Source organism: Oncorhynchus nerka, linkage group LG27 (assembly GCF_034236695.1).
Source record: "Oncorhynchus nerka isolate Pitt River linkage group LG27, Oner_Uvic_2.0, whole genome shotgun sequence".
NCBI classification, from domain to species: Eukaryota; Metazoa; Chordata; class Actinopteri; order Salmoniformes; family Salmonidae; genus Oncorhynchus; species Oncorhynchus nerka.
Window position 1 is genome coordinate 71,688,637 of NC_088422.1, and position 105,343 is coordinate 71,793,979.

The window sequence follows — 105,343 nt, forward strand, 5'->3', positions numbered from 1 at the left end:
GGAAAAGTTACAGTCCTAATGAACATTCTGTGAAAGTAAATCTGTCACATATGGGCTATTAACTAGAGCCCTTTAGCTAGCTAGGTTTCACATAAAATATATCTAATATAAATCAATTACGGTATCAAAGGCTTTAAAAATGTACTCAAATGTAGCTTACCGGAGACAAATCGCCAGGCGTTTAACTGGGCTGATGGACTCCCGGTAGTTGGTATCCTGCATTTGAGGGAAATTATAATATAGGCTCGCACAATTCATTTTTAGATGTCATCGAATAAAATATGTAAAGAAATTATGCAATCAAACTGTTTCTTATTATGGAATCCCACATTCTTTTTTACTGGATATGTGTGCAACAAACATGCAACATTCTACTACTTTCTGTCAAGTCTACGCATACAATTTGATGCATGCATTCGATTTACCACACATAACGTACTACAACTGCCTCTGCAACGCAATGCTGCAAGGCAAACGCAGCGATCCATTGGAAATGAATGTACTTCTGGTGTACCAAAACGCAATTTCACAATCAGTGTGTTCGAAGCATATTGTTTGAAAGCTGATCGTTAGCCAAGAACCGAACGGAAGCAATCAAGGCGAACGAAAATGGGCCTAACTGAATTTGTCCAATAGAAACGGTCGTTTGCATTTTTTGTTTGGAGAAAAACGGTTTGAAACATTATCTGCCTAATGATCACACCCCAAAGTTTGAATGATTGCTTTTTTATTCTGACTGTACTGTGATTAGCTGGGTCAATCGTGAAAACTACAATCTATAGTGCTTGTTGTATTGGTTGTCTTTCAGGATTCTCTGATGGAAGCAAAGGCACTCCTAACCTCAGGGTCTCCTTTGTCATCCAAAGGCCCTAACAAATGCCAGACCAGACTACTGATTAAATCAAATACATTTTATTGCAGTAATATTTGACAAATATAAACAAACAAAACAAAAGACGAAGCCATATTCAATCAAAAACACATTTACACCAGGTTACATGGTCTTGTCCTGGCTGTGTTTGAATGAGTGTCTACAAATAATAAATTAACAGCTGTTAATAGATATTCAATCAAATATACAACATCATTTTCACTATAGGCTGGTCATTTTCTCCTTGGTTTGGGAATGACGTAGTTACCACTTGTTGCCACAGGAATGAGGAGCTTCCGGGATTCCATTGGGAGATATTTCTCAATCAACACATTGACTGGCATGCTGTCAGTCACAAACCCCTGTCTGGAGAGAAAAACAGAGTTAGAGAAAGACGAATGCACGCACACACGACAAGGAGATTATAGTACATACTGTACACTTAAACACCTGACGAACCACAGCTATAAACAAACCTCCGCATCAGCAGCTCTACATCCTCTACCTCAATGGTCTTCCTCTTGGCGTGAGCAGCAAACATCTCCAAGTCATCAGCTAGTCGGTCAAAGTAGAGCTCCATTCTGGCAAGTAAATGTTACACATGCATTCATCCATCAATACATTTTCAGTAAGTAAGTCCTCTATCGTCACTAATACAAATAATTTAACATCAACGATAAAAGAACAGTTGTATTCTGATGTTTTCCTGTCTTTAAACAGATCGGTACATCACTAAATCACTTAATGTGCAGGTTAATGAACAAGCACTTTTCCCTAAGATGGACGTAGATTCTTACATCTCCTTTAGGACAGGGTAGACATCTGTAGACACCTTGGTCTTGGCAAAGTGTTTGAACACGCTCATGATGTAGCTCTTAGAGAGACCAGGATCCTTCTTGGCCGATCCAGTCCGCTTTCCCCTCACCGCGTTGGGCTTCACCGCAGCTGCAGCACCAGCCGAAACACTGAGGCCTCAAAAGACAACAGATTAGGTCACAAGCTTGCACACAAACTAGCACACAATACTACTACTAAAATGATTGCATGTGTTTGTGTGTGACTTGCCTTGGTTGAAGGTCTTTGAGAATAGTAGGTGTGGCCAGGGGGTCAATAGGCAGAGCATTCCTCTTCTCTCTGACAAATGCAGGTGTCTTCATGGACAGCTCTGTAGGAAAGAAGGGGTTAGTCATCACAACATATACGCACGCGCACACACACCTGAATACAGATTTTGTGGATCTAACCTTCACTCTGGATACCATCCCCCTCTTCCACATCATCCCAGTCCTCCTCATGGTCAGCTGGGCTCTGGGCAGTGATGGGGTGCAGGGATGAAATGCTACTATGAGGGGCATTGTTCTCCGGTACAAAGGTAATCTCTAAAGAAGGCATGGAGTTCTCCATCTCCTCATTTCCAAGGCTGGTGCCTGTTCTACTCAAACCTTCCAGCTCATCTTCCTGGGGCAACGGGGAGGGAGGGGCGCTGCCAAGGGTTACTGTGCGGGTGTGGGCGCTCTCACTAGCTCCCACCTCCAGCCCGCTGTGCCACTCACCAGCAGTGTCCCCCTCTGACCTTCTGCCTGCGCACCCTACAAAACACACACAAAGACATCAATAAAACAGTCTCACAAATATTAAATTAAATACAATAGAAAATAGAATAGACCCACTAAGATTATTTTTCAAACTTAAAAAAGACTGAACAGTCTTGTTGACAAGCAGTATTTGAGCCAAGTGGAATACTGTCCACATCAGCCAATGTCACATATTTCATTATCACATCATGCTCTCATTACCAACCTGAATCACCAGTCTCTGTAGGATGGAGCTCTGCTCCCATGCTCTTGTAGCCCCTCCCTCCTTCCATCACTCCAGCAACCTTGACACCACCCTCTGAGCAATAAGCTCTCCGACTGATGTGCATCGCGTTGTGTACTAAACTCTGTGATGTTAAGCCTTTTTCCACTACCTGTCTCCCTTCATCTGCTACATCTTCTGTCTGAGATTCAGTCATCTCCTCCTCCTCTCCTGTCGGAGACTCGGCTACCTCTCCTTCTGTCGGAGACTCGGCTACCTCTCCTTCTGTCGGAGACTCGGCTACCTCTCCTTCTGTCGGAGACTCGGCTACCTCTCCTTCTGACGGAGACTCGGCTACCTCTCCTTCTGACGGAGACTCGGCTACCTCTCCTTCTGTCGGAGACTCGGCTACCTCTCCTTCTGTCGGAGACTCGGCTACCTCTCCTTCTGTCGGAGACTCGGCTACCTCTCCTTCTGACGGAGACTCGGCTACCTCTCCTTCTGACGGAGACTCGGCTACCTCTCCTTCTGACGGAGACTCGGCTACCTCTCCTTCTGACGGAGACTCGGCTACCTCTCCTTCTGACGGAGACTCGGCTACCTCTCCTTCTGACGGAGACTCGGCTACCTCTCCTTCTGACGGAGACTCGGCTACCTCTCCTTCTGACGGAGACTCGGCTACCTCTCCTTCTGACGGAGACTCGGCTACCTCTCCTTCTGACGGAGACTCGGCTACCTCTCCTTCTGACGGAGACTCGGCTACCTCTCCTTCTGTCGGAGACTCGGCTACCTCTCCTTCTGTCGGAGACTCGGCTACCTCTCCTTCTGTCGGAGACTCGGCTACCTCTCCTTCTGTCGGAGACTCGGCTACTTCTCCTTCTGTCGGAGACTCGGCTACCTCTCCTTCTGTCGGAGACTCGGCTACCTCTCCTTCTGTTTGAGATTTAGCCAGCTCCTCATCTTCTCCTGTCCGGGAGTCAGCTACCTCTTCGGTCTGTGATTTGGACTCCTCCTGTCTCACCAAGGCCTCTCTCTGCCCAGCATCAACAGCCAAATCCTCTCCACCTTTGTTGTCTATTTCCATCGTGTACTCCTTTTGTTCCCCTACCACCTCCATATCTTTCTCCTCCTCATCCTTCATTCCTCCCATTTCTCGCTGGATCTGTGTGCCTATGATGGTGTCTTTGTCCTGGGTGGCGATAGTGAAGGTTGTTGCTGTGTCATCAGGCGGGGCGTAGAGCTCTGTTTTGCTGGTGATGATGTCATGGGTGATGTCAGGAGCGGTGAGGTCACTCAGTCCCAAGGTGAACCCCTCAGAACGAACAGTCTCACTGAGACCCTGCTGATCCTCCCTAACACTCAGCTCTGAAAAACAGGGAGAGGGAGGTGGGCGTGGGAAGAGAAAAAAAAAGAGGTGGAAGTACTAGGTTTAAGTTTGACTCTTCACACAAAATGTAGTCTTACATAAGAGTCTCAATCTCATATTGTTCCCGATAATTTAAGTGCATATCATACAATATAATACACCGAACAAAAGACAAGCAGAGATATAAGGGGGAAGAAATTATATAGGATACAGAGGAAAGGGCTTACTAGGGTCTCCACCCATTGCCGCCTGTCGATTCCGTAGGGCCTCGTCAAACTCGTCAAGGCAAATTTTTTTACGATTTGCTACCTTCCTTTGAAATCTCCTTTTCTCAGTCCGAATGTCCACAAAGGGTGTTTTCAGAGAGAAGGTGATAGAGCTAGAAAATATGAGAAAACAGCCTCATTTACATTTCTGACATTCAATACTGAAATTCAATGAGAGAGCAAAAGCTTTCCAATTTGCAGCTCTTTACCTTGGAGAGGCAGAAGACAGGGATGAGAGGTCTTTTTCTGTTGCACTGCCACCTTCTCCATCTGCAAACAAGGAATCCACAAACATAAAATTCTATCAGGAAGTGAATACATCCATCATCAGACTCCTAACCAACAGGCTCCGAGACAGCTTCTACCCCAAAGTCATAATACTTCTAAATATCCATAAGGCAACTAAATAGTTAGTCCGTGTAACCATTAATTATCTGCATTGATCCTTTCTTGCACTGACTTTATGCACTCACAATACTATATACAGACACACACTCTCACATAAAGCCCACACACATCATGTTACTCTTATTATTATCTATTATGATGCCAAGTCACTTACCCTGCCTTCGTGTACATACAGTATCTACTTCAAATACCTCATACCCCTGCACATTGATCTGGTACTGGTACTCCCTGTATATAGCTCCATTCTTGTGTATTTTATTCCTCTTGTGTTACTATTTGTATTATTATTTTTTAACTCTGCATCGTTGGGAAGGTCTCGTAAGCAAACATTTAATGGAAAAGTCTACACCCATTGTATTTGCCGAAAAATACAATTTAATTTAAACTTGAACCCATGAAAAGTGAGATTTTCAGTGGGTCAAAATGAGAGGAAGAGAAAATCTCTTCTCATATAGAGCAGATAACCAGTATGTTTAATCACACCCTGTAGCATGTTCAGAACATGCTCCAGTTATAGATGTCACACAAACTTAACCATGCGCACACACTGTACAGTGCCGACCATGACCTTACCTTCATGTTCAAGCTGCCTGTTGAATGCTGTTATGTTGAGACTCCGACATGGTCGCTTCCTGCTTAGTCCCTTCACCGTATTTGACAGGTTTACTGTGGTGGTCATGTCAGGGAGATCCAACTCAGACAGCCCTGTACTAGGAGGCACAAACAAAAACAAGGTGTGAACGCACAAACACATCACCACACCAATAATGCAGAGGGCTGTGTGTCCTGAGTGCACCTCTGAGGATATCGTCCTTGTCTGTCAGCATACCTTGGGCGGTTGCTGTGAAGACTGGAGTTTGTGGAGGGCAGCTCTGGCTCCTTCCTGACTGGCCGGTCCTGAACCAGAAGGGATGTCTCCGGCTCTGACCAATCAGAGAGGAGACAGAAAAGAAACAAAAACAAAGACCACTGAACAACGGGCCATAATGTGCCCATGATGAGCATATAATAAAACATACATCTTACCGCTAGTCAATAATTAAAACACTGACCCACACACTCTCACTATGATGACAACACTCACCTGTCTGCAGGATCCCCCTGAGTAGGTATCTAGGTGTGATGTCATCGTCATAGAGAAGTGAGGCTGTGGCTGGTGCAGGCGTGTTTATCTTCCCGACTCCCTCTGATACAGCCCACCTCTTACTGGGTGGCTCTGGCAGGGAAGACCTGGAAGTGCTCTGTAAGAGAAAATACAAAAATGCTGATGAACTCAACACAAGCTTTGTTTAAAACAGTTGCCCAACACAGACAAACGGACAGAAAGACAGATCTTCAAAGTAATGCCGGGCGGACACTACACAACTTTAAAATCCTAACATCCCTGAGCCTCTCACATTAAATGACCGTCTTTCCTATAGTTGTCTTACCAACATAGTGCTGCGCAAACAAACGAGGGGAGGTCACGCACGACAACATTCTTCATTTGGGCTTGAGGATTCTCTATACCATGCGGTCTTGACAAAGATGTGATTTCATAGCTAGAACGAGCTGTGTCTCAAAGCAGCCTCAAACGTTATCAGTCAGACATTCATTCTTGCCATACAGAGTTGAAATATCTAGACAATACATTTTTAATTAAAATACATTGTGTGTAAAGAGCTTGTCAGAGCTGTAACGATTTGACACTTTAGCAAGTACAAACACATACTAGTAGTAATCATCGCTCCTGCTCGAGAGTACACATTCTGGGTGATGTGATACAAAGTCATCATCTCACTGGCTATTGCTGATCACCGTTCTCAAATCTTGTCATTACACATGTCACACTACAACAGCATTGCAGATTTTGTGTAGATAAAATCAAACACCTTTAAAAATATTGGGACGTCTGGGACTGCTCAAAGACAGGATCGGTAGCCCTCTGATTACATCTCTGACCCGCTCACATTAAACAAGCGTAGCTGATGGCCGCTCACCCAGAGTAGGCAAGGACATGGGGATTTTGTCTCCGATCTCAAAACCTTGTCTGGGACAGCTAAAATTGGGGCCAAAATCACAGTGTACACCCAGTTTAACCTGACCTCACGAAGCTTCTTTTTGATGCTCTGTTTGAGGGCCTCCTGTGGGGTAAGGGCCCCAACATCACTCCTCCTTAGTCTGATACTATATCTGACTCTGGACCCAGGGGACTGGAACTGAGCCTGGGAGGCACTAGAGAGGACATAACACACATGGCTTATTCCATTAAAATGTTAACATTTATCTGGAGATATCACAGTTGACAAGAGAAGGCCTGTCAACCTAACAGTAGACAACCGCTAGCCAAAGCAAGTTTAGTTGATCGATAGTAGTAGGTACTGTGGGTGACACTTTTCGACAGTGTTGATTTACCTGCGGGTAATTGGGGACCTGGAGGACTCCGTTTGAATTACATTTTGCAGGAGAATTCGAGCAGACAGGTCCTCATCTACAGAATTCATGGCATAACGTTCAGTCTGTCGAAACAGAAGAAGTCAACGTCTTATCGATATTCTGGAAATAATTGACATGCTGTCAGTTTCAATTAGTTAGCTAACTCACTACCGGCTTAGTACTTGCTAGCTAACATTAATGCAAATAAACACATAACTTACTACTTCTGAAAGTAAGTAAGTGGGGCGACTAAAGCGTTAAAGTTAACTACGCTAACGTAACAGGTTAACCTAGCTAGCTAGCTATCCAAACTAAGCTAAAGTTAAATTTATCATACTGACTGACACAATCAAGGAATTCTACCGAGTCGTGTTCACGATACGTTAGATTCGTGTCGCCTCTATGTGTAAAAACAACGTTTTGATGTGCTATTTTATGATACTACGAAAAATTATATATACAATAAAAAAAAACTTGCTAGTTAGTGTTTACCTTTAGCGGATGGCTCCCGCGTTTAAAATGTAAGTGAAAACTCGCGAGATGAGAATTTGGGGAAGCAGAAAAGCTATTCGGGATTCATTATGGGACTTGTAGTTTATTTAGGTTCTTAGTTCTGATACACGATTGCTTGGAAAACAGTAATAATGGATACAATAGTTAAACATCTATCAAAATAATACACTTATGAGATATTATACACAAATACGTCTAAAACTATATTAATTGTGCGCAACACTAAACAAAATGTAATCTTTTTGGGGCTGCCTGCTTAGGACACAAAACAGGAAGTTGTAAGCATTGTGGGACGTGTAGTTCCGCTTCGAGGCCGATGGGCTTGATAATAACGCGAGGAAGAACGAAACAAAAATAAATTAGATAAAACTTCAATAGAATAACAAGTTTATCAGATTTTCATTGGAATAAATATGCCTGGATTCACCTGCTGTGTCCCTGGCTGCTACAACAACTCTCATCGGGACAGAGAGCTGCGGTTCTACACATTTCCAAAGGATACCACGCAAAGGGAAATTTGGCTCAAGAACATCTCCCGGGCCGGGGTGAGCGGCTGTTTTAGTACCTTCCAACCCACTACTGGACACCGCGTCTGTAGCGTACACTTTCCCGGTGGCAGAAAGACCTATACCGTTCGAGTACCGACGCTCTTCCCGCTGAGAGGAGTGAATGAACGCAAGAATCGAAGGGGCAGGAACAGGAAAGCGTCTGCGGCGGCTCCTGTTACAGCCCCCAGTCCAGGTAGTATTGTCATCACAAACGTTGTTTCGACAGCCCCAGGTGCCGCTGAGACCGCTCAGAGCGATGCAGTCACCGACACAGCTACTACTGATGGCCCTATCGTGGTGCAGATCGGCCCAGACGGCGAATACCTCGGATCTGTAAATCCAGCCGCGCAGGGTGACGGGTCCTGTTTTACTGCAGTCGTCTCCAGCTCCACTGACCTGGCTGGGGGCGACGATCCCCCTGCAGATGCCGCGGCCGCTGCCCAGCAGCAGACTGTGCAGTACTACAGCGTTGTCAGCAACCCGCTGGACCACGCGTACTCGCTGACCACCGGGACCACCTCGGCCGAACTACTTCGGAAGCTGAACGAGCAGCGGGACATCATTGCACTCATGGAAGTGAAGATGAAGGAGATGAAGGCAACCATCCGCCAGCTGCGCGTAACCGAGGCCAAGCTACAGGAGGAGGTGCGAGAGCGGGACCGTTTGCTCTCGGCAGGAGCAGCGGTAAAGAAAATGTGACCATCATTTCCACCCAAAGGATGGATAGCTAAAGACCGTCGCGACCTAAGACTTTAACGTGAGATGAAGGGGGTCCGTGGAGAGCAGAGCAAACCCTCTTTTTTTACGAAAGCGATGACAATTTATTTTCAATAGAAGAGATTTTTGGTCTACTCATGCTATTTTTGGCTAGCTAGTTGATAGTAAGAATCCCATAGTTGCCTATAAAACATTGCCCAATTTAGTCCACCCGTGTGTTTGCTAAGTGCAAGCAGCCTTTTAGGGGAGTGTAAAAACATTGGCCAATACATTCTTGTGGATTGCCTGGCTGCAACTCTGTAGCCTACTTTCGACAGAACAGGGGGTTGGGGGAATTATTAGGCCATTTTTCTGGTTGTTGAGCTGTTTGTATGTCAGTGTCTGCAGTTGAATTCTCATTGCAGTATATTAAACACCAGCTTTTCAGCTCAGAGGCCATCCTCCAAAACAAGGTTGCTTTGTGACTCTAGCTGTGGGAAGATGTGTTGGGTATCATAAAAGTATGTGTGCTTATGAGGTGCCTATTTCCACAAGAGACCTGTCTTGATCCATGGCTCTCTGGTTGCAAGGCTTTTACACCACCTAAAGGTTCACTGTGACTGTGTGTCTCAACCTTCTCCCAAATAGTTTGATACAGTATCTGTAGTTGCCACTCTCGTATGGATATTATGTTAACCTCTGACTGTTGAACTTTGACCTGACAGCAATGACTGTTCTGAAACTTAAACCATAACCATTTGAAGTAAATTTAATTTTGAAATAATATATCCTGAGTTGTTTCTTTATCTGTTTAAATTGATGCATGAGTGTAATTCTTGGTGCAGTGATCAAATCATGCAGTTGATGTCTATCATTTCTATTCCCCTTTTCAATTGAAACAGACTTTCTCTTAGAGAAATTCACTTACCGTGAACATCAAAGGGATCTAGAATCATGACTTAATCTTATCTTGATTATAAGAAATGTGTTGGACATTCCTAATATTTTTCATAGTCAACTTACACACAGCACTGGCACACACACGTACCCCCCCCCCCCCCAGACATGCCACTAGGGGTCACAGTCCCCAGGTCCAGAACAAATTCAAGTAAATGTACAGCATTATACAGAGCCATGAGTGCATGGAACTCCCTTCCATCTTATATAGCGTGAGTGAACATCAAACCTGTTTTCAAAAAACAAATAAAGCAACACCTGATGGCACAATGCCTATCCCCCATGTGACCTACTTGTTGTGTGTTTGTACTGACATTCATGTGTAACTGATAGATATACACACACTACATGTTAATGTTTTTAACTGTAAATTATAAAGTCTTTTGTCTGTAATGTATTTTTCGTTAAGCGTCGGACCCCAGTAAGACTAGCTGTCGCCATTGGCGTCTACTAAATGGGGATCCTAATAAATTAAATGACTAGCTCACATTAAAGAATATCTGGTATGGGGAGTTAATTTTCAAAATTAAGTTTGAATCCTCTCACCAGACCTGCTGCACTATACAGAGACTGTAGATGGCACTACACTACAGCTTGGACATCAATATCACTGGACTTTCCCTCCCCATTCTGTCTGTCAAGTGTGCATCCCTATAGATCACCTTTTCTCTATCTTTCTCCCTTGGCGGATCATGGTCCACTATCTTACCTTCCTCTGTTATATGGGACCTTATGCATTCTTACCCCTGTCCTTAGCATCAGTAAACTGTATTATTATTTTATTTTATTTTGTTGTAGATTCTATCTATTAGTGAGTGACTTGTCTTTAGCAAACAGTCATTAAAATCCATTTATCATAGTTAAATAAAGGTTAAATAAAAACCTTTTTTTCAAAGAGCGAGATGTGATTAGCATTGCAATGTAGGGGGCAATGTAGGGGGGCAGATTTTCATGCGAATATTCTAAAATACGCATAAAAACAAAACGCGCATTTTCCCACGATAGATGTTTCCATCAAATTAATTTGTCGCTGATAAAAGGCGGTGCGTGATGACGTAATACACGTAAAAATACCCTTTGAGGTATTAAAATAAAAAAGAGAAGTTAAGTAGGTTTCCACCGCATTTTCAACTCAAATGATGGTTTTATCACAAACTATGTTGCGTTATATAGTGAGTGTGCACACTCTTGGAACGTGCGCTTTAGCGGTGTTAGCTAGAGCTCACGTATAGCCTACATAGTGAGATTATTATTATGGACGAAAGAGCGAGATTATTTTTATTTGTCAAATGGCAGCCAAACATCGATGATCATGTCACCATAACAAGACCCTCGATATTTATTGGAAAGGAGCAGCAAGCTCATCACCTTGCACTTTCACCACCCTGTGAAATTCATCATAATTGATTTAATCTGTAGTCTAATAAACTGCATGGTTTCCCAAATCGTAGTTGGAGGACTACACAAGTCATCGCGTGACTCCCAAATTTACTTCGATATGATGGTTATTGTATCAATATTCGCGCATAAAAGCGTTTCCATCGACATATCTCGCATAATTCATTTTACCGACACAAAAAGATCCCATTACGTCTAGCGTATTGAGTTTTGTCAACATTTGGAATGTTTTCATCTGGCTCGTCATGAAATGTTTTATCCTACATGTACTTTACTAGCATAAAAAGGTTTAATGGAAACCTCCTTCATTTGTATGGATTAAAAAGCACTGGACAGTCAAAAACACCGAGGGATGTCAAATTATAACAGTGTAGATTAAGGAAAGGAGACGAGGAGGCCCAGTAAGAGTATTGATATGCACCCTCAATCTTCTGACCACACCACTCTGAGGCTCCACTGCTGGTTAGCAAAGGGTTTGTCAGAGGGCTAACCCCTCACATGAAAACTCAGAGCGGTTTCCCAGGGTAGGTAACCTGTATGTGTGTATGTTTGTTAGACAGTGTGTAAATTGTGTCTGTGTGAATATTCTGTGTACATTGCATTGCTAGTTATTTTGGAGTTTAAAGATCATCGATGTGTGTAAACTGGATGACTCACTATGCAGTTTGTGTATATATATATGTACATTTGTCATATGTTTCCCACCGAAAGAATGTACCTTTTCAGCTGACATGGGTACAGGAAGTATATGTGTGACAGAGAGAGAGCGAGAGAGAGAGAGATGAATGGAGAGAGGGGGGTTCCTAATCCTAATCTGGATTTATTCTCTACCCCAGGTCCCAGTAGAGTTATGTAATGACTTAATCTAGGCCTGTCAATCAAATTTACACAACTCTCTCTCCCTTTCCCTATCCCCTCTTTCTCTCGCTCTCCCCCACTCTCTCTCTCTCTCGCGCTTTCACCACACAGTATCTGCGTAGCGTAGCCACTCATGTCTAATCATTTCACTGTCTCTTCCTTAGTGCCTTATATAATATGAATCAAATTCCCTAAAACAATGTGCATGACTCCGCTGCCTCTCCTATCATGGTACTTTCAAGAGGAAACCCTATGTCATTAAAGAGTATTACAAGATTAAAGTATAACACTGTGTTTTGACGTGAATGTCTGTGAATTATATATTTTTTACAAAACAAACAATTCATGAAATCCTCTATCAAACAATCCCATGCCAAAGCTCTCAGTAGTCATCGCGTGACTTGTGTAAGTGACCACATTGCCATGCATTGTTCCAAGTGGATTTGCCTCTATTTGTAAGGATTTACATTTGGTTTTGTGGCACATTTCTTCCTTTGGTTATGTTAAGCCTGTTTAACCTTGTTTGCCCATGTTGATTTCGTTAGCCTGTGTGCACTCTGGTGCTATATATTCTACTGTCTTTGCCTTTCATTGTTAACCATTGTTCTTCTCTATTCTCTGAACAACCATAGAGATAAAGCACATACACTTTATCTGACCATAGTGTCCCTACTTCTTAATCTACCTAATCCGACCCTCAAATCTATATGAAGATGCCATCCATTGAACTGTGGGATATTAAACAGCAGTGTGACGATCGTGGCTCTCAGCTTCCTGCCATGCTGAGACCCTTATTCTGCAATCAGATAGTCAGGGATATTGTGTATAGGACCTAATCTCAATCCCTGCTTCCAGTTGTCATTCTGATGGGACACACACACACACACACACACTCAGGGGCATAGCAGGTATCTCCAGAGGCAGTCAGATTATTCAGAAGCTAATGGTTGTATTAAACCGCAGATTACTGTTGAGATATCGTTCCTCCCATGTGTGACTGTCTACAGATGTGAAACAGGACTTATCTACTAATGCACCCAGCGCCAGCCATCTGGGGGGCATGGAGGGTGGAACAGGGGGCATACAGTGGGAAGTGGGTTGTTAAAACTGTCTGTAACTGTCTATAATCCAAAGGCTCAACCAGGTAGGGCTGTCATTAGATGGTGGGCAGAGGGAAACTCCATATATGATCTGTGTGTGGGTAACTAATGTTGCCTGAACCCTGCCCCCCTGTCCTCTGGGAGCTGAGTGTCCCAGAGGATCCTGTGATTCCGAGCTCGTCTCTCCCAGGTGGGCTGGATTCTCTAATCCTCACTGGGATCTCATCCATCTGCCCGCTTCTTCCCAAAAATCGGATTATTTAACCCAGCACAGCCAACCTTACCGTCCTAGAAAACAAGACATAGTCCCACACAGGCAGAAACTGTGAAAATACACTGTATACAGTATATGTGTGTGGGGGTGGATAGGACAGATTTACTGAGTAATCTCAATAAACCCAGAATAAATTCCATTCATTGAGAAATAGTAACTCCAAACATCTGGAATTTATGGGTCTGTGTTAGGGAGTATTTCCCCTCTTTTGTAAGAAACTGTTCTGCAAACTAAACTCAACAAAAAAAGAAACGTCCCTTTTTCAGGACCCTGTCTTTCAAAGATAATTTTTAAAAATTCAAATAACTTCACAGATCTTCATTGTAAAGGGTTTAAACACTGTTTGCCATGCTTGTTCAATGAACCATAAACAATTAATGAACATGCACCTGTGGAACGGTCGTTAAGACACTAACAGCTTACAGACGGTAGTCAATTAAGGTCACAGTTATGAAAACTTAGGACACTAAAGAGGCCTTTCTACTAGACTTCTAATTCCATTGTCACCCTCTCTAACTGGACTGTTGATTCGGTGATCTTGCTAAGGAAATATTCTGTCAGGACGGCTATCTGTTTATTCTGGACAGGGACACATTATTCCACTTCTGTTAGTCACGTCTGTGAAACTTGTTCAGTTTATGGCTCAGTTGTTGAATCTTGTTATGTTCATACAAATATTTGCACATGTTAAGTTTGCTGAAAATAAACTCAGTTGACAGTGAGAGAACGTTTCTTTTTTTGCTGAGTTTATATAAAGCCCATATTTCTCAGGAGCTCCGCTTTCTCTTCTATCTCTCTACCAAACGATTGACACACTGCATTGTGAGTTTGTGCTATGTGCTATTTTACCTCCACTAAATGCCCTTAATACTGAGATTGGAAATGAGAATGCTCTAATCTAGTGTGCTATGATGTGACGTCCCTGGTCCGTTGCCCCCAAGCTTTCCACAGCTTGCCCTCCACCCCTCCCCTACACACACATCCCCTGGATGCAGCACGTCGGCCCTTTGCTCTGTTAATCCCGTGAACACTCACTACGATCTGCCTGTATGCTCTGCTCTACTCTTGAGCTCTGATGATCCAACAAATGAATGACAGGACACCTCACTCTGAGAAGACACCAACATTCTGTCCGGGATTATAACACTGCTGTGAACGTCATCAGATCAGAGCCCATTAATTGTGTGCTGGGGCTCCACTGGACTCAGTTGGGCCAGTTGAGTATGAGGTCCCATGCCTGCACCGTGACTTTCCTCCTGCCTGTTGCTCTTTACCTCTGTAAGGATGCTTTCCCCTTATCTATTTATGTATTGTATGTCTGTGTGTCTCTGTGTGTGTTGTAGTGATGTTACTTTAGTGTGGTGAGCGCAGTTTGATGCTTCAAAAGGCAGCTTTTACCTTACTCTGCTCTTACTAGTTTCCTGTATTTTTTCTGTTCAACTGTTTGTTAGAATATTTGAAACTGATGGCATAAGTAGCAGAGCGGGAGTGATGGTTTGGTATGGGGTGATGGTAAGTTGGTCAGGAGAGGAGAGCAACTGTATGGGTGAAAATGTATTTCTTTCTGTTTCCATTCGGATATGAAGGAGAGAGGTTTTACGAAGCACTTATCCTAATGAAATACATGCTGTTCTATCTTGTTCCGAACAGCGCAGTGTGTGTGTTTATGTGTGTGTATGCCTCCCACTGTCGTCTCTCAGGGAGTTGTGGGACAGCTGGAGAATACTATCCCACTGAGTGATGAGGATAGGGGCGGTACCTCCTGTAGTCTACAGCGTTGACTAAAGGCTATAAGAATGTTACGTTGAGAGAGAGAGAGAGACATAATGCATGTTGTGCTAGGAGACCAGAGCAAGATATTCATTTGTTGAGTTTGTTGCATTCACCCCAACCTTCCCCCTGTGGTGATGCTCATCTTCATGTTCCTTCTCCACCCTCCCTCAGGGCTAATGTGTGTGTGTGTGTGTTTGTGATTATATGGTTGTTTGTTTGTTTACCAATGTGTGTGTACATGTAGTTTACACACACACACACACACACACACACGGGGGCATAGCAGGTATCTCCAGAGGTGGACAGGCTGATGAATTACCTTACTCCGATGCTAAAACCCCAGACGTAAATAAACAAATTAAAAGTAATCTATTAATAGCAGTGGACAAAAGAGCTTATGTATCTACTGTAATTAACATTGATACTCTTCACTCCCTCCCCTCCCTCAGGTCTGGCCCCTGTGTGTTGGGCTGCTGCGCTCCCTAGCTCCTGTGGCGTCATCTACAAGAGCTTTGCTCAGTGTCTCCTCACTCTGGGGGACAGTCTGGGTGACACACAGAAAGAGCAGAGCACACAGGACATTGACACAGTCTGCAGGTGAGTCTCTCTCTCCCACTCCAATTTGACACCTACTGAATCACTCCAGCTCTCTTTTTCTCCTTGCATATTCTCCCATCTCCTTACAAACATAAGTGTTCATTTTCAGACCAAGTCACTCCTACAGAATCAGACTGTAACCCAACATGTGCTCCAACACTTGTAAACACACACACATCCCACATCCCTCATTCACAACCTTCAGACTTCCTTGGAGTATTCCTTTCACATACTTTCAAAAAAACACACTCCCTCACAAACCACTCTCTCATGTTGTCATATTTGCCCCCTTACAGATCATGGGATGCATTCCATGTGTGCGCGAATGCGGCACTTGCCGGTTGTCCTGGAGACGCAGCGGCTGTGTGGGAGTCTCTGAGGCAAGAGTCTAGGAAGACACAGTTTTCTGGAAACCTCTATGACATGTGTGCCAGCCGCACCATACTGGCACCCAATACAGTGCCCGTGCCACCCTCCCTGAGCCCACCAACATCAGACCAGACCAATCAAGAAACTCTAAAAGGGTACACGCATCACCTTGGACCCGCCTACACCACACTTCTGCTCTCAGCATGCATCTCTCTACTGCTCCTGCTCAGGATGTAGCCCTGGCCTCCCTCAGACTGCTATAGGTTCTCTGTGAGCCTTGTGTTTTACTGGACTGAGCATCAAATTAACCAACACACACCTGGGTTAACTCCTCACTCCAAAACACACGCAAGCACACATCCTCACGCCAAAATGCATACCTCCTCCAACACGCATACACACACAGGCATGTATGTACATGTACACACGAACACGCAAGAAAACACTCAAGCATTATGGACTTCATTCATGGCACATAGCTCATGTAAGAAAGAAAGACAGGAACAAAAAATAGAAAGAACGAATCTAAGACCTTTTATAACATCTTGAGTTGTTTGGATTCAGAATCTGAGTTGTTGACCAATAGTATTCATGTAAAATTAGATATCAGACCTACAGAACCCTTACACCTGTATACACTTTCGTGTTTTTATATGAGCTATACCTGTAAAATGTATTTTACTCAGCCACCACTTGACTAAATCCCTATATTCCCCAATCATTGATTCTTGCATTGCCTGTGTGGGCACTGGGCATGGAATAGCCACCACAAACAGTGTGCCTGTGGACTTATTATGTAACGATTCATCATAATGTAAAAATGATATCAGAAGCTGCACTTCCCTTAGATACATGTTTGTTTTCATAGTTTCATGTCAGATTTCTCAGAGCAGTTGCTTTAAGGGATGCATGCATTGTTTCATTCAATTGTAAGATGTGAAATCAAACAGACACACAGCTGATTAATCCAGACAGTTAGATTTGATAATTCATGCATTAATTTGTAATAAAATATATTTACAAGGATATGTATGGTGTAGTATGTAACATGCACTGTGTGTGTGTATCTTATGTGTGTGTGTTTGTAATTGTTGCTCTTAAATCCTTTCATAACAGAAGGTCATGAGCAGATCAATCTAATCTGTCTTTGTTCCTGCCCAGCATCCCTCGATGCACCCTGACAGCCCAGGACACACTGTACATCCCAGCCATGTGTCAGAGTAGGGGAGGGAGGAGGGGGAGAGGGAGGAGGAAACATGAAGAGATGGTGAATTATGATGTGAACATGGTCATGAACAGAAACAAAGATTTAGAGAACAGTAGACAATGCCATTTGTGCATGCGTGTGGCTATGACAAGAGAGATGAGGAGACAGGTGGATATATTTTTTGTTAATCCTCTTTTTGGTACCTTTATTTAAAGACCCAATCTACTCAAATCTATTCTCTAGTCTCCCTGTGACCAGTATTTGACCTGGGCACCGGGCCATGTTTTCTTTCAGAGAGCCCTGAAATCTCACCCTCAGTCCCAGGTAGATTAAATGATACAGAAGGGATTCCATGTGTTTTTGCATTAGCTGGTCTGTAATAATACTACTGCTAAAACACGCAAAGACTTTGACAAAATAACTGCTCTTTAGGTTCACATTTATGCATGATCATCATCATCATTACTCTATTTTCTAAACTTGTTTTTTATGTTTTATTTTCTGTAATTGGGGCGGCAGGGTAGCCTAGTAGTTAGAGTGTTGGACTAGTAACCGGAAGGTTGCAAGTTCAAACCCCCAACCTGACATGGTACACATCTGTCGTTCTACCCACAGTTCCGAGGCTGTCATTGAAAATAAGAATTTGTTAACTGACTTGCCTATTTAAATAAAGGTAAAAAAATTATGAGCCCGTGTGTGTAGTGTATATTTGGTACTTAAGTGCCACCTAGTGGTATATTTAAAGTATTTGTGTAACAAGCACTGAGACAAATTCCCCATACTGTACTATAACGTTTTATTTTATGAGCCCTGGCTATAATCTGCCTGGGATTATCTTGGAATGGATTTGAATGCAGTTCATGAACACTTAATTCAGAAAACTGAGCCTGAGAATACAGAATATAAAGTATAACCAGTAATAGAACAGCTACGGAAAACGAACAAAAAAAAAAACATTGTTTTGAGCGGAAAATGTGTTGGGTGTAAACCCATGGCTGTGAAATAGCTCCACAGCAGCTCTCTGTGCTTACATTGTACCCGTCTTCAGCAAAACAAGGCTTTCCCAGATTGAACGATCTAGAAGAAAAAGAAACGCACACCTATTAAGACGAGGTGCTGGCTAGCGGAGTAGAAACTTGAAAATAAAAGAAAGCCGCACACTCTTGGAGCTCAGATGCAAAAATTTAATACCAACGTTTCGACAGCCAAGCTGTCTTCATCAGGGTGAAGACAGCTTGGCTGTCGAAACGTTGGTATTACATTTTTGCATCTGAGCTCCAAGAGTGTGCGGCTTTCTTTTATTTCCCAGATTGAACACCTAAACCTAGTGTTGTTAATGCTATCAAAGCCTTCTGCAGGGTTAGTCCAGCTCCTCAATGAGACAACCTGGTTTGCTGGCTTCAGGGCTCTGCCTCTGTCTGGGTTCTCCCTGAGGTTCTGATATCACCAGCTCTGGGGCATCCCCCGCCTCTGGGTCCAATGCTACTAGGTGATTGGTGGGCGATTTGTTTGACATTTTGTCACAGACCCTGAACAGTGAAGATGAGCATGGACCTGACGTAGATGTGGTCCACACTGTCCCACTCTGATGTATGATTGGATCTACATCGTTGTTGTCTCCTGAAACGACCTCTATCATTGGCCGGAATACTCGCTGGAAACACAGGTTCAGACATAACACAGCTGACCCAAATTAAATACACTCTCTGCTGATTTAAATGCTGTGTTGACCTAATGAAATATTAGCATGTGAGTAATTTAGAGACTAATTGTGTGAATTTGGAATATGCCTGCTGACTATTGTACAATAAATGCTAAAGGTATTCTATTCTTTATTTTGGGTAATAAAAGTTACAGCCTAGTGTATGGTATGTAATGTACCTGAGAGGAGAAGATGCAGGTGCTGTCTGGATCTTCAACATCCACATCCTCCAGGTCAGGGAGATCCTGTAGAGTCAGGTGACCATTAGTCAGGGGACAAGGCTTTAGTGTTCTAAATGAAGGTTAGAGTCAAGAGCTAAATGATAAAGAGTCTGAGGCAGTCTGTGCTTTTGGATAAGATGCTGATGGAGAGGGACTAGATAACAAAACATTATTACAGTGTGATAATCACTCTATTATAGTGACTGGTAATGCTTGACTGTGGTGGTCAGTCTGACTCACGTCAATACGAAGTGGTGGGCGTTGCCCCAGGTGGATGGTCTCCAGGTCCTCTGTCTCCTCTAGCTCAGTCACCATTGGTCCAGGACCATGCTCTACAATTCTCCCAGCTGTCTGAGACTGTGGCTGGCCACATACTGACTGCTCTCTCTCTAACTTCTCTCTTTTTGGCTGCCTTCTTTGTAGTTGTTCTCTCCTTGACTGGTTTAACTCTAACAGTTTTTCCTTTAATATTTCTTCTGTTGCTTGTTCTCCATCTGGCTGATCACCCTCTTGGTGCTCTCCATCTGGCTGATCTCCCGCTTGGTGCTCTCTCTCTAGCTGATCTCCCTCCTGGTGCTCTCTCTCTAGCTGATCTCCCTCTTGGTGCTCTCTCTCTAGCTGATCTCCCTCTTGGTGCTCTCGCTCTAGCTGATCTCCCTCTTGGTGCTTTCTCTCTAGCTGATCTCCCTCTTGGTGCTCTCTCTCTAGCTGATCTCCCTCTTGGTCCTCTCTCTCTAGCTGATCTCCCTCTTGGTGCTCTCTCTCTAGCTGATCTCCCTCTTGGTGCTGTCGCTCTAGCTGATCTCCCTCTTGGTGCTCTCTCTCTAGCCGATCTCCCTCCGGATCCTCTCTTTCTGGTTGTTCTCTGTCTAGCTGCTTCTTCAGTGGCTGTTCATTCCCTAGCTCTTCCTTTTCTGTCTGTTCTCTCTGTGTCTGTAGGAACTCTTCATGGGCCTCCAGACTGTCCTCCACAAAGCCTGGATCCTCTCCTCCCAGCCTGGGCTCTGATTCTGCCTCTGGTTCTTTTTACTGGGGCTCTCAAGTTCTGGAGTTGTAGTGGTCTCATACTCCCCTAGAAAAGGTCAACACACCCTTATCAAACTTCTCTACATCATGTGTGTGTAAGGAGGTTCCAAGTGTGTGTGTGTGTGTGTGTGTGTGTGTGGATATGAGTGCGTGTGTGCGTACCTCTCTCTTGCAGCTCTCTGAGTCGCAGATTCTCCATGGCTTGGTCTCTGATGGTTGCCATGGTGTCCAGACTGTCCTGGATCTTCCTTCTCTCTTGTGTTTGCCATGATTCCCTCTCCCTGCGCTCCCCCTCTGGACCCGCTGTCCCCCACGCCTCCGCACACGCCCTTCATACCGCAACCACATGACAATCATACAGCATCCAAGGACCAACATCACAGACCACACAATGACTCAAGCATAAGTATGACATGTACGGGCAAACAGAGACAAATTGGTAATGCACCTGTCCTTTGGGAACACAGGTCGGTCATCCTAGTATGTGAGCTGTTTGAGATGTATGATCATAGTCTTCCTGTAGTATGGGATTTTCTTTATCACTTCATTTCCCATCAGGTTCAGCACGTGCTGAGGAGGAGGGAACAACAAGGGTGTATTCACACACACACACACTTGGGTATATTATCAGCATGAAGCAAGAGTATTTGCATTTTATAGTCAGTGTGTCATGCGCATGTGTTACGGATACAGTTATCCTGTGTGTGTGTATCCTGTGTGTGTGTTTCTTTTCTCTCCTTCTCCCCTCACAGGTGAAAATCATCACTCCCCAATCAGTCAACAATCAATCATCAATCAGAAGACACACCTCCTCCTATTTCCTACCCTATGACAGTTCCTTCCCCATGGTTTAAAAACCCCATCATTTGTTTGCTCTGGAGCAATCTCTCGCTCAATCTCTCTGTAAATGCCATGTCTGTAGGTCTCTGTGTTTCACTCTCGCTTTGTGTTTTAACCTCTCTTTTGTTTAAAGCACCTCCATAGCACTTTGTCATCACCTGTGAGTATTGTTTTGGTTATGGTGTTTTTGTTTGTTGCTGGTGGGAAAAGGGGGAAACCAAGACAAGTCGCCCATGGGCATACACTACCCGTAGGTGAACTTTGTTAAATACACTAGTTAGAACTAGGCGGACCACCCACTGTATTTTTGGTTAGTTAGTTAGCTGTTGTTAAAGTAGGCTAGTCTAGCTTAGGGGTGTTTTGGATGCTTATTGTTTCTTTCCTTGGGTCCAGCTCAGCCCCTTTTCCTGCTCCCCCCATTACCGTGTGTTTATAAATAAACCTAGAGTTTGACGGTAGATTTCTGTTGTCGTGGTTATTTCGTGCACACTTTTACTTTGTCACAATAATAATTTGCATGAGTTATGTTACGGGTCTCATTACCATCCCCCCTAGACTGTCGGGCCAAAAGGGATTCGTAACAGCATGGGCATACTAATGAATAAAGATGATATGATCTCTATTGCATACAGTACTGTTAATCTGTGTGAGCCTGTTGTGAGCATGTCTTCTCACCAGTTCAGGCATTCTCTCCAGCACAGTGAGGATGTCTGGGTCATCCAGCAGGTCGTGGGACATGTCCAGTACACTGAGGGAGAGGCACTGACTCAGATGCTCCACATCTCCCACTGTCTGCAGCTTATTATGGGCTATCTGCAAGGTGCCCAGATCAGGCAGGCAGGCTGGGAAAATACTCACAAAACAAATAGATGGAGTCTCTCACACACACACACACACAGAGATAGGTGCGGTACGTAGAGTGAGGACAGACTCACCAATGTTTTCGATGGTGCGTATGTAGTTGTTGCAGACATTGAGGGTGCAGAGCTTGCTGAGTGGTTCTAAGTTCTCCAGATTGTGTATGAGGTTCTGGTGGAGGAAGAAGCAGCGTAGGTCCGTTTGGGCCTGCAGGTTCTGGATGCGCTGCAGTCCGTTGCACTCCAGCCAGAGACACTTCAGCCCTGTGTACTCCTCCAGATTCTCTATGGTGGAGAAGCCTAAGAGGGGAAAACATAAAATAAATAACATAAGAATACTAAAAGAACTCTAACAGTGCAGTTGTATTCCACCTACAATTCTATATAGACCACACAAAGCTTATGATTTTAATTTCTATAAATTATTCATGCAACAATATATCTAACCCGTCCATAAACAACAACAATTTCAGACACACCTTTGAAGTGCAAATACAGTGTGTCATTCAATCGAGGTGTCATGTAGAGTTTATTTTGCTTGCAGTGGTCCTTCAGAAATGTCTTTGTCATTCTGATGAACATAAAGCGTCACTAGTTAAAATGCTAGACAGAATGAACAATAATGTTAGAAGACTACTGACAGCCAATTCCTAGCTTTTAAGATTACCTTGGACCCGAGTCCTTTTCCTCTTGTTGTTGGGCTTGTATGAGTTTGTCGACTTCTGTATGTGAGGACACACAAGTGAGATAGGAGGATAACTTTAGACATGGCTAGACTCATGCGATTATTTAACATGTTGCCATGTGCTGACTATTATGCTAAATTATAGTGAACTGTCTAACCTAGTTTACTGGAAGTTGCAGAAATATTGCTGAACGCGATGTCAACATCTCCAGCTTGCAGGGTCATACTGGACTCCTCACCACTTTCTTCTTCCACCTCACCGGATTCGAGGGGTTCAGGATGCATCGGCGATAGTTTTAAGTGATTACTACTTCTATATACACTATTTACTTGTTTAGTTAACAGTTTCTGTTAACGTATTAGCCAGTTGTAATAACTTGTCATAAACTCCCTGTCAGCTTTTTTCAGGTAAAGCTTTGTGTTTCCATAGCAACGGTGAAGTATCAAACGACGACCGCCATTCTCTCAAGATTGGTTGTGCAAGCCAGAGTCATATTTCATTTAAACTTTATTTTATCAGGGAGTCATACTGAGACCAATGTCTATTTTACAGATGAGCCTTGAATTACATAAATTAAAAGGAAATACATTATAAAAAAACTAAGAAATTCGTCAGTATTAATGTGCAGATTCGATGACGCTAAACCGCGGGGCACCGTGGTATGGCCCGTTACGTCATCGGACGAAATCGGGGAGGAGCACGCTTCTCAAATCGAACAGTAATCTGTGCAGCTCGGTCATTTTGTCAACCCATGCAGCATGGTGCATCGTCCAGAAACATACAACATATCTTTTTCATCAAATAAATGTTAGAATTTTCTAACTATTTTTTATTGGGAAGGCAGATAAACCGTTATAATAAAAAGCAATCCCTTTAGCATGGGAAAACACAGAATACTAGTAATTATTACACGTGCTTAAAACCTTGTGACCAGGGGGCAGTATTTTCATTTTTGAAAAAATAACGTTCTATTTTGTCAGGACAAGATGCTAGAATATGCATATAATTGACAGTTTAGGATAGAAAACACTCTAAAGTTTCCAAAACTGTAAAAATATTGTCTGTGAGTATAACAGAACTGATGTTGCAGGCGAAAGCCTGAGAAAAATCCAATCCGGTAGTGCCTCATGTTTTGAAAGCGCTGCGTTCCAATGCGTCCCTATTGAGCAGTGAATGGGCTATCAACCAGATTTCTTTTTTCTCCGTATTCCCCAAGGTGTTTACAGCATTGTGACGTAGTTTTACGCATTTATGTTGAAGAATACCTGTAAGCGGCTGCAAGTGGTCACCTGATGCTCCCAGATTGATTCTCGCATAAAATACAGAGGTAGCCATTATTCCAATCGGTCCTACTGAAAAACTAATTGTCCCGGTGGATATATTATCGAATAGATATTTGAAAAACACCTTGAGGATTGATTATAAACAACGTTTGCCATGTTTCTGTCGATATTATGGAGCTAAATTTGGAATATTTTTTGGTGTTTTTCGTGACTGCAATTTCCGGGCGATTTCTCAGCCAAACGTGAAGAACAAACGGAGCTATTTCGCCTACAAAAATAATATTTTTGGAAAAAATGAACATTGGCTATCTAACTGGGAGTCTCGTGAGTGAAAACATCCGAAGCTCATCAAAGGTAAACAATTTAATTTGATTGCTTTTCTGATTTCCGTGACCAAGTTACCTGCTGCTAGCTGGACAAAATGCTATGCTAGGCTATCGATAAACTTACACCAATGCTTATCTAGCTTTGGCTGTAAAGCATATTTTGAAAATCTGAGATGACAGGGTGATTAACAAAAGGCTAAGCTGTGTCAATATATTTCACTTTTTCATGAATAGGAATATTTTCTAGGAATATTTATGTCCGTTGCGTTATGCTAATTAGTGTCAGTCGATGATTACGCTCCCTCATGCGGGATGGGGAGTCACTAGAGGTTTAATTAAGTCACTTTTGTTTGGAGCCGAATTCGCCATGGACTTTAAACAGGGCGCCTGGCTCACGACCAGCCGACGCAAAACACTTTTACATGGGGGTCCGGTCCCGGGCAGGATTAATCGAACCCCCTCTATGGCTCTGATATAAACTATTGTATCCAAGCTGTCTTTACGCTTAAACATTTTCATTGGTCAAAAGGACTGACATTCAATCTATTTTTCCCGGTGCTAAAAATATGAATATTTACACAAGCGATTCCAAAATAAAACGTGTATGTAATCAATGTAGCCTATTCTGAATAATACATGTATTGTCGACCACAAAAAGGCAGAGATCCTATACATCTATGTTTATTTCTAGTTACGTATATCTATGCACTTATTTGAACTAACTCTTACAGTAGGCCTATGTGTAGCAGTATAACTTTAGTCCGTTCCTCGCCCCTACCCGGGCTCGAACCAGGGACCCTCTGCACACAGACAACAGTCACCCTCGTAGCATCGTCACCCATCGCTCCACAAAAACCACGGCCCTTGCAAAGCAAGGGGAACAACTACTTCAAGGTCTCAAAACGAGTGACGTCACCGATTGAAACGCTATTAGCGCACACACCACTAACTAGCTAGCCATTTCACATCGGTTACATATACAAGGATACGATGGTTGCATCATCCATTGTTGGACTTCTGAATTAATGAAATGTACCCATTGATTCGTTTTTAAATTAATGTCTTTTTATTTCACCTATATTTAACCAGGTAGGCCAGTTGAGAACAAGTTCTCATTTACAACTGCGGCCTGGCCAAGATAAAGCAAAGCAGTGCGACAAAAACAACAACACAGAGTTACACATAAACAAACGTACAGTCAATAACACAATAGAAAAATGTATGTACAGTATGTGCAAATGTAGAAGAGTAGGGAGGTAAGGCAATAAATAGGCCATGGAGGCGAAATAATTACAATTTAGCATTAACACTGGAGTGATAGATGTGCCGATGCTGATGTGCAAGTAGAAATACTGGGGTGCAAAAGAGCAAGAGGAAAAATACAAATATGGGGATGAGGTAGTTGGGTGTGTTATTTACAGATTGTCTGTGTACAGGTACAGTAAGCTGCTCTTACAGCTGATGCTTAAAGTTAGAGAGGGAGATAAGACCCCAGCTTCAGTGATTTCTGAAATTCGTTCCAGTCATTGGCAGCAGAGAACTGGAAGGAAAGGCGGCTAAAGGAAGTGTTGGCTTTGGGGATGACCAGTGCAATATACCTGCTGGAGCGAGTGCTACAGGTGGGTGTTGCTATGGTGACCAGTGAGCTGAGATAAGGCGGGGCTTTACCTAGCATAGACTTATAGATGACCTGGAGCCAGTGGGTTTGGCGACGAATATGTAGTGATGGCCAGCCAACGAGAGCATAAAGGTCGCAGTGTTGGGTAGTATATGGGGTGTTGCTGACAAAACGAATGGCACTGTGATAGCAAACTGGATGTAGTCGGAGTAGGGTGTTGGAGGCTATTTTGTAAATGACATCGCCAAAGTCAAGGATCGGTAGGATAGTCAGTTTTACGAGGGTATGTTTGGCAGCCTGAGTGAAGGAGGCTTTTTTGCGAAATAGAAAGCCGATTCTAGATTTAATTTTGGATTGGAGATGCTTAATGTGAGTCTGGAAGGAGAGTTTACAGTCTAACCAGACACCAGGTATTTGTAGTTGATCTTCATATTCTAAGTCAGAACTGTCCAGAGTAGTGATGCTAGTCGGGCGGGAGGGTGCGGGCAGCAATCGGTTGAAGAGCATGCACTTAGTTTTACTTGCATTTAAAAGCAGCTGGAGGCCTCGGAAGGAGTGTTGTATGGCATTGAGGCTAGTTTGGAGGTTTGTTAGCACAGTGTCCAAAGAAGGGCCAGATGTATACAGAATGGTGTTGTCTGCGTAGAGGTGGATCAGAGAATCACCACCAGCAAGAGCAACATCACTGATGTATAAAGAGAAAATAATCTGCCCGAGAATTGGACCCTATGGCACCCCCATAGAGACTGCCAGAGGTCCGGACAACAGGCCCTCCGATTTGACACACTGAACTCTATCTGAGAAGTAGTTGGTGAACCAGGCAAGACAGTCATTTGAGAAGCCACGGCTATTGAGTATGCCAATAAGAATGCGGTGAATGACAAGAGTCGAAAGCCTTGGCCAGGTCGATGAAGACGGCTGCACAGTACTGTCTTTTATCGATGGCGGTTATGATATCGTTTAGGACCTTGAGCGTGGCTGAGGTGCACCCATGACCAGCTCGGAAACCAGATTGCATTCTTGAAGAAGATAATTTAGGAATGCTGCATGAGTTTAGTTCAACTGTCATACTCCATCAAAACCCAAAATGCAAGCTTGTTTCAATCCAATGTTTGTAAACAAAGTAAATGTAAACAAACACTATATAGCCTAAAAACATGTTTAGAACTATAATGTTGACATCATGGATGCTCAGTCCTTGATTCCATAGCTCGGTCTATGAATGTGACAGTGGTTACATTTCTCCAGCCCTATCCCACAGCTTTTTACTGAAATAGGGGTGGGGATGACGGTTTGTTATTGTTTGAACTGCTGATTGCCGCTTTAAAGGTTCAATATGCAGAAATCGCTCTGCCATTTGCTTGTTGCTAAAATTCTAATAGTTTGCTTAATTTAGGACAAGCTGTATAGTGTAAAGAATCATTGTACTGTCTAAACTGACGTGGTCTTCCTGTCTGGGTTGGCGCCCCCCCTGGGGTTGTGCCGTGGCGGAGGTCTTTGTGGGCTATACTCGGCCTTGTCTCAGGATGGTAAGTTGGTGGTTGAAGATATCACTCTAGTGGTGTGGGGGCTGTGCTTTGGCAAAGTGGGTGGGGTTATCTCCTGCCTGTTTGGCCCTGTCTGGAGGTATCATCGGATGGGGCCACAGTGTCTCCTGACCCCTCCTGTCTCAGCCTCCAGTATTTATACTGCAGTAGTTTATGTGTCGGGGGGCTAGGGTCAGTCTGTTATATCTGGAGTATTTCTCCTGTCTTATCCGGTGTCCTGTGTGAATTTAATTATGCTCTCTCTAATTCTCTCTTTCTCTCTCATAGGACCTGAGCCCTAGGACCATGCCTCAGGACTACCTGGCATGATGACTCCTTGTTGTCCCCAGTCCACCTGACCATGCTGCTGCTCCAGTTTCAACTGTTCTGCCTGCGGCTATGGAACCCTGACCTGTTCACTGTGATTGCTATTATTTGACCATGCTGGTCATTTATGAACATTTGAACATCTTGGCCATGTTCTGTTATAACCTCCACCCGGCACAGCCAGAAGAGGACTGGCTACCCCTCATAGCCTGGTTCCGCTCTAGGTTTTGGCCTTTCTAGTTAGTTTTTCCTAGCCACTGTGCTTCTACATTTACATTTACATTTAAGTCATTTAGCAGACGCTCATTGCTTGCTGTTTCGTGTTTTAGGCTGGGTTTCTGTACAGCACTTTGATATCAGCTGATGTAAGAAGGGCTACATAAATAAATGTGATTTGATTTAAACTACATTTATTGTAGGCTAAGATAGAGTCAGCAGGAACACACAACATTTGTAACAGAATCAACTCAACTTTTTATTTTTATTTTTTACAACTGACGTCATAAGCTACATAGTGAGAGTTGTGTGAACCTTTTCAATTGAGAGGTCTATTTGAAAAGCTTAGCTTTCTATGAAGACACCTATATCAAGGCTTCCACGCTAGTGCAGTGACATGAGCAAGACAGAAGGGGGCAACACGAGCATGTGGGCACGAAGCTTCCCGCAAAGGGAGCTTGTCGCAGTGTCCGGTTCCTTTTATTTCCAGCACATGTTACCAGAGGTAAATCAAATGCATTGCTATGAAACATAAAATATCCACCTAGGCCTACATAATTGCACCACATTGTATTATTCTCATCTGATATGAGTTGCAGTAAACATGGGAAAGTCAGTGCCTTAGCCAATAGAGTTAAATATTTTCCAAATAAAGAAAAAAATAATGGACACAATAAAAGTACATAACAATAACGAGGCTATATACAGGGGTACCGGTACCGAGTCAATGTGTGGGGGTACAGGTTAGTCGAGGTAATTTCTACATGTAGGTAGTCCGGGTGGCCAATTGATTAATTGTTCAGCAGTCTTACAGTCTATAACTTGGGTGACTGGAGTCTTTGACAATTTTTTGGGCCTTCCTCTGACATCGCCTAGTATATAGGTCCTGGATGGGAGGAAGCTTGGGCCCAGTGATATATTGGGCCATACACACTACTAGAGGTCGACCGATTAATCGGAATGGCCGATTAATTAAAGCCGATTTTAAGTTTTCACAACCATGACCATGAATCATGACCAGCCTTTCAAAGCACTTCATGGCTACCGAGTGCTACGTGGCGCTAGTCATCTAGGGAGATTACATCCGGGGCAGGTCTTGTTTTGAACCAGTACTCCTGTAGTAAAGCTATATGGCACTACTTCCTCTAAAATATGCTTCCAGGGACACTACTACCTCCAAAGATGGCATTAGCCAACTGTTAATCACAGGTTTTTTGTGTACCCAAAGTGAGGAGGAAGGAAGGGTTTATAATGAAGTGTTCCATCTCAGGGAGGGGTATGAGCCCAAAGTGTCACATGATGACAAGGCTGTGAACCTTACACAGAACATTAATAAGGAGGTAAGTACTTACAAAGCTTCTTCTCTGGGCCATAATCTTTCTGAAGATGTCCCTTCATTTTTGCCAGTCCACTTAGAACTATTACTGACTGTTATTGATGTCAATGATTGATTAAGCATTTTGTCCTGCTGTACCAGGAAAGGGGTAGGCGGGTGCCTGTCCTCTCATCGTCTATGTACGGCTGGCATGTAGACAATCCCCTGGAGGCTCCCGACAAGAAGAACACACGCGTGCAGATGGTGAACAAGGGGTTCTCCGATCCCGAGGGACCTGCCTCCCATTGGAGACAGAAATGGAAGAGTTGAATGAAAAATTCAAACCTTAATAAAAGATGCAAAGTGAAACTTTATGCACTGTAGGATATATATGCCAAACACATACACAAACACACACACTCATATACATTTGCCTCTGGAAAGAGAGGATCTGGACAGAGATCAGCTAGAGAGCTAGCAACAAGAGGGTGAGAGGTCAGCCAGAGGGAGAACAAGCACAACAGCAGAATAAAGTAATGATACTGCGAAATAATGGCATTTAAGCCCTTCTCCTACTTAACCAGAGTCAGATGAACTCATAGATATAAAAATTATGTCTCTGCATGCAGTATGAAGAACAGGTAGTTTCGCAAGTCAATGCTAACTAGTGTTAGCACAATGACTGGAAGTCTACATGTACGGTATCATTGCGAAATAAATCAACTACAAAAAAGGGAGAAGTTAGAGAGTGGTCAGTACATGGCCAGCCAAAATCTGACAGCTGAGGTGATCATATATCAGGGTTGGAGAGTAACTGATTACATGTAATCAGTTACATGTAATGTGATTTTTTTAACTGCTAATGTACTCATTTACATTATTAGCAAAAAGATTGTCCCTCTCCATCAGCGTCTTATCCAAAAGCACAGACTGCCCCAGACTCATATAATTTTGATCTGGATTCTAACTTTAATTTAGAGCACTAAAGCCTTGTCCCTTGACTAAAGGTCACTTGACTCTCCACATGATCTCCCTGACTTGGAAGATGTAGATGTTGAAGCTCCAGACAGCACCTGCATCTTCTCCTATCAGGTACATTGGATACCACACACAATGAAAGAGGAGAACCTGAGAGAAAGTATTCTCTATTATCTGACAGCCCTATGCTGCATGTTATTTGTGAGCTGCACCTGAGAGTTGACACTCTGACCTGCTCTTGATCCTAAAGTTTACATTACAAACAAGGAGGGTATTCCATCTGTCAAAACATACAACTTGTAATTATAAATCACAAGCTTTTACCTGGTGATCATACAATTAATTTTATTTTTGTAAGGATGGAAACAGGATACTAGATCATCCAAATAAGCCACATTAAACCATACAGTTGTCAGGTGCGCTGTCAGCATGCGTCACGCGGCCCGTTATCCTATGTGCTCCTGTGATATTGTTTGCTGTTGGCACCAGTCATTCTAACGCCGAATTCCTTTGAGCATATTCTACCCTTAGTTGGCCTCTGTGTAGTCAGAGTCAACCAGAATTCTAGACGAATGTCGCTAGTATCATTTTTACGCACATGCACCTTTATGTACCGCGCGCTCCTCTGTTCCTATACTTGCCACTGCCGGTCACCGTTCTTCATATAACTGGACAATGAGCTGATAACAACAAAACAGGCACCCGATACAATTGCAATCAGTCGATATAATCGACAAATATCATTAGAAATCAAGCGATATGAATCAGAGTGGGGCACGGTTCCCCACACTGATTACCGCCTACTCGGAAATTACGATATGAAACGTTGATTTGAACCTTCTGACCAACTAGTGGGTCAATGGCGCCCCACCGTCTGATTCATATCGCTTGATTTCCGATGATTGTTCTCGATTATATCGACTGACTGATTGGTTCTGTATGGGGTGAAACAGGACATATTATCCCATTGAACACACACTAGTTGAATCAACGCTGGTTCCATGTCATTTCAAGCAAATTACGTTTAACAAACGTGAAATATTTGTTGAATTTAAGTATGTACCCAGTGGAATTGCAGTGTCCCAGTCACACACACACCCAGACAGACACACAATTATATACACACACAGTAACGGTCGCAGCCTGGTGTCATATTTGTCACCTCAGAGTGAAATGCATTGGCTATTTTATGAGTCCACCTCGGATTCTCTTGTGTAATCATGGCGACCACCTAGGGTAGGCCTATATAGGAAGGAACCTACAAGTACCTGGATGTGGCTTACACCTGTGGCTAAACGTGAGGCACACATGCATACGGAGATCTTCTCTGAGGAACATAGACCAGAGAGACCACTTGGATATCTTCAGTCACATGTAATGTGATTTTTTATCTTCCTGTATGAACGCTTACTTTTTCTTTCTGAAGCCATAACGCTGAGGACTCGATGGGACTGGAAACTTCAGCGACATTTCATTTAAATGAATACCCTCACACTATTGCTATTTGAGGCACAAGGCGGGCTTGAAGGCAGAAGCGCTTTGGAGCGCAACGGTAACATCTGCCATCCCGACTCCAGGAAACTGTACTGCAAAGACGGACAAGCACGGTGACCTGTGTGGCCAAACATGGAATAACTTGCCAGTGAGAGTATTAGCCTGTTGGCGAGATCTTTGTCGCACGTGGATCCCCCACGGCTCGGTTCGTTCGGTGCCATCTTCATCATACTCAAATCTGTCCTAGGCGCGGGATTGCTTAACTTCCCGTGGGCTTTCGAGAAGGCGGGAGGAGTCAATAAAGCCATCAGCGTTGAAATGGTGAGCGCAATCAAAAATCAATAACCAAAATAGTGGGATTGTTCTAAAAATTAAAAAAAGAGTAAAGTAATAAAACAGAAAAACATTTTTTGGTCCACACAATCAAGAAATGTGCTGTAACTTGGTGTCAATTCAATCAAACATACACGATGGGAAATCTGTGGAAGTCATAGCACCCTTGCAACTTGTTGCACCCTTCGTTAAAGTCAGAATTAGTTTACTTCATCCTGTTAATGCTTAAATGTTCTCATATTCGTTTGTGTGTGTGTCACAGTGGCGAACTGGCCATCTGGCATATTGGGCAAATGCCAGATAATCTTGTCAATTTTAGCCCAGTGGGCCTGTTTTACAAAATTATCATCATTAACTGGCTAATAATGGGTGCCTCGGGGAAAACAATAGGCTGGTGTGGAGGCCTCAAGGGGGAAAAAATGGTTAGAGCATGGTTAGAGCGTTGGACTAGTAACCGAAAGGTTGCAAGATTGAATCCCCGAGCTGACAAGGTAAAAATCAGTCGTTTTGCCTCTGAACAAGGCAGTTAACCCATTGTTCATAGGCCGTCATTAAAAATAAGAATTTATTCTTAACTGACTTGCCTAGTTAAATACAGGTAAAAAAAAAAAATCCCAAGACTGATTTCTGGTCCTAGTCTGCCCCTGTGTGTGTTTGCCTGTGTGAGGCTGCATACACCCATGGCCTAGGCCTGCTTTGTTGAATTTCCTCTCCTTGGTGTGAATGAGATGCATCTTTTCACAGGCTAACTCTAATGAAGGGCTCATGGGCCAGGAGTCGGGCAGGCACCTATGCATGTATACTGTAATAGCAGCAGTACCCACCACGAAGGCCTGCCTGTGTGTTTGTGTGCATATGTGCTTGTGTGTGTATGTGTGCTTCTTTCTGGATGTGTCTGATGGGTGAATGATTTACTCCATCAGGGCTATGACACACTATTAGTCTAGTTGTTTCCATCTCACTGTATCATTGATGGGGAACATGGTTTGCATTTGTACCTGTTTCCTCCAGCATCTCCACAAGGTCCTTTACTGTTGTTCTGGGATTGATTTGCACTTTTTGCACCAAAGTACGTTAATCTCTAGGAGACAGAATGCGTCTCCTTCCTGAACGGTATGACGGCTGCGTGGTCCCATGGTGTTTATACTTGCGTACAATTGTTTGTACAGATGGAAGTGGTACCTTCAAGTGTTTAGAAATTGCTCCCAAGGATGAACCAGACTTGTGGAGGACAACCATTTTTTCTGAGGTCTTGACTGATTTCTTTTGATTTTCCCATGATGTCAAGCCAAGAGGCACTTGAAGGTAGGCCTTGAAATACATCCACAGGGCCTCCCGGGTGGCGCAGTGGTTAAGGGTGCTGTACTGCAGCACCCAAACGACCACCACTCATCACTGTCAAATGCTCCCTAAAACACTTCTGTGAGCAGGCCTTTCTAATCGACCTGGCCCTGGTATCCTGGAAGGATATTGACCTCATCCCGTCAGTCGAGGATGCCTGGTCATTCTTTAAAAGTAATTTCCTCACCATCTTAGATAAGCATGCCCCGTTCAAAAAATGCAGAACTAAGAACAGATATAGCCCTTGGTTCACTCCAGACCTGACTGCCCTTGACCAGCACAAAAACATCCTGTGGCGGACTGCCATAGCATCGAATAGTCCCCATGATATGCAACTGTTCAGGGAAGTCAGGAACCAATACACACAGTCAGTCAGGAAAGCAAAGGCTAGCTTTTTCAAGCAGAAATTCGCATCCTGTAGCTCTATCTCCACCCCGGTTTTGGGACACTGTAAAGTCCATGGAGAACAAGAGCACCTCCTGACAGCTGCCCTCTACACTGAGGCTAGGTAACACGGTCACCACTGATACATCCATGATAATACAAAATTTCAATAAGCATTTCTCAACGGCTGGCCATGCCTTCCCCCTGGCTACTCCAACCCCGGCCAACAGCCCCCCCCCCCCCCCCCCTCCCCCCACCACAGCTACTCGCCCAAGCCTCCCCAGCTTCTCCTTCACCCATTTCCAGACAGCAGATGTTCTGAAAGGGCTGCAAAACCTGGACCAGTACAAATCAGCTGGGCTAGACAATCTGGACCTTCTCTTTCTAAAACTATCCTCCGCCATTGTTGCAACCCCTATTATCAGCCTGTTCAACCTCTCTTTCGTATCGTCCGAGATCCCTAAAGATTGGAAAGCTTCCGCGGTCATCCCCCTCTTCAAAGGGGGTGACACCCTAGACCCAAACTGTTACAGACCTATATCCATCCTGCCCTGCCTATCTAAAGTCTTCGAAAGCCAAGTTAATAACCAGATCACTGACCATTTCGAATCCCACCGTACCTTATCCGCTGTGCAATCCGGCTTCCAAGCCAGTCATGGGTGCACCTCAGCCACGCTCAAGGTACTAAACGATATCATAACCGCCATCGATAAAAGACAGTACTGTGCAGCCGTCTTCATCGACCTGGCCAAGGCTTTCGACTCTGTCAATCACTGTAGACTCAATAGCCTTGGTGTTTCTGACGGCTGCCTCGCCTGGTTCACCAACTACTTTGCAGACAGAGTTCAGTGTGTCAAATCGGAGGGCATGTTGTCCGGACTTGTCCGGTCTCTATTGGGGGTACCACAGGGTTCAATTCCCGGGCCGACTCTTTTCTCTGTATATATCAATGATGTCGCCCTTGTTGCGGGCGATTCCCTGATCCACCTCTACTCAGACGACACCATTCTGTATACTTCTGGCCCTTCCTTGGACACTGTGCTAACTAACCTCCAAACTAGCTTCAATGACATACAACACTCCTTCCGTGGCCTCCAGCTGTTCTTAAACACTAGTAAAATCAAATGCATGTTTTTCAACCATTCACTGCCCACACCCGCCCGCCCGACTAGCATCACCACCCTGGACGGTTCCGACCTAGAATATGTGGACAACTATAAATACCTAGGTGTCTGGCTAGACTGTAAACTCTCCTTCCAGACTCATATTAAACATCTCCAATCCAAAATCAAATCTAGAATCTGCTTTCTATTTCGCAACAAAGCCTCCTTCACTCACACCGCCAAACTAGGATAGTCAGTAAAACTGACTATCCTACCGATCCTCGACTTCGGCAATGTCATCTACAAAATAGCTTCCAACACTCTACTCAATACCCTAGATGCAGTTGCACCCCTAAAAACTAAAAACATTTCTCATAAGAAACTAGCTCCCTGGTACACAGAAAATACCCGAGCTCTGAAGCAAGCTTCCAGAAAATTGGAACGGAAATGGCGCCACACCAAACTGGAAGTCTTCTGACTAGCTTGGAAAGACAGTACCGTGCAGTATCGAAGAGCCCTTACTGCTGCTCGATCATCCTATTTTTCCAACTTAATTGAGGAAAATAAGAACAATCCGAAATTCCTTTTTGATACTGTCGCAAAGCTAACTAAAAAGCAGCATTCCCCAAGAGAGGATGGCTTTCACTTCAGCAGTGATAAATTCATGAACTTCTTTGAGGAAAATATCATGATTATTAGAAAGCAAATTACGGACTCCTCTTTAAATCTGCGTATTCCTTCAAAGCTCAGTTGTCCTGAGTCTGCACAACTCTGCCAGGACCTAGGATCAAGAGAGACGCTCAAGTGTTTTAGTACTATATCTCTTGACACAATGATGAAAATAATCATGGCCTTTAAACCTTCAAGCTGCATACTGAACCCTATTCCAACTAAACTACTGAAAGAGCTATTTCCTGTGCTTGGCCCTCCTATGTTGAACATAATAAACGGCTCTCTATCCAACGGATGTGTACCAAACTTACTAAAAGTGGCAGTAATAAAGCCTCTCTTGAAATAGCCAAACCTTGACCCAGAAAATATAAAAAAACTATCGGCGTATATCGAATCTTCCATTCCTCTAAAAAAAATTAGAAAAGGCTGTTGCGCAGCAACTCACTGCCTTCCTGAAGACAAACAATGTATACGAAATGCTTCAGTCTGGTTTTAGACCCCATCATAGCACTGAGACTGCACTTGTGAAGGTGGTAAATTACCTTTTAATGGCATCAGACCGAGGCTCTGCATCTATCCTCGTGCTCCTAGACCTTAGGGCTGCTTTTGATACCATCGATCACCACAATTCTTTTGGAGAGATTGGAAACCCAAATTGGTCTACACGGACAAATTCTGGCCTGGTTTAGATCTTATCTGTCGGAAAGATATCAGTTTGTCTCTGTGAATGGTTTGTCCTCTGACAAATCAACTGTAAATGTTGGTGTTCCTCAAGGTTCCGTTTTAGGACCGCTATTGTTTTCACTATATATTTTACCTCTTGGGGATGTCATTCGAAAACATAAGGTTAACTTTCACTGCTCTGTGCATGACACACAGCTGTAGATTTCAATGAAACATGGTGAAGCCCCAAAATTGCCCTCGCTAGAAGCATGTGTTTCAGACATAAGGAAGTGGATGGCTGCAAACTTTCTACTTTTAAACTCGGACAAAACAGAGATGCTTGTTCTAGGTCCCAAGAAACAAAGAGATCTTCTGTTGAATCTGACAATTAATCTTAAAGGTTGTACAGTCGTCTCAAATAAAACTGTGAAGGACCTCAGCGTTACTCTGGACCCTGATCTCTCTTTTGAAGAACATATCAAGACTGTTTCAAGGACAGCTTTTTTCCATCTACGTAACATTGCAAAAATCAGAAACTTTCCGTCCAAAAATTATGCAGAAAAATTAATCCATGCTTTTGTCACTTCTAGGTTAGACTACTGCAATGCTCTACTTTCCGGCTACCCGGATAAAGCACTAAATAAACTTCAATTAGTGCTAAATATGGCTGCTAGAATCCTGACTAGAACCAAAAAATTTGATCATATTACTCCAGTGCTAGCCTCCCTACACTGGCTTCTTGTCAAGGCAAGGGCTGATTTCAAGGTTTTACTGCTAACCTACAAAGCATTACATGGGCTTGCTCCTACCCATATTTCCAATTTGGTCCTGCCGTACATACTTACACGTACGCTACGGTCACAAGACGCATGCCTCCTAATTGTCCCTAGAATTTCTAAGCAAACAGCTGGATGCAGGGCGTTCTCCTATAGAGCTCAATTTTTATGGAATGGTCTGCCTACCCATGTGAGAGACGCAGACTCGGTCTCAACTGTTTACTGAAGACTCATCTCTTCAGTGGGTCATATGATTGAGTGTAGTCTGGCCCAGGAGTGTGAAGGTGAACGGAAAGGCTCTGGAACAACGAACCGCCCTTGCTGTCTCTGCCTGGCCGGTTCCCCTCTTTCCACTGGGATTCTCTGCCTCTAACCCTATTACAGGGGCTGAGTCACTGGCTTACTAGGGCTCTTTCATACTGTCCCTAGGAGGGGTGCGTCACTTGAGTGGGTTGAGTCACTGATGTGATCTTCCTGTCTGGGTTGGCGCCCCCCCTTAGGTTGTGCTGTGGCGGAGATCTTTGTGGGCTATACTCAGCCTTGTCTCAGGATGGTAAGTTGGTGGTTGAAGATATCCCTCTAGTGGTGTGGGGGCTGTGCTTTGGCAAAGTGGGTGGGGTTATATCCTTCCAGTTTGGCCCTGTCCGGGGCTGTCCTCGGATGGGGCCACAGTGTCTCCTGACCCCTCCTGTCTCAGCCTCCAGTATGTATGCTGCAGTAGTTTGTGTCGGGGGGTTAGGGTCAGTTTGTTATATCTGGAGTACTTCTCCTGTCCTATCTGGTGTCCTGTGTGAATTTAAGTATGCTCTCTCTAATTCTCTCTTTCTCTCTTTCTTTTTTCTCTCTCGGAGGACCTGAGCCCTAGGACCATGCCTCAGGACTACCTGACATGATGACTCCTTGCTGTCCCCAGTCCACCTGGCCGTGCTGCTGCTCCAGTTTCAACTGTTCTGCCTGTGATTTATTATTATTTGACCATGCTGGTCATTTATGAACATTTGAACATCTTGGCCATGTTCTGTTATAATCCTAGGTTTTGGCCTTTCTAGGGAGTTTTTCCTAGCCACCGTGCTTCTACACCTGCATTGCTTGCTGTTTGGGGTTTTAGGCTGGGTTTCTGTACAGCACTTTGAGATATCAGCTGATGTACAAAGGGCTATATAAATAAATTTTATTTGATACTCCGCAAACTGGATGCAGTCTATCACAGTTCCATCTGTTTTGTTACCAAATCAACTTATACCACTGTGACCTGTATGCTCTAGTCGGCTGGCCCTCGCTACATATTCGTCGCCAGACCCACTGGCTCCAGGTCATCTATAAGTCTATGCTAGGTTAAGCTCCGCCTTATCTCAGTTCACTGGTCACGATAACAACACCCACCCGTAGCACACGTTCCAGCAGGTATATCTCACTGATCATCCCCAAAGCCAGCACCTCTTTTAGCCGCCTTTCCTTCCAGTTCTAGGCTGCCAGTGACTGGAACGAATTGCAAAATCGCTGAAGTTGGAGACTTTTATTTCCCTCACCACTGCAGCTGTACATAGTTCATCTGTAAATAGCCCACCCAATCTACCTACCTCATCCCCATACTGTTTTTATTTTATTTACTTTTCTGCTCTTTTGCACACCAGTATCTCTACTTGCACATCATCATCTGCTCATTTATCACTCCAGTGTTAATCTGGTAAATTGTAATTATTTGCTCCTATGGCCTATTTATTGCCTACCTCCTCATGCCTTTTGCACACACTGTATATAGACTTTCTTTTCTCTACTGTATCATTGACATGTTTGTGTTATTGGCTTGTTTATTGTTTACTCCGTGTGTAACTCTGTGTTGTTGTCTGTGTCACACTGCTTTGCTTTATCTTGGCCAGGTCGCAGTTGCAAATGAGAACTGGTTCTCAACTAGCCTACCTGGTTAAATAAAGGTGAAATAAAAAAATCTATAAAAGAATTGGTGAAGTTTGATGGTTTTAGCGTTGAGCATGAATACCTCAAAGAAATAAGGATGGATTTAAGGATACAAGAAAGTATTCAAACAGGACCTGATGTCCAGCTGTTGTAGGAGCTATTGTGGGAGCTGTCAGCCATATCCCTTTCTCTGTTCTCAGGCATCTTTGGCTTCCTGACATTTGGCCGTACAGTGGCGGCTGATATTCTGATGTCATATCCCGGAAATTATGTGGTCATGATCATTGCCAGACTGCTATTTGGAATATCAATCATCACCATCTATCCAATTATACTTCTGTTGGGAAGGTAGGGCCCCACTTGAATAGCACAAGCAGTTGTTTCTGTGTGTTACCATGTAACTGAGTCTGTGTGTAAATTTATGTTCATTGCACAGGTCTGTCATTCTGGACCTGATGTTGCGAATTCATCGCCATCTGTGCGGTGGGGTCACACACTCGTTTGAGAACTGCTGCAGAGTGATTCTGACTGTCATCTGGATCACAGTCACCCTCCTCATCGCCATGTTCGTCCCTGACATGAGTGAGGTCATCAGTGTTATCGGAGGAATCAGTGCCTTCTTTACCTTTCCTGGTATGAAACAAATTGTGTGTGTAGGCATGTGTCTGAGGTTGTTTGTGACACAAGTGTTCCTGTGTTGAGTTGATCCTGTGTTTGTGTAAAACTTGTCAACTAACATTGAGATATGTGTTGCAGGGCTTTGCCTGGTATTCACTATGTAGTCAGAGCCTGTGTCGCCCAGAGTCAGGTGAGTTGAGTAGTTTGAAGTTATGAGATCACCTGTTGGTGTTGAATTTAATCACAAACTACCCATTAAACATAAGTTAACTGAAGGTTTGGTCCAATAAATTGCATAATATTGCGTTACTATTGTAAACATTCATGAATGTCCCTGATTGCACCCATTTCTTTCTCCATTATCTCTCTATCTCTTTCTCTCCCTGTCTGCAGGGTGGTGTGCACTGTGTGGGGTGTGATTACTGTAATTGTTGGCGCCTTCATTTTTGGACAAAGCACTACCATATGGAGATCGTCCACAGATCCATCAGAACCACCAAAATCACCAGCACTGTCATCTGTCATTATCAATATCATTATGATTGTATCCGGTTTCTGTTTGAGGTTAATCATGTTTTTAAAGTTGAGGTTTATGGGAGTCAGAAGTCTAGAATAAGATATTGATGTAGTGCTGCTATATCAACACTGCAGGTTTAAAAAAAAATGTTTATTTGACTAGGCAAATTCTTATTTTCAAGGACGGCCTAGGAACAGTAGGTTAACAGCCTGTTCAGGGGCAGAATGACAGATTTGTACCTTGTCAGCTCAGGGATTTGAACTTGCAACCATTTTGGTTACTCGTCCAATGCTCTACCCTGCCACCCCAAGTAGGGCACATAACCAACTTATATTTTATTTGCTTGTATCTCAAACGTATTCAGTATGGAGCATATATGACCCTTGTTTATCAGATTTGTTGTTTTCTGAAATAGTTTGAGATGTACTTCACTCATCCAAAAGGACAAAATAAATGTATCTATAGTATGTTCGGATGGGAAAGTTGATCTATGTATTTATGTATGCATGGGCATGTATGTGCATTCATAAATTATTCTTCCTTTGTGGCCATCACAACTAATCACAACAGATATACAGCTACAGTCCAGTCAGCGTGCAGTGTGTCATGTTGCAGAGCTGTGGCAGGGTGAAGGGAGCAGTGTTTCATAGGGACAGAGGCAGGAAGACTGAATGAGTTCTTCTACAACGAGACATTGTAAATTAAGACTGCTTCTCTGAATGACAGAACATATAGAAACACTTACGTTTTCTGTCCCTTTGTACTGGATTTATTTTTTTGTTGCACTGCTTCTCTTCTCTCCCACTCTCCCTCCCCACTGACCTCCCTCTATCCCAGCTGTGAGTACTGGTATATCAGTGATGGTGCGGTGTAGATCCTGACAGCGGAGATGCTGAATATGACTGTTTTAGTGTTAACCAACGTCAGACTCAGGAGTTATAGCAGAGTGTGAAGCATGAATGAGTTATGTGATAGAGTGGGGAAATGAGGAATGTACTGTATCTATGCATAGAGAGACATAGGCCGAAACCACAGATCAGGCTGCTGACAACACACACGCACACATCCTTTAAATCTTATACACATTCACTACAGTGTAACATCATTACATCTGCCTCCTAATTTTCCCTAGGCAAATTAAATTCCTTAAATTCAATAAAGTGGCACTATTTGAAGACAATTGAATAATTACTGGATACTATTATGTAAATTAAACAGGAAGACAATGGAACAGACCGTCAAGCATTTAATCAATCTGACAGTGGCAGCACAAGATCACACACACACACAGCTCTGATAGCTCGCAAACTGACGGTAGAATATGTTAATGATTACTATGGCTCAAATGGAAGGAGAGGAGATTGAAGTTTGTGTGTTTTTCCCCCCAGATCTTTACTGGCAGGGAGTGACTGAGAGGGAAACACTGCTCAGATGATCAATCAGAAACACCTTTAATCCTCTTAGTCACACATCATTTGCTTTGTTATCTTGCTGTCAGACTGTGTGAGAATACTTGAAACGTATGTGTCTACGTGAGTGTGGGTGTGTGTGTGTTGAAGTTTGTGTGATTTGAAGATTGTACGGGTGTTTCAAATATACAATTCTGTACCTAGTCGCTGACAGATTGCCCTGTGATCCAAGCACAAGCAGGCTATCATAACCTACACTGCATTGCTCTATACTACCTGAGGTATCTAAAACACACATCAGAGCTCGAATAAAGTACATTTTCAAAACAAGACTGTACCGCAGATGAAGAGATTGATTATACAATAGAAGGCACCATCAAGGAGCAACTCTCTGCTTCTATTTCTAGGTGTTTTTTTTATTTTTGAAGGCTGTATGTTAATAGGTTAATTTAGAGAAAAAATGCTAACGCTGTAATCTGTGGCAGATATTGCAATTATCGTCTCACTGCTGCTCCGTCCATCATTGGTAATGAGAGGGATTGTTGTCCCTGCGGGAAGCTCATCAGTGTTTCTCGAAGAGTTATGGAATAACTGGAAGCTGGGATAACAGGAAGTAAACACAAAATACATAATCTACAGTATGTGCATGAAATACAGTGAGTATACCAAACATTAGGAACACCTTCATAATATTGAGATCCACCCCCCATCAGAACAGCCTCAATTCGTTGAGGGGTGGACTCTAAAAGGTGTCGAAAGTGTGTCGGAATGTCCTTTGGTTAGTGGACCATTGTTGATACACACGGGAAACTGTTGAGTGTGAAAAACCCAGCAGTGTTGCAGTTCTTGACACAAAAGCCTGGCATCTACTACCATTCCCTGTTCAAAGGCACTTAAATGGTTCACCCTTTGAATGGCACCCATACGCAATCCATGTCTCAATTGTCTCAAGACTTAGAAATCCTTCTTTAACCTGTCTCCTCCCCTTCATCTACACTGATTGAAGTGGATTTAGCAAGTGACATCAATAAGCGATCATAGCTTTCAGCTGGATTCACCTGGTCTATTTCATGTAGAGAGCCAGTGTTCCTAATGTTTTGTATACTCAGTGTACATGTATTCACAGCAGATGAATACATACAAGCACTCATATGCACAAACACACACACACAGCCTCCAGTACTTTCTGCATCCGAGCCAAAATTCTCACCTAATGGGGATGTGTGACACACACCAATAAGCCCAGCTGGGCCCCAACTACAGTACAGCACATTGCAGACATCACACACGACCAGTGTGTACTTGAACTACTAAAAAATATTGCAGTGTTTTCAACTGGCACCCCCCCTCTCCATCATTCTCTCCCTCTATTTCTGCCTCTCTCAGGCTGTTATTCAGTAATTGAGTTGACAGTTAGAGGACACTTAAAGCTCGGTGCTTCCTAATCAGATGTAATCGGATGTTCACAATCATTTGGGGGAAAAAAACTGCCGAGCAGATGGAACGTGTGTTTGTCTCTTGCTGCCACTACATTACAATACACCATATATACAAAAGTATGTGGACACCCCTTCAAATTTGTGGATTTGGTTATTTCAGCCACACTCTTTGCTGACAGGTATAAAACTGAAACGCTCAGGGACTTGCAACATGACACCGTCATAGGATGCATTCTTTCCAACAAGTCAGTTCGTCAAATTTCTGCCCTGCTAGAGCTGCCCTGGTTAACTGTAAGTGCTGTTATTGTGAAGTGGAAATGTTTAAGAGCAACAACGGCTCAGCCGTGAAGTGGTAGGTCACACAAGCTCACAGAATGGGACAGTAAAAATCATCTGTCCTCAACACTCACTACCAAGTTCCAAACTGACTCTGGAAGCAAATTCTGCACAATAACTGTTCGTCAGGATCTTAATGAAATGGGTTTCCATGGCCAAACAGCCGCACAAAAGCCTAAGATCACCATGTACAATGCCAAGTGTTGGATGGAGTGGTATAAAGTTCGCTGCCATTGTACTCTGGAGACCTGTTCTCTGGAGTGATGAATTACAGTATATTTCACCAAAGCTACCTGCCCCAATGCATAGTGCCAACTGTACAGTTTGGTGGAGGAGGAATCATGGTCTGGGGCTGTTTGTCATGGTTCAGGCCCCTTAGTTCCAGTGAAGGGAAATCTTAACGCTACAGCATACAATGACATTCTAGACAATTCTGTGCTTCCAACTTTGTGGCAACAGTTTGGGGAAGGCCCTTTCCTGTTTCAGCATGACAATGCCCCCATGCACAAAGCGTGGTCCATACAGAAATGGTAAGTCGAGATTGGTGTGGAAGAACTTCACTGGCCTGCACAGAGCTCTGACCTCAACCACATCGACCACCCTTGGGATTAATTGGAACGCTGACTGCGAGCCAGGCCTAATCACTCAAAATCAGTGCCCGACCTCACTAATGCTTTTGTGGCTGAATGGAAGCAATTTCCTGTAGCAATGTTCCATCATCTAGTGGAAAGCCTTCCCAAAATAGTTGAGGCTGTTATAGCAGCAAAGGGGGACCAACTCCATATGAATGCCCATGATTTTGGAATGAGATGTTCGACGAGCAGGTGTCCACATACTTTTGGCCATGTAGTGTATGACGGCATCAAAAGTTCCGCCCTGTTCCCAGCATTCAGCAGCAGTGTCTCTGTTGTCGTGTGTTACAGTACCAACACACTGCTCCCTCTAACACACACACACACACAATGATAGTGACATCATGAAGAGACATCGATATCACTGACATAGACAACTACAAACACATTGTTATAGAGGAAGAATGAAACATCTCTCTAGAGAGGGAAACACAATAAAGCAAGAAAAATAGAAAGTGGCAGACAAATAACTTGTTAGCAGGTCTACTTTGGCAATAAAGGAATTTCGCACAAATAATTTTGTGTTTACTTTTCTAAAATGGTCTGAATAGGAGAATGGCATCTCCAAGTGTGAAGAGAAGGCTGAGACTACCTCAAGCTAAAGCATGTCACAAATAAACAATATAATTTTGGTTAGTGAATAAACGTTTTTAAATGTACAATAATTCCAACTCTTTCGACCCCATTGTGGCATTACTGGCATAAGTGTCTCTAAATGTAGTAATTTCTAAGATGTCTAACTCTTATCACAGTTACAGCAGTAGTAATATGGGAACATAGTGAGAGACAGAGCACAGATGTACACGCCTCAGGGCAGTATGGGTAGAATGCACACAGTTCTCATGTTGTTCTCTCAGACTAATAAACTAACCATTATTATGTCAAATTAAGGCCATTACATCACCCGCAGCTCCACTCTTCAGACTGAGACGTTGGGGGATGGGGGTAAAGTTGTGGATTGCTGGTTTCCCAATGGTTCGGTACAGTCAGAGAAGGACTTAGGTCAGACTTCACTTAATTGGTTCTGGATAAGTTCTATTTAGTGTGGGATTTCCCTAATGGCCCCATTGCCCATGCTTAACTCGGGCCCAAGCTCATAGGAACTGTACTAGCACCTCAAATGTTCTACAGCTTGAGTTCCGACACCTTAAATATTGGCTTAAAGTTCCAGCACCTAAATACAAACAGTACCGGGACCCAAAAATAATACCGACACCTATTTCAGACCAAGTCAAGCACCGCCCATTGCCAACCAGGCAGCGTAAGGTAGTCGTTATCCAATCTTTTCAAAATGTTATGTTGCAAACATGGATTAAAACTATTGGTTTTGTGTGGGTGTTTGTCTGGATGAGGTTCACAGACTGGATTTATTGGTTATAAAATGCACAAAATACAGATGGATATGGTGGAAAAGCAAAAAGTGATAAGATGTAAGCTTAGATATAGCCTAATAAGTAAGTAAGTTGGTATTGCAATTTTTCTAAGAAGTGTAATGAACTCACACTCCAGAACAGTAGGTGGAAACACAGAGCTAGATAAGAGGAATAGATGAATAGGGAGGCCTTGAATGGCCTCACACTCCAGTACAGTAGGTGGCAGTCTATGCACATCATGGTTGCAATCCGCCAATACACATTTAAAGAAGAAGAACAAAGTTAGACTATTCAAGCAGATAACTGATTATGTGTCAGTGTATGCGGGCCGAGTTGATGGCCTTGATTATAGGTTTGAAATGGGTGGAGGAGGTGAAACATTCAGAATTGTGATCCGCTCTGATTTGGCTGCAGTGTTGAGTAGTGTGAAGAGGTCAGATAGGGGAGACTTGCTTAAGGAGATGATGTTGCTGTTAATGGGATTGGAGAGGATGTGAGTGGTGGTAAGCTTTTGCTGGGTTCTCACCCATGTGCGTGTGGAGAGTAATGAGAAGGCTGATGTGTTGGCTAAGAGTGCTGTGAGGCGAGAGGGGGTATATATTCAGGTCCCGCTGGGCCGCAGGGAATTCAAGTCCTCGAATAAAAGGGCTCGATTTTTGGCAAAGGAAGTGGGATGCTAGTAGTAAGGGGAGCCAATTTTATCACGTGCAACGATCAGTAAAGGAAGAAGTAGGGAGTATGGGATGTAGGTGAGAAGAAGTTCTGTGGAGTAGACTACGGTTTGGGCATACAGGTTTGAATGCCACATTGTGATAAGGAGACATGAAACAGGTCTGTGTGATGACTGTTTGGTGGAAGAAACGGTGGAGCATGTGTTGATATAATTTGGGAATTATATATCGAAGATAGGGAGAGATTGTGTGAAAGGGTTAGAGAGGCTGGACAGGTTTGGGTGGTGTAGTGGGGGGAGGGAAGTGGTGTTTAGGGTTCTATTTCACTTTCTTAGAGGAACAGGACTAAGGAACAATTTTGTGTAGTTAGGCTGTGCCTGGCCTCACCCTCCAGTACAGTAGGTGGAGGTGTATGCACCTTAAAAGTCAGATGTGATCCACCAACCCAATCCCTAAGAAGAAGAATCTTAAGTCAATTAAAGGTAACCTGCAGTGGACTTGTGAATTTTGTTTATGTTACGTATGACCAGAGTGAGAAGGTGCTTCGTGTCACGCAACTTGGGTCAAGATCTGTTTCTTGCTTTACTCTTAGGAATAGGGCACCATTGAAAGGAGTGATTTATGTGGTAGTGTTAAGTGTGGAGGTGTAGCAATTGAAGTTGAACATTCCTGGTGTTTGTGATGCCTGCCGTTTGGTGCCACGCACACCCATTGGGGATCATGGTGAAACAGTGGAGTCATTGTCAGTCTCTACCAGACAAAGTGATTTTTAGGATATATCGGTTATCCTGTTAGAGATTTTGTGCAGAATCTACTGCGCTGTAATCAGGAGCAACGTTTATGGTCATGTTGCCCCAGTGTGTAGGAGGGAGATTCATGTGACTGAGGATTGTGAAGATTTGGTGGATAAAGTTTGTCAATTGTAGGGGTGCTCATGTTGCTGGGGATCGGGAGTCTCGATCGGGTGCTAGAGAGGCAGGTTGAGGTGGCCAGGGTCAGAGTAGTGCAGAGGGTGTCATATGCTGAGGCAGTGACTAAAGTGGATGAGGATGGGTCAAGGGTGAGGGATCCTGAGAGGATCCCAGTGAGTAGTAGATTTGTGCAAGTATAGACAGATAGGCCAATCAGTGAGTTATGCTTCAGTAAGGTTAGCTTCTTAGCATTCATAGTAATGGTTATCAACTCTACCGCAGAAATGGTAAGTACATCACAGAAAATATATGTTGTGGTGGCAACTGCAGAGAAGTATTTGGGTATATGAGATTTAACTTCAGAAGAGTTACAGGGTGTGTTGAGGAGCAGTGTCCCATCTTCCCAGGCTGTTGGCCTGAGGTAGGATCCGAGAGGGTTAAAGAAGTGGAATAAGGTGATGGGTTTTGATGAGTATTAAGTTAGTTGATGGGGTAATAAAACATTTTTTTTTTTTTTTTCTGATTCCCTTTTCAATCTAGTATCCTAAAGTGTAATGGATCTATAGTTCATTTGGGGGCGGTAATGCAACATATTGAATGCCAACCGCCGTTAAACCTCACCGAAGAAGAATAATACAAAAAAAAAAAAAAAAAAAAACATGTAATAATATATATATATTCTGGGGTACATCTGTTTCACTCTCGGGACAAACCACACACAGCTGCAGGGAAGTGTCTGCCGAGAAGCCAGCTGTGCTTAGCTAAAAAGGATGTTAGCTGATTTATAATTTGCTAGGTAGGAATCAGAGTTGTGTAGTTTACGACCATGGAACAAAGTTAGTATTATTACGGCGGTAAACTTTTTAAAGTTACAAACAAAAGGTAACAACCGTAAGCGTTGTAATAGTGTGCCTGTTATGGAAGTGTTTTAACAGTAAACAAGCAAGGTATAGTAGCTAGTTAATGTTATTCAGAGATGGAGATGTTCCTTGACGCTAGAGAAACTAGCGTAGGTAGCTAACGAAATTCGTTTAGGCCTAAAAGGCGACCCGTAGTCTCCTGTTTAGCAACCTGGACTATGCCGCTGCACCTGCAAGGAGAGGGACACATGTGCTGTTAGCAACTCACAGAAGCATGTCCTGGCCTGTGTGAGGAGTGTGACCATTTAAACAACTTGCTCATTTATGTATCCCTTAAATATGTATTATAGCCAGCAATACAATTTAAATAAATTATTTCACCTTAAGCCATTTCATACAATGTGCCTAACGTTTAACTAGCTTTATTTAGTAGGTTAGTCAGGTGTAGCAAGCTGACCTGCCTGCTTGCTCTGGGTGCGTTCGTAAATCCGCTCTACTCCGATTTCAGAGCACTCGTCAGTGTGACAGGGCGCAGAATTAGTGATGAAATTACGAACGCTCAACATTCATTGAATATGGCCGTCGGCAAAAAAAACGTGATTAAATTGTTGCCAGCAGCACAGTTAGTCACCAAAGCTCTGAATAATGTGAAAACAGCCTAACCAGCTCTGCTATGGCGAGTAAAATGGTCAGAGGTGTTCTCTCATTTGTGTCTGGAAGTAGCTAGCCAACGTTAGCCAGTTCGCTTGGGTGATTGACTGCGGTTGTGAGTTCAGAACGCTCGGATCAACCCTATTCTTCTTTGGCCGGAGCGTCCAGTGGCGCTCTGAATGCTCCAAGAGTGAAACGCTCTGAATTTACAGCGTGCTCTGGTACTCCAGATTGAATTTACGAACACACCCTGTTGTTTGAGATTTTTAAAAATCTTTAACTAGGCAAGGCAGTTAGGACAAATTCTTTTTTACAATGACTGCCTAGGAACAGTGGGTAAACTGCCTTATTCAGGGGCAGAACAACAGTCAGCTCTGGGATTTGATCCACCTGTTACTGGCCCAACGCTCTAACTACTAGGCTACCTGCCGCCCCAGAAAATGATTAATGTACACTGCCAAATGTCCATTTAACATAAGGCAAGGCCTACTATTCCATCATAGTTAAATCACATTAACAACAATGTAGCTGGACATATGAATCAGTAATCAACTGCTGCCCATGCATATATAGAGTGACGGCAGTAGTTACGCAGAGCTGGGACCGGGCATTAATGCATATAAACTAAAAAGTCAACAAATACGGGTGTAAATAAAATACATTTACCTGATATAATCTACATTTTGCAGGGCATGCATTGCATAGTGTTGTGGATGTCAGTGGAGAGGATGAGTTGGGGCTGGGTGTCCAGTGGAGAGGATAAGTTGGGGCTGGGGAGCGAGGAGGAAACCTGTCAGACAGCAGCCCACCGATGTGGAAGCCTTTGACCCGGAAGTGGTTACGGAGGTCAGAGAACTCTTCAATAAAGTCAGGACATATGTCAAACCGGCAAATGGGGAGTGGTATATCCCTTACCCCAGCGAAGCACTGAGACACCCGGCCCAGGACCACATCCTCCTGCAGATCCTGAAGATGTCACTAAATGAGGTGAAGAACCGACTTAGCAATAAGGATCTGGAAGTCTAGCACCAACATACCAATTCCACCAACCGTGCCGGGAAGGTCATTGGTACTGTGCGAACCGCTGCCAATGCCGAGATCTGCACTCAGGCCTGGTGCACATTCTATGAGATCCTGGGCACCTTCAACCTTCTGCCATAGGAGGAGTTGTTCACCTGTGTGAGGCTCCAGGGTCTTTCATTGCCGCTCTGAACCACTACCTCAAAACTAGCGAGCACACGTGCTACTGTGACTGGAGTTGGGCAGCCAACACACTCAACCCCTATCACGAAACCAACGGAGGGGGCACCACCACCACAGACGACCGCCTCATTGCCAACACGCTGCCCTGGTGGTTCTTTGGCTCGGACAACACAGGCGACATCATGAGCCAGAGGCACCTGCTCGAGCTGCAGGGCTTTGTTGGTAACATGCTCAGTATTGATGTGGTGACGGCAGACGGGAGTTTGACTGTCAGGGGAACCCTGATGAGCAGGAGGCCCTGGTGGTGTCGTTGCACTACTGCAAGGCTGCGGCCGCACTCTTCCTTCTGGGCCCAGGAGGCTCGTTTGTACTAAAGCTGTTCACTCTGTACGAGCACTCCTCCCTCTGCCTGCTCTACCTGTTAAACTGCTGCTTCCGCTCCGTCAGCGTCTTCAAACCGGCCACCAGCAAAGCAGGGAACTCTGAGGTGTACGTCGTCTGTCTTCACTACGATGGTAGGAAGGCTGTGAGGCCCTTTCTGTCCAAGCTGATCTGTCACTTCTGGCCGGACCTGGCTGCCCGTGAAGCCCTATTCCCCAGCCAGCTCCTCCCGCAGTCGTTCCTGGCGCAACATGAGCAGGCGTGCTCCTACTTCCATGCCCTACAGACAAGGACGATTGGGGAAAACCTGAAATTGTTTGAGGGCCTCAATGAGAAGCAGAGGCAATGACTGGAAAACATCAGGGACTGCACTGCTCACGAGTACCTGCAGCGCTTCCAGGTAAGAGTGGCAAATGTGCAAAGTTAATTAACGTAGATAGCGAAGCCTATAGAGTGCTAAAAGTTTGCTGATGCCCTTTGACCATTAGTTGGACATAAAGTGCTAGGATAATAATTATCTACAATTTCAGAATAATTTGATGAGTATAATATGAGATATTCAGTGACTGATGGCCACATCCTCGATTTCATTTTGGTGGATCTGTCATTTAGTATCAGTGAATTGTTTAATACAAACTTCTGCATATAAAATTTCAAGCCAGGCTTGAGCTGTTCTTCCTATTCCTGTGTGTAGGTGAGTTCTCTGCCGCGGGCCCGCTGGTTGTCTCGTAACAGTGGCCCCAGCGTGTTGCAGCGTTACGGGTCGGTGGCCCCTGGGCCAGAAGAGAGAGCTGCAGGCCCTGGGCTGGAAGGAGCGTGATGGGAAGGGCCACAACGCTGCCTGGGTGGAAGGGCACGGGGGCATGCTGTGTGCTGGCAGGGCCGCTGGCAGAATGTCATATGGACACCTGGTTTGTGATAGTGGGGGCGACCCTCCCTGTAGTCAGGAACTCACCATTCTGTGATGGGGGTTTGTTGAACCACCTCAATGAAGCATTGGAGCAGGCATGCCCTGCCTGGACTCTGGTCCCTCCCTGTAGCTCCTGCCCAATGGTTTGTACCACCTCCATCCTCTCTGAGGTGGCAGCCCTATTGGGGGGGATTGTGAGGAGTAAGCTGGGGGGTTGGCGCTGGAGTTCCGTTCGGAGCCCTCGTTACCACCTACGGCCCGCACCACTCTGCATGACGGGGAGCTACAATATCAGAGAGACCTGCTGGGCTGCGTCCTGCTCTCCCTGCACCGCATGGGACCTGGCGACGCCCTCCTCCTGCCCCTCTCCACCTTTACCCGCGGCAACCGTCCAACCTCCATCACCTTAAGGTGTCCTTCTCCTCCAGGTGCTGCGGGGGCGGTGCTGGAATGTGTGGGGTTCTGTCGAGCTACCGCTCGACTCCTTCCCCACCTCGGTGACGTGCAGGAGCATATGGGCTGCCTGGCCATTGGGGAGGAGGACACTGACATTCTGCCTCCTGTTGGTCAGAGACAGGTACTGCAGTTTGTTCCCATGGAGCTTCTCAAAGGAGAGCTGACAAGAGTTCCTGTGGACCAAGAACTCAGCCATCGTCCATCAACGGCTGCACCTGCTCATGGAGGCTTAGCTGGGGTCAACAGAGGGGGCTCTGGGTGTCTCGAGTGGATTGTACGATATCCTGGCCTGAAAATAAGCACTGACTAGCTAATTTCTCTAGCCCCTACCCCATCAGTGTTGACAGATATGAAGGAAGTGTATGGGTGGAAGCCCCCCATAAACTTAATCCCATCTGGTCCCTTCAGATCTGTATCACAGAAGTGGGATAGGGTTGTTTTTGGACATTGCAACTTTCATTATTTAATAAGGGCACATTTGGTCCCTGTTTGGATGAAAATTAAATTTATTTGATATCTTTTGATTGGTGCTGTGATTCTTTTTTTAAATAATTGTCAACAGTTAATCTGTTCAAATGAGGACAACATTTGGTCACATTTCCCTGGGTCCCTGATCTAATGTATTTTTAGGACAGCACAACTCATGTACTGCTGATTCAAGTTATTTGAAATAAAAAATACATTTCATATTAGTTTCACTATTTAAATAAAAACATTATCATGCAGTTTGTTAGGAGTTAAAATGCCTTTTTTGTGTAATTTTCCTGACACTGTCTAACCAGAAGTGACTAAATACAGTAGATTGTGTGACTGTGTTTTTACCTGGGGACTGCTGTGAAGGCTAGCCGTGCATACGCTGTTTCACTCTGCAGGGGTTTGAAGAAAATGTAGTCTTGCCTCTCCGGCATCTATACTTAGACCCCATTTACACCTGGTGTTAAACTAAAAATGAATACCTGATTATGTAGGATCTGATAATGTCTGAGGCACAGCTGGCCTTGAAATGTCTCATACCAGTCTAACCTGCATTTCTATGTTTTCTTTGGAATGATGCATCCAGTAGAACAGGTAGCCTATGTGGTCAAGATACTTTATCGAAGAAAATGGTTGGACCAAAAATGTTCTGTTTTGGGAACATGTTGTGCAAGTCGATGTGTCCACAAAATGTGTTTTTATATATATTTTTGTATTGGTTTTGTACATGTTTTGTTTGCCTTTGAAAAAACGATTACATTTTTTTTTAGATTTATGTTCTTTTGAATATTTCAAGTGATTATATTTTTTTGGTGCATGTGGTATTCCCTCAAAAAAAATATTGACTTCATTGAATTCTTGCCTCGTTTTGCCTTTACTCCGTTTCTGTTCACTAAAGATGACTAGAGTTCGATTATTTATTTTCAAGCTATTCACAACAAAGAGCCTGGAACATAGCCATTTGTGAATACCAAGAAAAGTCTTCATTAGCAGAAGCTGTCAGGACAATCCTGGTGTCTACTTCTTGAAGAGGGTTTTCAAAGGTTTACCAAAGCGAGTGTGAACTCCCAGGGGTGCTCTGTAATGAACACAAGCTTCTGAAATCAGGGTAAAGAAAGATACTGGGAGATGATTCTTCTTTCTCTTTGTTATGCTCTGAATTTGTTTTCATAAAACCATCCAAAAGCACAATAAAGCAAACTTCTGAGCTACAGCCCTGAGCCTTGTTTATACAGTACCAATGTTCTGTCAGTACATGTTATAGGTAGATGATGTTGAACACATTCAGTTTGTCATTTTCACATTCTTCCTCTATCTCTCTTACGTTCTCTCTGTTCCCCCTTCTCTTTCTCAGCCTCTCCCCCCACACTCCTCCACTACAAACTCATCTCTGTTGATTTCAATAACTGTGGAGTGGAGGGCTTCAGTGAGTGTAGTGCGATCTAATGAATCGTTTTAATGGAACCATTGAATGATTCCGAGTAGAATTCCTGCTTTTGCTTCGATTAACCAAATCCACTCACCATCTGTGAGTGAGGGTAGAGATGGGGTTTGGAGAGGGGAGAGAGTAGCCGAGTCGGCAGCTTTATGTAATATTTGAACAACTAGCATCTCCCTTGGCAAAATTCACATGCCAGCGACTACTAATGAAGGACTGAGCAGATGTCTGGATGAACAGAAAAGGAGAGGGAAACAAGCCACCCCTCTGCAGGTTCACTCAGATCAGAATGTGCGTGTGAGAGAGTGTTGAGGCAACAGCAGAACAGAGAATAGTGTTTGTCTTTTTCTATGTCTGGTTTATCAGAATCTTGCTGTGTGGATGAGGCTAAATGGTGAACCATATGATGGATGGCTAATGTTCTACAGGGTCACACACACATTCTCACACTTTAAGCACTGACCTGGTATAAGGTCATTACCCACACATTGCCTTTGCTGAATAAATCACAGTTTGAATCACACAAACGTGTACATGCATGCACACAGACACGCAGACACACTAACAATAGCATGGAGAGTTTCAAAGGCATCAACTAAACATGGAAAATCTATGTCCATTTGATTACATTATGTCTGTGTGACAGTGAGTTTACTGATTAACTTCTGTCTGTGTAATATACTATAGATTAATTTATGTCACAGAGAGTGAAATAGTGTGTGTGGGTAAGCGAGGTAGATGACAATGAGTTATGATAGGCTTAAATTGGTGAGAAAGATAGAGATTGGTCAGGTGATTGGGTGACATTTACTGTAAATGTAATCCCTTTTCAATGCTCCAAATTTGTTCCTCTGTCAACGCTCTGTTCAATCCCAATCCACACACACACACACACACACACATAATGTTTGTTCATGATACACACATATCACAACTGCTGCTACCAGACGCTTAATTACCCTTGCCCCCCAATCCCCCCTTCCCTGATACGCACATGTGTACATATTGGACTATAAATTGTGCCTAACTGTATTATATTTATGCAAAAAAGTTTATTCTGGTCTACTGAGCCATTTACTTTATGTTCGTATCCTTTTATTTTATTATTTCTTATTGTTGTTGCATTTTCAAGAAGGAACCTGCAAGTAAGCATTTTGTTGAACCGTGTCTACAATGTGTATCCTGTACATACGACTAATAAAATGCTAAGCTTGAAACACACACACACACACACACGCACACACACACACACACACACACACACACACACACACACACACACACACACACTCTGGATCTTCTCTATGAACTCTGCCTCTTACACACTGAATGGATGAACCCCTGCCCCCTCTTCTGTGGATGGATGGTTTACACTGGTGGCATGATTCCAGCTACATTACAATCTGTGGAAAGCTTCTCCATCCATATGTCCCTCCATCCATCCAGGAGTGAATCCAAATAAAGATCAGGGATGTAATCACAACACCAGAGAGAAAGGCCAAAGGTGAAGTGAATGGAGTGGAAAGGACGTCTTCTTATAATAATTATAGTGAATAATTATGGGGGGAGCGTGTTGCATTGAAGATGTAGGGGCTTGTGTGGGAAATGACACTCTGCAAATCCCACCCGACGCCCCAGTGATGTTGTCCACCATGCTCCACGTCTGCCGCCCAGGTTATACTTGTGTGTTGATGTCAGCCATTGTGTGAAAGGGGGTATTTACTTTCTATGGGATGTCTCCAACCCTGGCTATGATAACAGACTGACATTGACATGTCATAGTGACAGTGTGTCAGACATAAATGGTTTACAGTGTCAGGGTTTTCAAATGATAACAGTATCAGCGTGTTTGGGTTTTTGGAATGATACATGTGCCACAGTGTGTTTCTGTTTGGAAATGATGGATTGATGAAGGTCTAGATTTTGGGAATGATGGAGTGTGGGGATTATAGCTCCATTCTGTGGCTGGTATCCCCTGAGACAAACTATCACACTGAGACACATTGGGATGCACAGACTTGATATAAACACCAAAGAAAAGCACAGTGAAAAGCTGTTTTCTGTTGCAGCAACAACAACAGGACAGAGGCAGTCACCCTCCCCTAGATGCATGCATGTACACGTTTGTGTGATTCAAACTGTGATTTATTCAGCAAACCCTCCTTGTTCCTACACTTGCTCAGTTACGAGAGAGAATAGATTTAAAGGAAGTAGGTAGAAAAAAGAGAGAAGAGTGAAGAGACATAGGAAGGGAGAGAGAGAGAGTAAGGAGACAGAGGAAAACGAAGGAAGATGAAAGTAGGGGAGATGCAGGAAGAGAGGGAGAGAGAGAGTTTAAAGAAAAGGAGGCGCGTGAAGAGGTTTGTGAGATGCAGTTGTTCTGCTGAGCCCATTCTGTTTTCTCCCCAGATGCTTGCTACAGGCAGAGCCTTCCGAAAGAGAACTGTGAGAGCAGCTGTGAGAGGAGCTGGGACACTGTACTGTTTGCTCTACAATAAACATGCAAATAGGAATAAATATAGAATAGAATAAAATAGAATAGAAATCAATGGCAAAGACTGGTAAATGCCTTCCAGTATGTGATTAACCAAGAGGAGCTTGTTGGGTAAATGAGGAGTAGGTGCCCCTGTTATGTCATTGATTAACGAATGAGTTCTGTCCAGCCTCACAAAGTTGCTATGCTAATAAACATATAGGGGTGAGTGGGAGAGGGGGGGTCTCCAGCCAAATCAAAGACTAACCAATCAGATGAGAAGGTGAAGGGGTGTGAGGATATGGATGGGTCACAAATCTCTGGATGGCACATGTTTTCCATCAATAAACAACAACAACAAATTAACCACTGACACCTAGTCTGGATTGGAATATCCATCTTTGTCGTTACTTGAAAATATTTCATTCTGCCCCCCAGTTAAACCGCTGGTTTTATCGATTGAGTATGTACATCATGATAGACTGTCTATGTATTGCTGACTCCAGATGATCTATGCTTTTGTCTCTTTAAAGTGTTCTTCATCAATGCTGTCTTTCTTCATGTATTTACATTCTGTCTTTCATTTGCCGTATTGAGCAAATGAGGCCTGTGTGTGTTCGTGTTTCCTAAAGATTAAAGTGTTTACTGATTTAATTAACATTTCTCCCCTAATCTGTGCTGATGTGACGAGTTGTCTGTCTGTGTTTGTGTGTGTGTGTGTGTATGTGTTTGTGTGAGAGAGAGAAAGAGTGTGTGTGTGCACTTGAAAGTGTGCATGTGCAACTGTGTGTGTATATGTGTGACTGGGTATGTGCATGCGTGCATGGTGGCACACAGAGCAGTCCCATAACACACACAGTGCCTTAGGTGAACTTCTGTACTGGTCGTATTTGGGAACAGAGCCAAAAATTTGGGAATGAAATTCAAACACTCTTAACAACCATGTGGAGCCTGCATAGTCTGACACTCTAATAGTCTACTGCAGTCATCCCTCTTAAGCTCTCACCCATCAACATAATGGAGATGATTTAGTGTTTGTGTATATGATTAGATGAGGAATGGTACTGGTGAGACTGGTCTGAGGTCAGTCTTCTGTATTTATGATTTCTGTGCTGTGAGCTGGAGAAACTGACGCAAACACCCCTCTCAGTTTTATTGCAGTCTCGCTCCTCCTTCTCACATGACAATTTACTGTCATAACTCAGTGTCAGTGTGTGATAAATGGATGAATGTGCAGCTTTGATGATGTGTCTGTAAATTCCACATCTTCCTTTCCCAAACCTGTGTTTCCATTTATCTTGGTAAGTGGAGGCCTTACACTCCCCTTGCAGTAAGGGTTGTGATTCTATAGGCCCCAGCCCAGCTCAGAGTGAGGGTGTGTGGGTCGGGACCATCAAGTGGCTTTTCTCTTCCTGTCACTGTAAAGTGTAAACTAATGCCATGAAGCCTCTCTCATGCATTACAGTATGGTCATTAGTGCGCTTATTGACCCCATACGAGGGGTCATTTATTCATGCTTTTAATCCTTTTAAGAGCTCCAATTGGGCTCCATTAATTGACACTACTTCAGTTTCCATGGAGACACAATACTTTTTAATTTCCTTGCATTTATACACCCACTCCTTTACTTCTCACCCTTTTCTATAAGCACACGTGACAATGAGAAATCGTTACCATTTATGCAGAGGCACCTATTTATAGAGAGGGTATTTTCTGATCCAAAAAATGGTTTGGGGTGAGTAATCGCCTTTGATGTGAGGCCTTGCTCACACTGGCTCAGATCAAAGCTCTAAACAGGCCTATGTGTAAAGTTCCCTATAGCCTATGCTTTATGGACTACTAATAAGCACATCACTTGTCCTAAATTCTTGAATATACACTCTGAAACGTGGTTGGTTATTTCATGACAGGGATATAACTAATCTAATGGCACAAGCCATATGACCAATAAGTATTCAGACCCCTTGACTTTTTCCACATTTTGTTACGTTACAGCCTAATTCTAAAATTGATTAAATTACACACAATATCATATAATGACAAGGTGAAAACAGAAATGTTTGCAAATGTATTAAAAATTAAAAACAGAAATACCAAATGTACATAAGTATTCAGATCCTTTGCAATGAGACTTGAAATTTAGATCGGGTGCATCCTGCTTCCATTGATCATCCTTGAGATGTTTCTACAACTCCACCTGTGGTAGATTCAATTGATTGGACATGATTTGGAAAGCCCAAAACATTGTCAAAGACTCCAGTCACCCAAGTCATAGGCTGTTCTCTCTGCTACCGCACAGCAAGCGGTACCGGAGCACCAACTCTAGGACCAAAAGGCTCCTTAACAGCTTGTACCCCCAAGCAATGAGACTGCTGAACAATTAATAAAATGGCCACCCGGACTATTTACATTGACCCCCACTCATTATCTATGCATACAGTGCCTTGCGAAAATATTCGGCCCCCTTGAACTTTGCGACCTTTTGCCACATTTCAGGCTTCAAACATAAAGATATAAAACTGTATTTTTTTTGTGAAGAATCAACAACAAGTGGGACACAATCATGAAGTGGAACGACATTTATTGGATATTTCAAACTTTTTTAACAAATCAAAACTGAAAAATTGGGCGTGCAAAATTATTCAGCCCCTTTACTTTCAGTGCAGCAAACTCTCTCCAGAAGTTCAGTGAGGATCTCTGAATGATCCAATGTTGACCTAAATGACTAATGATGATAAATACAATCCACCTGTGTGTAATCAAATCTCCGTATAAATGCACCTGCACTGTGATAGTCTCAGAGGTCCGTTAAAAGCGCAGAGAGCATCATGAAGAACAAGGAACACACCAGGCAGGTCCGAGATACTGTTGTGAAGAAGTTTAAAGCCGGATTTGGATACAAAAAGATTTCCCAAGCTTTAAACATCCCAAGGAGCACTGTGCAAGCGATAATATTGAAATGGAAGGAGTATCAGACCACTGCAAATCTACCAAGACCTGGCCGTCCCTCTAAACTTTCAGCTCATACAAGGAGAAGACTGATCAGAGATGCAGCCAAGAGGCCCATGATCACTCTGGATGAACTGCAGAGATGTACAGCTGAGGTGGGAGACTCTGTCCATAGGACAACAATCAGTCGTATATTGCACAAATCTGGCCTTTATGGAAGAGTGGCAAGAAGAAAGCCATTTCTTAAAGATATCCATAAAAAGTGTTGTTTAAAGTTTGCCACAAGCCACCTGGGAGACACACCAAACATGTGGAAGAAGGTGCTCTGGTCAGATGAAACCAAAATGGAACTTTTTGGCAACAATGCAAAATGTTATGTTTGGCGTAAAAGCAACACAGCTCATCACCAAGAACACACCATCCCCACTGTCAAACATGGTGGTGGCAGCATCATGGTTTGGGCCTGCTTTTCTTCAGCAGGGACAGGGAAGATGGTTAAAATTGATGGGAAGATGGATGGAGCCAAATATAGGACCATTCTGGAAGAAAACCTGATGGAGTCTGCAAAAGACCTGAGACTGGGACGGAGATTTGTCTTCCAACAAGACAATGATCCAAAACATAAAGCAAAATCTACAATGGAATGGTTCAAAAATAAACATATCCAAGTGTTAGAATGGCCAAGTCAAAGTCCAGACCTGAATCCAATCGAGAATCTGTGGAAAGAACTGAAAACTGCTGTTCACAAATGCTCTCCATCCAACCTCACGGAGCTCGAGCTGTTTTGAAAGGAGGAATGGGAAAATATTTCAGTCTCTCGATGTGCAAAACTGATAGAGACATACCCCAAGCGACTTACAGCTGTAGTCGCAGCAAAAGGTGGTGCTACAAAGTATTAACTTAAGGGGGCTGAATAATTTTGCACGCCCAATTTTTCAGTTTTGATCTGTTAAAAAAGTTTGAAATATCCAATAAATGTCGTTCCACTTCATTATTGTGTCCCACTTCTTGTTGATTCTTCACAAAAAAATACAGTTTTATATCTTTATGTTTGAAGCCTGAAATGTGGCAAAAGGTCGCAAAGTTCAAGGGGGCCGAATACTTTCGCAAGGCACTGTAGTCACCTTACCCCTGCCTACATGTACAAATTACCTCGACTAACCTGTACTCCCGCACATTCACTGTATATAGCCTCGTTATTGTTATTTTATTGTGTTACTTTTTTATAATGTTTTACTTTAGTTTATTTGGTAAATATTTTATTAACTCTTTCTTTTAGCGCTAAAATTGATCAATTGAAAGTGTGGGTTCACAGCTCCAATCCAGATGTGTTGATCATTACTGAGACGTGGTTAAAAGGAAGAGTGTTTTTCATACTGATGTTAACCTTTCTGGTTATAACCTTTTTCTGCAAGACAGATCTTCCAAAGGTGGGGGAGTAGCAATCTTTACCAAGGATCACCTTCAGTGCTCGGTTGTCTCCACCAAGTCTGTCCCCAAACAATTTGATTTTCTGGTTTTAAGTATTAAACTTTCAAATAGCTCTTTGTTGACTGTTGCTAGGTACTATTGTCCTCCATCAGCACCGGCCTGTACCCTACTTGCCCTAAACTCTCTCCTGGCCCCTTACACTAAGTCTGAATTTGTCTTGTTAGGTGACCTAAACTGGGACATGCTTAAACCACCTGACCAAGTCCTAAATCAATTGGACTCCCTAAATCTTTCTCAGATTATTACCAATCCCACAAGGTATGACTCCAAACACCCAGAAAAGGCTAATTTCCTCGATGTTATCCTCACAAATAATCCTGATAGGTATCAGTCTGGTGTTTTCTGTAATAACCTTAGTGATCACTGTTTTACAGCCTGGGTTCGTAATGGTTGCTCAGTGAAACGACCTGTCCTGATTTGTCATAGACTGTCACGTTCTGACCTTAGTTCCTTTGTTTTGTCTTTGTTTTAGTATGGTCAGGGTGTGAATTGGGTGGGTTGTCTATGTTCCGTTTTCTATGTTGTGTTTTTGCGTTTGGCCTGGTATGGTTCTCAATCAGAGGCAGGTGTCATTAGTTGTCTCTGATTGAGAATCATACTTAGGTAGCCTTTTTCCACCTGTGTTGTGTGGGTGTTTATTTTCTGTTCCGTGTTTGTATTTCACCGTTCAGGACTGTTTTCGTTACGTTCTCGTGTTTTGTTGTTTTTGTGCAAGTATTCGTTTTCCTTAAAAGGAGAATATGAATACTTACCATGCTGCACCTTGGTCCTCCTCTCTCTCTCCCAATGATGAGTGTTACATAGACGCTTCCTAAAAAACTTTAATGAGCAAGCCTTCTTTCATGAACTGGCCTCTGTAAAATGGTATAGAATCAGCTTGAAACGTCACGCTGGTATAAAGGATTTGGAGACAGGCGCAGGAATACACAATAGGGGTTTTTAATACACCCAAAACAAACACACAAAAACACTGGGCTGTACCCAAACAAAAGAGTGAGGGTAAACCTCGTTGAAGAACACAGGACGATACCATAATACACAATATATAAAGCGCACAGCATAACAGCTGCATCAACACATAGGTACTCACACGACCAACAAACACAGGAACAATAATCAAACAGGACAATGGTGAACAAAGGGCACTTATACAATTACTAATCAAAGGGAATAGGGACCAGGTGTGCGTAATGACAGTTCCGGAGGGATCCGTGACAGTACTCCCCCCCCCTTGCACTGCACTATCTGCGCAACAACACCGGCCTCGAGGGTGATCACAGGAACGTGATCAACAGGAACCAGATCACTACCAGATGCAGCTGTCGGACAGGCCAGTTGCATTGCGGGGGCGCCTGACGGACCAGTCGCAGAATCGTCGGAAGGGCCATTCCCGCTGTCTCCCTTAATGGTAGATTATTCTGTCACGCTGGTATAAAGGATTTGGAGACAGGCGCTGGAATATAAAATAGGTTTTTTTAATACACCCGAAACAAACACATATTCAAAAACACTGGGCTGTACCCAAACAAAAGAGCGAGGGTAAACCTTGTTGAACGTCACGGGACGATACCCGTAATACACAATACATAAAGCATGCAGCTTAACAGCTACACCAACGCATAGGTACTCACACGACCAACGAATATGGGAACAATAATCAAACAGGACAATGGTGAACAAAGGGCACACTTATAATTACTAATCAAAGGGAATAGGGACCAGGTGTGCGTAATGACAGTTCCGAAGGGATCCGTGACATGATCCCCTCTGTCGAAGACGCTTGGACCTTCTTTTTCCCCCGATATTTTCAGTGGTATTGTTAACAAACCTGCCCCCATAAAGAAAATGAGAATTAAAAACAGGTTCAGCCCCTGGTTTGATCTTGCAGAGTTACTCCACCTCAAGAATTGCATTTGGAGAAATGCTCGGCACACTCATACTCATGCTGACTGGCTCTCGTTCAGGCAAATGAGAAATAAGTGCACTCAGGTGATCCGGAAGGCCAAAGTTAGTTACTTTAAGGAGCAGTTCTTTCTCTATGGGTCTAACCCCAAGAAGTTCGGGAAAACGGTTAAATACCTGGAGAATAAACCCTCCTCCTCACAGCTGCCCGTGTCCCTTAAAGTTGATGATGTGGTCGTTCCTGACAAGAAGCACATGGCTGAGCTCTTTAATCACCACTTCATTAAGTCAGGATTCCTATTTGACTCAGCCATGCCTCCTTGCCTGTCCAACATTTCCTCATCTCCCACCCCTTCTAATGTGACTATCTCCAATGCTTCTCCCTGTTTTTTCCCTGCCCCGCAACAAACGTTTCTCTCTGTAGGCAGTCACTGAGTCAGAGGTGCTAAAGGAGCTCCCGAAACTTGACCCCAAAAAACATCTGGGTCAGATGGTTTAGACCCTTTCTTCTTTTAAGGTTGCTGCCCCTATCATCGCCAAGGCTATCTCCAACCTTTTTAACCTGTCTCTCCTTACTTGGGAGGTTCCCATTGCTTGTAAGACAGCCACATTTCTGCCTTCATTTAAAGGTTGAGATCAAGCTGATTCTAACTGTTATAGGCCTATTTCTATTTGCCTTGTTAATCAAAAGTGTTGGAAAAACATGCCAATAATCAATTGACTGGCTTTCTCTCAGAGTGCAGTGTATAAAGTCAGAAAATCTGCTGTCTCAGCAGAGCCTGTCACCAAGAATCTGCTGTCTCAGCAGAGCCTGTCACCAAGAATCTGCTGTCTCAACAGAGCCTGTCACCAAGGGAGTACCCCAAGGCTCAATCCTACACCCCACGCTCGTCTTAATTTACATCAACAACAGCTCAGGCACTAGGAAGTTCTCTCCTCCATTTATATGCAGATGATACAGTACTATATTCAGCTGCCCCCTCCCTGGATTTTGTGTTAAATATTCTACAACAAAGCTTTCTACGTGTCCAACAAGCTTTCTCTACCCTTAACCTTGTTCTGAACACCTCCAAAACAAAGGTCATGTGGTTTGTAAGAAGAATGCCCGTCTCCCCACAGGTGATTACTACCACTGAGGGTTTAGAGCATAAGGTAGTCACCTCAAACAATTACTTGGGATTATGGCTAGGCAGTACATTGTCCTTCTCTCAGCACATACTGTATCAAAGCTGCAGGCTAAAGTTAAATCTAGACATGGTACCCTCTATCGTAATCACTCCTCTTTCACCCCAGCTGCCAAACTAACCCTGATTCAGAAGACCATCCTACCCATGCTAGATTATGGAGACATCATTTAAAGATCGGCAGGTAAGGGTGCTCTCGAGCGGCTAGATGTTCTTAACCATTCGGCCATCAGATTTTCCACCAATGCTCTTTATAGGACACATCACTGGACTCTATACTCTATACTGTAAACTGGTCATCTCTGTATACCCGTCGCAAGACCCACTGGTTGATGCTTATTTCTAAAACCCTCTTAGGGCTCACTCCCCCTATCTGAGATATCTACTGCAGCCCTCATCCTCCACATACAACACCCATTCTGCCAGTCACATTCTGTTAAAGGTTCCCAAAGCTCTCACATCCCTGGGTCGCTCGTCTTTTCAGTTCACTGCATCTAGCGACTGGAATCAATCATAGACTCAATCATAGACACTTTTACTGACAGTTGTGGCTGCTTAGCATGATGTATTGTTGTCTCTACCTTCTTGCCCTTTGTGCTGTTGTCTGTGCCCAATAATGTTTGTACCATGTTTTAGTGCTGCTACCATGTTGTGTTGCTACCATGTTGTTGTCATATGTTGCTGCCTTGCTATGTTGTTGTCTTAGGTCTCTCTTTATGTAGTGTTGTGTTGTCTCGCCGTGATGTGTGTTTTGTCCTATATTTTTTATATATATATATATATATATATATTTAAATCCCCGTCCCAGCAGGAGGCCTTTTGCCATTTGGTGGGCCATCATTGTATACAGTATAAGAATTTGTTCTTAACTGACTTGCCTAGTTAAATAAAGGTTAAATAAAAACAATTACAAAATCAATACACCCAGTCACTACAAAGATACAGGTGTCCTTCTTAATTCAGTTGCCGAAGAGGAAGGAAACCACTCAGGGATTCATCATGAGGCCAATGGTGACTTTAAAACAGTTACAGAGTTTAATGGCTGGGATAGGAGAAAACAAAGGATGGATCAACTGTCACACCCTGATCTGTTTCACCTGTCTCCACCCTCCTCCAGGTGTTGCCCATCTTCCCCATGTGTTCTCTGTTTGTCTGCTGCCAGTTCATTTTGCTTTGTTAAGCCTACCAGCATTTTTCCCGTGCTCCTGTTTTTCTCTAGTTCCTGTTTTATAGTTTTCCCAGTTTTGACCGTTCTGCCAGCCCTGACCCTGAGCCTGAGCCTGCCTGCCGTTCTGTACCTTGTCACACCACCCTGAATTACTGACCCCTGCCTGCCGTTCTGTACCTTTCGGACTCTGCTCTGGATTACTGACCTCTGCCTGCTCTTGACCTATCGTTTGCCTGCCCTAATGTTTAGTAAAAAAAATGTATTACTTCAAAACTGTCTGCATCTGGGTCATCTCCTGAGCCTTGATATCAACAACATTGTAGTTACTCCACAGTACTAACCTAATTGAAAGAATGAAAAGAAGCAAGCCTGTACAGAATAAAACTATTCAAAATCATGCATCTTGTTTGCAATAAGCCACTAAAGTAAAACTACAAAAAATGTGGCAAAAATATTAACTTTATGTCCTGAATACAAGCGTTATATTTAGGGAAAATCCAGCACAACACATCACTGAGTAACATTCTTCGTATTTTCAAGCATGTTGGTGGCTGCATCAAATCAAATCAAATTTTATTTGTCACATACACATGGTTAGCAGATGTTAATGCGAGTGTAGCGAAATGCTTGTGCTTCTAGTTCCGACAATGCAGTAATAACCAACAAGTAATCTAACTAACAATTCCAAAACTACTGTCTTATACACAGTGTAAGGGGATAAAGAATATGTACATAAGGATATATGAATGAGTGATGGTACAGGGCAGCATACAGTAGATGGTATCGAGTACAGTATATACATATGAGATGAGTATGTAGACAAAGTAAACAAAGTGGCATAGTTAAAGTGGCTAGTGATACATGTATTATGTAAGGATGCAGTCGATGATATAGAGTACAGTATATACGTATGCATATGAGATGAATAATGTAGGGTAAGTAACATTATATAAGGTAGCATTGTTTAAAGTGGCTAGTGATATATTTACATCATTTCCCATCAATTCCCATTATTAAAGTGGCTGGAGTTGGGTCAGTGTCAATGTCAGTGTGTTGGCAGCAGCCACTCAATGTTAGTGGTGGCTGTTTAACAGTCTGATGGCCTTGAGATAGAAGCTGTTTTTCAGTCTCTCGGTCCCAGCTTTGATGCACCTGTACTGACCTCACCTTCTGGATGATAGCGGGGTGAACAGGCAGTGGCTCGGGTGGTTGATGTCCTTGATGATCTTTATGGCCTTCCTGTAACATCGGGTGGTGTAGGTGTCCTGGAGGGCAGGTAGTTTGCCCCCGGTGATGCGTTGTGCAGACCTCACTACCCTCTGGAGATCCTTATGGTTGAGGGCGGAGCAGTTGCCGTACCAGGCGGTGATACAGCCCGCCATGATGCTCTCGATTGTGCATCTGTAGAAGTTTGTAAGTGCTTTTGGTGACAAGCCGAATTTCTTCAGCCTCCTGAGGTTGAAGAGGCGCTGCTGCGCTTTCTTCACGACGCTGTCTGTGTGAGTGGACCAATTCAGTTTGTCTGTGATGTGTATGCCGAGGAACTTAAAACTTGCTACCCTCTCTACTACTGTTCCATCGATGTGGATAGGGGGGTGTTCCCTCTGCTGTTATGGATATGTTTGTAATCAGTAAGGAGAAGGGATTCTTTTCAAGATAAAAACAAACGGAATAGAACTAAGCACAGGCAAAATCCTAGAGGAAAACCTGTTTCAGTCTGCTTTCCAGCAGACACTGGGAGACAAATTGACCTTTCAGCAGGACAATAACCTGAAAGACAAGGTCAAATATACACTGGAGTGACTGGCCTAGTTACAGTTTTGACCTAGTTAATCTTGTAAATCTATGTGTCATCGCTTTCTTCCTGTGAAGGAGAGGTGGACCAAAACATAGCGTTGTTATAGTTCATGGTTCTTTAATAAGAAAACTCAAACATGAACAAACTACAAAAACAATAACCGTGAAAACCGTAACAGCCATTGAGAACCACTCCAGGCAACCATAGACTTACCTAGACAACTAAACTGAACACAACCCCATTAATCTAATAAACCCCTAGACAAGACAAACACAATAAATCACCCATGTCACCCCCTGGCCTAACCAAAATAATAAAGAAAATAAAGATAACTAAGGCCAGGGCGTGACACTATAGCAAAACTTTAAAATGGCTGTCTAGCAATGACCAACAACCCACTTGACAGAGCTTGAAGAATTTTAAAAATAATAATGTCTGAATATTGTACAATCCAGGTATCCAAAGCTCTTAGAGACTTACCCAGAAAAACTCACAGCTGTAATCGCTGTCAAAGGTCATTCTAACATGTATTGACGCAGGGGTATGAATACTTATGTAAATTATATATTTATGTTTTTCATTTTAAATAAATGTCATTATGGGGCATTGTGTGTAGATTTTTAAAATTTTAATTCAGGCTCTAACAACAAAATGTGGAACATATCAAGGGGTATGAATACTTTCTGAAGGAGCGAAATTGAAATATCCCATCATTTATTTAAAAAAAATGTATCAATGAATGGGTCACATAAGAAATTGAATTCTTGTTCATGGCTGTTTAGTACTGAGGGTAAGAGAAGACTACTGTGCCCCACAGAGTTCTACGACTATCTTTTTGTTTTTATTGTATTTTACGTTGATTGTCAGAAAACAGCACAAGAAGACATTTCTCTTCAAGCACACACATCCAAATCACTGTCTATCAATGCAACTATCAACACAGGACTGTATGTGATATGAGGGCTTGAGCCAAAATGAGGGGCAGAAACGAGGGGCACAATTGAGGGGCGGAAACGAGGGGCAGGAAATCCGAACAGGGGAAGCTCTCCTGATGGATGAAACACCTGAAAGTTGTCTTTCTTCATATTTGACAGTCAACAGTCCATTCATTTGGAGAACGTTTTCTGAATAACATAACTATTACATATTCACCATCTGCAACACTGTAAAAAACGCTTCACTAATCACTATAGGGAAAACTGGGCAGCATCCTCGAATGCTGCACCTCTGGAATTTCATTTGTTAGCTAAGCTGCTAGCTCTGAGTTTCATGGCGGCAGTTTTACGGGGACAGTACATTTTCTATCTGAAATCTGCAGAATATTAAGCATGACTGTGGGTGAATATATATGTACATACAAAGTAAACAATCTACAATTCAATAATATCTCACCCGACGATCAGGAACTTCAAATTCCATGGTGTATTTTGGACTTCTTCTCTTTAAATTGCCACAGAAAAATGTCCTTAAAAGATTGGCGAATCGGGGTGATAGTAGGAAGAGGAAGCTGGACTTCCGTAGATCCAAATGACATATAGATCAAGTTGAGGAAGATTTGTCCAAACCGCAGAAACAAAAAACTAGAAACACATCTCTAAATTGTAAAATTAGCAGAGATTAGACGAGAACAACGCCGCTGAAAGTGGCATGTACCAGCTCAAATTACAATGAAATAATGCATTTCCAGTAACAGCATGGTCAAATACAAGTTAACAAAGGTAATACCAACATAATGATGAACACTGCTGTGTAGTTTAATGTCATGATAGTGATAAAAGGGTGTTTTTAACATTGCTTAAGTAGTATCCTCTTGAGTGAAGTCATATTTCCCTGCGTTCTAAGAGCAGTGCATGAACTACATATATATATCTTTATTTTATTTTTTGGGGCCTCTTGGGCCCCCCACAGGCCTGGGCTAAGGGGCTTTAGCCCCGGTAAGCCCTTGCAATAAACCGGCCCTGGCACTCAAACCAGTCCGCGTGCTGCACTATTGTCAATCCACCCCGTGAGTGAATCACTCCACCCCCATCTTTCAAGTCGAAAACTGTATCACTTCGCATCAAGACAGCGAGAGAAATAAATCTAACAATTTCCTCAACCGCCACCGACATGTCATCCACCAGCGAGAGCAGGTACGATAAATAAACAACTAGATGATATTATGCTCGGTCAGAAGGAACAAACCTTCATCTATCACTTCATAAACATGTTTCACCTATTCGAATGAACCATTAACTCGGGCACAACCAGATCATTGCCATAGCAACGGCGATCATTCCTGGTAGAGAATTTGAGATTTCAGTGAGAAAACGCAAGAGTTATGTGGCGGCAGTAGCTCTCGTTTCTGATAACGGCCCCGGTCAAAGTGACAGGAAGATAGCCAAAACGTCCTTCCCATATGATTCAATGTGGATGGAATGAAATAGACTAAAGATAGCCAGTTTGAATTCGATGAGAGCTTGCCTATATTGCACACAATAAAACCACGCTGCAGCCAAAACACTGCAGGCTATGCAGGCACAAGATTAGGCTATAAACCTATTCTCTTAGAAAAAGGGTTTCAAACGTGTTCTTCGGGTGACCCAATAGGCAGTGGGGTAAAGTACTTAAGTAAAAATACTTAAATGTACTACTTAAGTTTTGTTTTGTGTGGTATCTGTGCTTTACTATATATTTTGCCAACTTTTACACCGCTACATTCTCAAAGAAAAGAATGTAGGCAACTTTTTAATCCATACATTTTCCCTGGCACCCAATGGTACGCAATGCATTTCGAATGCTTAGCAGAACAGGAAAATGGTCCAATTCACACACTTATCAAGAGAACACCCTGATCATCCCTACTGCTTCTGATCTGGCAGACTCACTAAACCCAAATGCTTCGTGTGCAAATTATGTCTGAGTGTTAGAGTGTGCCCCTGGCTATCCATAAATTAAAATAACAAGAAAATGATGCTGTCTGGTTTGCCTAATATAAGGAATGTGAAATCATTTATACTTTTACTTTTTATACTTACGTATATTTTTGCAATTACATTTAAGTAATTACTTAAGTATATACTTAAGTATATATAAAACCAAATACTTGTAGACTTTTACTCAAGTAGTATTTTACTGGGTCATTTTCTATTAAGGTATATTTACTTTTACTCAAGTATGACAATTGGGTACTTTTCCCACCACTCTCCCTTTTGGTTCCAGGTAGAACCATTTTGGGTTCCATGTAGAACCCTCTGTAGAAAGGGTTCTACTTGGAAGCTGAAACGGTTCTACTTGGAACCAAAAGGGTTCTACCTGGAACCAACAAGGGTTCTTCCAAGGGTTCTCTTATGGGGACAGCTGAATAATAGCATCTTTTTTTCTTACACTGTAGGCATGGGTTTCATTTAAGTAGCTTATAGAAAGTTTTGAATAGTCTATTTGGTAACACTTTATTTTAACGTTCCTTAATTAATAAATAATTTATCAATCATTACTCCCACATTTATAAACCTTTAATTAATCATCAGTAAAGTAAAGACAGCTGATTCATGTGATGATGCTCTCTGTCACTCTAAGACACTGTAATGATTTAGGCCACTCTGACTGCTGAAGTCGTGTGTGTTTATATATACTGCATATTCTGTGTGTTGTACAGATGATGTACCCGGTGCGTTTGTTTGGTAAGTTAAACCAATATTGCTTCTCTGATCATGCTACATCGAAAGAGAGGGAATGGAGGAAGAGTGGGAATGGGGAGATGGAGAGATGCTAGAATAAGTCTCATTAATCCAAACACGTGTTGGATGTTGTGGTGAAACTACAGAAGACAAGAAAGGTGTCATCATCAATAACAGGGATCAATGACCAAATGGAGAGAGGGAGGGAGTTAGAAGGATAGTAAGGGATTAGAGAGAAATGATGAAGGGAGAAAAGGAGAGTTTTTCAGCTGCATAGAGGGGATGACTGGGGCAGGATCTACAATAAGCAAAATTAACCTCTTGGTTTAGAATGAACTCCCTGAACACCCACCCTAAACACACACATGCCTAATGGACACACACACGTTATGCATACTCTCATCCCACATAGCTCTACCTCAACTACGGTGTTTTTTGTTAGTTTATCCATTTCAGAAATGAAATTAAAATGGTCTGAAAAGCCTCTTAAACACCTGCCAACATATTTTATGCCCCCTCCCTCCCCCATGTCCCCTATTGTGTTAAAATGTGCACATGATCTTTTATTAATATCTATCACATTCTAGCCATTTCATCCTCACTCTAATTTGCATTTAAATGCTAAATATATAGATTACGTTTTTTTTTATGACATTGAGAAATTGAGAAATTACTTTCAAATGATCCATGGGGGGTGCAGTGAGAGTGGCATGCTAAAATAATACCCTCACATTCTTATCAGCAGATGTCCTCTTTTCAATGTAATGGCCTTTCTGAAGACCGGATGGTTAAATAAAGGGAGTAGGTCTGAGGGTCACTGTACAGTATGTGTGTTTGGGTCACTGTGTGTGTTTTCCTACTCACAAAGCATGTAGAGGTCTGTAATTTTTATCATAGGTACACTTCAACTGTGAGAGACGGAATCTAAAACAAAAATCCAGAAAATCACATTGTATGATTTTTAAGTAATTTGTTTGCATTTTATTGCATGACATAAGTATTTGATCACCTACCAACCAGTACGAATTCTGGCTCTCACAGACCTGTTAGTTTTTCTTTAAGAAGCCCTCCTGTTCTCCACTCATTACCTGTATTAACTGCACCTGTTTGAACTCGTTACCTGTATAAAAGACACCTGTCCACACACTCAATCAAACAGACTCCAACCTCTCCACAATGGCCAAGACCAGAGAGCTGTGTAAGGACATCAGGGATAAAATTGTAGGCCTGCACAAGGCTGGGATGGGCTACAGGACAATAGGCAAGCAGCTTGGTGAGAAGGCAACAACTGTTGGCGCAATTATTAGAAAATGGAAGAAGTTCAAGATGACGGTCAATCACCCTCTGTCTGGGGCTCCATGCAAGATCTCACCTCGTGGGGCATCAATGATCATAAGGAAGGTGAGGGATCAGCCCAGAACTACACGGCAGGACCTGGTCAATGACCTGAAGAGAGCTGGGACCACAGTCTCAAAGAAAACCATTAGTAACACACTACACCGTCATGGATTAAAATCCTGCAGCACACGCAAGGTCCCCCTGCTCAAGCCAGCGCATGTCCAAGCCCGTCTGAAGTTTGCCAATGACCATCTGGATGATCCAGAGGAGGAATGGGAGAAGGTCATGTGGTCTGATGAGACAAAAATAGAGATTTCTGGTCTAAACTCCACTCGCAGTGTTTGGAGGAAGAAGAAGGATGAGTACAACCCCAAGAACACCATCCCAACCGTGAAGCATGGAGGTGGAAACATCATTCTTTGGGGATGCTTTTCTGCAAAGGGGACAGGACGACTGCACCGTATTGAGGGGAGGATGGATGGGGCCATGTATCGCGAGATCTTGGCCAACAACCTCCTTCTCTCAGTAAGAGCATTGAAGAAGGGTCGTGGCTGGGTCTTCCTGTATGACAACGACCCGAAACACACAGCCAGGGCAACTAAGGAGTGGCTCCGTAAGAAGCATCTCAAGGTCCTGGAGTGGCCTTGCCAGTCTCCAGACCTGAACCCAATAGAAAATCTTTGGAGGGAGCTGAAAGTCCGTATTGCCCAGCGACAGCCCCGAAACCTGAAGGATCTGGAGAAGATCTGTATGGAGGAGTGGGCCAAAATCCCTGCTGCAGTGTGTGCAAACCTGGTCAAGAACTACAGGAAACGTATGATCTCTGTAATTGCAAACAAAAGTTTCTGTACCAAATATTAAGTTCTGCTTTTCTGATGTATCAAATACTTATGTCATGCAATAAAATGCAAATGAATTACTTAAAAATCATACAATGTGATTTTCTGGATTTTTGATTTAGATTCCGTCTCTCACAGTTGAAGTGTACCTATTATAAAAATGACAGACCTCTACATGCTTTGTAAGTAGGAAAACCTGCAAAATCGGCAGTGTATCAAATACTTGTTCTCCCCACTGTACATGTGTGTGGGGACATTTTATGTTCAGATGTATATTCATGTGAGAGCTGATCAGTGGTCCATCTACTCTAATTACTACACCCTACTCTCTCTTCTAATCTCTCTCTATCTCCTCTCCCCCTTTCACACACACACACACACGCACACTCTCTCTCTGTCTGTCTCTCTCTCTTTCATCCCCCTAGCTTGGAAAAACTCTCTTTCTACATTAGGGAGAGCACTGCCTAACCCAATCGTTCTTAAACATACAAACACACACACACACACACACACACACACACACACACACACACACACACACGCACGCACGCACACACACACACACACACACACACACACACACACACACACACACACCTTCAAGCTTTATCAAAGCTGCTGGAGCCCCAAATAGAAAGAATGGGAGAAAAGTGAGAAGAAAATAGATAAAGGAGGAGTGGGGATATCCCCCATACCAGAGCCTAAAGAGGCTTTATCATACTTTAGTGGCAGTACAATATAGTTGTCCTACTGGGTGATATGATTTATGCCAGCTATGGGATTGAATGGCCAAGGAGTCTAAGGAGAAACTTAAATCTAAACAGACCCTATAGAAGAGCTGGGCTTACTGCGAGGGAGATGAAGCAGTGAAAGAGGGATGCATGGATGGATGGGGGGAGAAAATAGGAGTAAATTAAGAAGGCGAGAGTGGGGATAGTACAGTCTTTTTTCAAAGTGGTACTTTATACTTACAGTAAGATCAATAGTGAGGCAGGCATTTGGTAGAGCAGAGAGATAGATGCTGGATTGACTCTGATACCCAAAATACTCCTTACTGGAGCATGCACACACACACACAGACACACACACTTAGTTGGATTCCTACTGTCTTCCTGAGGTGTTGGCCTGTTTGATGGAACAGACTATGTGATGGAATGCTTTGATGTAATTTTCGTCTCATGAGTGCAAGAATATGGGGCCTTTCTCTATATGATTAGATTTCCATAATTCCAATCAACACAGATAACTGCCTCCAGAGCGAGGAGCATGCATGGACAGTGCCATTGAGCATCTCTCATCCCTCTGAGAGGAGTGACTGAGAACCGATCAGCCTGTCTCACACTCCATGCAGGCTCAGAGCCGCTGCGCCCCCTTTCTGTCAGCGTGAGAAGTGCATGCGCCGCGGGTGGGTTTAAAAGCCCTGGTTGAGCGCGAGCTGCTGACAGTTTAGAGAGGCTTTAGATCCGACTGGGACAAACTTAACTCGGGATTTCCACGTGCTCCAGGAAGAAGGGAAAAATCAGTAGCGACTGAACGATGGCGACTCAAGCACAGCAGCCACCTCATCTACACCTGGCAGAGCTCACTGCAACGCAGTTTCTTGACATCTGGAAACATTTCGATGCAGACGGTCAGTACTGCGGCCAGGGGGTTAAACTTGGGCAGGACTGTACTATGGGCATATCATAGGAGTAGGCTGGTTGTAAATTCAGAATGGTTGGATAGTTGTTAAATTGACAGACTAGTGCTTGGTGGAACAGAGGAAGTGAGCAGATGTGATAGATGAGGGTAGAAAGGCATGTGTGTTGTACTGCGGGACAGAGGAAGTGAGAAGATGTGATAGATGAGGGCAGGAAGTTCTGTGTGTTGTGCTGCGGGACTCATATGGGTTGTTATTTGGACAGAGTCTTGGGACTCTTGGCAGTGATTGTCAGTCAGTGTGTCCTGTGCCCTGTTCCGTGATCATGCACTTCTGGAAAGATTTGTAACTTTACACTTGTTTATTAACTTTAATTACACAATTAGCATATTGAAGTTGTATAAAGGGGCATTTGTGGGGTTTGCAGATATTTGTTGCAGAACTGTTGGATAAGGAAACATATTTTAAAGTAGCAAAGTAGAAAAGCATTTTCAAATAGTTCAGTTTGTTCTCATTATATGAGATTTCAGTCGACACGTAGGCCACATATAATCCCCTATAACCATGTTTGTTAATCATCTTTTTTTTTTAGTTCCTCAGTTACGCCTCAGTAAGAACCGCGCAAAGCTATGGAACAGAAGAGCGCTGCTTTGGACCACATTTGTGCGTAAAACACAAAAGTCTAATAAAACATTTACATTCTTTGAGATTGAACATGCGTTCTTGCGTGATCATATTATGTGGTGACGTGGGTGTATTACGGAGTGGCTGTTTTTAACGCTGTTTGTTCGCTGTGAATTATATATGTTTCTGGCTTGTAGCGACCCCCACGAGGCAACCGGATCCGCGCGTCTCCTATGAATGAATTTACAGTAGCCTATGTCATCACCGGGGTTTCTGCCAGGCGCGCGTGTACTGACAGGCAGTTTGCGGTCAAACTGGGGGGGGGGGGGGTAGGAGAAGGGGGAGCAGTGTGTGAAGTAGATGGGGAGAGAGGACAGAGAAGAGGGAAACGTGGAAGTGGGGAAAAGGAGGGCGATGGAATGAATATAGGGAATAGCCATATAGCCTTTACAGTCATTGGGGGAAGGATGGGGGGCTCGAAGGCCCAGTCGCGGGTATGGTGTGCGTCACTGTGCGCTAGAGCTGGTCTCCGTAACACAGCACTCAAAGGTGATCATGAAAGGTTATTAACAGTGATTATAACAGCTATACGAATTGCTAAATCCCATGACCCCCGGTACCTCTTATTTACGTCTTTGGATTTATATATATTGCATGGTATATATAGCACTGCGTTCTCTTTCTTTAATCTACCCATGCATTCATTACTGCACTGCGCAAAGCATGTTGAATCCTTCTCCCCCATCCCATGGTGGTCCCTTAGGGCCGTTGGAGACGTTCTGCTTGGCAGCAAAACGCTTAGACTTACTGAGGGCTCTACTAAACACACCCTGTTGAAGTGTGTAAAGATGTGCCAAAAGTCTGTGACATTGTGCAGACTTGACATGTTTCCGCCCCATAGCGCTCACTCTGAGCTCTGCAGCCTCTCACCTAGAGCGTGTAAACAGTCACACCTGAGCAAGCGCAGGGATTCTCCGAGCCACTCAAGCACTCCACTGCCCCAGCCGAGGGTTAAATCCGCCCACCGGGTCAACTAAGCCATACGCATCCCTGGCGTGCACTGGGCTGGAATGGACCTAGAAGTAGTAGAGCCAGGGATGAGGCTGGGGTGCAATTACACGCACGCACACACACACACACACACACACACACACGCACACTCACACTCATCACGAATGTAAAAATAGGTCTCACTGTTCGCTGTGAATACATGAATGCATTTAAGGCTTTTCAGAGATGTCGTGCCAGTGATCCATCTGTGAGAGGCAGAGGTGGTTAACAGAAACATATTGGGCACCAAGTGGGTTTGTGTCGGTCTGTCAAGTCGAATCCGTGTGCCAATCTGTGTCCATAGTCTCATACATGATAAAGTGGGACTAGAGCTGGGGTAGTGGAGCATGCTTTTCAAGAATCATAGATTTTAATTTTGGTTCAATGTCAGTGATGCGTTTCAGACTTAAAACCTTAGATGTTTCACTCTTAAGACAGGATTTGTATGATGTGTGTGTGTTATGGTTTGTGCAGAATGTGTCTGTGTGTGGACTGGACAATAGGCCTATGATATTTGGGAAGCGCATGCATTATTCCACTCTTCACACCAAATATTATTCCATGCAAGGAAACAAGATCTATGTCTAACATAACTGGAAAATGTATGAACAGGGTCATGTCACTCCCTGACCGTAGAGATCCTTTTAATTCTCTATTTGATTAGGTCAGGGTGTGACTAGGGTGGGCAATCTATGTTTTCTATTTCTTTGTTGGCCGTGTATGGTTCCCAATCAGAGGCAGCTGTCTATCGTTGTCTCTGATTGGGGATCATACTTAGGCAGCCTTTTTCCAACTGTAGTTTGTGGGATCTTGTTTTTTGGTACTGTGCTGTTTAGCCCTACTAGACGTTACGTTTAGTTTTGTATTTGTTATTTTTTCGGTGTTCATTTAATAAATTAAAATGTACGCCTACCACGTTGCACCTTGGTCCAATCCTTTCATAGATGAGCGTAACAGGCAAAGCCTTTTGGGGCCCTATACGAGATTTGGTTGGGGGGCCTGCCACCTATCTAGCAACATATTTGAGTGGCTCCCCACTTGACCACGGAGATATTTATTTATTTTTTAAAGTTAATTTCCTGTAATTCTACACATTTTGCCATGGGGCGAAAAAAATCGCAAATGTCTAACTAATTTCATGCAATTCTATTTGTACGTGAGATTGGCAAACAAAATCAATGTGGGCCCCCTAGAGGGCAGGGCCACTGCGCACGTGCCCTTCATTCCCGTTCTGTAATTTGGTCATTATTACTACAAATTTATATAGCAGGGAAGACCAATTTACCATTCTAAAAATGCTTAGCTTCGTGGGCTAATTGAGTGCTGTCAGTGACTGACATAACGAGAGGAAAACTGCTGATGCACAACCACATTTCGAAATTGCACTTTGTGTATTCTACTGTTCTAACTCTCAACTGAGAGTTAGAGGGAGATTAAACTAGTGACTCTCTCTACTATAGTCCCATTGATGTAGATCGGGGCATGTTCACTTCTCTGCTTCCTGAAATCAACAGTCAACTCATTTGTTTTGCTGACATTGAGGGAGAGGTTGTTGTCATGATGTCACCACAATGCCAGTTCACTTACCGCCTCCCTATAAGTGGACTGGTCGTTGTTGGTTATCAGGCCTAGAACCGTGGGGTCATCAGCAAACTTGCTGTACACCATGCGTAGTCAGTCACATGCCTGTCATGTTTGTGAATGTCGCTACAGAAGATCTAGTGCCCCAATAAACATTTACCTGACCCCCCACTGTCAATCCCCCAGGCACAAAGCAATTCCACTGTGAATATGTTGCTAATGCTCTCTGAGCTGCTGTTTTTAAATATCCTTCTGCAGCAGCATTACCAGAGAATTTCCACACTTCCCATTCGTAAATGCCATCCTGATCCGCCGAAAGGCTTCAGATGCGGGCAGTGCTTTGGTCATGTGACTAATGTAGAACCCCCACCTTCTCCCAACACTGAGCTAAACTACAAGGATGTTAGAGCTGGTCCTTTCTTCTACTCTCTCTCTCTCTCTCTCTCTCTCTCTCTCAGTATATATATATATATAGAGAGAGAGCACAGACCTTGGGGAACGCAGAGAGCACAGACCTGGGGGAAGTCACAGAGCACAGACCGTTAGAGATCTGATCAGCCAAGATAATTAGGAACTTGTTATATTCTCAATCAGCCTTAAATATCTATAGCATGTGGATTGCCCCCAGAGTGTACACACACACACACACACACACACACACACACACACACACACACACACACACACACACACACACACACACACACACACACACACACACACACACACACACACACACTTATCAAGTTCTCTCTTTCCCCTTTCAATGATTTTCTTCCCCGTGTGGGTCAGCTATCGTTTTATTCCTATGGTGCTATGACACAATAAGTCACATTAAGCCCCTGCCCTTTCAAATCCCTCCTTCCGACCTACCCTCCCTTTCTCTCCTCCTTCCTCTATCTCATCCCCATCAGATACTGGGCCTGATGGTTTTGCTGGGATATCAGACTAATCCTAGTAAGGGCCAGGGAGCTCAGCAGTGTGCGTGCGTGTGTGTTAGATATACTGTATATATGTGACTCAATGTTATGTTACTGTACTCCTGTGGGAGTCGTGTTGGCCAGATGGACAATATCCTGTGACTGTAGCATTAGGCTAGATAATGAGAGTGTTTTTGTCAGCAGGTTTCCATATGGTTTAGAGTATGCAAACAGTCATACTCTCCGGATTCCTTGTGGACTCGTTGTTCTGGGCTTTCAATGAGCTACTTGTTGAGCAAAGGGCTTTAAAAAAAATGCCTCTATATTGAACCCTGTTGTTTTTACAGTAATGGAACACACACTACATACCAGGGTTCTATTTCAATTCACATTTGGTGATATACTGAGCATCTTATCCCCTCACCTCCTTCTCAACAGTATTGGAGAAGTAGGTCCAAGGTCCCTCCCCTGACTTTTTTCTCCAATGGGATTTGCAAAGGAGGTGAGGAGAGAGGATGCGAGGAATCAAGGAAAGATTAATTAAGACATAATTAACTATTATGTTTTCCACAGGTTCAAAGGTCAACGTAATCCCAATCTCACTGATCCCAGGAATTCTCTTTAACCCTTGGGTATGTTCTACAGGAAATGGCTACATCGAGGGAAAGGAGCTGGAGAACTTCTTCCGGCAGCTAGAGACCGCGCGGAGAGGAACAGGCGTGGTGAGTGGGTTTGAATACTTTGAAAATGCACCCTTCCTTCCTTCCTGCCTTAAAGTGAGTGACTGACTCCATCCTAGTCGAGGCAACCTTAAACATTGTATTGAAATGATAAAATTGTCCACTTTACTTGACTGTCATCCTCCACAGTGTATTCAGACTTCTAGATAGGCTGATAGACTGGATAATGACAATTTCATATAATATGCTGTAACAACTCATCATCATAGAGAGTCGTTAGGTAGGAAGTCTCTGTTTTATCTGTTTTTGATTTATTCTGTGTGTTGTGTGTGTGTGTGTGTGTGTGTGTGTGTGTGTGTGTGTGTGTGTATTTGTCTATTCAAGGATCCCACACATGCTGCGTTTAGAGAGAAAATGAAAGAGTTTATGATGAAATTTGACAAGAATGCAGACGGAAGAATCGAGATGGCAGAAGTAAGACTCATACTGTACACAAGCACATTCAAACTCCTCTGTTGAAATGTCTGATTACTTTTTACGTTTTCCTCTGATGCTACAGTTGAAGTCGGAAGATTACATACACCTTAGCCAACTACATTTAAACTCAGTTTTTCACAATTCCGGACATTTAATCAGAGTAAAGATTCCCTGTCTTAGGTCAGTTAGGATCACCACTTTATTTTAAGAATGTGAAATGTCAGAATAATAGTAGAGAGAATTATTTATTTCAGCTTTTATTTCTTTCATCGCATTCCCAGTGGGTCAGAAGTTTACATACACTCAATAATTGTGATACAGTGAATTATAAGTGAAATAATCTGTCTGTAAACAATTGTTTAAAAAATTACCTGTGTCATGCACAAAGTAGATGTCCTAACCAACTTGCCAAAACTATAGTTTCTTAACAAGAAATTTGTGGAATGGTTGAAAAACAAGTTTTAATGACTCCATCCTAAGTGTATGTAAACTTCCAACTTCAACTGTATATCTGCATATATGTTCTTTATTTTGTGCACAGTGTTGTTGTTGAAATCCGCTTTAATATTGAGTTAGTAGCCAAGTGTACTCATCCTCTTTCTATATATTTTCTCTCTCTCTCCCTTTTTCTCTCCAGTTAGCTCAGATTCTGCCCACAGAGGAGAATTTCCTGCTTTGTTTCAGAACATTTGTGGGATCCAGTGCAGAATTCATGGCGGTAAGTTGTGTCTGTGTTTGTGTGTGTGTGTCTGTCTGTCTGTCTGTGTAAACCCACTACACTGTACCGTGTATCAATCACTAAAGATGGGTCCTACTATCATTGCTCTCTGATACAGATAACGTTTTGGTGTTTTGCTAAGTCTGATCACTTCGTCCCATACACAAAAGCCAACACAAAAACACATCCATCCACATACACAGAGAGCTTAGAAATATCAGGGAAACAGGCATCTCCTTGTCTAAAGCATTTTATATCTAGAAATAACTAGAGAGAGAAAGAGAGATAGGGAGGGGGTTCCTTTTAACTGTTCTCTGCTGGTGGAGACACACAAAGTAAGGAGAAGGGAGGCTAGACAGAAGGAAGGAGTTTTGCAGTGGTCCAGTGTGCTGGCTACCCCGTGTTAAAAGTGGAGGGGTGGGGGGAACACAGGAGCTATTCTCAGACTGCCATACATTATGGATGGATTGCAGGCTTACTGCAGGAGAGTGGGGGGAGGGGTGATGTGGTTTGGGCATACATCTTTGATAAGGTTCCGCTCTAGACATGGGACAGCTGGTAGATTAAAACACAAATTATATACTTTTCTGTCTCACTCTCATCCTCTTCTATCTCCGTCTGGCTAAATTCTCTCTACCGATTATAGCATTATGACTTTTCACAGGCTTTAGAGTTCTTAATCTCTGTGTTTAAATGCATGTGTACTGTGTTGTAATGAGATGTTAAAAATGCTCTGTCTACAGGCATGGAGAAGGTATGACACTGATCGCAGTGGATACATCGAAGCCAATGAACTGAAGGTAAACAAATGTGTCAAGCTTTTAAACATTCATAACCTTCATTAGTCAATTTCCAAGGACTTGTGCTTGTTGTCAGAGGAGGACCCCTGAGCACTCGTCCTTAAACTTTAATGTTGGGTCATTGAGCCAATTACCAGTGGGGTAACGAGGATCTGTCTTCCTTAGGGTTTCCTGTCAGATCTTCTGAAGAAGGCCAACAGACACTACGATGACAAGAAACTCAACGAGTACACACAGACAATCGTGAGTGTGACACACATACTGTACATGTGTACACAAACACACAGGTTTAACACCGTGTAGTAATGTTACGCCACTCACTGTTGCATTTCACTCTCCAGCTGAGGATGTTTGATCTGAATGGTGATGGGAAACTGGGCCTGTCTGAAATGGCCAGGTGAGTGTATGTATGTCTTGTTCACTGAGAGACTCTCTGTGTTATACTTAAATCCATTTTGAAGTAAAGAATCTGAATGTGAACGATTTAATTTGATCTCATTTAAGGCTGCTGCCAGTTCAGGAGAATTTCTTGCTCAAGTTCGAGGTGAGACCTGACCCACACACCCCACCCCACCCCCACACCCCACACCACCCAACCTCACACACAAAATCCTTTAGGAATTGGGGCATCTTATTCATTTGTGAAAGAGTCGGTCACTATGTGAATTAAAGCAGTTTTGACAATAACCCTAAGGTAAAGGTCATACAATACGTATGTCGGCAGATCTATGGTACAATTCAGCTTTATTGTATTCACTTTAAGAGGATTAAACTGTTTATCACAGGAGACGTTTACTGAGTCTGCACCTGTCTAGACTATCACATCGACACCCTTAAAAGTCCTTGCAACATTCTTGCACACGCACTCAAGCACGCATGTTCACACACACACACACACACACACACACACACACACACACACACACACACACACACACACACACACACACACACACACACACACACACACACACACACACACACACACACACCTGTCTGTCCGTCCTGCAGGCTCGTTAATGAAACCAGTTAGACTCCAGTTTGTGAGGAACAGATGCAGGCATTCCCATGGTGCTGCAAGTCAATATTGGGAAGATGTTCCTAATGTTTGGTATACTCAGTGTATACAGTTGAAGTCGGAAGTTTACATACACCTTAGCCAAATACATTTTAAACTCAGTTTTTCACAATTCCTGACATTTAATCGTAGTCAAAATTCCCTGTCTTAGGTCAGTTAGGATCACCGCTTTATTTTAAGAATGTGAAATGTCAGGATAATAGTAGAGAGAATGATTTATTTCAGCTTTTATTTCTTTCATCACATTCCCAGTGGGTCAGAAGTTTACATACAATCAATTGTTATTTGGTAGCATTGCCTTTAAATTGTTTAACTTGGATCCAATGTTTCGGGTAGCCTTCCACAAGCTTCCACAATAAATTGGGTGAATTTTGGCCCATTCCTCCTGACAGAGCTGGTGTAACTGAGTCAGGTTTGTAGGCCTCCTTACTTGCACACGCTTTTTCAGTTCTGCCCACGAATGTTCAATGGGATTGAGGTCAGGGCTTTGTGATGAGTTTACTGTGCCTTTAAATGGTTTGGAAAAGTCCAGAAAATGATGTCATGCCTTTAGAAGTTTCTGATAGGCTAATTGACATAATTTGAGCCAATTGGAGGTGTACCTCTGGATGTATTTCAAGGCCTACCTTCAAACTCAGTGCCTCTTTACTTGACATCATGGGAAAATCAAAAGAAATCAGCCAAGACCTCAGAAAAACAATTGTAGACCTCCACAAGTCTGGTTCATCTTTGGGAGCAATTTCCAAACGCCTGAAGGTACCACGTTCATCTCTATAAACAATCGCACGTAAGTATAAACACCATGGGACCACACAGCTGTCATACTGCTCAGGAATGAGACACCTTCTGTTTCTTAGAGTTGAACGTACTTTGGTGCGAAAAGTGCAAATAAATCCCAGAACAACAGCAAAGGACCTTGGGAAGATGCTGAAGGAAACAGGTACAAAAGTATCTATATCCACAGTAAAACGAGCCCTATATCGACATAACCTGAAAGGCCGCTCAGCAAGGAAGAAGCCACTGCTCCAAAACCATCATAAAAAATCCTACGGTTTGCAAATGCAAATGCACATGGGGACAAAGATGGTACTTTTTGGAGAAATGTCCTCTGGTCTGATGAAACAAAAATAGAACTGTTTGGCCATAATGACCATCAATATGTTTGGAGGAAAAAGGGGGAGGCCTGCAAGCCGAAGAACACCATCCCAACCGTGAAGCACGGGGGTGGCAGCATCATGTTGTGGGGGTGCTTTGCTGCAGGAGAGATTGGTGCACTTCACAAAATAGATGGTGTCATGAGGAAGGAAAATTATGTGGATATATTGAAGCAACATCTCAAGACATCAGTCAGAAAGTTAAAGCTTGGTCGCAAATGGGTCTTCCAAATGGACAATATTGTGGCAAAATGGCTTAAGGACAACAAAGTCAGGGTATTGGAGTGGCCATCTCAAAGCCCTGACCTCAATCCCATGGAAAATTTGTGGGCAGAACTGAAAAAGCGTGTGCGAGCAAGGAGGCCTACAAACCTGACTCAGTTACACCAGCTCTGTCAGGAGGAATGGGCCAAAATTCAGCCAACTTATTGTGGGAAGCTTGTGGAAGGCTACCCGAAACATTTGACCCAAGCTAAACAATTTCAAGGCAATGCTACGAAAAACTATTTGAGTGTATGTAAACTTCTGACCCACTGGGAATGTGATGAAAGAAGTAAAAGCTTAAATAAATCATTCTCTCTATTATTATTCTGACATTTCACATTCTTACAATAAAGTGGTGATCCTAACTGACCTAAGACAGGGAATTTTTATTTTTTAAATGTCAGGAATTGTGAAAAACTGTATTTAAATGTATTTGGCTAGGTGCATGTAAACTTCCAACTTAAACTGTATATCATATACAATATATATTATATTTTTCCTTTCCCTTCCCTGTCTTTTCCATCTCTCCAGGGATGCAAGCTTTCAGCAGAGCAGTTCAATGTAATCTTCACCTTCTATGACAAGGTAAATGAGCACAATATACATATTTGTAGGGAGGGTGTATAGGTGGAAGAGTGTGTGAGAGAGATTGCTTGTATCCCTGTCACTCAAGCTACTAGCTCCATGCAAATGGTCTCTTGCACAGGTAAGTACTCCAGAGACACACCTGCGTCTGTATCAATTATTTTGTTAGTGTTACCCTGGTAACCTTCCCAGTAGCGGTGCGTGGGTAAAATCAGGGGGGAAGCCAATCCAGAAAAAAGCCATATTACAACCTCTGTTTGCTCTATAACCTGTTTGTTCATATGCCTTGACACCGTGATATATAGGCCTAATGCCGAGACAATAAGAAGACACAGTGGCAGAATAAATTCAACCACGCATTTGTTTCATTACAAAACCGGAGAGCAACATCAGTCCAGTGAAGTCCAGAAACATATTGCATGTAACAGTTACATGACCTACAGCATGGTCAAGCAAGGTAATGTTTCCCACATTTTCGTACTACTAAACAACTATTGATTTAGAACCACAGAGAGTTACTGCAAGTTACAAAGAAAACAGGAGCTGCCTCCACTATTCCAGCACCATTTCAACTTATACGTCATCTGATAACCTATTCTTAGTCTAATACAGTGACAATTAAAAGATACTAAAAACGATTTAGTCCAATCAATGTAAGCTAAATATGTGGCTACTGATTTATGTGTGCGCGTGTGTGTGTGTTTGTGTGTGTGTGCAAGTAGAAAAAACACGTTGACTCAACCTACTTGTAGAGAAACGCCAATGCCATCCTCCTCTTTCATGTTGCCTAAACGGTCTATGACTCTGTCATACAGTACACACTTTTATTTTTTGTTGTCCTAGGCTATCTTGGTAAAATACTTGCTCGCTAGCTTTCTTTCATATTCCATGATACACCAGGCCAGCTAGTTAACATTAGCATACTACACTCTTTGAAAAAAAGGTGCTATCTAGAACCTAAAAGGGTTCTTCGGCTATCCCCATAGGAGAACACTTTGAAGAACCATTTTTGGTTCCAGGTAGAACTTATTTGGTTCCAGGTAGAACCCTTTTGGGTTTCATGTAGAACCCTTTCCACAGAGGGTTCAACATAGAACCCAAAAGGGTTCTACCTGGAACCAAAAAGGGTTCTCCTGTGGGGCCAGCCGAAGAACCCTTCTGGAACCCTTTTTTCTAAGAGCGCACATCTAGCTGTGTGTTGAAATTCCATCCTATCAGGCCAGGGGCACAATGTATGAATTTATGGTTGGATCAGAATCGCTGTTATAGTCATTGGCCAGTACAGAGAATTAAGTAAAACCACGAGTCCAAATCCGTAATTTATGAAAGGGCCGAACACAAGTTTCTTTCTGTCAATAATGACATTTGGCTTGTGATGTGATTGGTCTGAAGCCAAATTCAAACTGGCTTCAACTGACTCTTTTATTTTTGGTGCGCCAGGACCATTCACTGCTGAGCTCACTCAGGTTAGCTCAAAGCTGATTGACTTTTATTTTATAAATTTTTTATTAAGGGAGGTCAAATGCTCGCTGGCTTCCCTTGAATTAAATGCTATGGGCGGCAATAATGTCATACTCTTTCTGACCAGAGAGCATCAGATAGATGCGCTACACATATTGAGACAGACGGGAGCTGTTTTGTTTGGTCAGATGCTTTCTCCGTTGAGATATTTTTTTTTCAGCCTCTTGCGAATTGAAGGAAATTTATGAAACATAATTTTTGGGGGAAGCCTGGCTTCCCTTGGCATCCATGAATACACGCCACTGAACCTTCCACAAATAAAACAGTACAGTATGTAGACAGTTGTACAGTACAGGAGTCTCATACTAATGCCTTTGTAATGACTGAGTTGGCAGTTGGTCTGTGAATGATTGATCTTGCCTGTGTATACTCTGAGTGGGAGGATATCTGAGTGTTTGATTGTTATTTTAATGAGAATATGATATGAGATGCCCGGCCCCTGTCTGCTGTTTCACTGTTTTTCACTAGGATGGAAACGGTTACGTCGATGAGCAGGAGCTGGACGCACTGCTGAAGGACCTACATGACAAGAACAAAATAGTAAAGAACAAAAGACTTCACTTATTTACTGACACATCTTTTGATTAGTTGATTGGTTTATTATGTCGTACTGCACCTGGAGTGTTTACAAGATCAGAATGATTGGCAGAACATTTGTCTTGTACAGGTTATCGTCTTTTGAGTTTTTGTTGGATCAGGATGTGGTGTTGCATTGACTGTTAGGGCCATACCCAGCAAATGGGACGTCCTGAAGATATTTGGCGACTTTCCCATTAGGCCCCTTAAAGGTTTCTGCGTGATGTTATCCCACTGATGTTCTGAGAATGTTATAGTTTCCTGAATGTCACTGAGGACCATGTCAGGACCCTTTTAGTACATTGTCAGGACTTTAATTTTACTAGTCCTTAGGATGTTGTTGGCACGTTGTGTCTTGGTCCCCTGAAGGTCACCTGAACGTTCTTGGGACGTCGTGTCATGGTCCCCTGGAAGTTTTGTCTAGTTCCAGGTTTGTTCTGGGGATGTCCCCAAGGATGTTTTTAACATGTTCTTGGGACAATGTGCATTGCCAAAATATAAACAGCTGTGTCTGGATCAGTGGTTCACCAATCAGGGCCTTGTGTCACGTTTGTCATATTGATGAGACCAAGGCGCAGCGTGATATGAATACATACTTCTTTTAATAAAGAAAGAACACTAAACAAACTAACAAAATGACCGTGACGCTATATCAACTGAGTGCTGACAGGCAACTACACATAGACAATAACCCACAAAACCAAAATGGAAAATGGCAACCTAAATAGGGTCCCCAATCAGAGACAACGATAAACAGCTGCCTCTGATTGGGAACCAATTCAGGCCACCATAGACCTACATTTACCTAGACATACCAAAACCCCATAGATATACAAAAACCCTAGACAAGGCAAAAACACACATACCACCCTCGTAACACCCTGAACTAACCAAAATAATAAAGAAAACAAAGATAACTAAGGTCAGGGCGTGACAGTACCCCCCCCCCCCCCAAAGGTGCGGACTCCCGGCCGCAAACCTAAACCTATATGGGAGGGTCTGGGTGGGCATCTAACCTCGGTGGCGGCTCTGGTTCTGGACGCCGCCCCCCTTCTTTACACTGAGTCTGCTCTTGTAGCATTGACCCGTGGATCATCGTCGGAGGCTCTGGACTGCGGATCCTCGCCGTAGGCCCCGGGCTGGGGACCTTCGCTGCGTGGATCATCGCTGGGGAGGAGGAACAGGGCGTACTGTACTGCCGAGGCGCACTGTAGGCCTGGTGTGTGGTGCCGGCACTGGTGGTACTGGGCTGGTGACACGTGACTCAGGGCGATTGCGGGGAGGAGGAACAGGGCGTACTGGACCCTGGAGGCGTACTGGAGGAAGAGTGCGAGGAGTAGGAACAGGACCGGGTTGTGAAGGTACACTGGAGACCTGGTGTGTATAGCCGGCATCAATTGTTCCGGAACTTTAACATGCTTCAGGATGAGTACGAGGAACTGACACAGGTGGCATCGGACAGCTAACACGCTCCTCAGGGCCAATGCCAGCGTGATATGAATACATACTTCTTTTAATAAAGAAAGAACACTAAACAAACTAACAAAATAACAAAACGAACGTGACGCTATATAAACCGAGTGCTGACAGGCACTAGACAACAACCCACAAAACCAAAATGGAAAATGGCAACCTAAATAGGATCCCCAATCAGAGACAACGATAAACAGCTGCCTCTGATTGGGAACCAGTTCAGGCCACCATAGACCTACATTTACCTAGACTTACCAAAAACCCCATAGATATACAAAAACCCTAGAAAAGACAAAAACACACATACCACCCTCGTCACACCCTGACCTAACCAAAATAATAAAGAAAGCAAAGATAACTAAGGTCAGGGCGTGACACCTTGATAGTCTTGGCAACAGTAACAAGAGGTTATGTGTAATGAAACTAGGGTGTGTGTGCCCAAGGTAGATTTTTTGGGGGGGGAGGAAATGTTTCTTTGCGACTGGGAACTAGGCAAAAACCTACATGGGACCATGACCCAACATCCCAAGAAAGTCCTAAAAAAAAGTCCTTCGGACGTCCCTAAGATCAACCGGGAACTAGACAAAACCTCCAGGGTACCATGACACAAAGTCCTGACGACTTCAGGCGACCATTTCGTGAAGTCCTGGGGACGTCCTAATGACTCATGATTGTTTACAGGGTATACACCATAGTTAATGACATCATTGGCTGAGGCACTAGCACTCACGTCTGTTTCGCCCCCCATTTGCTGTAGGAGTTGGACTCGACCGGTCTGGTGGGCTATAAAAAGAGCATCATGGCTCTGTCCGACGCGGGGAAGCTCTACCGCACCGAGCTGGAGATCGTCCTCTGCCGCGACTCCACACTGTGATCTTTCACCTATGACCCCTGACAACCCCCCACTGTCCCCCTCCTGGCATAACCAGGTGCATGTATGACCCCCTCCTCCACTCCAATATCTGTAGAGTGGAAGTGAATGTCCACTTGAAGGCATAAGCAAGACCCTCAGCCCAACTGCTCGACTCTGTTTAACTACCTGTCCATTACTTTGCCCCACCCCACCTCCCCTCCACCCCTTATCGCAGCGTGGCGCTACCTGATGATGTCATCAGCTTTTTTGTTATTTTTTTTACATGCAATTCTATAGTGAGTTAACCATTATGTATGGAAATAATAGAAGGAATATATGATATGACTATTTATTTGAATGCATATAAATTTTGCCTGAATGTCCTTTATACTGTACTCCCTTAGCCTACTCTTTGTTTTTTTTTACAGTTTGCCTGTAAATCTCTCTTTCTCTGTTTCTATTTACCTCCAATCTCAATGCCCCCTCCCTCACTATTTGTTTCAGTATGTTGCCTTGTTTTTGAATTGGGTTTAGGCTCATACTGTTTTAATGGATAAATTATTGAGAGCATCAGTAAATATAGTTGATGATCACTTGTTCTTTGCCTTACTCATAACCACAGGGCCAAACTGTCTCTATCCAAACCATGGGATCTCAGTCTGCTTAACTTCTATATTAGCCTATAGATCTCTATAAACGCCTAGTTAAATATGTTTCTATGAAGACTTTATCTTGGCCAAGCAAGGGAGGGCTATTTTTCTTTGCCAGCATAATGTGTTTCCTATGAAGATAACGGTTTCAATACAGATGTTGTGAGCAGGCGCGCTATCTCCCTGAGCACTCCACTCTCGCTATTCTAATCTCCCGTTGAAAGGCAGCTTGATGGAGCCTGCACACTCTATTTTTCATAGATGAGAACTTTCAGAGGTACTCATCTGTCTCTGTGGCACACTAGGAACACTGAGTGGGTCAATGAGTGAGATGAGTGACCGAGGGGAGGGATATGAGTGGAGTTAAACAGCCATTCTCCAGCACCTCCTGCTAGTAGACTAGTCCTACCATAACAGCCTAACACACCTTTGAGATCACAAATTAATTGAATGTTTACTTACTGTATCACTACAAGAAAAACTCTTGATGTTTTTTTGCCTCAGCAGCTCCATCTGAGCCTTTGAGCCTCACTACTTACACGCACCTCCCGAATTTGCAGACAGAGCAATTTAGGGCATATATATATATTTGGGAATGTCCAGAGTCCTAAAAGACAATGACAAATATGCACCAGGCTTGTTTTTAGTCTTTAAAGGTTTAAAAGGACAACACCACACAACACAGTAATCATTACGTTGTTACACATTTATTTTAAATATATATTTTTGTGAAAGCCTTCAGTTTCTTGGGTAATACATCTCATTTTATGTATAATGTTTTGGAACTGTCCACATTTTTCACTGTATGGAGAAGTCTGGACACCCCTGGTTTAGTACCAAATGGAATAGTCTGACTTCCATCAATTAATCATCCGCACTTTCATCTTTAATTAAACTCACTCTAGTTTTCTTTAAGCACAAAAAAACACCAAACCACACACACACCAACACACACACACACACACACACACACACACACACTACTTTGATCCCAAAGCAGCCAACTGCTGACAACAGTACAGGAGAAATAGAGTCCGCTCTGTATCCCTCCCCCACAATGGTTCCTCACTCAGAAAGAAAAAGGGAAGCGAGAGATGGGGAAAAAGACAAGCTGCTAAGATTGGGGTCCATATTTAGCTATTCTCCCCTGAGTAGATTTGCTATAGCTTCAAACAAAAAGGACAGGTGCACACACACACACACACACACACACACACACACACACACGCACACACACACACGTGGAGAGGTGCATGCAGCTAGAAACAATATTAGGCACAAACAAACAGATGTTAATAACAGAAAACGTTCGATGCTCCTCTGTCTCAAACACACCAAAACAGCTTCAGCTGAGTCAGAGGATGAGGCAAGGTTGCAGCCTCGGTGCACAAACACATTTAAGAATTATCGGCACACCGAGTAGAAAAGTTGGGTCTTTTTAGAAATTAGTTTGGGTTTATAAAGTCTGCTGTCTTTTTGGTCCAGTACAGACACAGACACAGACACAGCCACACACACACACACACACACACACACACACACACACACACACACACACACACACACACACACACATCACTGAGTGTTGTTGTACGGCTCTGCGCTGGCTGGATAAGGCAAACAGTTGTAAAGCTTTTCAGGAATCTTCTCGGTGAGTCATGGACATGGCCGGAGCAGAGGGGAACAGATGCTGTCAAATCCCTGATGGGTTTTGGAACACCAGCCTCTCCTGCTCAGCACAGTCCCAATGTGCCACTAATCTCTGATTTCTGAAATGGTGGAAAAAGAAAAAACACTCGTTGGATTTTCCCTCCATTGTTTCTGTCTCTAATCCATTTATTCGGCAGAAAAATTCATCTCCATCATTTCTGAAAATGAGTGAGACTAAGAGAGACAAAGATACTAACACACACACACACACACACACACAGATGCATGAATTATCACAACTGTCAGTACCAGTAGTAGTAATACGTTGTCTTCTTTTGTTGCTTTGCTAATCAATTATTCTTTGGAGTCTTAAATGCTTGTCATTGGCTGTGCTTCCTCTGTGAATATACATGTATGTGTTTGAATCCCCCACTAGCAAGGATACACTGACAGAAACACACCCATAAAAATGTATATACTGTAGACACAGTCTCTCAATCAACTCTCTTTGTCACACACAAGACTTCCTGCAAAAGTGTCCCACTCTCCCTGGCCCATTTCTGTGTTTGTGTGCTTACATATCCTGTTTCCCGTGGTGCTGGGCCTACCCTGGTTGGCCTGTCATGACCCCACTATTTCGTGGCAACAGAGGGCTCTCAAGGGGTGGGCACGAGAGTGCTCAGGGGGGTGTGTGGGCGTTTCCATCGGTGCGACTACGGTGGAATGTCCAGACCAGGTCTCCACCGTGCTCATTCCCTCAGAATATGCCAATTTTGTTCTTGCCTTCTGTAAGAAGAGGGCGAATACATTACCACCTCATCAACGGGGGGATTGTGTGATAAATCTCCTGGTAGACGCAGCACTTCCCAGGAGTCATGTGTATCCTCTGTCACGGGAAGAGACGGTGGCTATGGAAACTCCGAATCCCTGGGGCAGGGATACATTCGGCTCTCCACCTGCCTCCTCTAATTCTTTTTGTGAAGAAGAAGGATGGGGGTCTGCGCCCGCGTATTGACTATCGAGGCGTCAATCAGATCACTGTGAGGTACATCTACCCGCTGCCTCTCATAGCCAGTGCGATCGAGTCAATGCATAGGGTGCACTTCTTCACAAAATTGGATCTCAGGAGCGCTTACAACCTGGTGCGTATCCAGGAGGGGGGCGAGTGGAAGACGGCATTTAGTACCACCTCAGGGCACTATGAGTACCTCATCATGCTGTACGGGTTGATGAATCTTCCAGGCCTTTGTTGACGAGATTTTACGGGACCTGCACGGGCAGGGTGTAATGGTGTATATCAATGACATTCTGATATACTCCGCTACACGTGCCGAGCATGTGTCCCTGGTGCGAAGGGTGCTTGATCGTCTCCTTCCTAGGGTACCGCATTTCCACTTCAGGGGTGGAGATGGAGAATGACCGCATTTCAGCCGTGCGAAATTGGCCGACTCCCACCACGGTAAAGGAAGTGCAGCGGTTTCTAGGGTTTGCCAACTACTACCGGAGGTTTATCCGGGGTTTTGGTCAGATAGCAGCTCCCATTACCTCACTGCTGAAGGGGGACCGGTGCGGCTGCAGTGGTCAGCTGAGGCAGACAGGGCTTTTGGGCACCTGAAGGCTCTGTTCACCTCGGCTCCTGTGCTGGCTCATCCGGATCCCTCTTTGGCATTCATTGTGGAGGTGGACGCGTCCGAGGCTGGGATAGGAGCCGTGCTCTCTCAGCGCTGGGGCACGCCACTATGATGTGGGGGACCGGGAGCTGTTGGCTGTTGTCAAGACTCTGAAGGTGTGGAGACATTGGCTTGAGGGGGCTAAACACCCTTTCCTCATCTGGACTGACAACTGGAGTACATCCGGGCGGCGAGGAGACCGAACCCTCGCCAGGCAAGGTGGGCCATGTTCTTTACCCGTTTTGTTTTCACTCTGTCCTATACAGACCAGGTTCCCAGAACGCTAAGGCAGACGCACTGTCCCAGATGTATGACACAGAGGAGCGGTCCATGGATCACACTCCCATACCTCCGGCCTCTTGCCTGGTGGCACCTGTGGTGTGGGAGCTGGACGCGGACATAGAGCGGGTGTGACGCACAGAGCTCACTCCCCCCCAGTGTCCAGCTGGGCACCTGTATGTTCCGTCTGCTGTCCGCGACCGTTTGATCTATTGGGCCCACACGTCACAGTCTGGTCACCCTGGCATTGGTTGGACGGTGCGTTGCCTTAGTGGGAAGTACTGGTGGTCCACCTTGGCCAAGGACGTGAGGGTTTATGTTTCCTCCTGCTCAGTGTGCGCCCAGTGCAAGGCTCCCAGGCACCTGCCCAGAGGGAAGTTACAACCCTTACCCGTTCCACAACGGCCGTGGTCGCAACTGTCGGTGGACTTCCTGACAGATCTTCCTCCTTCACAGGGCAACACCACGATCCTGGTCGTTGAGGATCGGTTTTCTAAGTCCTGCCGTCTCCTCCCTTTGCCCGGTCTCCCTACGGCCCTACAGACTGCGGAGGCCCTGTTCACTCACATCTTCCGGCACTACCGGGTGCCTGAGGATATAGTCTCTGATCGGGGTCCCCAGTTCACGTCCAGGGTCTGGAGAGCGTTCATGGAACGTCTGGGGGTCTCGGGCAGCATCACCTCAGGTTTTCACCCCGAGAGTAACAGGCAGGTGGAGAGAATAAACCAGGATGTGGGCAGGTTTCTGCGGTCATATTGCCAGGACCGGCCGGGGGAGTGGGCGGCGTTCATTCCCTGGGCAGAGTTGGCCCAAAACTCACTCCGCCACTCCTCCACTAACCTCTCTCCTTTCCAGTGCTTACTGGGGTATCAGCTGGTTCTGGCACCTTGGCATCAGAGCCAGATCGAAGCTCCTGCGGTGGACGAAGGGTTTAAGCGCTCGGAGGAGACCTGGGACGCCGCCCATGTGCATCCTGGACTCGAGGCATCGGGCGAGGGGCCTTCAGTACCTCGTGGAGTGGGAGGGGTACAGTCCGGTGGAGAGATGCTGAGTGCCGGTGGAGGACGTCTTGGACCCTTCTGCCGAAGTCGGTCCCTCTCCTTGTTCAGGCGGCGTTCGGCGGTCGACGTCCCCGGCCTTCTAGCCATCGCCGATCCACTTTTCATTTTCCATTTGTTTTGTCTTTGTCTTACACACCTGGTTTCAATTCCCCAATTACTTGTTCATTATTTAACCCTCTGCTCCCCCATGTTTGTTTGTGAGTGATTGTTTTTATGTAATATGGTCCGTTTATGTGGGCTCGCTTATTTTGTATCGTATTTGTTTATTTTGAGTAAAATATGTTTATTTACTCATATCTGCTTTCCTGCGCCTGACTCCTCTACACCAGCTACACACAGACTACATTACACAGGGTGACTTTCACTTTTACTTGAGTCATTTTCTATTAACGTATCTTTACTTTTACTCAAGTATGACAATTGGGTACTTTCCACCACTGCTGCAAGTCTTTGATGTTACATGCATAAATACACTATGCAAAAATGAGCTTAAATCAAATCAAATTGTATTGGTTGTGTAAACATAGTTAGTAGATGTTATTGGGGGTGTAGCGAAATGCTTATGTTCCTAGTTCCAACAGTACAGTAATACCTAACAATACAAAACAATATATGCAAATCAGAACGAGCAATGCCAGAGTCCGGAATATAAATACTGTATATATGTATATGATGGTATGTATACAGTATACATTATGGAAAGTATATCAATAGAAAATCTGTTTACAGCAGTAGTTAAATAGGATGAGGCTTGACTAGAATACAATATGTACTGTACATATGAAGTGGGTAAAACAGTATGTAAACATTATTAAAGTGACCAGTGTTCCATGACTAAATACATAAGGCAGCGGTCTGTAAGGTGCAGGGTTGAGTACCGGGTGGTAGCCGGCTAGTAACAGTGACTAAAGTTCAAGGCAGGGTACTGGGCGGATGCCGGCTAGTTTAACAGTCTGATGGCCTGGATATACAGTGGCTTGCAAAAGTATTCACCTCCCTTCACATTTTCCTATTTTGTTGCCTTACAACCTAGAATTAAAATGGATTTTTTGGGGGGGGTTTGTATCATTTGATTTACACAACATGACTACCACTTTGAAGATACAAAATATTTTGGGGGTGAAACAAACAAGAAATAAGAAAAAAATAACGAAAAACTTGAGCGTGCATTATTTATTCACCCCCCAAAGCCAAAACTTTGTAGAGCCACCTTTTGCAGTAATTGCAGCTGCAAGTTTATTGGGGTATGTCTCTATAAGCTTGGCACATCTAGCCACTGGGATTTTTGCCCATTCTTCAAGTTAAAACTGCTCCAGCTCCTTCAAGTTTGATGGGTTCCGCTGGTTTACAGCAATCTTTAAGTCATACCACAGATTCTCAATTAGATTGAGGTCTGGGCTTTGAGTCGGCCATTCCAAGACATTTAAATGTCTCCCTGTAAACCACTCAAGTGTTGCTTTAGCAGTATACTTAGGGTCATTGTCCTGGTGGAAGGTGAACCTCCGTCCCAGTCTCAAATCTCTGGAAGACTGAAACAGGTTTCCCTCAAGAATGTCCTTGTATTTAGCACCATCCATCATTCCTTCAATTCTTGATTATTTTTTTCTTCAAGTAATGGCTTTTTTTCTGGCCACTCTTCCGTAAAGCCCAGCTCTGTGGAGTGTATAGCTTAGTGGTCCTATGGACAGATACTCCAATCTCCTCTGTGGAGCTTTGCAGCTCCTTCAGGGTTATCGTAAGTCTCTTTGTTGCCTCTCTGATTAATGCCCTGCTTGCCTGGTATGTGAGTTCACAGTCCTTGTGTCGTCCTCAAAGCGGGCGAAGAAGGTGTTTAGCTTGTCTGGGAGCAAGGCATCGGCGACGTGGCTGGTTTTCTCTTTATAATCTGTGATTGTCTGGAGTCCCTGACACATACTTCTCATGTCTGAGCCGAGACATATGTAATGTAAACAGGACAGTAAAATTGTGCATAAATATGAATCATGCACGTACACATGACCACATGCATGTACAAATGTAACCGATGTGAAATGTGTAGCTAGTTAGCGGTGGTGTGCGCTAATAGTGTTTCAATCGGTGACGTCACTCGCTCTGAGACCTGAAGTAGTTGTTCCCCTTGCTCTGCAAGGGTCGTGGCTTTTGTGGAGCGATGGGTAACGATGCTTCGTGGGTGACTGTTGTTGATGTGTGCAGAGGAGCCCGGGTCGGGGCGAGGGATGGACGAAAGCTATACTGTTACACACACTACACACCCACAAACACACACACACACACTCTATTCTTGTGCCAGTGGAAGCTGTTGTCATCTGCCAGAAGGAGGATGTTTCATGGACTTCCAAGTTCTGTCTGTGGAGGTTCCTCAGCTGGTCCCTGGGGAATAGGATGAAAGTATAATCAGAACATGCAGAAAAGAAATGCAGAATGCGTCAATGTGTACAGAGACTTACAGAAAACACATTGAGTAAATAGGCTACAGTTTATCTACTAATATATCAATGACATGAATTAAATTTATGTCGGATTGTGAATGGATCAGAGGTTACTCATTGTGAGGGCTGCTCCAGTTAGGCCTACTCTCTTTCAGGAATTGATACAGAACCATTCTCTCCACAACCTACAAAACAACACAACAACAAGATCCAATTTCTGCTACTTTAGGGTAAAGAAGCAACTGGGACTAAGCAAATAATTAAATGGAGGAATATCCATCGACACCCTCTCTCCCTTTGTAGTTTACAAGCATGGAAGAGGAAAGGGGAATAGGGCTAAATAGCTAGATTAAATAAATGCCAAAGAAGAAGAAAGAGGAATAGGGACTATATGGAGAAAGCGTGCCTCTGCAGCAGGCTAGAAGCCAACGCTAAGAGAACATAATAAACGCATGTACATTTTGTATACTCGTCCTATATCTTTTTACCTGGAATTTTGTCAAAGATGCAAAAAGGTGACTTGAAGTTGGAGGTTTAGCCAATATGTTTAGTCTACTCTAGCCAAAGAGAATATACATTTGAAAACTCTCAGTTATGCCAACGAGGGAGTCTGCGCTTCTCGAGATAGCTAATGCGCAGATCAAATACACTGCAGGAACGGCAGAGCTACCGACTTTGGATGTCCCTACCCCTTTGAGATTGAACATGTAACATGGTTTGGGTAAGGTTAGGTGTTAAGATTAGGGTTTAAAGTAGGGATGTCCCAAGGAACCCAGATTGCACAGACTCTGCAGGATCATGCGAGCAACTGTTTAACACTTGTAGGACAATTGCACCTCTCCGTGGTTATATATATTACTGCACACACTCAAAGCACGAGATCTCGTTTGACATGAGCGCTTTCCCATGGTAATGAATACCTGTAGGCCTACACTGCAGCCTGAAATCAACAGGATCCAGAAATGGTTCATATGAAGGTGGTTTTAGTCTCTTTTATAAACAATGGTGATAAACGGCACTTCTCAAGTTGAAAATAAGTCACGAAAGAAACATTATTGTTTCTGCAGCTGAACGATATCTGGGATTAAAATATTTCACATCTGAAGAGCTACATGTAGTACGCCTACAATCTGGAGCGGTCCCTGCCTCTCAGGCCCCAGAGCCTGCAAATTACTGAAGGTGTGGGAACATTTCTGTTGATAATTACAGTTGAAGTCGGAAGTTTACATACACCTTAGCCAAATACATTTAAACCCAGTTTTTCACAATTCCTGACATTTGATCCTCGTACAAAATCCCTGTTTTCGGTCAGTTAGGATCTCCACTTTATTTTAAGAATGTGAAATGTCAGAATAATAGTAGAGAGAATGATTAATTTCAGCTTTTATTTCTTTCATCACATTCCCAGTGGGTCAGAAGTTTACATACACTCAATTAGTATTTGGTAGCATTGCCTATAATAAAATGTTTAACTTGGGTCAAACGTTTTGGGTAGCCTACCACAAGCTTCCCACAATAAGTTGGGTGAATTTTGGCCCATTCCTCCTGACAGAGCTGGTGTAACTGAATCAGGTTTGTAGGCCTTCTTGCTCGCACACGCTTTTCCAGTTCTGCCCACACATTTTCCATAGTATTGAGGTCAGGGCTTTGTGATGGCCACTCCAATACCTTGACTTTGTTGTCCTTAAGCCATTTTGCCACAACTGTGGAAGTATGCTTGGGGTCATTGTCCATTTGGAAGACCCATTTGCGACCAAGCTTTAACTTCCTGACTGATGTCTTGAGATGTTGCTTCAATATATCCACATAATTTTCCTTCTTCATGAAACCATCTATTTTGTGAAGTGCACCAGTCCCTCCTGCAGCAAAGCACCCCCACAACATGATGCTGCCACCCCGGTGCTTCACGATTGGGATGGTGTTCTTCGACTTGCAACCCTCCCCTTTTTTCCTCCAAACATAACAATGGACATTATGGCCAAACAGTTTTGTTTTTGTTTCATCAGACCATAGAACATTTCTCCAAAAGGTATGATCTTTGTCCCCATGTGCAGTTGCAAACCGTAGTCTGGCTTTTTTATGGCAGTTTTGGAGCAGTGGCTTCTTCCTTGCTGAGCGATATGGGACTCGTTTTTACTGTGGATATAGATACTTTTGTACCTGTTTCCTCCAGCATCTTCACAAGGTCCTTTACTGTTGTTCTGGGATTGATTTGCAGTTTTTGCACCAAAGTACGTTCACCTCTAGGACACAGAACGCGTCTCCTTCCTGAGGGGTATGACGGCTGCGTGGTCCCATGGTGTTTATACTTGCATACTTTTGTGGTACCTTCAGATGTTTGGAAATTGCTCCCAAGGATGAACCAGACTTGTGGAGGTGTACAATTGGTTTTCTGAGGTCTTGGCTGATTTCCTTTGATTTTCCTATGATGTCAAGCAAAGAGGCACTGAGTTTGAAGGTAGGCCTTGAAATACATCCACAGGTACTCCTCCAATTGGCTCAAATTATGTCAATTAGTCAATGAGAAGCTTCTAAAGCCATCACGTCATTTTCTGGAATTTTCCAAGCTGTTTAAAGGCACAGTCAACTTTGTGTACAGTATGTAAACTTCTGACCCACTGGAATTGTAATACAGTGAATTACAAGTGAAATAATCTGTCTGTAAACAATTGTTGGAAAAATTCCTTGTGTCATGCACAAAGTAGATGTCCTAACCGACTTGCCAAAACTATAGTTGTTAACAACAAATTTGTGGAGTGGTTGAAAAACGAGTTTTAATGACTCTAACAAGTGTATGTAAACTTCTGACTTCAACTGTATATTTTTTGTAGTTTTTGTGGATTTATGTTACTTTTTCCCTTCCAGTAATGGAATTTACTTTTCTTTTGTGAATTCTTATTCAGTGAGGTTTAACGGCGGTTGGCATCCAATATGTTCCATTGTCGCCCCAAACTGAACTATAATATAGATCCATTATACTTTGTGATCCAAAGTGGGAAAGGGGAACCGGAAAAATTAAAATGTAAAAATATCATATACACTGCTCAAAGAAATAAAGGGAACACTAAAATAACACATCCTAGATCTGAATGAATGAAATATTCTTATTAAATACTTTTTCTTTACATAGTTGAATGTGCGGACAACAAAATCACACAAAAATTATCAATGGAAATCAAATTTATCGACCCATGGAGGTCTGGATTTGGAGTCACACTCAAAATTAAAGTGGAAAACCACACTACAGGCTGATCCAACTTTGATGTAATGTCCTTAAAACAAGTCAAAATGAGCTCAGTAGTGGGTGTGGCCTCCATGTGACTGTATGACCTCCCTACAACGCCTGGGCATGCTCCTGATGAGGTGGCGGATGGTCTCCTGAGGGATCTCCTCCCAGACCTGGACTAAAGCATCCGCCAACTCCTGGGCAGTCTGTGGTGCAACGTGGCGTTGGTGGATGGAGTGAGACATGATGTCCCAGATGTGCTCAATTGGATTCAGGTCTGGGGAACGGGCGGGCCAGTCCATAGCATCAATGCCTGCCTCTTGCAGGAACTGCTGACACACTCCAGCCACATGGGGTCTAGCATTGTCTTGCATTAGGAGGAACCCAGGGCCAACCGCACCAGCATATGGTCTCACAAGGGGCCTGAGGATCTCATCTCGGTACCTAATGGCAGTCAGGCTACCTCTGGCGAGCACATGGAGGGCTGTGCGGCCCCCCAAAGAAATGCCACCCCACACCATGACTGACGCACCGCCAAACCGGTCATGCTGGAGGATGTTGCAGGCAGCAGAACGTTCTCCACTGCGTCTCCAGACTGTCACGTCTGTCACGTGCTCAGTGTGAACCTGCTTTCATCTGTGAAGAGCACAGGGCGCCAGTGGCGAATTTGCCAATCTTGGTGTTCTCTGGCAAATGCCAAACGTCCTGCACGGTGTTGGGCTGTAAAGCACAACCCCCACCTGTGGACGTCGGGCCCTCATACCACCCTCATGGAGTCTGTTTCTGACCGTTTGAGCAGACACATGCACATTTGTGGCCTGCTGGAGGTCATAACTGCAGAACCACTCCTTTATTGGGGGTGTCTTGCTAATTGCCTATAATTTCCACCTGTTGTCTATTCCATTTGCACAACAGCATGTGAAATTTATTGTCAATCAGTGTTGCTTCCTAAGTGGACAGTTTGATTTCACAGAAGTGTGATTGACTTGGAGTTACATTGTATTGTTTAAGTGTTCCCTTTATTTCTTTTAGCAGTGTATTTTAATAACTAACCCTATACCCATTAAAAACCATCACCTTATTCCACTACTTTAACCCTCTCTGATCCTACCCCAGGCCAACGGACTGAGAGGACGGGACACTACCACCCAACACACAAATACTTATTTTCCACCATAATTTGCAAATAAATTCATAAAAAATCCTACAATGTGATTTTTTTTAAGTGGGAGAATTTGCACAATTGGTGGCTGACTAAATACTTTTTTGCCCCACTGTACATATTTTTCCTCATCAATCTACACACAATGACAATTGAAATGTGTTTTCAAATGTATTACAAATAAAAAACTAAAAAACCTTATTTACATAAGTTTTCTGACCCTTTGCTATGAGACTTGAAATTGAAAGTGCATCCCTGTTCCATTGATCATCCTTGAGATGTTTCTACAACTTGATTGGAGTCCACCTGTGGTAAATTCAATTGATTGGACATGATTTGGAAAGGCACACAGCTGTCTATATAAGATTCCACAGTTGACAGTGCATGTCAGAGCAAAAACCAAGCCATGAGGTCGAAGGAATTGTCCGTAGAGCTCCGAGACAGGATTGTGTTGAGGCACAGATCGGGGGAAGGGTACCAAAAAATGTCTGCAGCATTGAAGGTCCCCAAGAACAAAGTGGCCTCCTTCATTCTTAAATGGAAGAAGTTTGGAATCACCAAGACTCTTCTGCCTGGTAAAATTAAGAAATTGGGGTAGAAGGGCCTTGGTCAGAGAGGTGACCAAGAACTCGATGGTCAGTCTGCTAGAGCTCCAGAGTTCCTCTGCGATGAATGGAGAACCTTCCAGAAGACAACCATCTCTGCAGCACTCCACCAATCAGGCCTTTATGGTAGATCGGCCAGACGGAAGCCACTCCTCAGTAAAAGACACATGACACCCTGCTTGGAGTTTGCCAAAGGCACCGAAAGGACTCTCGGACCATGACAAACAAGATTATCTGGTCTGATGAAACCAAGATTGAACTTTTTGGCCTGAATGTCAAGCGTCACATCTGGAGGAAATCTGGCACCATCCCTACAGTGAAGCATGGTGGTGGCAGAATCATGCTTGGGAATGTTTTTCAGTGACAGGGACTGAGAGACTATTCAGGAATGAGAGAAAGATGAACGAAGCAAAGTACAGAGGGATTCTTGATGAAAACCTGCTACAGAGCGCTCAGGACCTCAGACTGGGGCGAAGGTTCACCTTCCAACAGGACAACGACCCTAAGCACACAGCCAAGACAATGCAGGAATGGCTTCGGGACAGGTCTCAATGTCCTTGAGTGGCCCAGCCAGAGCCCAGACTTGAACCCGATCGAACATCTCTGGAGAGACCTGAATATAGCTGTGCAGCGACACTCCCCATCCAACCTGACAGAGCTTGAGAAGATCTGCATAGAAGAATGGGAGAAATTTCCCAAATACAGGTGTGCCAAGCTTATAGCGTCATACTCAAGAAGACTCGAGGCTATAATTACTGCTAAAGGTGCTTCAACAATGTTCTGAAAACTTCTTGGAACTTCCGGTGAAATTGGAGGGCACGCAATTCAAATAAATAATCCTAAACATTATGGATATTAAACATCTAGGTACATACAAGTGCCTTATATCGGTTAAAAGCTTAAATTCTTGTTAATCTAACTGCATTGTCCAATTTACAATAGTCTTTACAACAATAGCATGTCATGCGATTGTTTGAGGACGGCGCCCCACATCAAAATATTTTTCAACCAGCACAGGCTTCATAAAATCACAATTAGCAATTAAATATTCACTTACTTTTTGAAAATATTCCTCTGATTTGCAATCCCAAGGGTCCCAGCTACAACATGCATGGTCATTTTGATAGATAAAATCCTTCTTTATATCCCAAAAAGTCAGTTTAGTTGGCGTGATCGATTTGAGTAATCCACTCGTTCAACATGCCGAGAAAGGAATCCAAAAAGCTACAGCTAAACTTTGTTAAAACAAGTCAAATTACATTTCTATTTAATCCTCAGGTACCCTAAAATGTAATTAAACTATAATATTTCATACGGAAAGAAGTATGTTCAATAGAAAAGTAAAAGTAGCAAGTGCGCGTCGTCTTCGTCACACGAGCACAGACTGACTCCCAGTACCAAAACTCAACATTCTTCCTCGTTTGGGAAGAAACAAGCCCGAAACCTTGAAAAAGACTGTTGACATCTAGTGGAAGCCATAGGAATTGCAATCTGGGAGCTGGAATTGCATAGGACCCATAGCTTTCCATTGAAAGAGCATGGGCTCTCAAAAAAAAAAAAAAAATCCCGGATGGTTTTTCATTGGATTTTCTACTACCATATCAATTGTGTTAAAGTCTCATACATTATTTTAACATTTCCACAAAATTCAAAGTGTTTTCTGTCCAATGGTACCAATTATATGCATATCCTGGCTTCTGGGCCTGAGTAACAGGCAGTTTACTTTGGGCACATCAGTCAGACAGGAAGTGGAGAAAAATAGACCCTAGCCTACAGGTCTGAATACTTATGTAAATGTAATATTTCAGTTTTTTTATTTGTAATACATTTGCCAAAAATAACTCTACAAACCTGTTTGTCTTTGTCATTATGGGGTATTGTGTGTAGATTGGTGATGGGAAAAAACAAAGTAATCCATTTTAGAGTAAGGCTGTAACGTGACAAAGTGTGGAAAAAGTCAAGGGGTCTGAATACTTTCCAAAGGCACTGTATCACTCATTGGTCTATTCCTCTATACCTATTCCTCTATGCCCTCCTGCACACTTCCCACATCTTGGACACTCCCTTCTACATACTACTGTGACATGACCATAAACGTTGCCCCTGAAACAGCGTAGTGGTTTCTGCACAAACGCTCTAACAGGATAACTGATATTTCCTGACCTTTTTGCATAAACTTCTCTATTTTGCCACGCTTACCACTGGGTCTGCATCGCACCAAACGGCGGGCATCACAAATACCAGGAATCTTCAACTTCAATTGCTCCACCTCCACACTTAACGCTACCCCAGAAATCACTCCTGTCAATTATGCCCTGTTTCTAAGAGCAAAGCAAAAAACAGGTATTTACCTAAGTTGCCTCGCACGGAGCGCTTACTCCCTCTGATGAAACACAAACAAACATCACAAGTCAACTTTGGGTTACCTTCACCGGCTCAACAGCACCCATTACCTTTTCCACCCAACCTGAAACCACCCATGGATCAGCCAAAAGGCCTGGTTCCACCCTCTTCAAAAATCTCACTCCCACTGGACGAAATGTATCTTTAGCATAACCATTAATGCAGGTGCCGAGCTTCTCACAAGACCTTCTACCCCTACCATTTCACCTCCAGAGCTAGAATCCGGCTCACTCTGTTTGAACTTTTTTTATTTTTGTAAAAAAAAAATTTACATTTATTTTACTAGGCAAGTCAGTTAAGAACAAATTCTTATTTTCAATGACAGCCTAGAAACAGTGGGTTAACTGCCTGTTCAGGGGCAGAACGACAGATTTTGTACCTTGTCAGCTCGGGGATTTGAACTTGCAACCTTTCGGTTACTAGTCCAATGCTCTAACCACTAGGCTACCCTGCCGCCCAATCTTCCTCTACATACCATCCCTTGTTATTGCTAGCCTCAACAGATTCAAGCCCATCCTCTGCTCCACCCTCAGTCTTTTATACCTCCTCTCTCTTTACCTCCAATCCTCCTCCCTTAACCAATTACCCAACTCCTTCTGAAAATATTACACTTTTTCAAGCCACAATCTATTTTTAGCCTCCTCGAGAGACATACTAAGCCATGTACTCCATCCACTTCAAACACAATACTCTTCTACAGTGGCGATTGATATTTTTCACCCCCGCCCAGTTGGTTGGGGCATACAACTCTAACGATTGTTTGCGGACCACCATAATACCATAGAAGAAGAAGACCTGAGCGCTTGCCCCTCACCCGGCTTTACGAATGGGATGCACCGTTGAGTGCTACATCCTGAGCAGTACGTGCTGATTGTATGGAGATTGTGACAGCCGGTTAAATGGCATCACTTGACAAGGCAGTAACAAGATGTATGTCAGGAGAAGTGCAGTATTATCATAAGGAGAGTTATACCTGGAATACAGAGGAGGAAGGGCGGACAAAAGGGAGATGGTTTGTCAAATAAGAATGGTAGAAAGTGTAAGCAGAGTGGGTTGAAGACAGGAGGAGAAATGGAAGTGAATGAAGGTGAAGTATTGGAGGTGGTAGGTGTGGTGAAGTTCTTGGAGCCCGGGGGTCAGGATAAAGATGAGTCTGTGACAGTAGGAGTGAAGTTTTGGGAAAAGGTGGACCCTTGCTTTATGGCTGATCCATTTGAGGTTTCAGGGTAGTTGAATACAGAGTTGGGTGCTGTGGAATCGGTGAGGGTAACCAGAAGTAGTATTTTAATAATTGTATGTGTTTCTGCTGGTCAGAGGGAGCAGGCGCTCCGTGTTAAACGAATTGGGGGAAGATATGTGAATTGTTTTGCTCTCAAGAAAAGGGTGCCATTGAAAGGAGTGATTAATTGGGTAGCGGTAAATGTGAAAGCTGACCAACTGAAGGGGAAGATTCCCAGTGTATGTGATGCTCGTCGTTTGGTGTGACACAGACAGGGTGGCGTGAGTGAGTCATTGTCTGTACTTTTGAGTATTGATATTGAGTCTTTGCCCAACAAAGTGATGTTAGGATATATGAGTTATCCTGTACGAGCTTTTGTGCCGACTACATTACGTTGTTACAGGTGTCAAGCTTATGGGCATGTGGCAGCAGTGTGTAGGAGGGAGGTTCCTAGGTGTGAGAATTGTGGAGAAGGGCATGAGACAAAGGAATGTGTAGCATTGGGGAAAGTAGTGGTATGTGTTAGTTGGTAGGGTGCCCATGGGGCTGTGGATCAAAATTGTCCCATGTGAGAGAGGCAGGTTGAGGTTTCCAGGGTTAGAGTAGTGCAGAAGTTGTCATATGCTGAGGCAGTAAAGAAAGTAGATGAAGATGGGTCAAGGGGGAGGGATCCTGAGGGGAGTGGTGTGAGTAGTAGATGTGTACCAGTACAGGGGGATAAACCATCAATGATACATGTTTCAGTAAGATTGGATTTTTGGCATTTATAGTAATGGTTATCAACTGTACTGCAGGGATAGAACGTAAGTCGCAAGAAATAGAGGGTGTGGTGGCAGCTGTAGAGAGGTATTTGACATCAGAAGAATATGACATCAGAAGAATTAAAGGGTGTGTTAAGT

General features: G+C 43.5%; 5 protein-coding genes and 2 pseudogenes across 7 annotated transcripts; 5 read left to right on the forward strand and 2 right to left on the reverse strand.

The window, feature by feature from the left end:
- Positions 1 to 896: 896 nt before the first annotated feature.
- cenpt (centromere protein T) lies at positions 897 to 8,169 on the reverse strand. 3 transcript variants are annotated; one of them, XM_029639336.2, is made up of 15 exons: positions 7,616 to 7,718; positions 7,103 to 7,206; positions 6,793 to 6,922; positions 5,793 to 5,949; positions 5,538 to 5,631; positions 5,282 to 5,418; positions 4,510 to 4,570; positions 4,262 to 4,413; positions 3,135 to 4,033; positions 2,672 to 3,053; positions 2,116 to 2,460; positions 1,937 to 2,036; positions 1,669 to 1,836; positions 1,348 to 1,452; positions 897 to 1,237 (listed from the first exon to the last, which is right to left on the reverse strand). In XM_029639336.2, the coding sequence occupies exons 2-15, from the start codon at positions 7,189 to 7,191 to the stop codon at positions 1,105 to 1,107; spliced, it is 2,952 nt and encodes a 983-aa protein (XP_029495196.2). In that variant the 5' UTR covers positions 7,192 to 7,206; positions 7,616 to 7,718; the 3' UTR covers positions 897 to 1,104. The 3 variants fall into 3 exon arrangements, with proteins under 3 accessions (XP_029495196.2, XP_064868033.1, XP_064868032.1); XM_065011961.1 differs by lacking the exon at positions 7,616 to 7,718 and adding an exon at positions 8,064 to 8,169 and having other exon boundaries at positions 2,672 to 4,033; XM_065011960.1 differs by having other exon boundaries at positions 2,672 to 4,033.
- Positions 7,922 to 10,125, forward strand: LOC115112335 (THAP domain-containing protein 11-like). The gene has a single exon (XM_029639341.2). The coding sequence runs from the start codon at positions 8,050 to 8,052 to the stop codon at positions 8,881 to 8,883; it is 834 nt and encodes a 277-aa protein (XP_029495201.1). The 5' UTR covers positions 7,922 to 8,049; the 3' UTR covers positions 8,884 to 10,125.
- A 4,317-nt stretch (positions 10,126 to 14,442) lies between these two features.
- On the forward strand, positions 14,443 to 17,232 carry LOC115112342 (neuritin-like protein). The gene is made up of 3 exons (XM_029639354.1): positions 14,443 to 14,745; positions 15,690 to 15,837; positions 16,134 to 17,232. The coding sequence occupies exons 1-3, from the start codon at positions 14,559 to 14,561 to the stop codon at positions 16,441 to 16,443; spliced, it is 645 nt and encodes a 214-aa protein (XP_029495214.1). The 5' UTR covers positions 14,443 to 14,558; the 3' UTR covers positions 16,444 to 17,232.
- A 1,439-nt stretch (positions 17,233 to 18,671) lies between these two features.
- On the reverse strand, positions 18,672 to 23,380 carry LOC115112346 (dynein axonemal assembly factor 1-like). Its single transcript, XM_065011962.1, is given in 11 exon segments — positions 18,672 to 19,067; positions 19,295 to 19,360; positions 19,577 to 20,313; positions 20,316 to 20,408; positions 20,525 to 20,691; positions 20,811 to 20,932; positions 21,878 to 22,044; positions 22,138 to 22,359; positions 22,539 to 22,630; positions 22,727 to 22,781; positions 22,903 to 23,380. Coding segments are annotated over 11 exon segments (2,142 nt in total). The 5' UTR covers positions 23,030 to 23,380; the 3' UTR covers positions 18,672 to 18,773.
- Positions 23,381 to 33,441: 10,061 nt separating this feature from the next.
- Positions 33,442 to 41,319, forward strand: LOC115112542 (putative sodium-coupled neutral amino acid transporter 8; annotated as a pseudogene).
- Positions 41,320 to 47,749: 6,430 nt separating this feature from the next.
- On the forward strand, positions 47,750 to 51,908 carry LOC115112543 (cap-specific mRNA (nucleoside-2'-O-)-methyltransferase 2-like; annotated as a pseudogene).
- A 21,606-nt stretch (positions 51,909 to 73,514) lies between these two features.
- On the forward strand, positions 73,515 to 88,683 carry LOC115112339 (calretinin-like). Its single transcript, XM_029639344.2, has 11 exons — positions 73,515 to 73,727; positions 78,557 to 78,633; positions 78,976 to 79,065; positions 79,706 to 79,786; positions 80,530 to 80,586; positions 80,752 to 80,829; positions 80,928 to 80,983; positions 81,091 to 81,130; positions 83,614 to 83,667; positions 85,657 to 85,728; positions 87,995 to 88,683. The coding sequence occupies exons 1-11, from the start codon at positions 73,634 to 73,636 to the stop codon at positions 88,109 to 88,111; spliced, it is 816 nt and encodes a 271-aa protein (XP_029495204.1). The 5' UTR covers positions 73,515 to 73,633; the 3' UTR covers positions 88,112 to 88,683.
- Positions 88,684 to 105,343: the final 16,660 nt, after the last annotated feature.

Excerpts from the sequence above, each read along its gene's own strand:
- cenpt (XM_065011961.1), bottom strand. The coding sequence starts at position 7,191 with ATGAATTCTGTAGATGAGGACCTGTCTGCTCGAATTCTCCTGCAAAAT. Across the intron at positions 5,950-6,792 it reads TCAAAAAGAAGCTTCGTGAG|AGCACTTCCAGGTCTTCCCT; the intron begins GTCAGGTTAAAC and ends TTTCTCTTACAG. Across the intron at positions 5,632-5,792 it reads CAGGGGGATCCTGCAGACAG|AGCCGGAGACATCCCTTCTG; the intron begins GTGAGTGTTGTC and ends CTGATTGGTCAG.
- LOC115112335 (XM_029639341.2), top strand. The coding sequence starts at position 8,050 with ATGCCTGGATTCACCTGCTGTGTCCCTGGCTGCTACAACAACTCTCAT.
- LOC115112342 (XM_029639354.1), top strand. The coding sequence starts at position 14,559 with ATGACAGGACACCTCACTCTGAGAAGACACCAACATTCTGTCCGGGAT. Across the intron at positions 14,746-15,689 it reads GCCTGTTGCTCTTTACCTCT|GTCTGGCCCCTGTGTGTTGG; the intron begins GTAAGGATGCTT and ends CCCCTCCCTCAG. Across the intron at positions 15,838-16,133 it reads GACATTGACACAGTCTGCAG|ATCATGGGATGCATTCCATG; the intron begins GTGAGTCTCTCT and ends GCCCCCTTACAG.
- LOC115112339 (XM_029639344.2), top strand. The coding sequence starts at position 73,634 with ATGGCGACTCAAGCACAGCAGCCACCTCATCTACACCTGGCAGAGCTC. Across the intron at positions 79,787-80,529 it reads CCAGTGCAGAATTCATGGCG|GCATGGAGAAGGTATGACAC; the intron begins GTAAGTTGTGTC and ends CTCTGTCTACAG. Across the intron at positions 83,668-85,656 it reads TCTTCACCTTCTATGACAAG|GATGGAAACGGTTACGTCGA; the intron begins GTAAATGAGCAC and ends GTTTTTCACTAG.